The 121,896-nt window shown below is 44.2% G+C and overlaps 2 protein-coding genes and 1 pseudogene across 20 annotated transcripts; all 3 read right to left on the minus strand.

Moving 5' to 3' along the window:
• Positions 1 to 9,680: 9,680 nt before the first annotated feature.
• Positions 9,681 to 11,367, minus strand: LOC100340130 (cofilin-1 pseudogene; annotated as a pseudogene). The gene is made up of 2 exons (XR_016230447.1): positions 11,233 to 11,367; positions 9,681 to 10,670 (listed from the first exon to the last, which is right to left on the minus strand). The product of XR_016230447.1 is annotated as a cofilin-1 pseudogene (transcript).
• LOC100337706 (uridine diphosphate glucose pyrophosphatase NUDT14) lies at positions 10,743 to 17,703 on the minus strand. Its single transcript, XM_008254536.5, is given in 4 exon segments — positions 10,743 to 11,176; positions 11,179 to 11,480; positions 14,485 to 14,671; positions 17,381 to 17,703. Coding segments are annotated over 2 exon segments (690 nt in total). The 5' UTR covers positions 11,435 to 11,480; positions 14,485 to 14,671; positions 17,381 to 17,703.
• A 26,298-nt stretch (positions 17,704 to 44,001) lies between these two features.
• Positions 44,002 to 121,125, minus strand: LOC149128144 (uncharacterized). 18 transcript variants are annotated; one of them, XR_016230452.1, is made up of 6 exons: positions 119,722 to 119,859; positions 119,498 to 119,566; positions 112,519 to 112,626; positions 111,309 to 111,409; positions 96,931 to 96,974; positions 96,204 to 96,399 (listed from the first exon to the last, which is right to left on the minus strand). XR_016230452.1 is itself a non-coding variant. In XM_089327726.1 (4 exons), exons 1-4 carry the CDS (start codon positions 121,108 to 121,110, stop codon positions 44,249 to 44,251), a joined length of 357 nt encoding a protein of 118 aa, XP_089183852.1. In that variant the 5' UTR covers positions 121,111 to 121,125; the 3' UTR covers positions 44,005 to 44,248. The 18 variants fall into 18 exon arrangements, 1 of the variants encoding a protein (XP_089183852.1); XR_016230459.1 differs by lacking the exon at positions 96,931 to 96,974 and adding an exon at positions 119,347 to 119,372; XR_016230460.1 differs by lacking the exons at positions 96,204 to 96,399; positions 96,931 to 96,974; positions 111,309 to 111,409 and adding exons at positions 44,003 to 44,266; positions 119,347 to 119,372.
• Positions 121,126 to 121,896: the final 771 nt, after the last annotated feature.

Here is a 121,896-nt window from a genome sequence, read left to right on the forward strand (position 1 = left end):
TTCAGGAAAATGTTTTAAAGTGGAAGAAAAGATGTAAGATGAGAACTAGATAGGGCAGAAATTGGCCACTCACTCCTCCAGTCCATTTCTTCCTCCTGGGAATAGAGGAAGCCACACACTACAGCTGCCTTGCAGGCGTATCAGGGGCACGGGACTGAATCTGGCCAGCAGAACATGGGTGGAAATAATGCGCATCTCCTCCATGTCTGGTCTGATGTGTCTTAGGCATCTTCCACCGTCTCCTACTAGCTCTCCCTTATCTGTACACTGACGTAAAAACTGCTAGTTGGCAGAGTTACATGACGGAAGGAGATCAAATCCTCAAGTTTCTATTGAAGTGAGAATAACCTAGGAAAACCATGTTTCCAACATCTCACTATGATGTGAGCCACAAATACGAATTTCCTGGAGTGAGCCACTGACATTTGAAGGTTTCTTTCCTAACACAAGACTTATCCTATTCTGATTGATATAGAAGACACACACTTACAGAATTTATTTTAGTTTAACTAAAAATTTTAGACTTTTGGCCGGCGCCATGGCTCACTATGCTAATCCTCCACCTAGCAGCACTGGCACACTGGGTTCTAGTCCCGGTCGGGGCGCCGGATTCTGTCCTGGTTGCCCCTCTTCCAGGCCAGCTCTCTGCTATGGCCCGGGAGTGCAGTGGAGAATGGCCCAAGTGCTTGGGCCCTGCACCCCATGGGAGACCAGGAGAAGCACCTGGCTCCTGCCATCGGATCAGCGCAGTGCGCCGGCTGCAGCGCGCCAGCCGTGGCGGCCATTGGAGGGTGAACCAACGGCAAAAGGAAGACCTTTCTCTCTCTCTCACTGTCCACTCTGCCTGTCAAAAAAAAAAATTTAAACTTTTAAGCAAAAGATCTAGTTTTAGTCTACATCTCCCCAATACCATAAAATTCCTTCTAAAATCATCACAAGGAAAGGATTCTACTTTACAAAGAACTGGCATGCTTTTTCCAAGCAAAAATTGTGCTGCCCATCGTAAAATCCTTTTGTCTTGGATACTGTTGTGGGAAGATCCATAGCTGGAGAGAGGAGCTGAGGCCTGGCACCCCCAGCATGACTGCTGTTGGACAGTTCCCTGTCAATCAGGCAACCACGAGGGATACAGACAGCCCCCAACCTATCTGTGCCGGCCACCGATTGACCTCTGCAAGCCACCCAAGGTTTGACAGCCACCACTGACCCACCATGGGATAGCTTCGGCCATCCCATATGACGGCCTGGCCTGGCTGCATGACAACTTCCTTTTGTGCACTATCCAAACTGCCTTCCCTTTTGCACACTCAAGTCTCCCTATCTATGCAGCCATCTAGGCCCACCTTTCAAGCACCACCAAGCCCCTGAACTTTCTGTGTAGCAGCAACTACAAGTTCCACAACATTGTAAATGTAGAAGCAGCACCAGCCACAAATGTCCAATACGTCTGCAGGATGTGTCCCCTCCCTCCATGGCCTTGAGGTCATTATAATGTCACTATAATAAAATTATCACGGGACCACTCCCACTCCCAACATGCACCTGACACATCACCTAATACTTCTAAAAAAGGGGGGGGGCATGGAATGGGGGGTGCTTGAGACTGCTCTAAACTTCATTCCCTTTGGAATATGCTATTGGGCTCCACTCCAGACATCATTCCCTATGCTTCTGGATGGCATGAAGGAAAGGCCTATTGGTGGCAGAGGCTGAAAAACTGGACGATTTGGTGTCTGAAGCCACAAAGGTTTACTAGAGACTGGGTGATAGATATGAAAACAGGCAAGAAGCAATATGAGATGATGGCAGCTTTGCAAAGCATCTCTGTGAGAGGCCAAAGAGAGGAAAGGAAAAAAAACAGACAAGGGATTCTGTCTGTTTCCATTGTGGGAAACCAGGGTAATCGAAAAGGGAAGTCATCAGAGAAGATGCTTGCCTTTGAAACCCTGCCCCACACGTAAAGGGGACCATGGAGAAAAACCATTGTCCTCAGGCCCCAGGGGGAGTGGGGCCAACCACCACCCAGTGATGGTCTCCAGGGCCACACTCACAGTCCACCTTGCTCCAGCACAACTCAGGAACCGCAGGCAATTGACAGGGTAACTCCCTGGTGCATTTGGAAGCCCAGTTTTCTGCCATTCCCTTCTCCCCTGGATCTAGGTCTCATAATAAGTTGGCCATCTAGGGAGGTTCTGGACAACTCACCAAAAGATATTTCTCTTAACCTCTTGCTTGTTCTTGGGGAGACTTCCAGCGCACCAACTCCTTTCTAATAACCCCAGAAACACCTGCTCCACTATTAGGCTGAGACTTCTGTTCCCAGACTCATGTGCAACTCCTATTGCCACCAGGACTCACAGACTGTGTTCCCCTTCTCAAGCTAAAGGCAGACCCTCAAACATGGACAGATGGAACAACTGTGAAGCGAGCAAAGACAGCGGCTCCAATAAAAAGTCAGCCATGAGGATCCTGCCCATTTTCCCCATCAAAGCATCCGAAGGCAAGAAGAGGCTTAGAGCCTATCATTAAAGGCCTCCTCAGACAAGGAATTCTTAAGGAACGTGTCACCCATTATGAGTGTCAAAAAGGGGCCAGGAAAATGGAGAATGATCCAAGACTTGAGGCTCATTAATGCTCCCAACCTATTTGGACAGGTCACTTGTGGAAGAACTAACAGACCAATCTCTTGAGGAGGATGGAGAGAGGATTTAAAATGTAGATGGTTTGTTAGTCTGTTTCCTTCCTGAGACTCCAATTTTGGGCATTTGACTAGCACTCTTCTTAGCTTCCCAGTAGAATACAGCTGCTGGGTATCCATGAAAAACACAACTGATCTATCAGGAAATATACTTGGAGGTCATTCTTGCCTCTGCCGAACAGAAACTGGCCCCCAGGGAGAACACAAACCATGTAGCAGATTTCTGTTCCTGCAACCTTAATACTGCCCCAACTAACAGATTATGAATCCTGAAGTAAAGGGAAATGGCAAAGCTCCTATAGCAGGCTCTGTACCAGATTCTCAGGAGCAAGCCAGAATGAATAGGGCCCCCTCCTTTGGGAAAGAACACACACTGCCCTTGCCCAGTTAAAGGCTGTCATGACTGGGACACGTGCATCAGGGTTGCTAAGCCCAGTCTTTCAAGATGGGAAGACAATTAGATGTGCAAACGAGTGCCCAAGAAGGCATCTGTCATGCTCTAAAAATGTTTCATTTGGGGGAGGGGAGTCAATCAAACCAGACAGGTACAAAAACCATGTTCACCACTTCTTGGGTAAGGTCAGACAACTCCAGGACTGGTAGAACAAGCTGGAATTTAGGCCTAACATCTTGTGGTGGAAATCCTCCTTGACCCTACAGTTTTCATACACTTGCTGCTTCTATTTGAAGTTTTTAATGCTCTCATCCATTTTGTGTCTAAAAGAAGAGAAGCAATCCAGTTTCAGGGGTCATGAGACAGGGCTTCCAGCCTATCTGTTTGGATGATATGACCAGTCCTGTGGATCATGCGAGAGAATCATTTCCCAGGCCACTATCTGAACACCACAGGACAGATAGCAAAAAAAAAAAAAAAAAAAACCACCCTTAACCAGCCCTATACCCATATGTCAGCCCTGAAGAAAATACAGAAGATGGTGCTTCATCCATGTTACCCATCTAAGATTACAGGTTAACTTCTTTTGAGGGGGGCATGCTGGGGTAACTAGGTAAACACAGCCTATGTGTATTTGTGAGGGGCTGAAGGAAAATGGGAGTTTCTGTGTGATGGAATAGGGAGCAAACCAGCATTTCTATGTTAAAATTTTGCCATGGTTTACTGACCTGGTTGGGTGTGTCCCAGCCCTCTTCCTGGGGGTAGCTCAGAGGCATCTCATCTGCCCTTCACCAAGGGGGCTATTATGAAGTTCCGGGAGGGAGTCCATGCCCAGAAAGCCCTCCACCCAGCACTATTCCAGAAAGGGTGGAGGGGAAGGAGAAAGAGCTCACATTCACATCAATAACAACTCCAGTCTGAATGCAGACTGGGTTCACTTCTTTACTGAGATGCCTGTCTGGTCTGTCAGGTGCACTCTCTTCATTATTTCTCTTCAATAAGTTTTGCTAGCATGTTCACCACAAAAAAAAAGCCTGACCTGCCCTTGGTTGATTTGAAAGATGAGAGACAGAAATTTTCCATTTGCAAGTCCATTCTCCAAATGCCCACAATGGTTGAGGCTGAAGCTACAAGCCAGGAAGGCAATCCAGGCTTCCTGCATGGGTGATAAGAACTCAATTACTTGAGCAATCACTGCTGCCTCCCAGAGTCTGCATTAGCAAGAAGCTGGAACCAGAAGCCAGAGCCAGGATTGAACAGAGACGCTCTGATGGGGCAATGCAGGAACCTTACCCAGTGTCTTCACCACCAAGCCAGATGCCCACCCCGAGCTTTATTTGTAAATGTCAATCAGGAAGATGAAGAGGGAAAGTAAACTAAGGCTTTTTAACACCTCCAAGTCATAGTTCTCATCTCTGTCAGCTGGAGATAGTCAAATACAGAAATCAGTTGTACACATGTGATTAATAAAGAATAGACTTATTGATGGATCTAGAATGACTTCTAGAGTTTATGGTTCTAACAGGCTTTCAAATTGGGCTCCAAAAGTCTTCGAATGTCTCAGGGACTGCCATGGGATTATTGGGTAGCAAGACAAAGATGCCCCACTCCTCCAATGTTAACAGCTCCACACTGATCTGTTCAATGTGTGGGGACTATGCTTCCAAGGTTACTTTTAAGGAGGGTTCTGATGCCAAAAAATGTTTAAACCTCTCGGGAAAGTACAGCAGTCACATAGACTGGGGTTCGAAATCTAGGTCTGCCATTGATAAAACCCAGACAAAATAGGTAATCCCACCTATTTGCACTTTCCTCATCATAAAACGGGAATGATTATAGAAACTAGTCCCCGTACATCAGAGGTCTATAGGAGGCAGGTGTGGTCAAATAAAGTGGTAAGCAAAGTGTCGTAGAATAAACTACCAAATTAGCATAATTTGTTACATAACATCGGCAAATTTGTTATGGTATTGACTCTGGAGAGAGGCAAGGAATATTGATAGGTAAAGAGAGGCCAAGAAAATTCCAGAGATGCAAGCTGCATGTACTCCCTCTTTATGGTAATCTATGGAATTGAACTGTGAGCGACAGAAAGGTTTATGTGCAATGTTGTATCACCTCTGCTCCATCCTCATTTGCACTGGGCTAAGTTGTAGGAGACATAGACCTATAAGTCACTGTGGCTACAGATCTGGCCTCTGAAACCTGTGTTTTATAAATCCTAATCCCTAATGTGTTGGTATTAGGAGTTGGGGCCTTTGAGAGGTGACTAGGTCATCTGGCCAGAGCCTGTGTGAATGGGATAAGTGCCTTAAAAAAAAAAAAAAAAGAAGAAGAAGAAGAAGAGACCTGCGAGAGCTATCTTACCCCTTCTGACACATGAGGATGCAGCAAGAAGCTGCCATCTAGGAGGAATAGGCCCTCTAGAGAAACCCAACCTACCAGCAATGTGAATTTCCCACTATCTAGAACTGTGAGAATTCAATTGTTGTTTATAAATTACCTGGTCTATGGCACTTTATTACAGCATCCCAAAAGGACTGAGATATGGGCGAGTTTCAATAGCAATGCCATTCTGTTCACATGGGCAATATTGACCCAGAACAACCATTTCACAGCAATGGTCACGATGCCTTGTGTTCTTCTGGCAGGGAATCAGGAACAGTGAGGGTAACTCTGGATGTGACAAGTAACAACGGTGTTCTAGGACATCCCTTTGTGCTACCCAGTTTCAGTAGCAAGAACAGGTCTCCAGACAATGGTGATAGCAACAGCCACACATAGCTCCCTTGGGAATATCTGGACCCCCCCCCCCCCAATCCTACCCCAGCTGAGTGATCCAGCTTCAAAGGGATGTTTCAGGGTTCCCACTCTAGGAGAGCCCAAGATAGTAGCAACTACCTTGTGGTTGGATTAAATACGCCCTTGGAGTTCTTGCACAGGAGGAAGAACCCTAGTATGAAACATGTGTGCACAGTAATTAGACAGGGTCTCAGAGGCGTTGGAACTAGATGAAAAGAAATGTGACCTTTTTATATTAAAGATGGTAAAGTATGCTTCAAGTACAAATATAAAGACATCTCCCATTTTATAAAGTTTATGAACGTAATTCTTCATACTAAACAAGGAATAGAATTTACACGAGACAGATTAGGTTGACTTAATATTAATAAAGTACCAGGTGTTACAGTGTATGTTAATATATGTTTATTATATAAATAAGAATAACTGATATTTCTTATCCACAAGAACCCTCTAACCACTGGGAACATTTACCATATACATCACCTGGACAAAATATTCTGCTCAAAGTCTACATGAACTTACGAGCCAAACTTCTGAATGGCACTATTTTGATGGATTTACCAAGTATTATCCTAACAGTAATATGATGCCAACAAGGGGAAGAAAGTGGCACTAAGCATCACATTCTTGCTCTGTAACTGGGTGCTTTGGCAAAACCAAACGTTCCACTTGCTGGTATTCTTACACCACTTTGTATTTCAACCAAAGCAGCTCTGGACAAGGGAGAGGCACAGATGCAAGATGGAGGATTTTAGATCAAGGCGAGACGTTTTCATGCAAGTCAAGTATGCTCATAGCGGACTAGCAGAAGCAGGATGTGCGATACCTTGAATCACACTTCTCGCCCTTTAGGTCAGATCATTTTTTTTTTTTTTTTGACAGGCAGAGTGGACAGTGAGAGAGAGAGACAGAGAGAAAGGTCTTCCTTTTGCCGTTGGTTCACCCTCCAGTGGCCACCACGGCCGGCACGCTGTGGCCGGCGCACCACGCTGATCCGAAGCCAGGAACCAGGTGCCATCCTCCACTGCACTCCCAGGCCACAGCAGAGAGCTGGCCTGGAAGAGGGGCAACCTGGACAGAATCTGGCACCCCGACCGGGACTAGAACCCCGTGTGCCGGTGCCGCAGGCGGAGGATTAGCCTATTGAGCCATGGCACCGGCCAGGTCATATCCTTATAACCTCAAGTCCTGGTGACTGAATGTCCTAAGCTTGTATGAAATACTGCAGATGAAAAGAAGTATTTTATTGAGCTACTGATGTCTGCTTTAATTAGTTTCCATCTATAGATGAATAAAGGCAATTTCTCCCTTCCTCCTCCTAGACAGAGCCACGCTGCCCTTTTCAGAGTTTCCTGGACATGGTGCTGCCCTAGAGACCCCCTCATCCATATTTTGCAGAGGGCAGAGATGGCAATTGCGCTAGAAGAGGGAAGACAAAAGGAATGGTGGTGGGTGGGACAACTGATGAAGGTACTGAGAGATGGTCCCTGAAAATAGATCTGGGTTTGGGGAGGGAGAGGAGAGGCGATGTCAGCATAATTCTGTAGCAGGGTTCCCATACAGTCCTGCAGGGATACCAAGGGCCTCGCTCAGAGGACCCAGCATGGTGCTTCCTGCAGACTTCTAGAGTCTGAGGCTAGCGCTACAGCCCAGAAGCCTCCGCACTGGTCCCCAAGCACAAGCAGATGGCATCAGTGGGGACTCTGGTGTGAAGGACAAGGAACTGCCAGATGTCACAATGAAGTCCTGAGGCCCCAGGATTTCTGGGCCAGATTTTCTTTGTGAACTCAAGTGAAGAACAAGGGAGAATGAGAAATGCTGTCCTTGAATTCCTCAGCCACATGGTGGCTGGACGGCTGAGTCAGCTGTCATTTGGGAAAACTAAAGATGGGATGGCTGTTTGTTCTTCTAAGAGTATGGGACAAATGCAAACTGTTTATGTGTCTATGTACTTTTAAAAGAAAACTTTGCAGAACTTCATTGATTTTTCAAATTACCAATGACTTAAAACAGGCTGGAAGCCCCTGCCTTACAAGATAAATGATAACTAAAAAAAAGCCTCTATTTACTTATTTTCATTTTTATTTGGAAGGCAGAGACAAAGAGATTGAGGAGAGAACCAGCAATGGACAGATGCCCACAAAGCCAGGACTGGACCAGGCCAAAGTCAAGAGCCAGGAGCTCCACCTGGGTTTCCTGTGTGGGTGGCAGCAGTTGATCTGAGCACCAAGGCCGCAACCCAGGAGCCTAAGCTCTGGCTCCCAGGCGTAGCCACACAGCATCAGTGGGCTTCTGGTACAAAGGACCAAAACCCAAAGATACTGCACCGAATTCCTGGGGCCCTTCCTGGTGTTTCTCAGCCAGGCCTCCTCTGTGATGTCAAGTGAGCAATCAGGGAGAACGATGCGTATCAACAGGAAGCTGAGCCAAGACTCGAAGCCAGGTACTCCCATATGGGCTGTAGGGGTCCCAGGTGGCGGTGTAAACACTGTGCTAAACGCCCACACCCAGGAGATGTTTTTAGGTTGGGCTTTTCTGAGAAAAGATTTGTGAGCAAGAGGGTCATAAAGAAAATCCTTTTGAGGAGACAGGACGGGGTTTGGGGGGGGTAAGCAAACAGGAGACGAGGAAGCCAGTCCTACAGAGGAGAGCCTCCGCCTGACCCCACAGGGACCTCTGCAGCCCAAGTTACAGCTCCAGAGTGTGCAAGAGCTCTTGCGCTTGTAGGCACTGATCAGGGGCCTTGGCAGGGCTGTGCAGACTAAACTGCCAGACTCTTCGGAGAACTGATTTTAGGAGACCAGGGCTCAGCTGCCCGAAGAGCTCCAGATGCTATGAATCAGAAGCAGATACACAAGCAAGGCGGGGGAGCCTGTGCACAAAAGTGACAAGGCGAAAGGAAAGGTCCTGGGGCCCCCCGACTCCCGAGAAGAGGTGCCCTTAGAAACACCACCGTAGCTGCAGGGCCAGACCCTTGGCGTCGGAACGCTGAGGAAAGGGGAGCTTCAGCGAAGGGCAGAGCCCAGGAAAGCGGGGCGGCGGGTGTGTTGAGAACTCCAGAACACACGTGTCTGTCAGTCCTGCAGAGCTGCTTCCCAGATGTCAGGAAATCATCTCCTTGTGGGACGTCGGTCATCTCTGTTCTTCAGCTCCATTTGCCCTCCCAAAAGTCCACGACAGCAGGGCTGAGCCAGGCACAGCTGGGAGCAGGGAACTCTGTCCTGGTCTCCCAAGTGGGTGGCAGGAATCCAGCTACCTGAGCTACTGCCACTGCCTCCCAGGATCTGCGTTGGTGGGAAACAGGAGACAGGGGCCAAAGCTGGCAATCAGACTCAGGTCCGATGGGAGACACAGGTATCTTAACGTAAAGCTAAACACTCGCTCCCAGCGGCTGTTTCTCCATTGAAGTCACAGCCTCTCAGCCTTTTGTAGGCTCACCTCTCTCTCTCCCCCTCACAGCCCCTCTTCCAGGTTCTCTCACTTCCTGGGTCAACCCTGTGGTATCTTTTCCTTCTAGAATGTGGAGAAACATACATCTTTTTGTTTCATTCCTAGTCCAGCCCAGCTATGTCCAATGGGTCTCATTTTCATAACTGGGCATAGCCACATAAAGTGTTGTGAACAAAAGCAGTTCTTGCCTGCTTTTTCTGGACCACAGAAACTAGGCAAAGAGAGAAGGCAACCTGAGGTCCCTGTCCCAGGTGGTGGCAAAACTCGGACAAGAACTCAAGTTCTTAACTCTTCCTCCAGTGTTCAATGCCCCCTAACACACTGCCTCATGGGTGTTTTTTTTTTTTTTTTAATCGAAGGTCCCTTACTGGTCCTGCTTCTGTGTACGTGAGTGGTCGAGTCGGGGGAGGGGAGGGTCATCTCCACAACATTCCATTTATACACAGAACTACAGACGAGCACAGACACTACTGTGGTTAGAAGTTGGCAGCATGGGAAGGGAACGGGATAGGCGGGGGTTGGGGTATCATTAAAAAAAATACAGGACTCCCCCCAAACTGGGGTACCTGAGGAGGGGGGAGCTTGGTCTGTTTCAACCCAAGAGGAATCAGAAGATCAAAAGCAGTTTGGGGCGGCCAGAACCGTCAGGGATGGGAGGAGGAGGATCCAGGGGGGGCTGTTTGGCAACTGGGGCGAAGGAATTGCCCTCCCCCTGCTGGGATCCCCCCAGTCCCTCCGGCCTGGCAGGGAGGGGGCAGCCTGCAACCCCCAAGGGCAGGTCTGGGGCTGTCAGATGCGCCGGGCAGGGGGCTGGGGGGCTCACAAGGGCTTGCCCTCCAGGGAGATGCCGGCACTGCCCCCAGCTTCTCCGCCAGAGTGCAGCGGTCCTTGACCTCCTCATAGCAGTTGGCTTGCAATTCATACTTGATTCCTGTCAGCTTCTTCTTGATGGCGTCCTTGGAGCTGGGGTAGATCATTTTGCTCTTGAGGGGCACACACTTGGGGGCTCAGAAGATGAACACCAGGTCCTCCTTCTTGCTCTCCTTGGTCTCGTAGGTGGCGTCGTAGAGGGCGTAGCGGCAGTCCTTGTCGGGCAGCATCTGCACGAAGGTGGCGTAGGGGTCCTCCACGGTCTGGCCCACGTCGCCCACCAGGATCTCCTTACCCTCCTCCAGCACGATGTTCTTCTTGTCCTCGCTCAGGCAGAACAGCACCGCCTTCTTGCGCTTCTTCACCTCCTCGGGCATCGACGACTTGCGCACCTTCATGTCGTTGAACACCTTGATGACGCCGTCAGAGCCAGCCACGCCGGAGGCCATGTTTCTGGAAGCGAGAGGAAGATGGCAAGGGGGCAGAAGGCGGAGGAGACGAGAGCCCCCCCTTTTTTTTTAGCCATCAAGCTTTTATCGGGGCTGGGGGTCTGGGGCAGCGGGCCTCACTGGACACCCAGGTCGGGGCCACATGGCTGAGGAACCAAGAGATGCCAAAGATGACGCCCAGCATCTTGGGGATGTCCGGGTCGTCCACAAAGGCCTGGGCCCCTTCCAGGGGCAGGTGCACCACCTCGTCCGCCAAGCCCCCGCCTGGGCTGCTGTGCTGGGCGTCGGTCACCTCCGCGCAGAACATGGTCTGGCAGGAGCCAGTCAGCCCCACCCCAGACCTGTACGTGGCCACCCGGCGCAGGCTGGAGGGAGCCAGGCGGTAGCCACACTCCTCCCACGCCTCCTTGCAGGCCACCTCCTCCAGCGAGAGCCCCGGCTGGTCCATGAGGCCGGCGCACAGCTCCACCGTCAGCCCTGCCACGCCGGGCAGCGCCGGCTGCAGCTCCCGGGCCCCTCCCGGCCCACAGCCGCCAGCGACCCTGGGGAGTGGCGCTCCGTCTCACCTGCGTACACAGCTGGCCGGAACTGCCTGACCAACACCAGGCTCCTTCGGGAAGAGTTGAGCAGGAGCAGGGTCACGCTGTCGTGGGTCTTCATGAAGTCCCAGGACTTCTGGGTGCCGTTCTGGCGGTAGTGCAGCGTGGGCGGCTGCAGGTAGGGCGACGCGGTGCAGCGGCCCACGGCTGCTCCCTCGATGCGCTCCATGGTTCTTAACTCTTCCTCCAGTGTTCAATGCCTCCTAAAACACTGCCTCATGGGTGTTGAAGCATTTTTATTTCAATGGTAATACATACACAACAGTTTCTTGGAGGAGGCCACTCAAGTTAGTGCCACGTGCCTTCCACAGATACGTGGGTTCTGTCCTGAATCTCAGGGGCTGAGGCATGGAGTATAAAGGGGGCAAAGAGAAATCAGTCCACATTCCAAAGTAGAGTACAGGGGCTGTTCTGAGAGGAACCTACAGGGCTGATGGGGACTGGGCAAGGGGCTAACCCTTGGAAAACCTCATTGCATTAAACAAAATCTCTTTGTTCAGTATTTTCTGACTAACTGCATCAAAAACGCTAACAGCCCAGATCATGACATTGGAAGATGCTCCAGTTCAATGACCCGATTCACTGCCCCCCACCATCAACCAGAAAGGTGGGTATTCTCAGCTCTACTTCCAGAGCAATTAGAGCACCAGAAGTCAAGGTCAGGATCGACCCCAGGGCAGTGAGGAGTCCAGGTCTCCTGCTGCCTCCTTCCCCAGAAGCCACATCCAACACAGTCCTGTACAGGTTACACAGCCCTTTCTCTACACATTTTACTTTATGCAATCGTCACAGCACGCGTAGAAGTGATTGCATCATTTTAAAGAGGGAAGCTGAGGCTTGGGTAGGAACTTGAAGGGTAGGAACTTGCAAAGTGCACCCCACAGGCACGTAATGCAGTCAACACCAACACCCAAATCCTCCGCCTACAAACCCCATGCCCTTCTGTTACCACTCCACCCAGTACCGGCAGTACCACAGGGGCCGGGTTTGTGGGTACACTGGCTTAAAAGAAAACCTGCTGCAGCTGGCACCTCATCAGGTGTTGGTGGGCAGAAGCTAAGTCCTGAATGCCTCCAGTGAGGGGGGTATATCCAGGAGCCCAGGGTAGCTCAGGGACAAAAAGGAAAAATCCTGGCCCCATGGAATTTACATTTTAATGGTATGAGATAGATGTTAAATAATGAAACATAAGAGGGCCAGTGCTGTGGCATAGGAAATTAAGCCACTGCTTGAAGTGCTGGCATCCCATATGGGCACCAGTTCAAGTCCTGGCTACTCCACTTCTGATCCAGCTCCCTACTCATGTGCCTGGGAAAACAGAAGATGGCCCAAGTCTTTGGGCCCCTGAACCCACATGGCAGACCCAGAAGAACTCCCAGCTCTTGGCTTTGGTCTGGCCCAGCTCTAGCTGTTGCAGCCATTTGGAGTTAACCAGCAGATAGAAGGTGTGTCTGTCTGTCTCATTCTCTCCTCTCCCCCTGCCCCAATAATTCTGCCTTTCAAATAAAATAAATAAATCTTTTAAAAAATAAATAATGAAGTATAAAACATGGCAAGTGATGGCGAGTACTACGGAAAATTAGACTAAGAAGGCTCTGGATGCAAGGTCATCGGATAAAGCCATATTAGAGAAGGTCCCAACGATAAGTACAGGAACAACTGTCATGGGTAGCTGGGAAAACACTCTGGACAGAGAAAACCACAAGTACAAAGGCCCCAAGTTTAACACTTGGTGAATCCAAAGGATGGGGAGGAGGCCGGTGTGACTAGGAAAGTTCCACAGCCACACACCTGCCTTAATGGAGCAAAAGCTATCAGACAACAACAAGTACACATCTTTGGAACATGAAGACTGATAGGAGGTAAAATTGAGTCATAAGTCCACCACTACAGGGCTACAGAACTAACGGAAGCTTAGAATCAGAGAGATAGTACTTGACTCCCTATTCCAAGATATTCCACTTATTTGAAAGAGAAACAGACAGGAATCTTCCATCCATGGATTTACTCCCCAAATATTAGCAACAGCAAAGTCTAGGCCAGGTCAAAGCCAGGAGGCAGGAACTCCATCCAGGTCTCCCAAGAGGGTGGCAGGGGCCCAAGTACTTGAGCCATCCCCAGTTGCCTTCCAGCAGTGCACGAATAGGAAGCTGGGTGAGAAGAGTCCCGACTCTAACCCAAGGCCCTCTGATATGGACGTAGAATCAGCACACTCTCCTGGAACTTGGTGGCAAATGGCAGAAGAAGTGGCTTCCCCACTGGGCCTTTCTCATCTCGAGACGCTGAGGTGCCTCCATGGAACCCTGGGACCCACACCCAAAATTGCCAATCATGGATCTAGACAAACCAGAGTCACAGTCCCCCTGGTCAGCTGCTCTGGCCACCGCTTCAGCCTCCAGTCTGCAATTCCCCACCTCCTTGGGCTGACTCTGGGCCTGACCGACCCAGAACTGCCCTTAGCTCTGCCCCGTGTTCAGCCTTGAGTGCTACTTCCACCTGTGGCGTCATTTGTAGGGGCGTCTAAGGAGTTAGAACAAAGAGATTCAGATCATTGCTCAGATTTGCTTTGCAAATTGGACTCTTGAGTCCAAAGTGAGACTGTGGCATTGAAAATGGGATTTATTGCAAGAACACACCTCGACCCCAGAGATGATGACAATGAATCTGCCCAACACTTAAACCCTGACAACCCCAGCCACGTCCTTGACTTCACGACTCATCCCCATATACTTCCTTGTTTAGAATATTCTTCTTTGGGACAAATTTAACTCAAATTTCCAGCAAGCTAAATTCTCTTTCCCTCTGATACTTCCTCACAGTTTCCCAAGCAAAATCACTTGAGCACCCACCTGGATTCCTTCCCATGTATTTCGTATAGCTCTCCTGTGTTTACATTAGGAAAACATGCTGGTGTCTCTCCCTTCCCCCACTGTCTCCAAGCTTCTCTTGGGACTAAGAAATGTGTCTTATTCACATTGGATGCCTCAGCTGCTGCTAACACAAGGCTCTTGGGCCTCGATACTTTTGCTGATTGACGTCATAACTTGGTACTGGCTGGGGTTGTGAGAAACAAGGGCCCTTGTCAATGACACATTTTGAGAAGCTGCTAGCCAGGGCTAAGCCACCATTGCTTACTCGCTTGGCCAACTCAATCACTTGTCAAGAAGCACAATGATGTGTGGGCACGGAGGGTTTCGGATGGACGGCACCAGCACTCACCTTTGGTCCCCATGGCAAACCTTCTGTCCTGGCTTCCTGTTTGTAGCTCCATGCTGGCTCTGTTCTGAGGCAGACACGCTGCTACGGCTCGCACAGCCAGCAATGACACACTCTCCCTCGTGCCTGGCCACAGCCGCTGGCCACTGTCAGCCTCTCAGACGTGACTGACAAGAGTGGAAGGCAAAATCTGTGGGAAAAAAATCCGAAATGAGGTCCCAGCCCTCACTCCCTCATTATGTAAAGATGAGCTCATGTCTTCTGAGTGCCGTGTGGTGAGTCTCACATGATCCAGAGACACAAAGAGCTTTACCAGGAGAGAATCGGTTTTGGTTTTTTGTTTTTTTTTTTTTTTTTCTGACAGACACATGGGCCTGGCTAATGATGACTCTGGCCCGTCAGCACAGAAAGGGAAACTCAGATCCATCTTCCAAGTTCACACTGCACGTCAAGCTACAGAGAAAGGTCCGTTCCTGTCAATAACCACAGCATCACTGCTGCGACTTCCTTTGCAGTGGTTTTATTAAAAAACTAAGTTAGCCCAGATCCATGACCCTAAGCCAAGAACAAAACAACCCCAGTTGTAGAAAATATCAATTCTCTTGGCCGGCGCCGTGGCTCACTAGGCTAATCCTCCACCTTGCGGCGCCAGCACACCGGGTTCTAGTCCCGGTCGGGATGCCGGATTCTGTCCCGGTTGCCCTTCTTCCAAGCCAGCTCTCTGCTGTGGCCCGGGAGTGCAGTGGAGGATGGCCCAAGTGCTTGGGCCCTGCACCCCATGGGAGACCAGGAGAAGCAGCTGGCTCCTGGCTTTGGATCAGCGTGATGCGCCAGCCGCAGTGCGCTGGCCGTGGCGGCCATTGGAGGGTGAACCAACGGCAAAGGAAGACCTTTCTCTCTGTCTCTCTCTCTCACTGTCCACTCTGCCTGTCAAAAAAAAAAAAAAAAAAAAAAAAGAAAATATCAATTCTCACATGTCCCTTAATTTCTGTGGTGTCATTGAAGACTTTTCAGATTTGGGGTCAAGTTACAACTCTACACACACACACACACACACACACACACACACATACTTTTGCGGGTTGCCCGTCTGGTGGGTTTTGGTCCCGACTTTATGGCTAACAGTTCAAACTGCATTGTTCTTGGGTTCATGTGTACACATTAGCAGAATCACATGGGATTTGCCATGTTTATTATCAAACAATTAACTGTTTCTTCTGAAATTCCTCTAGGATTTCCATCTAGCTGATGTGGCTTTTGTGTTTCTCAAAAACTAGCACACGAGAACACGAGAGAAGTGTTTGTATCTTTATGAAATGTGGAACATCCAAGGGTTATTGCCAACAGACACTTGAGACATGACCACAGGAGAAAGACAACTCACGGAACTGTGTGGAAAGACAAATGGCAGTAAACGTGTTTATTTGGAGGCCTATATTTTCCCTTTCTGATTTTTTTTTTTACATTTCACTAATATGAAGTTATTCAACCTGAGTAACATCAGGTCCTGCAAGAATGACCATAAACAAGCCCTTGGTTGAGGAGACACTCCCTATATCGTGAGTTGGAGAACTTTAAGTGAAAGTGGCCCTTTGGATGTCATATTTCAAAACCACCGATGTCCATTGCCCCTAGAAGCAGCACATAGCTGATGTGCCTTCCCTTAGGAAGTACATCCAGTTTGTTACATATAAAACTACGTAGTTGTAGAGGACTGCTCTCAAGGGCAGGAGCTGAATTATTAAATTTCAATTCCTAAACTGGACCAAATTCCATGGGCTTTTGCCTTAATCTTTCCACTTTATGTTAACTAAGTTCTAATTAAGCAGGTTTACTTTAATGAAGTCAGAAAGCAGGCCTTTCCTTCCCTGCCTACACTTTGAGTGTTGCAGAGCACTTTCTTAATTAAGGTGAAGCATTCCCTTTGGCTCTCACAGTCGAAATTTTCCACTTATTCCGCTTAGAATGCCAGTTGGCTCCCACACCCTCCAACCATGTGCTTCCGGCACAGCTGGGCAACTGACGAACTTCTGTGGATTAAAGAAGGTGTCACATCCGTGGGAAACACTTCTAATAATCTGGATTCCTATTCATTCTCACCAGTGAGCAAACTTTTCCAATTAATAGCACACAGGTGAGCAGTGGGGTAGAGAATTGTGAGATGTTAACAGTAAGGTTTCCAGAGAAGTCTCCTCTTCCTCTAAGCCCAGAGCCTGAGTTCAAAAAAGCACACGGGCAGTCTGTAGCCCAAGTTTTCACTCCTATTTTGATATGCAAGGACAACTTAGAAGACAGAGGGGTCCCGGGCTACCTTTATGGCTGTCTAGGATGTCTGAAGGCATGGGATCCTTAGATATGCAAGGCACCAGAACTGGAATCAGAAGACCGGAATCGAGTCCCCGCCCTCCCACTGACCACTATGAGGTCTTGAAAGATCTCTTCACTTCTGAGCCTTGGCTCTCTCACCTGAAAAGGATATGACTCAAACAGTGTTTCTCAAACTATGTGATGAAGGAGCAAAGTAGTCCCCATCCATTTTAGATTGCTCTTTGGTGAAATACAATAAGTCACTAGAAAATGATAATTAGCAGAAACATGATGTCTGGATGTTGTATCAATGTCATATTGCTATAAAACTTGTAAATGCTTACCCTTGCTTTCTGTGTGAACCTAGCCATGAGTAGGATGAACGGGCAACAGCGTATGGACCAGTGGCAGCCCGGGGAGCACACTCTGAGGAGCGCTGGGTTAACAGTATCTGAGGTCCCTCCCACCTCCATAGTCTCCAGTTCTCACAGCACCCCAATGCTGAGCTTGGTGGCAGGATCAAAATTCCGGCCACTATTGCAAAACACCACAGCCTGGGTGACTTGTAAACAACAGAAATGCTTTTTCTTACAGTTCTGGAGGTTGGGGCGGTCAACATCCAGAAGCCACTGGATTCTGACACAGTGGAAGGCGAGAGGAGGCGCTCCCGGGCCTACTTTATAAGGGTGCTGATTGCCTGCACATGAGCTCTGCTCTCATGGCCCAGTCACCCTTCAAATTCCCCCCAACTCTAAATACTGCCACACTTGGGACTTCAGCGTAAGAATGGGAAGAGAAGGAGTTTATACCATGGAGCTGGCAACAAAGGCCCAAATAAGCACCAGAAAAGCTAGTAATACTTTCAATACTTTCATCTCTCTACCTCCCTTCTGTCAACCTCCCAGAACACTGATCTAGAATCCTAACTCCACCTGTTGCTACCAGGAGGCCAAAAGCAAATTACTTAAACTCTCTGCACCTTCGTTTTCTCATTATCTTCAAAGGAGTATTTCTGGTAAATGTTTATTTTGATGTAACTTCAAATTTCAAGAAAAATTGCTTACATAGTGCAAACAAATCCCATTTTCTCTTTTTCCAGATCCTTCCTTTTGAAATATCATCCCCCCTCCCTTTTGCTTTACTATTTCTTTCTCTTTTCTCCCCCTCTGTTCTTTTTCTTTTCTGAGATTCTTGAGAGTAACTTGCATGCACTATGCCCATAAGATTGTTTTGGGCACTAACGGAATCAATGCATGTAAAACTCTCAAAATAGTGCCTGTCACACACAGTAAGCTCTAATAAAATATTAGCTTTCATACTTGATTTTCAAAGCCCTTTCCAAACAGTCAAAAGGGCCTTCAAACTCCAGTCACTTGGGGGCCACCCCACGTGCAATTTCCCACATGCCAGAGGGCCGCCCCATGGCTCCGCCCTGCTCAGAGATTTATGCCACATTCACTTAGTTTCAAATGTGTTGGACTTGACCAACTTAAAAATATTTTCTATGCCATATGGAGCTGGCCTTGAACACTGGTATTGAGTGTCTCTGTTCTAAATTATTAGAAGATATGAAAGAAACTGGTTTTTTTTTTTTTAATTTTCTAGCTGTTCTACTACTGTTAACAAAAATCTTAAATTGATCAGTAGTGATGAGAAGGCCAAACCCTCACTCTGTGTTCTCTGGGGACATGATAGGAATGCTGGTTTCTAGGAAATCCCAACAGGACTCTTAGAACAACCCCCTCCCTCCCCAGGCAGCTCAAATGGCTGCCGTGTCTGGTACCCGCCGTGTCTGGTACCCAACGTGTCTGCGCTTCGATGCAGAAACAAGATGCCGATTTGCATAATACCTCCTCTAAGCCTGGCGTTGCTTTCACTTTAAGCTGAACCAGAACTTTCCTTTGACACATTCACCATGGGTTCCTTGGCTCCCTGATTTCCTGCCTCATCCGGATCCTGCTGTGCTGAATTAAATAAGAGTGGAAAAAACACTGATTCCGCTTCATCTCCGTGGACCCAGATTCAGCTGCAGCAATGGACGCCTCCGTCTGAATCCATGCTGAAATCACCCACGTGAGTCATGGACCAGGCAGAAATGGAAGCAGGGAGGCCTCTGGTTCCAGAAAGGCCTGTTCTTTTCTGTGGCCATGGTCTAGACGGTGGGGGGACTTGCTCAGCTGACCCGCTGCTCTTCCCAAGACCCCAGAACATGGTCTTTCAGCTCCCTTTGCTCCATGTTACCATGTGACCAAAACAAATCCTACCAGTGTTGCAGCAAGGTCTGTGTGCCCTGCCTTTCATGACAGACAGTGCTTGGGGTAGGAAAAGGGGCAAGGTAGATGCTTCTGCCCTCCCACGATGAATTACGTACACACAACCAGAGCTGTTGTAGCCTGGAATCCCTCTCCCCAGGGGAGACTACAAATGTGAGGCTACCCCATACACTGGCGGCCCACACAGAGTGCACTGATCTCCAGAGAAACCTATAATTTATGTTGCAGAGTTGGTATTTGCTTAGCGCATTTTGGCATGGCACATGCATCTCATTCCTTGGGTTCATCTTTCAAGTCCTAAGAGAGCTCAGGCCATGGGTAAGACCACTGTGCACCCTTCAGAGCCATTTCACAATTTTGCTGGGTCAGAGTAGATGTGGAATGTATTTTTCTGTATGATCTTTTTTTTTTTTTTTTTTACAAGCGGGGAAATCAGTCACTCTCCCTGTCAAATCGTTGGGTCCATCCACACTGGCTTGCGGCAGAAGTGCCTCCTCCTTAGCCACAACATGGATATGCATTACTCCTAATAAGAACTCAGCATTTTTCTTGTTGTCGTAGACTCAGACACCTGTGGGGGTAGTGCCCACTCAGGGCATTCCACGAACCATCTGGCCTACACAGTTGTCTGCCAGCACCACCCTCCTCCCAAATAATTCAGAGATTTTTTACAGAGATGAGGAAGCACACTGGTACTCAGCTGGCTCATTTGAAAATCTAAGCTATGGTTCCTTTGAAAGTTTTAACAGGTTACCATTTACATTTAAATTTTTCTTCCAGGTGTTATACTCAAGAGAATGGGAAATATACAATATGCATCCACACAAAAACTCACACATGCTTAATAATTGCAGTATTACTCAGAATAGCCAAAAAATGGAAGCAACCCCAATGTCCTTCCACTGATGAATAGGTAAACAAAATGTGGAAATGCAGTATAACCATACAATGGAATATCATTTGGCCATAAACAGGAATAAAGTGTTGACAATGTGCTACAGTATGGGAGAATCTCAAAAACATTATCCCAAGTGAAGTAGGCCAGCCACAAAAGACCGCATATTGTATGATGCATTTTACATGAAATGTCCAGAACAGGCAAATCCATAGAGATAGAAAGTAGATTCGTGGTTGGCAGAGACTGGGGCGACAGGGCATGGAGAGTGACTGTTACTGAGTGTTGGGTTTCCTCCTGGGGTGCTGAAGATTTTTGCCAGTAGATAGTAGTGATGATTGCCCATGTACACTGAAGTGTTCATGTTTAACAGGTGAAGTTTATGATGTGTGAATGACATTTCAAGTTTTTAAGATTTATCAAATAATAAACTAGAACATGAAACTTCCACAACAATAAAAAACTATAGTGTGAATCAAAGTGGCTCCCAGGGCCACCGCTGGCCCTCAGATTTTACTGTTGACCCAACCAGATCTGCAGTCCCCTCTCAGCCTCAGCCCAGCCATCACAGGCTTTTCCAGATTACGTTGTGTGCCCTGCAGCTCCCAGCCGATGCTCCAACCAGGACTGTCGCCCGTGCTGCCGGGGCTCATCTCCACAGGGCTTTGGCCTGGCCCCACATCTGCAGACAGCTCGGGCCTCGGGCCTCTGGCTTCTCCATTCCCACATTGCTGGTGATTGTTTCTGTCAGAAGTAATCATCTGTCTTTCATTGCAGTGCAGATGATACCCAAATGTTACTCTCGTTCATCTGACTGTCGGGCTAATTGCTCATAAAACATACGGAACCGGTTGTCACAGAACATCAGCTAACTCCGTCCAAATAAAACAGACTCCTGGGCTGGATCCCACCCCTGGGAGCGAGAGGCCTGCTGACATTTATAGGGACAAAGGCTCCCAGACACCTTTCTCAATCTGATGACCATCAGAATCCTTGAGCGGAGGCTGCCCTCCTGAGATACTGGGACTGCTCTCAAAGAACTTTGCTTTCTTGTCACTAGAATGCTCTCTGGTCATTTGGAAGACTGAAAACGCTAGGATGTGACCTTTACATTTCTGCCATGGTCCAACGTTAAGGTGGATGGAGTGCAGTCTCCCCGCCTTTCTTGTAACCACCTGTGCAGAGAATGGCTTACACTGGAGTAGCGCTGGGGCTTTGCAGAGTCTGCTTCCTGCAAGCCCCTACCTCCCCATGATGGTGGCAGAGCAGGTGGGGCTATTTCTAGTTTCCATCTGGGGAGAAGTTCATAGACTTCATGTCACTGGAGTCAGTGCCAGTGGATCACACACCTCCACTTTCTCACCTCTGTCCACAGCACAGAGAGGATATGACGTCAGCGGAGATGCAGGGGCAAATCCTTTGGATCACTTGGTCCACCACTTCTCAGCTCCTCTGCTCATCCTGATCAAGCATTCTGCAGCCAATTTCCCTATCAGTTTTCCTTCTGAAAGTTGGGCTACTTCCCATTCCAAGCCCTCTCTTTTGCATAATCACTTGAGCCAATCAGAGCATACGTTTTTAGAACTGGTTAAGCTTCTCCTAGGTATCAAACATTGTGCTAGCAAGGACTGACAAAATCCCAGAGCTGTCATCCTGAAGATGCTCCTAGCCCCTTTTCACTTCTGACTCTGAGGCACAGGCTCATTGCCTCCTCACATTCTGTAGAAATTTTAGGTCTGTTTCTCACCTTCTTTCTACCACAAGTTCACCTCCCTTTGGTCTATCTTCTCGGGGCTCTTAAAGTCATTGGTCTCTCCAGGTAGACGATGAGCCTTTATCAGTTATAGACATGTAATATACATAAATATCCATAAAAGACATAATATGCAATGAATCCACTGTGGTGAGGGGGGACAGATGTGCAGAACCTCATTCTCTCATTTCACTTGGGCTCAGTGCCATCTCGTACTGCCACAGGAGTTGGAGCTGAGGGGATGCTGCCCATAACTGCCATTCCCAACACAAAATCAACATCCACCTGCAGTATCTCTCCAAAGCCAGTATTTACAATTAAGTTGCAAACATTAAAGAGTGTGTTCTCTTATAACAGTGTAGTCTATGGTCCCGTGAGAAAAATGAGATCTAATAAATGAAAGCTGACTGAGCCCAAGCCATCTTTCCATTCCCAGAGCAGCCTTGATTCTTAGCTTCCCAGTACAGAACTAGGGTCTGTTAAAATATATCTTTCAAGAAGGTAGACTCACCGGGGCAGATGTTTGGCACAGCAGTGAACCTGCTGCTCACGACAGCCACATTCCATGTTGGAGTATCTGGGTTCTAGACTTCCCATGGTCAAAGTCTCCACCTTGAGCCGGAAGAAGAAAACAAACCTGATGAGCAAGTGGCCCAGGCAAACCCATGTCAAGAATCCCTGCCCTACAGGAGTGCACAGCAAAAACAACACAAGGAACCTCTCAACCTTCCAGCCGCCATGACTTCTGAAACAGATACAATGTTCACTGACACATGAATTGTTCTAGAAGCCAACAGGAATATCTATCACAAAATAAAGATCATATCATCACCTTTTTAAGAGAGGTTGACCAACTGAATCAGGGCCACTCCTCACCTCCATTTCCCAGTCTCCTCCAGAGCTCCAGAGCTGCTCAAAGCTCAAGAAAGCAAGTGAAACAGCAAGGAGAGAGAGAAAATAAAGCTTCCAAAGTTTTATCATTTCTGATTGGTGTATTAGTGACATGGGGCTTCTTACAGAACTGGTGCACACTGCAGAAGTCTACTTAAAATTATAATAAAATTTCATAACTGTTATTTATTTAAAAGTTAGAGCTACAGAGAGAGGGGAAAGACAGAAAGAGAGAAAGATCTTCCACTCACTGGTTCACTCTCCCACTGGCCACAACAGCCAGAGCTGGGCCAAGCAGAAGCCAAGAGCCAAGAACTCCATCCTGGTCTCCCATGGGGGTGACAGGGCCCTAATACTTGGACCATCTTCTGCTGCCTTTCCACAGAGTTGGATCAGAAACAGAGCAGCTGGGACTTGAACCAGCACTCTGCTATGAGACGCCAGCCTTGCAAGTGGAGGTTTAACCCACTGCACTACAACACCAGCCCCTGTTTTTATTGTTGTATACATACACACACACACACACACACACACACACATATATATAGTTGTATGTATACATACATATTCTCATGAGATTGTTTCTATCTACAGTATCTATAAGTTATATATATTTTTAAGGATTTATTTATTTGCTTGAAAGGCAAGTTTACAGAGACAGAGAGAAAAGGAGAGACAGAAAGAGAGAGGTCTTCCACGCACTGGTTCCCTCCCCAAGTGGCCAGAACTGGGCTGGTCTGAAGCCAGCAGCCAGGAGCTCCCTCCAAGTCTCCTACGTGGGTGCAGGGACACAAGCACTTGGGCCATCCTCTGCTGCTTTCCCAGGTGCATTAGCAGGGAGTTGGATCAGAAATGGAAGCAGCTGGGACTCAAAGTGGTACCCACATGGGATGCCAGCATCACAAGTGTCAGCTATACCCACTATGTCACACCACCAGCCCCAAGTTATATATGTTATTGTTAGTTTCTTTGTTGCATAGTCCTTGATTAGAAAGGCAACCCCTAATTATAATACTCTCCATCCAATGTTCCTGTTGGGACTTTTTCAGAATGTGTTTTAGAATGGAGTTTTTCAGGAGCTTGGAACTTCTGTTTGGGCTCATTTATATGGTAGACAAGTAACCCCAGAATTTCACTTCCCCAACCAGCAGAGCTGTACTGCATTCACGCTACGTGGACACCTTGGATCTGCGGAGGCTCCACTCCCCCAGCCCTCACATGTGGGTCCAGGCTGATGGAGTAACCTCTATCAGAGGCCTAGCTAGGCATCAGGGCAGGAGGAAAGAGATGTACACAAAACTCATAGAAAGCTCCCTCCCAAGAATGATGCCTGCCACTTTCTCTCACATTTCATTGGCCAAAGCTGGCCATGTGACCATGCCTAATCTCAGAGGCAAGGAGTAGGAGAATCCTAAAAATGAAGAGACAGAATATTTATGACTAACCAAAGAGGCTAGAAAAAACTTCTTTTGGAAAGTAGATCCACCTGTTTTTAAACAAGTTTGATTCTTTTAGTGATACTGATTTACCTATTAGTCAACAACAGGTTTATGTTATGAGACTCGGAATAGATTTTGGTCTATTGATGTAAACCTCAGTTCATCTGAAACATCAACCAAATAACGATTTGTGTGTGCCCCTCACTTTAGGCAAAATGCCATAGAAATTAATAAGACAAAATCCTGCAAGCAGGTCCCAGGTTGAGCAATTTGGTTTTATGCCAGAAGACACAGCTTTCCTCCTGGACAGGGCCCAGGTGTGGAATTGGCTATCGTTCCTTTTTCCATAAGGTCTGAATCTGTCAACCTTCACAGCACGGAGGGTTTATTTGTCACACCTGGCATTCATCTGAGGCTTGCATTAACACTGGTGTTTGCAGGAAACTTCATTTTAGCCCATTCTGATTAGCAGGTGATTTGCGGGTTTCAACTTTATTTTCTTATTATTAATTTTCTTCACAAAGCTTAGAGTTGCTGAATCCAGACTTCAAAGTATGAAATTCCCCCAGCCTGGCAGAGTTAGGTGCATGCGGAAGAAAAAGAGCCAAGGATTCTCAGGAGTTCAAAGGTCAGGTTCAAGGCCTTGGTGCAATGTATGTAGCAAGTATCAGTTCAACAAATGTCCAGCAAGGAGAAAGTGGTTCACAGTCCATTCTGGTAGCCAGGCTTGAAAACAAACTCCTTTAAGCAAAATTACAGAAAGAAGGTCACATGAGCACCTGCTGTTAAATGACACAGAAAGCAAAAAAAGCAGGTCACATTCTAAACATGGATGAACATAGAAACTCCCAACTACTAACCAGACAACTTCACTGGAGCTTCAGGGTCTCTCACGCAGGCGATTGGTTCCTGCTTGTGTCAGGCTCCTTGCAGGAAACAAACGGCCTGCTTGCTGAGAAATTGAAGATTTTGGTGGGAGAATTCAGAGAGGAGTGGGCGGGATTTAAGAGATCCACTGTGGATGTTGGGGAAGCCAAAGACTAGCAAGAGCTGGAGGCCATTCCCACACTAGGCTGGGAGCAGGACTAACACTCTCCGCAGTTCGTGAGAGCAGAAGCCATAGGAGGAGGCAGCCCAACAGCAGCTGTGACCACCGAGGAACATGGCGTCCCTTAGAACAGAGCCAAGGCAGAGGGGATTGGCAGCAAGTGGTCACAGGACTTCCTCCCACCGGCCAAACAGCAAACCAGTGGGCAAGGGGCCATGGGCACGAGTCCATCGAGGCCAGAGCAGAGAAGGGCAGAGAATGTATTTGGCCGGAGTACCACCTCCTCTAATTCAAAGATGCTGTCTGTAACTGTGTGCCAATTATGTCCTCCTTTTTTCTCGTTTTGGCCAGACTAGTTACGCTCTGTTTACTTTTCCTTGAGTACTCTCCCTCCCCAGCTTCAGTTCTCTGTACTTTCATTGTTGACTCCAAAAGAGCTCAATAATAGAAACCCATTTACAAATTAAAATATAAATAAGCAAGTGCTTGGCTTTGTTATTTGGGGATGTTACAAGTTTATTACATGTTTAATCACTCATCACCTACACAGCAAGGAAGGAAAGGATCTTAACAATTTTTATTTTAAAGCAGATTTTAGTTTTTGCAGCAGTTTAGATTTACAGCAAAATTGAGGAGGAGGTATGGAGAACTCCTATATACTCCCTACCCCCACATATGCAGTGCCTCCCCATTATCCAAACCTCCACCATGTGGCACAGGTATTACAGCTGGTGAACCTACATGGAAACACAGGTATCACCCGAAGTCCATGGTTCGCTCTTGGAGTTGAACATTCTATGGGTTGTGACACATGTAAAACGACAGGTCGAGGCCATTGTAGTATCCTACAGCAAGTTCCACTGCCTGAAACTTCAAGTTTCTGTGCTCTGTCCTATCACCCAGATTTTAATTTTTAAACATTGATAAAAATAACTCAGAAACTGCATGCTAAAATTTTAAAAATCTGTTATGTTCCTGGTCCCTAAGCAAAACAAATAGCCATAATAAATCATCAGCTAAAATTATTAAGAAATGGAATTATATCATTAGAAGTATTGCCACAGATGGTATAAATAATCCAACAATTTTCAAAAACTTAAAATATATTTGTAACCAGTACAAGAAACAAGTGCAATTAATGATGTATCAAAACATACTTTATTATTCCAAACATGCACTCCGTGGGAGCCATCTTCCCCAGTTCCTCAGAAGAAACTCGAAGTGGCCTTTTAGCCACTTCAAGTCCCAAAATGCAGGTTCAGCTCATAAACAGAAACTGTCCAGCCCCAGTAAATAGCAACTCGTATCCACACTCACGTGAAAGCAAAATTTTCTTCCCTTCTCCACCTGGAACCCATGTCAATGAGCAGGCACCTGCAGGCGGCCACAGGTGTGCTTGCTATCAACCCACTTCCTGTCTATTTCCTCTCTTTCAGCAGCTGGAGTCCCAGCCCTTGCGGGGCTGCTCTGAGGAATAGGGGAAGGAAAAGAGGACCATGGAGGCCTGGCTTGTGTTACCACCTGTCATTCTCTCATGGATGTGTGTACGGACTCCCTGGACGCTCCTCTGCTGGCTCCAAGGCTGCTCTTCCCCACGGTGCCCCATCTACTGGTCCCCTTGACACAGACCGTGTACTGTGGGAGCCTCCTGATTGCTCCCAGGTCACCCTTCAGGGTAGGAATTTGTCTCAGCCAGCTATTGGCTGTGTAACAAATTACCCTAAGTGTCACAGTTTAAGACAGTTCACATTTATTATCTTGTGTGATCGTGGGTCAGGAATCCAGACCTGGCTGAGTTCTGTCCTCCCTCCACTTCCAGGTATTTCACAAGGCAAGGACCACAGTCATCTTCAAGGTTCCACTGGAAGGAGCAGCTTAGTACTAGTTCCCTCACATGATTGCTATCAGGATTTGATTCCTTGTGGACTGCTGGACACAGGTCCTTAGCTCCTTGCTGGCTTTTGGCTGGAAATCGACCTCAGTTCTTTGCCATCTGGGCCTCTCCCCCACAGCAGCTTGCTTCATCAGAACATGCAAGCTGAGAAGGCAACGGAGAGAGCCCTCAAGATCAAAGTCATACAAAAGGGATAGCCCTTCATTTTGTCATGTGCTGTTCGTTAGATAGAAGCCACTAAGTCCAGTCCATACCCAAGGGAAGGGGATTATACAAGGCCATGAAAACTGGGAGGCGGGGGACCACGGAGGCCCATATCTGAAAGCTGCCTATGGCAGACTTGAACGAGTTTGAGCTCACGGGTCCTACATCTGTCCATGGGAAATCCTCAGGCCCTCCACTATAACACATGCTGGGATGGATGACCACCCCTCCCTGGCTGCAACATGCCTCGTTAGCTTTCCTAGGGGTGAGCCAGGCACCAGTCCTTGACCCCTGACAACTGAAGTCCCCCTCAAGAGAACATACAGCCTTCAAAGTTCCCTCTCCCAAGGCTTGCATCAGATGGCAGCGCCTCCACCCCAATCCCTCTCCTTGTGGGGAGAACAGGTGGGAACACACGGAGAGCAATTCCTTCCCTCCCCAGGAAATCTGGGGATCCGAGCTTCCCTGCCTTCTCTACCTGTGCACTTGCTCGGAGTGTTAGGATGCTCAGGAGGGCCAAAGTTGCTGCGGGGCTCCCAGCAGGGCACTGGCGGGAAGTCCGCCCAGAACAGTGGGTGTCGCTCTCATTTTGCAGTCCCAGGTGAAATGGAGGAAGGAAGAGACCCATTTTAACATCTTCCGGACTTTCAAAATCATCTCCCTTTGATGGCCCAAAGGGCTTCACTAATTGCACACTAGTTGTCATTTTGACCATCCAGTTTTCACTCTCTGGGGGCAAGATGCATAGGCACTTGCTTTCCTAATGCCAGAATCCATTTTTACAGTAATATCAGAGCTGCAAAGTGACCACAAATAATCCATTAAAATACACCAGTATGTCCTTTCTGTCTAAGCCATTCGTGTAGTATCTACGTTTTGTTCTGAGATGAGGGCATCACCTTGTTTTATTTTTCTGACTTCCTCATTAGACAGAATTTACCACAAAATCTCCTTCTAGAAACACAGGGATGGTGTGGAGTAGCATTCACTCTCTGTACAGGGGCTTTTCCTCCAAGCTCCTTTACGGTAGCGCTCATACGACACCCCTCACCTAACAAACCCATCGTGTCTTTATTCCCCGAATACTGCTTCCACTAACTTCAAAAGTCCCATCGTCAGCAAATGCCAGTGTTTCATTTTTAAGTTCTAAGAGCCAGACTCTTATTCCCAGGAGAACGTTATCCTGGTTTAGAAAGTGCCAACAGCTCACTGACCCTGCCCAAGCACTTCAGCATCGGAGAGAGAGGAGAGCATCAAGTCCAGAACTGGGGGTCTGCTCTCAGAGAACTGGATCTAAATACCAAGCTGAAAGGTTCAGACGGAGAGGCCAGGAGACCAACAGGAAGATTCCAGGAGACATCACCCCTGCGGGGTCAGTAAGAGAGAGCGAGCAGCAGAGAGGAGGCTCTTCTCCCGGGATGCACGCCAGAGAAGCTGCTCCAAATGGGGGCACCTGAAACCATGGAGGAGGAGTCACAGAAGTTTGTTCCTCTGACACCACTCTGATGGCCCAGGGACACTTAGCAGCACTTCCTGCAGGACTCAGCAGAACTCGCACCTGCTACCTCTGTAATACTGGTCACAGTGGGCTGAGAGGCCTGTGTTTCAATGTCTACTCAACACGGCAAGGGCCAGCGATACTGTCTTTCCATCTATTTATCTTCCACTTCACGTACACTGAATGTTGCATCGTTGAGTAAACTAGTGAGTAAGTCCATGTAAAATAGGCCGGCGCTGTGGCATAGCAGGTGGGCGCCAGTTTGAGGTCCGGCTGCTCCACTTCTGATCCAGCTCTCTGCTGTGGCCTGGGAGTGAGTGCAGTGGAGGATGGCCTGGGTCTTTGGGCCCCTGCACCCGTGTGGGAGGCCTAGAGGAGGCTCTTGGCTCCTGGCTCCTGGCTCCTGGCTTTGGATCAACACAGCTCTGGCCATTGCGGCCAACTGGAGAGTGAACCAGCAGATGGAGGACCTCTCTCTCTCTCTGCCTCTCCTCTCTCTCTTTTAAAAAAACCACTAAAATACACGTACACATGAAGGCAGAGTGTGGTTCACATAGAAAAGGTCAAAAAGAAAATCGGTGAGAGGAGAGAGCTCTAGTGAGTGCCCGCAGGGAACCAAAGCCCACGAGTGCTTGGTTTCATCTGTCCACAGCTGCCAACTTGGTATCTACTGCTCAGAGCTTTCTGCTCTCATGACCTCAACACAACTTTCTCCCCTGCTCTCAAAATCTACACCTCTGAACATTTATACTGTTTTTTGCATGTCTTCAGTCACCAGTCACCTGGCTTTTTTTTTTTTTTTTTTTGACAGGCAGAGTGGACAGTGAGAGAGACAGAGAGAAAGGTCTTCCTTTCTGTTGGTTCACCCCCACAGTGGCCGCTGCGGCCAGCGCACCGCGCTGAAGCCAGGAGCCAGTTGCTTCTGGTCTCCCATGCGGGTGCAGGGCCCAAGGACTTGGGCCATCCTCCACTGCCTTCCCAGGCCACAGCAGAGAGCTAGACTGGAAGAGGAGCAACCGGGACAGGATCCAGCGTCCCGACCAGAACTAGAACCCCAGGGTGCCGGCACTGCAGGCGGAGGATTAGCCTAGTGAGCCGCAGCGCCGGCCAGTCGCCTGGCGATTAACCTGACCTATTTTCCCCTACTCACCTCACTCCTTTCTCTGACCTCTGCTCAAATCCACTTCCTCTCCCAAAACCTGACCTTTCTTTCACTCCCCCGAGATGTCACATTTAGAACACTGCAATAGACCTCTGTAGCTTTTCCAGCCAGCCCTCCCATCAGTCACCTACAGGTTAAGCATGTGTGGAAAGTCTGTCTTGCATACACTGAGAAAATGCTTCCATAGGACGTAAAGAAAGCAGTTGAATGTTTAGACATCCCATTGGTCATAAGAGTTTGGGAGAGCTGGGAAGAAGAAGGAAGAGGAAAAGTTAGGAGGAGACGGAAAGGAAGAAGAAAAGAAGAAAAAGATAAAGGAGGAGGAAGTGGGGAGCAGCAAGAAAAGGAAAGAGGCAGAAGCGAGTTGCCTCCTTACAACCTTTCTCCCTAGCAACGACTCACAGAGAGCAGCCTCACTGCTCAATCCAGTCCATAGTTCTTCCCGAAAATCCCTGCCATCGTGGCCCCACCCCGGTCCTCACTTGTCCACCGATTCTCAACCGTCCTAGCGGATTCCCTTGCATCCACAGCCCTTCTTTCTTGTTCCCTGGGATTCTCCCCCAGGTGCTTCTCTCAATCCTCCTCAGTCCTTGGTTTCAGCCACCCACGGGGTGAGGTGAATGATTTCAAAGCCATGTCTGCAGGCTAGAACTGTTCTCTGTGATCCACGTGTCCAGTAGCCTTTTGAAACTTTAACTCGGCACACACCACAGCCTCTTAGGACTCAGTACACCTAGGACTCACCGCATCATTTACACTGTCCCCAATTTTGTTCTTGAGTAATTTACAGCTGAGATTGGTACCACCGCCTATTTTACTGCTCAAGTCAGAACAAGTCGTATACACACATACTCCATCAATTCCTGTTTGTGTCGCTGCCTAAATTTCTCGTGAATTCTCCCAGTTATCACCTCCATTCCTCCCCCTGAGCTCCTGCAATACCTCCTACCTAATCTGAATGCACCAACCCTTGGTCCCTCCAATCCAACCTCATTATGTCCATGTTTTACTTAAAGAATGTCACCATCTTCCCACTGCCCGGTGTATAATGTCAAGTTTTTTCTTTCATGCAGTCTAAAAGGACGTCATCATCTGGGTCTTGCCCCTCTGTATCGCTTTAGGCTTTCCACATGCCAAGGGCTGGTTCAGTTAGCCAAATAGACCCTGTTGGTTTTTACTTTTCAGATTCTATTCCTTGCTATGCTTCTGAACCTGAAACAGAGAGATACTGAAGACAGTGTGTTGGATAAATGCTTTAATCCGAAAGGCTTCTTCTATAGCTGCCAGTGATTCTGATTTAAAACTAACAAAAATAAATAAAACTCTAAAATTTATTTTTTGCTTTTGCCTAAGAATATAAAGATGAATGGTGTTTTATAAGTAGGGCTCTGTCATTTCTGCAGCAAGCGACTGTATCTTAATTCTCTCAGTATAATTTAATTTTGCATCTTTTTGTATTAAACTGCATTTATTATACAGATGGCTTTATGGTCCCCTAATGTATGCTTGCTGTTCTCTCTGCAAATTGTATTTTCCGAATGTCTGTTCTTCCTGGAGCTATTTTTCTATTAGAAGCCAGTTATTGTTTTTCCAGGAATGGTAGCATCAAGCTCAATTATTTGTTTGTACTCGAGCAACCCTAGAGATCGGAGTTTATTTGTATTTCTTCAGATCCCTGTTCCATGAAAAGGCAGCATTCTGATGTTGAGCAAACCTCAGGACTTCTGCCTGTGGTCCAAGGAGTGGGTGTGCACACGTTGTTTAAATCAGTAAAAATATGCTTGTGGTGTCTAACGCCAGCCCTGTGGCTACTCAGGATCTGCTAGCTGCCTGCAGAAGCTCATGTCTATTTTGTCATAGGAGCTGTATTGTCTGCTCGAAAGGCCTTCTGATGCATACAGCTGCCAAGACTGAAATTTCTTCTTAGTTTTAGCTTTAATTATATAATTCATTTATCACATGACCAAACAGATCCTGGCCCCTTGACTAAGGGGCTATGCAGCACGCCAGACCCCAGGAATCAGCAGCTGGTTCAGGGCCAGAATCTTGGGGACCCTGCTAGCTTCACAAAGACTAAAGAGTTGTTTCTTTTTCTAATTTTAATTTTATTTATTTGAAAGGCAGAATTACAGAGAAAGAAAGAGAGAAAGAGAGAGAGAGAGCAAGAGCGATCTTCCATCCCCTGGTTCACTCCCCAAATGGCTACAACAGCTAGGGTTGGGCCAGGCTGAAGCCAGGAGCCAGGAGCCTCCTTTCTGTATCCCACAAGGGTGCAAGGGCCCAAGCACTTGGGTGTTCCTCTGCTGCTCTTCCCAGGTGCATTAAGATGGAGCTAGTCTGGCAGTGGTGCTGCCAGGATACAAACCAGCACCAATATGGAATGCCAACATCACAGGGGGCAGCTTCACCTGCTACACTACAATGCCAGCCCTAGGAGTCATTTTAAAGGCAACGTCTGTTACCTGCAGCTCCAGCCTCCAGAGAGCAACCATCAAGAGGACTATGAAGGAACATTTAGAGAAGGGCACCTCCAGGACACTGGTAGCTTTCCACTGTCCTCATCCCCAACCAGGCCACATCGGCTCTCTCTGCCCCTCCCACCCACTTTGATCTTCTGCAGTGCTGATGAAGGTGCTAGGCTGCCTCCAATGCTCTGGCCAAGGGGAGGTCTTGCAGGCCATCTTGGGGGCCATAGTCAAGGAATGGCAGAGAAAGTTGCTGCGATAAGCAACACTCCCGTCTCCCTGTGTCTTTGTTTTTTTTTTCCACTATGTTGCATTTTTTAAAATGTCTATCATCTTCAATTCAATTAGTTTGCTGCACCAAAACACCTAGGCAGGTGAAAAACCACATTTACCCTGAAGTACTGCTGCTACAGACATTCCGAGCCCCATAGCTGTTCCAGGCATTGCTCACTGTTTCAAGACACTGACTCACACTGATTAAAGGAGATTAAGGAGGTCCTAGGGCACCAGTGACTCACGGCGTTTCCAAGGCACCTACAGAGGCAAACTCAGGGGCTGCACCCCTGCAGAGGACCAGGCTACACCACCGACGCTGCCTCTGCCCACCCTAGCTGCCAGCTCTGTGCTCCCCACCTCAGCCAGCGCCTCCCCTTCCTCCCCCTCGGTGGGAGGAGCCCCTGCAGATCTCGATTCCTGGAGGTACCAGTTCCTAACTTGCAGTCTAGGGCAGGGTGCAGCACACCTGTGCCCAACCTCCCTCTGCAGTGGGAAATCAGCTCCATGTGCCATCGGATGTGAGAGAGAGGACCTTCCCCAAGTGAAACTCTCCTAACACAGAGCAAGCAAACCATCACCAATGCCTCCGACCAAGTGCATCCAGAATGAAGCTTCGTCACAATACTTTGAGATGGGCATGCCCAGAACACTTGTGATTTGGTCACACTAATTTCCTTTTAATTGACACCCTGACGAGTTACAAGGTGTAACTGCGGTGTAATCTACTGAATCCAGCACACCACCCGCTGTGAGTCATGGCATTATTTTACGTATCAGTAAAGCAATGTTGCCAAGTAAACTGTGACTTGTTAAAGGCTCATTTTCAAAAGTGTAAAGAACGAAACTCTCATGCAAATTTAAAATAAGCACATGTCAAACATTTCATTCAACTTCTTCATTATGGAGGGAACAAGTCTAATGTTAAAACCAATCCAAAGAGCATTCGAAAAGCTAGGCAGGGGCAATTTAATAGATTGCTGAGTTAGATTAAAACACAACACAGCAAAACACTGCTTAATGGTAGGCAGGATGATAGCCATAATCATTAGGCTTATCCTTTCCATTAGACAGAAATAATTTGCATTTCATTTCTACTGGATATAAATATAAAAACTCTGTCCCTACAGAGTTGTAAAATAGCCAAATAAATGGAAAATCAAACCTAGCACTACAGTGAAAGAACAGCTAATTATCTCTTTTGTCTAATTCCTAGTTTGGAATCTTATTTTTGATAGTCTCAATGCTTTCATATCTCTTAGCTCTCTTTTGGACTTATTTAGAGCAGAGTTTTATCATATATAAGTCTTGTACCTCCATGAAAAGGAATATATTAAATAAACTAAATAATCCTATGTATTCATAGTCCAAGTCAAACTCCTACAATTCATTTTCCAATTCGGAGCCATCAGAGGTTATATGTTTTCATGAATTATCCCCTCCTATCCCCACAAGGGCATTGATGATGCTTTTATTTTGAGCATTCTTCTCTTCCATGACGTTTTCTTCAAAAAGCTGATACTCATTCTGCAATTTTTAAAATTAATTTACATGTTTGAAAAGTAGAGAAAGAGAGAGAGAGAGAGAGAGAGATCTTCTATCCACTAGTTTACTCCCCAAGTGCCTGCAACAGCCAGGAGCTAGCCAGGACTAGGCCAGACCCAAGCCAGGAGTCAGGGACTCCATCCAGGTCTCCCACTCGGGTAGCAGGAACACAAGTACTTGAAACCTCATCTGCTACCTCCCAGGCACATTAGCAGGAAGCTGGGTAGGAAGTTCAAAGCAGCCAGACTGAAACCAGGCGCTCAGATGTGGGATGCTGGCATCCCAAGCTGCAGCTTAACCTCAGCAGATCTAACCTCAGCAGCACCTGCCTTTCCCCTCCCCCAATTTTTGATGCTGGAACATTCATGAATTTTTAGCTGTCAATGGAATATTACAAGGCAAATCCAATACACATATTCCATTCTCAAATGATCTTTATTTCCCCCTAGTGAGCTTATTCTTTAAATGGCTATGCAGTATTCAAATGAGTATGCAGGTGATAACATTACCAGTTATTAATGTGAGATGATGTAGCCTAAAATTGTATCTTAGAACTGATGAAACATAGATATTTCTAGACAGACAGACCTAAACATATGTATATATGCTATGTTTTGGCTTAGCATCATGTGAATGGATTTTTTGTTCCTAGTATGGGTATCAGAATTGAAGCTTGGTTGAAGCACATATTGCTAAATATCCCCCAATAAGACAACATTCCTCCCACTGGATTTTAGCGACAGTGGCTATCTGGCTAAATACACTTTCCCCAACATCCCTTGCCTAAAGGGATAGCCATGTGACTAAATTTTGTCCTAAGGATTCAAGCAGAGTGATAAGTACAACTCCCACATCTCATTTTTCAAAGAAAGCTTTTCCGATCCACTTCTTTTACTGCCCTTCTCTGAGAGCTAGACTAAGGACACACCGCTGGGAAATCAGGGTCACTCATGAGAATAAGGTGGTTTAAAAAAAAAAAAAAAAAAAAAAAAAAAAAAAAAAAACAGAAGGAACCAAGTTATTGGATGACCCCATGAGACAGAGCTTCCCATCTGCCTAGTTGTACATGAAAGAAGTACATTATTTGAGTCACTATACTTTGGGATCTCTTTGTTACAGCACCCAGCCCACACCTTACATTGATATACTAGGTCCTAGAAGTGTGATGTGTTTTCCAGAACACTTTGGGTCACCTTGATTCAGAGAACAGCCTGGGTAATTTTAGCTTGGGACAGACCTGAGGATTTCCAGTGATTGGCAGTTCATAAAACTCCAGAGGCCAAGCCTGCTCAACTTTAAGTCAATTCAACTGAAACCTGAATACTCCTTAGACTCTCCAGCTGTTAATGCTATTTAACATTTTTTAACATTTTGTCCTCAATTTTCCCATATCCAAGGGCACATGACCCATAACAGGAAGCCCAGGAAGGGCTCCTACTCCTGCATCCTACCCTTTGATGAGCAGATCTCACTCTGGAATACTGTCCTCGTCCCCTCACCAGTCACACGCACAGCTTCATCACCATTCATCCATCCTCCCCTGTTCATTTCATCTCAGTGAGTGGGCTTCCGCCTTGCCCGTATTCCCTGAGGCTCAGCTCGGCCATACTGTTAAAAGGAAAGTACACCATGGTTTTAAGAGGAGAAAAAGAGGCTTTAGTGTCTACAAGTCTCAAACCATGCTATAAAACTAGTAGACTTGGTGAGGGAGTAGGTGGTGTGCAAAAGAATACAGAGTCAAAAACAGAATATTGCATTATGGGCTTTTAGAATAATAGAGGTCTAAGTAAAATCAGTGATAAATAACCTTAGGATATTAATTTTGAGAGATTTAACTTAGATTTTTATTTCAAATTATACACTAAAATAAATTTGAGATAGAATTTCAGTTCTAGTATCATAAAAGTATTAGAAGAATGATAATTATTTCAAATAATTTGGTGATATAAAATTGGAAAATTTTGTTTTCCAAAATAAAAAAGCAGCAGAGGATGGTCCATATTCTTGAACACCTGCACCCATGTGGCTCCCAGCTTTGGCTTGGCCCAGCTCTGGCCATTGCAGCCATTTGGGGAGTGACCCAGCATATGGAATCTCTTTCTGTCTGTCTGTCTGTCTCTCTTTCTATCTCTAACTCTGCCCTTCAAATAAATAAGTCTTTTTAAAATGATTGATTTTTTGGTTCACTCCCCGAATGGCCTCAGTGACCAAGACTGGGCCAGGCTGAAGTCAGGAGCCTAGAACTCCATCTGGGTTTCCCACATGGGTGGCAGGGGCCTAAGCACTTGGTCATCTTCTGCTGCCTTCCCAGGTGCATTAGCAGGGAGCTGGATCCGAAACAGAGCAGCCAGGAATTGAACCAGTGCTCATAGAGGATGCCAGCCTTGTGGATGGTGGCTTAACCTACTGCACCACAACGCCTGCTCCTGTATATGCCTTAAGGTAAGTAGAATCATGTTACCCATATTGTTACTTATAATAATAATATACTTCATCATAAACATACATTCATTTGATGATTCTTCCTTCCTTGCTTCCTTCTCTTCCTTTTCTTCTTTTCTCTATTTGTTAAAGATTAATTATTTATTTGAAAGGCAGAGTTATAGAGAGGCAGAGAGATTAGAGGTCTTCCACCCACTGGTTTACTCCCCAGATGGCTGCAATGGCCGGAGTTGTGCTAACCCAAAGCCAGGAGCTAGGAGCTTCTTCCAGGTCTCCCACACAGTTGCAGGGCCCAAGGACTTCTACTGCTTTCCCAGTCCTTAGCAGAGAGCTGGATTGGAAGTAGAGCAGCCGAATCTCGAACCAGCACCCATATGGGATGCCGGCACTGCAGGCAGCGGCTTTACCTGCTAAACCACAGCGCCGGTCCCTTCTCTATTTCTTACATAGTATTCCTTGATATTCACATAAGAAAGTTTGTTTAAACATGGGGCTGGCATTGTAACACGGTGTGTTAAGCCATTGCCTGAGACACTCACTATAGCCATTTGGGGATTGAGGGTGAAAGATATCTGTCTCTCTCTCTCCCACCCAAATAAATGAATACATCTTTTTAAAAAAATACATGCATATAGATGTATACACACACTTGTATGTATGTGTAATTTTTTGTGCCTGTGTGGTCTCTGAGTATATAAATAAACGGACAAGGGTCTAGGAAGACAGACTGCAAAATATTAAACTTCGGGCTGAAGTAACACTCACTGCAGGCCGGCGCCGCGGCTCACTAGGCTAATCCTCCGCTTTGCGGCACTGGCACACTGGGTTCTAGTCCTGGTCGGGGCACCGGATTCTGTCCCGGTTGCTCCTCTTCCAGGCCAGCTCTCTGCTGTGGCCAGGGAGTGCAGTGGAGGATGGCCCAAGTACTTGGGCCCTGCACCCCATGGGAGACCAGGAGAAGCACCTGGCTCCTGCCATCGGATCAGCATGGTGCGCCGGCCGCAGCGGCCATTGGAGGGTGAACCAATGGCAAAAGGAAGACCTTTCTCTCTGTCTCTCTCTCTCACTGTCCACTCTGCCTGTCAAAAAAAAAAAAAAAAAAAAAAAACACACTCACTGGAAGCTACATGCAATGTTAGCTTCCATTCCCCATCCTCCCAGATTCACACAGCATTAATAGATAATAATTTTTGCTCTACTAAACAGACATAGCTGTGCTCAACAACAGGATAACCATTTTTGTGGCCCAGAAATGGAACAGAATTACATAGAGGTGAGAAGGCTCTGCCTTACTGGGCTTCCCAGTTGGGAATGGCAATAGCAGCCAAGAAATCAAGTCAGGCCAAGTAATGGAACCATGGAAAGGAAAAGGAGTTGGGGTCATTGTGAGAACTCACAATTGAGAAAGCCTCCGCTGGTATTGAAAAGAGATCAAAGCACAGCTACAATGGGTGCTTTGAACTCACCCAGCCCCCAACTACCACCCAGGGTGGCAGGAGGAAGCACACACAGTCAGATCAAGACCGGAGCTAAGATGAACCAAGGCTCACAAATAAGACCCATGGGAAAACCTACATCAAAGAGCAACCTGATTTACCAGAAGGGACCCAGTTTGGTCACAAGGAGGCTACCATACCACCCAAAAGGAGATGAGATCCAGGAAACAAATCATACACACACACAGAGACACACACACACCTCCTACTCAAGAAGAGTTTGCACACTCAAATATAGAAAACAACACAGCCCTATATATGACTTGGGAAATGCAATAGTTTCACTGTTAACCATGTGTCCTAGAGAAAATGCTGCACATCTGCACAAGGAGATTTGGACCAATATGTTTACCTACGCAATAACAACAACAAATAATCTGAATGTCCGATAGAGGATGTTTAAACAAAATATGAACTATTCAATTTATCACTACATGTAAGCTTAACTGAATGAGTATTTTTGCATAAAAACAAAGAACTCAAAAGCACAATATTGAATAAAAAGCAAAACAATTTGCAGATAACACATATAGCATATAATCTGTATAAATAAATTATATATATTGTTTGCTGGTTCATTGGCATATAGTTTTTTTTTTAAAAAAAAAAAACAAGGATTCACACCAACTTCATGATAGTAATTGCCTCTAGGTATAGGCATATGGTGTGGTCAAGGGTGAACAAAGAGATTTTAACTTTACAACATTCTTTTTCTTTTATTTTGAAAGTTGGGAGAAAATATGCTATGTGGTCATTCTGAGTAGTGAGCAGTTGGTATATAGGTGCTTGCTATAATATTTTCTATATACTTGAGTTTTTTTTCAAAATGCTTTAGAATATAAGATTAGGTGAAGGCAGGTAAGATTAAAGAGAGAAAGGGAAATTTCAGCTTTGATATTTCTGTAATAGGATGTTGGATAGAATACAACTGCTAGTTTAGAGTCCATCAGATAGGCATTAATTTGAGCACCAACAGATGCTAACTACCTTCCTTTCCCAAGAGAACATTCAATGTTGAAGGGCAAGATTCCTCCTCTACTAAATGGATGACAGGCAGACATGGCCCCACTTCCAACCTGCTCTTCATCTCTACCCAGCAGAAAACCAGAGAAGTGGGACAAGTGGCAGACTGAGGAAGTCCTGTGTCTGACCCCTCCCTTTCCCTTCAGCCTGCATCCCCAGGCGAAATGAAGAGACTCTTTGGAGGACTCCCTGTGAGGAACGGGGGAGCCTGCAGACGGCAGAAACTGCCATCCAGGACAGCTTCAACGCTAAGCAAGCTCGGAACCAGACCAGTCTCAAGCGGGGCAGAGACACATGGCTCTGGTGATTTCTCCTTCCTCTGCTGGACCCAAGTTCTCTGTTGCAGTCTCACCAGCTCTTTCACCTGGGGTTCTTTTTCTCTTATTACTGTTTACAGCTCAAGACCTGTTCCCAGGACCCTTTGCCTGTTCGAAGACAACAGCACAGGCATTGGGAAGTCACGAAGGCTACAGAACCCTGCAAAGTTCAGGCTGGTGTGGTCCCAACCACTCGAAATTCCCTTGTACTTCACCTTCACCTCTTGTGGGTGACAATGGGGTTCACCAAACCTCAATACCCTGTCTCAATCTGCTCTGCAGGGCCCAGTATTCCTCCATGAAGCTTTCTTTCTGGTGAAGTGGTGCTTGTCTGTAAAAGGTTGTGTGACACCTGCAAATCACCAGACTACCTGACAGCCTTCTGAAGCCCCTTTGTTCATAACCCTTCCATTCTTTTTTTTTTTTAATAAATCACAGACCTGCCAGAGAAGTCTGTAGTAGAGAGTTTGCTAGCCACCACTAGCCTCACTCCCCAGTTGTAATGAAATCAAGGCTCGTGTTCATAAGCACAGAAGGCACAAATCAATCATGCTGTGTCTGCTTCAACTTCAAGAAGCTACAGGAGGCTGTAGGTTCTCCATCTCTACGTGACCTGTGCCCATAGGCAGGTGACCCCATATCCTAGGCAGAATCACACATTCCAGAAATCCTTGTAGACAGATTTTTACTTCTTTTTTGAGATACGTTTTATTTATTTGATAGGCAGAGAGAGAGAGAATCTTCTGTCCCACTCCCCAAATAGCCTTGATGGCCAGGCAGAACACAGGAGCCAGGAACCCCACCCAAGGTCTTACAAGCTGGTGACAGGTATCCAAGTACTTAGGCCATCTTCTGTTGCTTTAGCAGGAAGTTGCATTGGAAGTGAACTCAAACTGGTACTCTGATATGGGATGCTGGCATTGCAAGCAACGGCTTACCCACTGTGCAACAACGCTTCCCCAACAGGTAGTTTTCAACTGGGGTGATTTTACACACCAAGTGACAGTTGGCAATGTCTGGAGACATATTTTCTTGTCACAAGGAGGGGAGCATTCTCCTGGCATCTAATGGGTTAAAGCCAGAGCCACTGTAAAATTTCCTATAACTCACAAAACAGGCCTTTGCAAGAAAGGATTACCCAGTCCCAACTGGGGTACCCAGTTCCAAACCAAAGGTTGGACAAAGAGGCATTCAGAGCCCAGGCCCCTAGAACCATCTCAAAAGGGCCTGGATGCAGACTTTGCCAGATTCCGAAACCCATCCATGCAAGGACGGAGCCAGTGCCTTTCGTGTGTTTTGCCAGTCTACACATACTGAATGCATTTCATTTCATCAACAAGCCCTCTTTGTGGGGAGCAACTCGGACTAGACTAAGTTACTGGAATTAAGACTTATTCTATGCATCTGCTCTCCCACAATATGGCGCTGGGAGAGGAGTAAACAGCTTCTACACAGCTGCCTCCAGTTCGACCAATAAACTGCAGGAGCTGCTCCTGATTGGAGGAGAGCAGTGTGCTCGGCGTGTGGGTAGCAGAGTTGGGATTGGTGGAAGAGGACTATAAAGGAGGAGAAAGACAACATGCACCGGGAACATCTAAGGGGAACATCCGGATAACATCTGAGTAGCCCCCGAGAGAGCCGGCCGGCGGTGTGCCGCTCCCCCGCGGAAGTGGGGAAAGTGGCAGGGGGAGCCGTGCTTCCATGGAGGTGGAAGGGATCGGCAGCCAACCCGGGAAGGACCAGCAGCAAACCCGGGAAAGGCCGAGCAGACAAAAGAACAGCACAGGGTCCTGTGTCGTTCCTCCACGAAGAGGGGGAGCGACACTCTTTTCTAGGATTTATCATGATAAGTCACCAGTTTCACTAATTAAAAAATATAACACCAGTGTGCTAATTAGTAAAGCTTAGGTTGCTAAGCTTTAGATAGCACAAAGCATAGAAGAGTGTAGCAAAGAGTTCCATTTAGCTAGACTGTCAGGCCTCTGAGCTGAAGAGTATAAGGTGGGCATGGCAGGCTAGGGCTGGGACAAGAAGACAGGGTGTGCTCCTGGCTCACCTGGTACAAACTCCCCCCTGAGGTGATGAGGATGTAATGAGCGTCACACGCTGAGCACACTCACCCCTCCCTCTGCAGCTCATTCCGATGGCTTTGAAACACTAGCAGAAAGCTGGCTCACTTTGCACACATCATCCTAGCTCGAAGCTGGAAATACCTCATCTTCTGTACAGAGCAGAATGATGTACACCCTAAGTATTTGCATGATGTCCTCTGTTTTATGTAACCAAAGTCACCTGATGGGTTTTGAGGAACTGCACATCTTCTAAATCACTAAAAATTCTAGACATTCTCCTACTGTCATGAACCTAGGTGTCTTAATCTTTATTCCAGATCTTGCCCCCCCCCAGTGATAAGAATTCAAGCAAATGGAATACATACAATGTACACGTGAGAGCAGAATTTATATGAGAGAACGAGAGTGAACACACATACATTCACACACAAGTGTGGGTCAGAGGGTTGCCTATGAGGAGAGAAGAAGAGGAGGGGGAGAGGGAGGAGGAGGCCTGAGAAGGATCCCCAAGCATCATCAAGGATGGAAAAGAAATGAAAGGGTCCCTCCCACGTTATCAGTCTCTTTTATGAGATAGAATGTTCTCCTAATTGAATATACAAACAGGGTGGAGTTTAGCCTGCATAAGGCTCTTTGGGACTTCGATGGCGCCTCCGTGTGGATATTAACTTCCCCGTGGCCATCATGGCATCTCCTCCTTACTGGTCCTGGATGAGACATGGGTGCATCATGGGAAAGTGAGGGGATAAAGATACCATGCATGACTAGCAGAAATTCCAGCAAACCTACACCTGGTCTGCCTGGCTCGTCTCCCCATATTACTACTACAGCAAAAAGGAAGAAATGCTTCAGAGATTTCAAAAACATTGAGCGTTACATAGCCTGAAAAGGAAAAAGACAAAATATACAGCGTTTATGTATTTGAACATGTAGATATTGCATCATAGATGTATAAATATTAAACATATACATGTCAGCTTTTTTCCTAAACTGATAAGAAAAGGGCCAATGCTAGCTATTAAATAAAGTTAATCAACACTGGAAAATCAGCATAAAGCCAGGGAAGTTTAGAAAGGGGGAATTCACATAAATCACCATTTCTAAGCTTTAAAAAGACATATATGAGTACTTGAAAAAGTTTGTGAAAAATGGAATTATAAGATTTTATTATGCTGCAAAAAATTTGAAATTCATTTGGAGTTTTATTATAATACACATTTTTCATGAAGTTTTTGAAGTTCTTGTATGTTCCACATGAAAGTTGAAGAAATCAATTTACATTAGCAGAAAAATATCAAAAATTTCTATATATGAATCATATAAAACTTAGTAGATGAGACTGAAATAATTTGATCATCAATCCAAGCTTCTATTGTTCTAAGAAATGCTATCAGTTATTAATTTTTTAACATTGAAAGGAAAAGTATATTCAAAAGACAGAAAACATACAGATTATAAAAATGTTTTCAAAAATTATCATTCATAAACAATATTAATAGTTTAGAGAGTTACAATCAAAATCATTAAGTGATTTAAAGAGTTGACTAATGGGGAATAAACCAAATGATCAAATATACTTTAAGTGCTTTGTAAATAGCTGAGATTACTCCATTGCTCCATTAATGAAGAAATAAATTCTAGCCACTCAATTATGAGAATCCCAAAGACCAAACAAAAAAATGGAATATAAAAAATGAAGGTTGGGGGCCGGCATTGTGGTGTAATAGATAAAGCCACTGCCCAAATTACCAGCATCTTTTATGTAGGATGTCCCAGTTGCTCCACTTCCAATCCAGTTTCCAGCCAATGGCCTGAGAAAAGCAGTGGAAGATGGCCCGAGTGCTTGGGCTCTTGCCACCCTTGTGAGATCCAAATGAGCTCCTGGCTCCTGGCTTCAGCCTGGCTCAGCCATGGCCATTGTGGCCACTTGAGGAGTGAACCAGCAGGTGGAAGATGTCTCTGTCTCTCTCTGCAAGTCTGACTTTCAAATAAATAAATAAATCCTTTTTTAAAACAATGAAGAATAGTGTTCTCTAGGGAGCATAGAATTTTTTAAATAATATTTATGTGACAAGTAGTGCCTACTCTCTGAACCCTTCACAAATATGGACTTATCTGATCTTTGTAATAACTCCATGATAACAAATACACAAATGAGGGACTAGTGCTGTGGCGCAGTGGATAAAGCTGCCACCTGCAGTGCCAGCATCCCATATGGGTGCCGGTATGAGACCTGGCTGCTCCACTTCCAATCCAACTTTCTGCTGTAGCCTGGGAAAGCAGTAAAAGATGGCCCAAGTCCTTGGGCCCCTAAACCCACATGGGAGACCTGGAAGAAGCTCCTGGCTCCTGGCTTTGGATCAGTGCAGTTCTGACTGTTGTGGCCAGTTGGGGAGTGAACCAGTGTATGGAAGACCTCTCTCTCTCTCTGCTTCTCTTTCTCTCTCTATGTAACTCTGACTTTCAAATAAATAAATAAATCTTAAAAAAAAAACAAATACACAAATGAAAATAATATTTTTTTTTCCTTTTTACAGATGAGAAACCCAAAGTTAAGCAATTTACCTAAGGTCACAGATACAGGCTGTCACAAACCTCCCAGAAGCATTGTAGTATCTGAAGTTTTATATAAAATGCTTAATCAGCAAACTCTGCATAGAGAAAGAACACAATGGGTCTTGCGTCTTGAATCCATTGGCGATGACGTTCTAATGTAAACAGATTACATAGGACAAAAGTGACTTCACTCAGTTTGGCTTTATCTTTTGCATCAAGAATGATCTTCCAACTGAAAAGAATAAACAAACATCATTAGTAGGGAATTGAAGCCCTACATGTAAGGTCATTTTGAAAGAAAGCACCCGGTCATGCTAAATGAATTCAGATCTCTAGACCCAAATTAATTTAGACTAAAATAACATGCCTGTGGGATTAGGATCACTTTGGAGAAATTCTGAAGAGTGAGACATAAACAGCAACACTGAGATGAGGAAGCATCCTGTTTTTTCGAAAACAAAGGAAAAGTGCTTTTGCCTGAATCACTGGCAAGTGTTAGTAAACAGAACAGCCACAGACAGAGTTTACAAGCGTTGCGAAGGACGTAGCAATCACCAGGAGTCAGCATGAGCTTCCCAAGCAAAAGACACCAAATTAACTTCATTTCCTGTCCAAATCAGGGAAATAGGGTAGCAGGGCCTGTGCATCTTATCCACGATTCCTATCTATGTCTCCTAGAAGAGGAAATGGCTCAGGAAAGACGAGCAATGTGATCCACGGTGTGTGACGAGCAAAGGGCAAGGAGACCGCCCCACCTGCCTTCATGATTGGAAAGCCGAAATCTCTAAACTGGGTCAGATGGCTGGAAAAATTCCTCCCACACATGCAGCCTTCCAAAGAGCCAAACTTGACACGGTAGCCAAGGAAGGGAAACGTCAAGGTTGGGTGGGTAAACCGGAGAGAAGATAGTAAATGGTATATTGTCAGCACAAGCAGACTGCAGGCTCCAGGCACACACAGCCCTAGGGGTTGCAGCCCGAGTGGGAAAGTGAGAATCTGCAAAACTAAAACTAGTTAATCAGCTTCAAATAAATGTCGTATGCAAGAGAACTTCAAACAAACAGGATCTGCAAACACGTGCTTCAATCTAAGGAGAGTCTCAAATCTGATTAAGAGGACCAAAATGTCTTTGGCATTAATCAAGGTTACCTGCTGATATAGCTAATGGAAAAATAGAGAGATAATCAAATTAAATTGATCATCATCTGACTGCAGAAATTATGAACAAAAGGATGGCAAGCCACATGGCACTGGGAGGAAACAGCCAAAGATCAAGAATCCGGCTGTGCTTATCCAACACAGTCCAGTGTGGAACGACGCTATCCGTGGCACCGATGACAGTTTTCTGTTACTGTTTTAATAAGTCTCTCTGATGTGTTTATAAACCTTTACATACTTTCATCTTTTCGTTTAACATTATAACAGAAGCATTTTCCCATCTTATTATAAACTACTCATAAACACAACCTTATTGGCATCATGATACTGCTTCATATGCAGACAGCATGATTCACTTAACTATTGCTTTTCCTTAGTTGTTTTTCATTTTTCATGATTATCAATATCCTGCAAAAATTGCAAGACTTCTCCTGTGCTTTATTTTCTCAGGGAAGATTTTGGAAATAAAATTACAGGGCCAATGAGGAGAGACATTTTAAAGCTCTTGCCATGTGCTACTAAATTGCTTTCCTTTGCTCGCTCATCAGTATGATCAGTCTTCAAAATGATTACAACTTTGATAATTTAGAAGGTAAAATTATACCTCATTTTAATTCATAGTTCTTAATGAGGCTGAACATTTTTCCATGTGTTTATTTGCCATTTGATTTTTCCCTTTTGCAAATTGTGTGTTCATGCCTTCTGTCTGGTTAGTTTTAGTGATTTTTCTTATGAATTCGAATGATCTCTATTTGACAAAGTAATGACATATTTTTGTCATACATATTTCCAACCAGTGTTACCACTTTTTCCCCTTAATCGCGTAAGTTGTTTCCTGATGTTTCATATTTCTTCATAATTAAAATATTTTTCTTTTGTTATTTCTTTTATCACTTTTTAATTCAAAAGTCTTCCTAACCTTCAGATTTAAAATAATCTTCTATTTCAGTCTAGGCTTTCATATGGTTTTATTAAATACACAGAAACAATTAACATAGGCTATAATAGTTTGAAATATGATATGAAATGTGGACCTGAACCTTTTTTTCTAATTCCTTGTACTCTAAGTAGGTATGTGAAACTAATGTTTACTGAATAAATCCCCCTCATCTTCCTGATTTATGCATTTTAAAAAATATATTCAATTCTTGGGGCCAGCATTGTGGCGTAACAGGTTAAGCCGCCAGATGTGGCTTCCATCATCCCATATGGGCACCAGTTCAAGTCCTGGCTGCTCCACTTCAGATCCAACTCCCTGCTAATGCACCTGAGAAAACAGCAGATATCCCAGGTCTTTGGGCCCCTGCACTCACACAGGAGACCCAGAAAAAGCTCCTGGCTCCTGGCTTAGGCCTGGCCCAGCCTGAGACAATGAGGTCACACAGGGAGTGAACCAGCAAATGAAAGATCTCCATCTTTTCCTCTCTTTCTTTCTCTGTAACTCTGCCTTTCAAATAAATAAAATCAATCCTTTAGATACACACACACACACACACACACACACAATTTTCAGAACAGAACTTTGGCCTACTAATGAAGACACTCCCATCCCACATCAGAGTGCCTTGGTCTGATATGCAGCTCCAGCTCCTGATTGCTCCTGATTCCAGCTTCCTACCAAGACAGACCCTGGAAGAAAATGCTGATGGCTCAAATAATTAGGTTCCTGCCGCCTACATGGGAGACTTGCGTTGTGTTCCCTGCCCCCAGCTTTGGCCTTGGCACAACCCTAGCTGTTGTGAACATTTAAAAACTAAATCAACAGGTGGATGGGAGCACTTGCTGTCTTGCTCTCTCTGTCCTCCATCCACATAAAAAAAGAATATTTTAAATATATATATTTCCAATTATTTTATACAACAGAATCCATTTGGGGTTATCTGTCATCAACATATCAGTCTAGTTTATATCACTATAATACTATTTTCATTATTAGAGCATTTTAATAAAATATGGATAGAGCTATAAACTGTCCCACCTTAAAAATTTTTGTCTGTTTTCTCCAGTTGATTCCTCTAATTAGCCTTTGAAATAACTTCTTCAGGTTGAGTATAATCCCAGTGGAATTTTAATTATAATCTGCTTTCTAAGAGTCAGCATTGAAACATGCATGTTCCAGGAATGGTATAGAGTGGAAGAACAACCATTAGGTTGCCTTGGCTTTGAGACTTTGCCCAGTGAACACTTTTGGTGTCGATACCCTAAGTGCCTTGGTGTGGGTAAAATGATGTGTGTGGTTTTTTTTTTTTAAGATTTATTTATTTATTTGAAAGTCAGAGTTACACAGAGAGAGGAAAGGCAGAGAGAGTGAGAGTGAGGTCTTCCACCCACTGGTACACTCCCCAGTTGGCAGCAACAGCCGGAGCTGTGCTGATCCAAACCCAGGAGCCAGGAGCCAGGAGCTTCTGGGTCTCCCACAGGGCGCAGGGACCCAAGGACTTGAGCCATCCTCCACTGCTTTCCCAGGCCACAGCAGAGAGCTGGATGGGAAGTGGAGCACCCATATGGGATGCCGGCACTTCAGGCCAGGGTGTTAACCCTCTGCGTCACAGTGCCGCCTCCCCCCCCCCTTTTTTTTTTTTAAAGAAAATGATGTTACAAAGCAGGTCTATAAGTATGTGCTCTTCCAAAAACCAGGTATCACTGAAGTGGGCGTGTGGCCTAGCAGTGATGCTATCACTTGCAATGTCTACTTGAGTGCTAGCTCCACTCCCAATTCTACCTTCTCCCTAATGCAGACTGTGGCAGATAGCAGGCGATGGCTCCAGAAGTCGGGTCACTGCCACTCATGTGAGAGACTGATTTGAGTTCCTGTTTCTGGCTTCAGCCTGACCCAGCCCCAGTTGTTACATTTGGGGAATGATTCAGCAGGTGGGGGAGCGCTATCAAATAAATAAAATTTTATATATGTGTGTGTATATATATATATATATATATGGCTTATTAAAGATAGATACATAGGGCCGGCGCCATGGCACAGCGGGTTAATCCTCCGCCTGCAGCACCGGCATCCCATGTGGGTACCGCTTCTGGTCCCAGCTGCTCCTCTTCTGATCCAGCTCTCTGCTGTGGCCTGGGAAAGCAGTAGAAGATGGCCCAAGTGTTTGGGCCCCTGCACCCACGTGGGAGACCAGGAAGAAGCTCCTGGCTCCTGGCTTCAGATCGGCACAGTTCTGGCCATTGTGGCCATTTGGGGAATGAACTGACAGAGGGAAGACCTTCCTCTCTGTCTCTCTCATTGTTCTGTCTCTCTCTCACTGTCTGTAACTCCACCTCTCAAATAAATAATTTTTTTTAAAAAAGATAGATACATAAACGTTCTAGCTAATAAAAATAATTTGAGTCTTGGGGCCAGTGTTGTGGCACAGCTGGTAAGGCTGCTGCCTGTGATGCCAGCATCCCATGTGGGTATCAGTTCATGTCCTGGCTGTTCCACTTCTGATCAAGCTCCCTTCTAATGCCTGGGAAAAGCAGCGGAAGGTGATCCATGTAGGAGACCTCAATGAAGCTCCTGGCTCCTGGCTTTGGCCAGGCTCAGCCCTAGTTGTTGCAGCTATCTGGGGAGTGAGCCAGAAAATCTTTCTCTCTCTCTCCCTCCTGCCCCCAACACTGTCAAATAAATAAATAAATAAATCTTTATATATATATATAAAGGAGAACTGCAGATGCTGTCTTTTTTAACTGAAAAACTAAAAATCAGAACCTAAGTCAGTGTGGATTCCGCCAACGGTGTGAATCCTCACTGGAGTGATTATAGCTCCTCTGTGTGAATCTCCTAAACAAAGAACCGGAAGTATGCGAGGCGGACTGGAGCTCAGCTCATGATTTATGACCTGTCCCACTGATGAAGGTCCTTGACGTGGTGGCCACGATTATGCTTAACATTTTCAACAATTGGGAGCGGACTACCGCCTGAGAAGCTGATTTTATCTTCAGAAAGCTCTGACCATTAGAAATCCTTACCTAGAATAAAATTATTTTCACCGCAACATCCCAGGTGCGTATTCTAATTCCTCTGCCATCTAATTCATCAGTTGTCACATAATCGCTCCAGGGTGCACATCTTCATTATTCCACTGAATGTCTTATCCACAATGAGGGCTTTTCTTTAAAAAATTTTTTTACTTATTTATTTGAGAGGCAGAGAGAGAGTGAGAGAGTTAAAGAAAGCTCTCATCCTTCCATTCACTTTGGAAATTCCCGCAACAATCAGGGAGCCAAGCCAAAGACAGAAGCCAGAAGAAAGTCAATCCAGGACTCCCAGGTGAGTGGCAGGGAGGCAGCCGCGTGAGCCATCACTGGTGCTGCCCAGAGTCTGCATTAGCAGGAAGCTGGAGTCCAGACTCAGAATACAGGTGCTCTGATATGGGAGGTGAACTTTTTCTTTTTTAAACGATCCATTTATTTAGTTGAAAGGCAGAATGACAGAGGTCTTCCATCCCCTGGTTCATTCTCCCACATGGCTTCAACAGCCAGGGCGGAGCCAGGCCAAAGCCAGGAGTCAAGAATTCCATCCCAGTCTCCCACACAGGTGGCAGGGAGGGGCCCAAGCACCTGGACCACCTTCCACTGTTTTCCCAGGTGCATTCTCCCAAGGAGAAGATGGCATCTCCACTAGCCAGGAAAATACAAACATTTTCCCTTTGTTCTATTTATTCTTTTTATTTATTTATTTATTTATTTTTGACAGGCAGAGTGGACAGTGAGAGAGAGAGAGAGAGACAGAGAGAAAGGTCTTCCTTTGCCGTTGGTTCACCCTCCAATGGCCACCGTGGCCAGCGCGCTGCAGCCGGCACACCTCGCTGATCCGATGGCAGGAGCCAGGTACTTCTCCTGGTTTTCCATGGGGTGCAGGGCCCAAGCACTTGGGGCATCCTCCACTGCACTCCCTGGCCACAGCAGAGAGCTGGCCTGGAAGAGGGGCAACTGGGACAGAATCCGGTGCCCCAACCGGGACTAGAACCCGATGTGCCGGTGCCGCAGGCAGAGGATTAGCCTAGTGAGCTGCGGCGCCGGCCTATTTATCCTTCTTCCTTCAACCACCAGCTGAGCTGTAGCTTAGAAGAGGGAGGCAGAGGAGGTGAACCTGACAAAGACCAGGCCCTCTCACTCACCAATCCATGTACAAGAATGCAAGGAGGAGAGGATGAGCCAAGCAGGCCCCATGCCCACAGCAACCGTGGAACCACAAGTGAGGCTACCCCAGGAGGAGGTGAAAAGAAGACACTTAGACGGAATTGAGGTTGAAGATTTTGATTACAAAAGATGACAAGAAAGTTGCAGAATCTGCCTACAATTTCACTGAATGTTGGAGAAAGGAATTTGGTAGAATGCGGACGAAGTCAATGCTAGCACAAAATAAAGCATTTTCTATTTATACCTCCTGAGGAGTGATTTCTCAATAAACTAGTTGTAAGGCTACACTTTGCTGTTTTTCATTGTTATTTCAAGGTCAACATTGAAAAATATTGGGTAGAATTAATAAGGGCTAGGTCCGAATGGTTGTAAAATATTCATTTTCCTCTCTGCAATCCTCAAAATTAACTTGATTTCTATTGTGCTCTAAGATGCCATTAAACAAGTCCCCAAACACCTACAGTTTCAAAAGGCATCTGCAGCGCTTCTTGAGCCAACTCTGCATTTTTGTTTTGCTGCCAAAAGCACGCCCCATAATGAACATGAAGCAGAGCGGTGCAAACTCTTTCTACCTCAAAGTAACTTGGGTTCTCCTAGTATCAACTGCTCAGTGTCAGAAGTTCTGATTGCTCGACTAATCTAAATATTAAATTGTCCATGCTCTATTAATGCTGACTTTTATATACTATTCTTTTTTTAAAAAAATCTTAGAGGTGAGAGAGGGAGAGAGAGGCAGAGGGAGGGGGAGAGAGAGCAGGGGGAGAGAGAGGGGGAGAGAGAGAGGGGGAGAGGGAGGGTGAGGGAGGGTGAGGGGGAGAGAGGGGGAGAGGCAGAGGGAGGGAGAGGGAGGGGGGAAAGAGAGGGGGGGGGAAAGAGAGGGGGAGAGGCAGAGGGAGGGAGAGGGAGGGGAGAGAGGGGGAGAGAGAGGGGAAGAGGGAGGGGGAGAGGGAGAGAGAGAGATGTCCCATATACTGGTTCACTCCCAAATATCCACAAAGGCTGGGGCTGGACCAGGGCTGAAATTAGGAACTGTCAATCAGGAACTTAATCCAGGTCTCCACATGGGTGACAGGAATCTAAATACCTGAGCCTCACTGCTGTCCCCTGGGAAGCTGGAGTCGGGAACCAGAGGCATGTGCATAACCCGGGTGCTCCAATATGGGATGAGTATGTCTAAAGTAACCGATGTCTTGCCTGCTAGGCCGAAGGCTCAGCCTATGCTCATGCCATCTTATCCAGGCCCCAACTATTTCCTCTGCCTGAAAAGCCTCTGTCCTTCGCTTCTGTGAGAGCTCTCGTCTTCCATCAGGACCACATCAACTTAGAGCCCTGCCCCAGTCTCCCCTGTGCCTAGTTGTGTCCACAGCCTTTTCTCCTACGTCTGGGTTAATGCTGAGACCACTACTGTACAAGGATTCTTCAAAAAGTTCGTGGAAAGTGGAATGAAAAACAAGGGTTTATTTTGGTGTAAAAAAAAAATTTGAAAGCCGTGCACACTAGGGACTCTTCAAAAAGGTCATAGAAATGTGTATTATGAAAAAAAACAGATTTCAACAATTTTTTGCACCAAAGTAAATTTGTCTTTTTTTTTTTTTTGACAGGCAGAGTGGACAGTGAGAAAGAGAGAGAGAGAGAAAGGTCTTCCTTTGCCGTTGGTTTACCCTCCAATGGCCGCCGCGGCCGGCGCACCATGCTGATCTGAAGCAAGGAGCCAGGTGCTTCTCCTGGTCTCCCATGGGGTGCAGGGCCCAAGCACTTGGGCCATCCTCCACTGCACTCCCTGGCCACAGCAGAGAGCTGGCCTGGAAGAGGAGCAACCGGGACAGAATCCGGCACCCCGACCAGGACTAGAACCCGGTGTGCCGGCGCCGCAGGCAGAGGATTAGCTTATTGAGCCGCAGCGCCAGCCCGTAAATTTTTCTTTAATTCCATTTACCCACAAATCCTTTGAAGACCCTAATATCTCTCCCACCCCCACTCTGTTTACACAGTACATTCACAAGGAGAGAGGGTATATTTTATCCCTTCTTTGTAAGACCATTGTCCAGCATGATCAAAGTACATAATTAGTGCTCAGTGAATTTTTCAATAAGTGAATACATATTTCTATATATGATTAAAGGCACAGAAGAAACACAGAAAGGGGAAACAGCTGAGCAAAGCACTTGCACAATGTATGATTTTATGAGTTGCCAGATCTGACCAGCTGTTATCACTTTTTGGTTATAAGGGACAGAAACTCAATTCAGTCTAGCTTAAGTTAAGGAAATAAGCCTAAAAATTATAAGTAAGCCAGCAGTGATAAGAGGGAGGCACTATTGTCTCACATACCCTGGAAGGATGGGAATAAATCTGGCCCAGGGAACAGCAGGGTTCACAGAATCAAAGCAATGCACGCGGCCTCTCTCTCCGTCTCTCTCATCTTGGGCTTCTCTGCTCGCCTTCACTCTCTGCTGTGCAAACAGGTTTTCAGGGCTCATAGTCACCGGCAGATTAGCAAGCTCAGCCTTACAGCTCATAACTCAAAAAAATGAGAATGTTTTCCTGGCTCCCAGGGTGCTATATAAACTCTCAGTTCAACCTGCTTATGCCACATGCCCGTCCCTGGACCAGTCGTTGAAGACAGGAAGTTAAGGCTAATGGTTGGCCCCAGTCCAAAATCAGGAAACTTTAAATTCATTCTTTTCTACTTCCAGGAACCTTTCCACTCTTCTATTGCCTCTCAATAATATTTTGACAAGGTTGTTGAAGAAAATTGTAGGCAAAAATTTTAAAAACATGCAAAACAAATTTCACAAGTCAGAAAACTCATGGTAATACTTGTGATTGTCTAAAAATTGACAAGATTTAGACCTGTAATTCCTCTTAAAGGCAACAGGGCAAACTAGGGATCTTGAAACACAAATGAGATAATATATGTTATCCATGAAATAATTTTTAAAGCTCAGTTCAAATTGTTACACAAATCTGTAAGAAAGAAAGGGAAGCCCACTGAGATCAGGAACAGGACCGGATCGGTAATTGAGGATGGAGACTTCTGAGTCGAGTGGGAATCCAGACGCTTTGGGGGCGCTGAAGAGACAACCCTGGAACAGAGCCGGGAAAAGTCAGGGCTAAGACGACCTTGCCCAAAAGACTGGACCCAGGAAGGGCTACCCCTTCAGGGAAAGGGAGAACAAGGTGGACAACCCTGAGGCACACACGGGGAGGAACACTGCCTGGGACTTGGAAGTGGGAGGAGTTTTTTAAGAAATACACCGAGAATACATGGCTATAGGCCAGCCTTTGTGTATTTTTAGGACCTAGGTCCATACCACTTGCATGATTCTAAAAATCGCAAAAGGAATCTTGCAATTTAGCATGAACAATTCTCTAACACCTAATTAAAAGTGGACTCAGAGTTAAAGCCCATAAGTGTCTGATGGAAGCAGCAAAAATCCTCCCTAGGAGACTGCATGCTCAAACTCAGTGTACAAACTTCCCTGCTGATAGAATTACAACAAACATGAGCTCACAACTTAAAAATCACAAAACAGAAGTGAAAGCGAAATACTGTGTATGAGAAAAAAAAGTAAAATGACAAGATGAGATGTACAAATTCATTAGATAGTGGAATTATGACAAAGAACAGAAAACAAATCGATTTCATATTTTTATTTTTTTTAAAGATTTATTTTATTTATTTGAAAGAAAGAGTTATGGAGAGAGGTAGAGACAGAGAGAGAGGTCTTCCACCCATTGGTTCACTCCCCAGATGGCTGCAATGGTCGATGGCATTCTCCGATCCAAAGCCAGGAGCCAGGAGCTTCTTCCAGTCCTCCCATGTAAGTGCAGGGGCCCAAGGACTTGGGCCATCCTCTACTGCTATCCCAGGCCATAGCAGAGAGCTGGACTGGGAGAGGAGCAGCCAGGACTAGAACTGGCACCCATATGGGATGCCAGTGCTTCAGGCCAGGACTTTAACTCACTGTGCCACAGCGCTGCCCCAATTTCATATTTTTAAAAATCAATGTTTATAATATAATTACAATATTTTAGTCAATTGTCTACTAATTATACTTGTTATGATAATTCAGTTCAAGCCAACAGATTTTAGCCTGGAAGCCTTAAAGCGGGGAATATCGCTTTTTAAATTGCAATTTATATACATATTATTCTAGCAGGATGGTTTTAGTAAGAAAAAGTTTTCAGGGCTGGCGCTGTGGCATAGCGGGTAAAGCCACTGCCTGCAGTGCCAGCATTCCATATGGACATTGGTTCATGTCCTGGCTGCTCCACTTCTGATCCGGCTCCCTACTAATATCCTGGGAAAGGCAGTGGAAAATGGCCCAAGTGTTTGGACCCCTGCCACTCACATAGGAGACACAGATGAAGCTCCTGGCTCCTAGTTCCAGCCTGGCTCAGCACAGGCCATTGAAGCCTTCTGGGACAGAAACCAGCAAGTGGAAGATCTCTCTCTCTCTCTCTCTTCCTCTCTCTTCCTCTCTTTCTGTAACTCTGGCTTTAAAAATAAATAAATCATTTATATAAAAAAAAGTTTTCATTGTTTTCACTGATATAATTTTTTCTGGGTGAATAAGTAGAAAATAAGTTAAAGGAGAAACAGGAAAATATACACCATTTCTAAATATTAAAAAGACTTGTTCACATGTTTTTAACTGAAGATGGTAAGTAGCAAATCATTGTGTTATTTAGATTCCACTGAAAATCTTTAAGCAAAAAACATAATTATTTTCTTTGAAAGGTCAATAATTGCAATACATTATAAATTATGTTAAGATTTTTTAAGTTATGATAAATTGGAGGATGTTAGCGTTAAGAGGCGTTGTATAGGTTTTCTAAATTCTCTGGGATAATGTGAGGAAAAACCCTTGAAGACTATGGCTTTAGGACACAAGCTCCCACCTGTGCAGCAATCAAGGTCCACTTCTTTAAAATTCCAAACCTTTGAGGAGTGACACAGTGGCCTGAGAGCAGTGCCTTCATGTGTCTCATGGTACAAATTACACCATGCACAAACTTGTCTATACCTTGGTCAGAAATACATTGTGGATGTATTAATACATACCCACAAGGCTGGTGACCCTCCTCCCTTCCGAGGTGGCACCAGCTCCCTTCCCTCCAGTGCTGGCTAGACTTAGCAACTTGCTTCCAACACACAGGTTGTGATGGAAGCTACTGCTGGGTTCTTCTGAGACTACCAAAAAAGCATCGATTTGTTCTCTTCCTCTCTCTCCCTCTCTCTAGAAAAGTCAGCCACCATGTCAGGAGGATGCTTCAGCATCTTTATGGAAAAGTCCGTTTGGAAAAGAACCGAAACCTCCTGCCAACCAGGAGCAAGTGACGTCATCTCTGAAGGGCAGCACAGTCAACCCTCCTGCTGACTGTGGCCAACGCTTTGACCACAGCCTCCTGAGAGATCCCAAGCCAGAAACCACCAACTAAACAGGTCCAGCATTCCTGAACTATAGAAAAATTGTGTGACATTACAAATATCTGTTGCAATCAAAGCCACTGAGTTCTGAGAGAATTCACTTTGCATCAATAGACAATTAATGCAGCCACAGGTCAGGTGCTTGGGTGTTCCGGTAACAATCCTTGTGGAAATTTCTAAGTGCCTACTTTCAACTTCACTGCTTATCTCTTCACATACCGGAAGCAGTTCGTGGATTGGCACAGACTCCCACATCATGTCTTAGCAGCACCCCTCACATCTTGTCATTGCCTCAGACACAGTTGCCCTTAGCTTCCAAGATACATCTTCCATTAATACTCTGCAACGAATGAATTGGTTTTTACCTTCTTTCTAAAAAAAACTTCCCACCTTCTTTCTGAACAACTGCCTTTGAGCTGAGCACCAATCCCTGGTCTAGGCCGTTGTGGCCAGGATTAGAGAGTCACATGGCCTAAAAGCATGGCAAACTATGTGGAAAGAGAGTCTTCAAAGGAGAATGGAGCCCAAGGCAGGCATTGAAATTTGATAAATTCCATAACGCATAGGTTTTACATTTTTCACGAAGTCTCCTTATTCAGTCTAACCTGAATCTGAGCAATGATTGCATACCACAAGCCCCCATTCCCTCTGCCCTGTGCTTCTACCAAAAGCCATGCTGCTCTCCATCGGACCAGCCAGTAGGACCAAGCTGTACACTGCCCACTAGTGGTGGCCAGCTCACTTTCCCACCACACCATAAGCTCCCTGAGCTTATTGCTACAACCCCAGGGCCTGCAGAGGAGTTGTTATAGCCTATGCTTGATTGCTTTTAGTACAAATGCACTTAGAAATTACTTCTTCTGTTGAAGAAGAAGAATTTGAGGCAGACATTTAGTCTAGCAGTTAAGATGCCAGTTTAAAAGGCTAATCCCCATAGCACAGCCCCTAGGTTTGATTCTTGGCTCCAGCTACCTGCCAATACAGATCCTTGGAAGGCAGTAGAGATGGTTCAACAACTAATTGGTGCCTTCCACCCACAAGAGACCCTGATTACGTTCCCAGCTGCCAGCTCCTGCCCCAGCCCAATCCTGGCCTTTTGGGGCATTTGGAGAGTGAACCAGTGGATAGGAGCTCCCTCTGACTGTCTCTCAAATAAACAAAAAATATTGTAAAATACAATTCATTTTTAAAGGCAAAATCTGAGAAAATGCTTTTGCCACATGAATGACCATACATTTATGTACACATGCACAAACACTACCCAAACACCAACCTACATCCTTGGCAAGTTCGGATTCTGAAAGCAAAGCATCCTAGCTGGCAGCTACACAGTGTCAACGTTAGAGTCAGCACTTGGAGGGCAGACCTGCCTGCTCAAATAGACTCACGTTACTTAGTAGCTTTGTGATTTCAGGCAAGATAAGTAAACTCTCTGTAAAGGGAGATAGTAGTAATAGAAGCTAGCTCTGAAAATCAATGAGTTAATACATGTGCCTGGAATATAGTGAGTGGTAAATATTGGTCATTACAATGAGTTGGTGGGTCACTTGCATGCAATGTGTGTGTCAATTGCAGAGACCATCATTCCTCCTCCTCTGTATCCCCCTCTTGTGCTAATCTAATAGTCTACTCGTAGAGGGGTCTGTAGGCCATCTGTCTCAGAATCATAAGGGAGCTGGTCAAAAATGCTCATTCTTCTTCTTTCTGTTTATTTATTTATTTGAAAGGCAGAGAGAGGAACAGACACAGAAAGAGAGAACTCCCCAAATCCCCACAACATCCAAGACTGGTCAAGGCCAAAGCCAGGTTTGGGGACCCCCATCTGGGTCCCACATGAGTGTCAGGGACCCATCACCTGTTGTCTCCAAGGGTATGAATTTGCAGGAAAGGGACTCAAACTCAGGCACTCCCCTATGGGACACAGGCATCTCAAGTGGTGTCTTTGCGGCTGCACCAACTGCCCACCATAGCTCCCACCTCTTTTTTTTTTTTTTTTTTTTTTTTTGACAGCAGAGTTACAGACAGTGAGAGAGAGAGAGACATAGAGAAAGGTCTTCATTCCATTGGTTCACCCCCAAAACGGCCACTAAGGCCGGTGCACCGCGCTGATCCGAAGCCAGGAGCCAGGTGCTTCCTCCTGGTCTCCCATGCGGGTGCAGGGCCCAAGCACTTGGGCCATCCTCCACTGCACTCCCGGGCCATAGCAGAGAGCTGGACTGGAAGAGGAGCAACCGGGACTAGAACCCAGCACCCATATGGGATGCCGGCACCGCAGGCAGAGGATTAACCAAGTGAGCCATGGTGCCGGCCCCAGCTCCCACCTCTTAATACTACCTGCTCTGGTTTGGCTGTGTCCCTGAAAAGTTCATGTGTCGAAACCTTCATTTCCAGTGCTTTAGCATTGGGAGGTAGGGCCCAGTGGGAGGGGGTTTCTATCATGAAAGCAGGTTGCTGCAAAAACAGGTTCAGTTTCATCAGCTTTCTCTTGCTGTCGCTTCTGCCTGTGTCCCCGGGCCTTCTGCCTCTCTGCCACATTATGACACAGGCAGCTCCACAGGTGAGAAAAAAATGCAAAGACTGGAACCCCAAGGGAAGTAGGAGGGAGCCACAGCCATTCTCTGCCGATTCCTGCACTTGCCCGAGTCACTAAACAGCAAACAAGCATCGCTAAGCTTGCGTCTCAGCCACCTTTGGTGTTTTAGTACAACACGAAAGCTACAGTTTGCATTGCCCATGATGAGAAATGAAAACATGTAGACGGGCAATTCATGGGTGATTTTGTACTGTAGTCAGGAAAATACAAAAGCTCTGTCAAAATCAAGTGTTGGGGCCCTTCTTGTCTAGTCACGTTGGGTATATACACAGCCACAACTGAAAGACAAAATAGTGGTCACCTATGCCCCCAGGGCAGCTTGCCCTTGTCAGATTTTTGTAGGTCACCACTCTGGCACTCTAGGCTTTGGAAAGTGCTAGCACACTGCTGTGCCACATCTGTTAGAGATTGAATACAAATTGCAGCTGAATTTATATTTCAAGGTAGTGTTTTACAGCTGCACCTCATTTGTTTTGTCTTGTTTAAAACAGCCCTAAATCACATGCCAGCTACTGTGGGCTCCAGATTCAATTAATGAGGGGTGGAAAGCTAAACCAGCAGCTTGGCCCCCGGACACCTGGTCCACATTGTCTCCAGGACCCTGCCCTGGGGCTCTACCATCCCATCCCAGGCTTCAAGGTCAGGGGCCTTTCAGGGTGTGGACCAAGAATGACTTGCTTGGAAATCACCTGGAAAACTAAGGAAAAACACAATTTTCTAGCCCTAGCCCTGGACTCACTAAATCCAAGGATGGATCCAGAAATCCGCATTTCCAGTATATTCTTATGCACATCTTGAAAATCACCATGATCTGCAGCCTGCTCTAACATCAATCATTTCCCCTGAATCCAGGGAGTATTTTCCTCAATCAGAAATCGCAGTCTGCCTTTCCTAATTTTCTCCCAACAAGATTTTTTTTTTATTCAAGGTTGAGTAAACTTTCATCTCCTTAATTGTTTCCACCACTGATTACAGTAAAACTCAGTATCCGGAGGATTTTATGGACTAGCGGAAGTCAGATGTAAAATATCTCAGCACTTTATGAATACGTCCCTTATAAGAGTAGGATTACGTTCCTAATGCGTTGTGAGAGAAAGCCTCTCTCCTCGGGATATAAAAAGCTCCCACAACAGGCTGGATGGGTAAATAAGTGTTACCATGGCATCGTGCTCCTCTGTGGCTTCCCCTCAATACAGATTTGGTGGTAAACACCACTCTTGGCTAAGTCCCTCGTTTGCATGGCTCTTGGTGGTCTCTCAAAGGTGCACACGTGGAGCATTCTTGGAGTATGTTTAATGTATTGCAGTTGATCCTGAATCTAGGAAGAGAGGCTACACCCCTCCCTACCAGTCCATCATCTGCCCATCACAGACCCCAGGTAGACAGGCCTGGAAGGAATGAGCAGACTGCCCTGTTATCTCGCCACATATACCATAAACCTGCTGAGACTCTGCTCAAAAGGCCATGGGCTCCCCCATACCCCACAGCTGGTCCCTGTGGTTTTGAGGCGTACTAATTCTGTGTCATAGCTCCATCTTTCCTGCTGTCCATTGTTTCCTTCTTCTTCTTAACTTAAACACCTCTTTTTTGTTTATCTCCTGCCTCTCTGCTCAGAATCTCTCCCAAGAACCTACAGCTGACCTTCTTGGCTCATGGGTATCTAACAACGTGCTTTTTGCCTCCATATCATTGCTGAGAATTAATCTGCTTAAACAATTCTACTGCTCAAAAGACCTATCTGATCTTGAAATGTTAATCACTTTTTTCTTTTGTATTGCTGCCTACTGGTCACCTTTTATGTCATGTTGATAAATGAGTGGAAGTGGAATTAATATAGAGGTTGGCCGTTCTGTGATCTGATACACTGTGTGACCTACTCATGTCTCGCACAACATCCAACCCCAGCAGAAAACCGAGGCTCCTTCAGTGTTTCCACTCAGGAGATACTTGAGAAAGCCGTTTTTCAAATGCACCTACTTCTTTTTTTAAAAAAACTTTTATTTAATAAATATAAATTTTGAAAGTACAACTTTTGGATTATAGCAGTTTTCCCCCATAACCACCCTCCCACCTGCAAACCATCCCATCTCCTACTCCCTCTCCCATCCCATTCTCCATTAAGTTTCATTTTAAATTATCTTTATATACATAAGATCAACTTAGTATATACTAAGTAAAGATTTCAACAGTTTGCATCCACATAGACACACAAAGTATAAAGCACTGTTTGAAGACTAGTTTTACTGTTAATTTTCAAAGTACAACACGTTAAGGACAAAGATCCTACATGGGGCATGAGTGCATAGTGACTCCTGTTGTTGATTTAACAATTGACACTCTTATTTATGACATCAGTAATCACCCAAGGCTCTCTTCATGAGCTGCCAAGGCTATGGAAGCCTCTTGAGTTCACAAATGCTCACCTTAGTTAGACAAGTCCATAATCAAAGTGGAAGTTCTCGCCTCCATTCAGAGAAAGGCACCTCCTTCTTTGATGGCTCCTTCTTTCCACCAGGATCTCACTCGCAGAGATCTTTCATTTAAGTAGTTTTTTGCCACAGTATCTTGGCTTTCCATGCCTGAGAAACTCTCATGGGCTTTTTAGCCAGATCCAAATGCCTTAAGGGCTGATTCTGAGGCTAGAGTGCTGTTTAAGGCATTTGCCATTCTATGAATCTGCTGTGTATCCTGCTTCCCATGTTGGGCTGTTCTCTCCTTTTTAATTCTATCAATTATTATTAGCAGACACTGGTCTTATTTATGAAATGCACCTAACTTTCAAGAGAGCAGGCAAGTTGGGACTGGCGCTGTGGCATAGTGGGTAAAGCTGCCGCCTGTGGTGCAGGCATCCCATATGGGTGCCAGTTCGAGTCCTGGCTATTCCACTTCCCATCCAGCTCTCTGCTTGGCCTGGGAAAGCAGTAGAAGATGGCTGCAAGCCCTTGGGCTCCTGCACCCACAAGGGAGACCCAGAAGAAGGTCCTGGCTCCTGGCTTCAGATCAGCGCAGCTCCAGCTGTTGCAGCCAATTGGGAAGCGAACCATCGAATTGAAGACCTCTCTCTCTGCCTTTCCTCTCTCTGTGTAACTCTGACTTTCAAATAAATAAATAAATCTTAAAAAAAAAGAGCAGGCAAATGTTCTGTGTTAGTTGGTTCTTACTGGGCTGTGGCTCAAGTTGGCTTAACGCAGCCCATGTTTTCACTTGTTGTTCTTGTATACTTTTTTTTTAAATATATTTTATTTATTTGAGAGGCATGAAGAGTGGAGAGAGAAGAGTGGAGAGAAAAACAGAGAGACAGAGAGAGAAAGAGAGATAACTCTCATCTACTGGTTTACTTGCCAAATTCCACAATGGCTAAGGCTGTTCCAGGATAGACCAAAATCAGGAGCTAGAAATTCAGTCCTGTCTATGGCCTTACCATCCTGAATGCACCCAATGTTATCAAGCTAAGCAAGTGGTGCCTGCTTGGTACCTGGATGGGAGAAACTCAGTTTAGTTCTCCCATGTGGGTAGCAAGGACTCAACTACATAAGCCATCACGGCTATCTATCTCCCAGGGACTTCACTGGTAGGAAGTGGAACCGGGACTCAAATCCAGGCACTCTTAAATGGGATGCAAGCATCCCAAATGGTGTCTTAACCACTAGGTCAAATGCCCACCCAGGCTGGCATGATTATTAATAGTACTCCCAAAGTATGTAATTCAGTCACTGGACTGTGACCTTACTCACGACCCTCAAGCTTTATATAGAAAAAGAACACTACTTTTGCTTGTCTTTTCCCCACTTCCTTCTCATCCAATCCTATGTCCTCAAACTATCCCATTGAAATAACAGTAGCACCAAATAATTGTCACCTGCAAACTAGCCCTAGACCTGGCCTCTTACCCCTCAAAGCTGGGATACAGTACAAGTGGAACAATCTGACTTACCAGTGAAAGATGATGATGGTGACTCAAATCAGAGGCACAATCTTACAGATACTTCATATCCGTTCTCTCCGTTACTACATAACAATCCATTAAAATGTATTTATGAGACCAGCTCACTAATGACAGCCTACCTAATTACTGTCATTCATTAATTCTTAACTGTTTACTGAACACTTACTACGTGCCAGACACTGTTCCAGCTGCTTCTTTGGGCCACCACTTGTGACACTCGCATCCCGTATAGGAGTGCCTGGGATAGAGTCCTGCCTCTACCTCTTCCTCTGACCTAGCTTCCTCCTAATGTGTCTGGAAGGAACAATAGCTCAAGTACTGAGTCCCTGCCTCTCACATGGGAGACCCAGATCAAGTTCATGGCTCCTGGCTTCAGCTTGGCCTAGCCCTGGCTATTAGAGGTGTTTGGGGAGTGAACCAGTGAATGGCAGTGTGTGTGTATGTGTGTTTCTCTCTGTCACTCAGCTTTTCAAATCAACTAAAATGACAAGGAAAATGGTAACCCTCCTGAAGAAAATGAAAAAAGAGAAAAGAAAATGAGAGAAAAGTAGAGTGTATTGTGCAGAGTACAGCTCAATTTCAGTACAGGAACACAGATGCTGAGAAAGATAGAAGTGTTTCTTGCTTATTTCTTCTCAAAGACAAGCTGTGCAAGGCTGCAAGGTGGCTCCACCTACAAAGGATTCCAAGAACCAACCCTCCTTCCACCTCCCTGTCCACTCCCTAGGGCGGGGCCTTCATCTGCCTGGTGGGAGCCACCCACCAGCACAGTGCCCACCTTCCAGCCCGTGGAAATGAAAAGGAGAAAGTACTCTGCAAGAGCTCTCCGTTAGGAGCTGGCCCACAAGGATGAGTTTCCACTCCTCTCCCTGTCCACTGGCCAAACAGCCACAGGGCCCCCTGGGAAATGTGGTATCTATTTGAGCAGCCTGGTGCCTGGCTAAAAATTGAAGTGTTCCACACGTTGTCATCTTTGCCACAATTGTCCTGTTGTACCCTGGGCAAGAGAGACGAAGGCTTTCTGTGATGGGGGTTTTGTTAGATAGACAAGTCCAGGAAGACCTCTGGAGAAGTCAGCTGCACTGAGATCTGAAAGCCAGGAGGAAGGCAGCCATGGAACAGATGCAGGAGTCAAAGGCCCTGAGTTAGATGACAAAGGACCAGTGCACGTTTGAAAATGTTTCAATTCATGTCGAGTTTTTCATTGCTATAATATATCATTATTTAAAACAAAACTCGCTTAAAAGAGCACAACTTGGGATATGTTCAGGTTTATATATATATATATATTTTTTTTAAACTGGTAAGATTTCCAATCCTTTTATATAAAATACATGAATGCATTTGATAATCTGATATGTAGCCACAGTGAAGAATTTATATATGACTAATGGAAATAAGTACTGCAAACACAATATACCCATTTGTTTTTCTCACCATCTTCTTTGCACTCTTTGTGATCTTTCTCTAAGCTAAGGTACTGGGAAGCTCCACGGAAGAGTGAAGAGATTACAGAATGGGAAAATGTTGTTCTTAAATAATGTGAGAGGAACCTCTAGGTTTTGGACTCGCCCATTAGTTAGACTGTAAACAAAGCAAGCAATGATTTGACATTGATCATGAGGGGAGAAAATGCTTGCTGGGAAGGCATCTTGTTCTGGCCCCATTTTGGGTACTTTGGGTTTAATCACTTCAGGTTGAATTAACCTTGTATAACCTTGTATGAAACACCACCTGATGCCCACGCACAGGTCCGGCTGCCCATTGTTCATGCTCAGGCACATGGCACATGCATCTGTAGACTTTGGGTAAGGAGGAGCAGTGCACAGGCTGATGTCATCTACAACGAGGGAGGGACATTTCCCTTAACAGCCCTGCCAGTCCTCTACCTACACGAGGGCCTGGGATCCAAGCTATTCTGTTGTGCTCTCTCAGAGAGCTGTCAGTTGCCTCTGAGTGCAGGAGTACCCGTTAACTAAAACCCAGACCCAGCTCCCGGCTGGTTGCAGGGGATGGGTACAGCACAGCAATAAGTCCCAGACGCTGGGGACAGTAACGATCACACACACTCTGTCCCGGGTGCTTTATGCACTTGGTAAACGCTGGGCTTGTGAAGACTTGACCTTCCTTCTCCTTTACTGAAATTTTACCTCTACCGTTTCTGATGCCTAAATGAGCATTCTGGATAGTAAAGCTGCAGTGGCCCTCGGTCATGGGCCTGGGAGTCTGTGAGCGCCCAGGTGAGGCCTTTTATCAATTATTTTCTTGGCTGAGAAACATACCTCACGGCAGATCCCACCCCTTGGTCCAACCAAAACTCTACTGGGCACACTCCCACCATGGTTTCTCAGAGAAAACCTCTTAAGTGTGTGTGTGTGAGAGAGAGAGAGAGCGAGAGAGCGAGAGCGCCTAGCATGAGTAGACGTTGTCAGCCCTCACGCCAATCTAAAGATCTTTCTCAGAAGCCTCCGAGCTGCTTAACCATCTCTGACATATTCTTAGCTATGAGCTCAGCCCCTGGATTTTCCTGAAATGTGTAGCTCACGCCGCCCTAATCTTTCAACTCCTTCATCTATAAAAGCTGAGAAACAAAACAGATGGAGGGGTAGGATGCAGACTGAAACCTGGTGTTTGGAAGATTTGAACTCGCCAACTAGGAGACGCAACCCACCAGGCCCGGCTCAAAGGCATGGATCCAACCGCCTGGGGTAGCTCTCCGTCTCTGTGTGCTGCCGTTTTTGCTAACTGGACAATATTTTGGAAAATATCTGAATTGCATTTTAACGTCAATGCCTCCCCGTTTGGAAAATGAGGACATTGGGGCCCAGGAGGGAGTCAGGGACTTGCCCCAGGTCACAAAGTCAGCAAAAGGCCAAACAGTAACTGAAACCGGGAACCCAGCGCCCTTTCCACTCCACCGCAGCCTTGTTTGTTGGAAATCGTATATTCCTGCTTCAGAGGCAATCTTAGGTCTGCAGAGCCGCAGCAGAAGGTTTTGGCACAGCGAAGCAGTGTGGTAATCATCCATCCTCTAACACTTCCCCGGTCCTAGAAGCCTTATAAGGAATTTGAATCTCTATCAGAGTTCCCAATTAGCTTTGACAAACCTGATGGGTTGCCAACCAGTATACTCCATCACACCCACTGATTCCAACGGGCAGATCACTCTATTAAACATAAACGTCGCGACTTCCTATCGCCACTAGAACTGGCCATCTGTTCACACTTAATTATCATCCCCTCCAAACATATTTATTTGACAACCTTAAAGAAAAACTCCACTTGGGGAGAGGGCTGAGGATTTAAAGACTTAGCCACTCTGCTTAAGAGCTGTCAATTAAATTTAAAATGATCTCAAGCCTGGTTCAAAGTCCTACTGGAAATAGAAACACACGCTTTTCAAAAGGGTCCAAAAACACATTCTTGCATTTATTTTCTTAAAAGAAAATTTTAAGAACAAATCATGATTTAAACACACACACACACACACACAGTAAAATGGGCTCCCTTTCTTTTTTATACCTTTTTTTCCCTTTCTTACTTCCTATCTTTCTAAAATATACATTTTCCTGTAAGAAAAAAAAAAACAGGAGAGAAAAGCACTCAGATACCAGATGTATCTTATCAATAACTGGTGTGATGTGTGAGCCAGGAAGCCAGTGGCTGTGTGAAGCTCACATCACCACCCCTGTGCACTTTTTAGAGCTTGTCTCTGGGTTCTGCTTGCAGACCCAAGTCCTTATTCTTGGGTCATCCCCAGAAACATCTCATTTGCATGTGGTCATGCAAAGTTGCTTTTGGATGTTTTAAATAACCTGGATCTCAATAGCTTTGAACGCTGCACAAGGGACTTTGGCTTTGTTTGCAAAAATACCTGATTTATAATACAAAGTTAAACAGACAATAACCTGAAGAAATTTACGATAGAAAGGAATTCCCAGGGTCAGAATTTGGTGCAACAGTTAGGATGCACCTAACAGAGTCCCTGGGTTCTTGTCTCTGCTCTGCTTCTGATTCCAGCTTCCTGCTAATGTGCAGTCTGGAAGTCAGCAGGTGATAGTACATGTAATTGGGTCCCAGATCAAATTCCGGGCTCCCATCATCAGCCGGGCTCAGGGCTGGCTCTTGTGGGCATTTGAGGAGTGAACCAACAGAAAATTCTCTCTGCCCATCTACCCCCTTTCAAATAAAATACATAAATAATTTTTAAACGAATTTCATGGTTCAAAACCAGAAGCCACAACATTCAGAGAGTCAACATATTTTTGATTCATTATAAGCCACCCCACAAGGCAGAATATCCCTATCAGAAATGTTCTTCTATTCGGGGAGGTATTTTTGGGAATGAAGAAAAATTGAGTGTGTGTTTTTTTCACTTTTGTCGCCTTTGTAGAGTGGAACGCAATTCTGGTATCTTGGCCTCTCTGGCAGAAAAGCAGGCAATTTAGAAGCTGTGCAGGGACCAACAATTGTATAGGAATGACGTGCAAACAGCCCCTGTTCACTTATTTAGGAAATGAACATTACTGCTTACTATGTACCAATGCCTACGCTGCTCCTGGGTATGCCATAAGCATGATAGGCAAGTTTACTGTTTCCAGGATCCTACAATCTACACAGAGAGATCAAAAACACCACTTAAATTATGATAAAAATAGAAGAAAAGTGATCTATCTTAGAAGTCTGGCTTTTTTAAAACAAATTCTCAAAAAATGGTGAATATACAGTTTCCTTGTTTTTAATGCTGACCTATGAAAAACAAAGGAATTAACATCTACAGTAGAACCCTTTATCCAAGGTTTTGCTTTCTGTGGTTTCCATTACCCACAGTCAACTATGGACCCAAAATATTAAATGGTGAAAATTCCAGAAATAACTAATTCATATGTTTTAAACTGCGTGCCATTCTGAAACAGCATGATGAAATCTCACCCATTCCACTCCGTGCCCCCGGGTGTGAACCATTCCTTAGTCCAGCATATTCGCACTGCCTATGCACCTGCCCCTTGGTCACCTAGTAGTGCTCTTGGTTATCAGGTTGACCACTGCAATATCACAGTGCTTGTGTTCAAGCAACCTTATTTTACTCAATAATGGCCTCAATGCACAAGAATAATGATGCTGGCGATTCAAATGGGCCAAAGAGAAGTGCCTCCTTTAAATAACAAGGTGTAAGTCCAATAAGAAATTTTGAAAGAGAGAGAGGAACTGGTGCAGTAGCGTAACGGGTAAAGCCACCATTTGCAATGCCAGCATCCCAGAAGGGTACCAGTTCAAGTCCCAGCTGCTCCACTTCTGATTCAGCTTCCTGACACTGGCCTGGGAAAAGCAATGGAGGTGGCTCAACTGCTTGGGCCCCTGCCACCTATGTGGGAGACATGGAAGAAACTCCTGGCTCCTGGCTCCTGGTCCAGACCCAGCAGTTGCAGCAATCCGGGGGGTGAACCAGTGGATGGAAGATCTCTCTGTCACTCCCTATCTCTCTGAATTTCAAATAAATAAATTTTATTTGAGATTGTATTGATATAAACTTTATCAATGTATGTATGTACAGGAAAAACACAGCCTAGGGTTCAGTACTATCCACAGTTCAGGCATGCACTGGGGGTGGTAGAATGTATCCCCCACAGACAAGGAAGGACTACTGTATTTCACTGCTACTGCACAGCCAGGGCTTTACATGTCCTTTTCATTGGATTTTTACAAAGGTCTCTGCAAGAAGACACCAAGGACACAATCCCATCTACATCCACCTGACTCAAAAATCCAGGCATTGCTTCCCATACCTTCTCTCCCTCAACTGAGTCTTTCTTATCAACCCAGCTAAAAAGGTCTTGCTCCACACTTCTCTTCCAATACTGTAGAATATATTCAAATTAAGCTAGCTAAGTTTTCAATTTCTGATTAAAGTAATTATCTGAAAGTCCAAAAGCTTGTTTTCCACCTCCAGAGTAAATGGCCTCCCCCACCTCCTGTAGCAACACAATCTGATGAGTGATAATTCCACAATTGGGGCCGGCACTGTGGCGCAGTGGGTAAAGCTGTCACCTGCAGTGCTGGCATCCCATATGGGTGGTGGTTCAACTCCTGGCTGCTCCACTTATGGTCCAGCTTCTGCTATGGCCTGGGAAAGCAGTAGAAAATGGCCCAAGTCCTTGGGCCCCTGCATCCATGTGGGAGACCCAGATGAAGCTCCTGGTTCCTGGCTTCAGATCTGTGCAGCTCCAGCCATTGTGGCCAATTGGGGAGTGCACCAGCAGATGGAAGACCTCTCTCTCTCTCTCTCTCTCACTCTTACTCTCTCTCTGCCTCTCCTTCTCTATGTAACTCTTTCAAATAAGTGAATAAATCTTTAAAAAAGTAAAAAATAATTCCACAAGCATACTGACAGTCAGTAAGCTTCTGCTTGCTCAGCAAGATTGCATTGTCAGATCAAGTTTCTGTGCTAATCTGGAATTGATGTCTTCTAAGAAAAAAGTCCAGAATTGGGAAGCTGAATAGTTTATATATTTCAACATTGTCCCTCTCCCTCTCCCTCTCCCTCTCCCTCTCTGATCATAAATTAAGGAACAAACAACAAAAAGGCTTAGTTTCCTAAAGTATATTACAATGCCATTGCTCAGGTCTTTATTCTAAATAACAATAAAGGAGAATGGATCATCCTGTTTGTATCCTACTTGATATGTACATAAAAATTTTATATTATATTTCATAAGAAGTTAATTCCTTATTAATATTTGACAGAATTAGCTAAGAACTTCAGCCAATCAGCAACTCATATTCACCTATAGAATCATTTGAAAATATTTTAGTTTTTAAAAAATTACACATTTTTGTTTCCACCATACAGCGTCGAAAGCCAGAGCATTCCTTCCACTGAATAAACTAAAACTTCTCAAAAGCAAAACTAAAATAACAACAAGACTGAAAACATAGAACCTAAATTCAAAATTCCTCAACAAAACATTAGCACATTAATCCAACAATACACTAACAGACGGTAAATACATCATGATCAGCTAGGATTTATTTTCAAAAGATAAGTTGGTTTAGCACTTAAAAATCAATCAAAGGATCAGATCTTTGGCCTGGTGCTTAGTACTGCCTAATAAATCAGAATACCTAGGTTCAAGTCCCAACCCTAGCTCCCAGTTCCACCTTCCTGCTGTAGACCCTGAGAGGCATGAGGTGATAGCTCAAATAGTTGAGTCCCTGTTGCCCATGTGGGAAACTGAAACTGAGGTCCCAGCTCCCAGCTTCAGCCTGGCCCAGCCCCAGCCATGGTGGGCTCTCGGGGGAATGAACTATGGACTAGGAGCTCTTTGTCTCTCAATTTAAAAGCAATCAAACATCATTTACTATATTAATAAAGGGAAAAATGATCCTATGATCATTTCAAAAATAGGGAAAAGGCGTTTGATGAAATTCAACACCCATTCATAATGTTTTAAAATACTCTCAGCTTGTCAAAAATATGAGGTAATTTTCCTACAGTGGTCATCTATTCAAAATCTGCAGCTAACATCACAATTAACAGTGAAAGATTCCATTGTCATCACCCTGCAATTATTAATAAGGAAAGAGTGGCCACCTTCACTGCTTCTCTTTAATATTATATTGAAGACAGAAACCATTGTAATAATGAGAAAAGGCATATAGGGAGAAAAAAGAAAAAAACAAATTGGAAAGAAGTAAAATTATATCTGTAGATAGCAGGATTATTTATGTAGAAAATCCAAGAAGCCATAAAATACAGAACAAATAAATTTAGCAAGATTATATGTATTATATATATATGTGTGTGTAATGTTTTTAAGCCATTATATTCCAAAATGTCAACTGCAACAATTGAAAACTAGAATAAAATACGAGTATTTACCAGACTAAAGAAAACCTAAGTAAATGGGAAGGCATACCATATTAATAGATTAAAAGACTCAGTGTGTTAGTGTTCTCCTGAGAAACAGAACCGATAGGCTAAATATGATTACAGAGGCTGGGAAATCCTATGGTCTGCTGTCTGAGATCTGGAGAACCAGGCAAGCTACTGATATAATTCATCTGAGCCTGAAGGCATGAGAACAGGTTGGGAGGAAGGTGGTGTTGCTGTGTATGTCCCAGAGTCCAAGGTCGAAGCTAGGGGCTCCAATATCCAAGATCAGAAGAAGGTGGACATCCTAGCTCTGGAACATAGTCCCTCATTTTGTTCTATTTGCTCCCCCAATGGATTGGATCATGCCTGTCCAAGCTAGAGAGGGAGGATCTTTTTTCACTAAGTCTATAATTCAAATGCTAATCTCTTCCAGAAACACACCTTCATAGACACACCCAGAAATAATGCTTTACCAGATATCTGGGCTTTCCATAACCCAGTCAAGTTGACACACAAAATGAACTATCACACTGAGTTTCATTAAGATGATAATTTTCCCCCAAATTAATCTGCAGTTTCAATGCAATAACAGTCAAAACTGAAGAACATTTTTTTGAAGAAGTTGACAGGCTGATTCTAAAGTGTGTATGGAAGTATAACAGATCAAAGAAAGTTTTTATAAGAACAATTTAACAAATTAACCTTACCTGGTTTCTAAAATTTTCTGTAAAACCTCAGAATCAAAACAGTATAACAGTGATGAAAATATAGACAAAATATATGTGAGAGGAAAATAGAACACAGAAACAAGCCTACACACATATGGTCAACAATTTTTTTAAAAAAAGGAACCAATGAAATTCAATGGGGAGGGGCCAGCACTGTGGCATGGAGGGTGAAGCCACTGCCTGCAGTGCTGGCATCCCATATGGGCACCAGTTCAAGTCCCAGATGCTCTGCTTCCAATCCAGCTCTCTGCTATGGCCTGGGAAAGCAGTAGAAGATGACTCAAGTTCTTGGGCCCCTGTACACTCATGGGAGACCTGGAAGAAGCTCCTGGCTCTGGGATTCAGATAGGCCAATTGGGTAGTGAACCAGATGATGGAAGACCTCTCTTTCTCTTTCTCTTGCTCTCCTTCTCTCACTGTGTAACTCTGACTTTCAAATAAAATAAATAAATCTTAAAAAAAGAAAAAAGAAATTCAGTGGGGAAAGGAAAGTCTTTTCAACAAATGATGTTGGAAACATTGTTTAGGGAAAAAAAAAAAACAGCTGACACAGATCCTTACCTCACACCATACCAAAAAAATTAACTCAAAATGACTATAGACCTAAATTTGAAACATGAAACTCTAAACTTTTCTACAAGAAGCATAGAAGAACTATGGCATTGGGAAAAACAAACAGTTCTTGGACAGAACAAAAAAGCATGAGCCATAAAGGAAAAAAAAATATGATAAATTCATCTTCAACAAAATCTAAGTGTTTCCTCTTTGGGAGACAGCGCTAAGAAAGTAAAATAGCAAGCAAAGGCCTGGAGAAAAGATTTGCTAAGTATCAGAAAACTACTTACATACACAATATATTTTTTTAAAAAGATCAGTTAATAGGTTGAAGACAATCCAATTTTAAAAATAATAAACACTTTATCTAAAAGGACCTACAACTGTTCCACAGCATATGAGGAGATGCTCAAATCATTAATAATCAGGGAAGTGCAAGTTAAAAATATAACGAGATATCACTGTTCACTCATTAGAATGGCTAACACATATATTTTAAACTGACAATACCAAATGTTGGAGAGGATTACTAGTATATGTACACAAATATTCATAGCAAATTTATTTGTAATAGCCAAACACTGAAAACAGTTCAAATGCCCATCAACAGATAAATGGGTAAACAACTTGTGATAAGAACCTGCATTGTGGTGCAACATGTTAAGCTACTGATTATGACACAGGCATCTCATATCAACATGCTGATTCCAGTTCTGGCTGCTCTGCTTCCAATCCAGCTCCCTGTTAGTGCACTGGGAAAAGGAACAGAAGATGGCACAAGTGCTTGGGCCCCTGCCACCCACATGGGAAACCAAGATGGAGCTCCTGGATCCTACCTTTGGCCTGGCCCAGCCCTGGCTGTTGCAGCCATTTGTAGAGTGATCCTGCATACAGAAGATCTCTCTTTCTCTCTCTCCCTCTCCCCCCACCCCACCTCTCTCCCTCTCCACGGCACTTTGCCTTTTAAATAAATAAATAATCTTCATGAAAAAAATTGTGATATATTTATATAACACAAAACTACTCAGCAATAAAAGGGAACAAATTATTGATACGTTGAAATTGAGATTTCAGAAGAATCTCAAAAGATCAATATACTGAATGAAAGGCACTAGGGAGTACATACTATATGATTTTATTTATATTAAATTCTAAAAACTGTAAACTACCCTGTAGTGACACAAAGCACAGGCCAGTAGTTGCCTACACATCTTGACAGAAGGTAGAAAAGATATACAAAGGAGCTTGAGAAAAGCTTAGGGAGAGAGAAATAATGGTTAATTTGATTATGATGATGGTTTCATGGGTATAAACATTTATCAAAATGATAAAGTTGGGGAGTTTAAATGTGTGCTTCAATATGAAACAGTTCATTGTATTTCAAGTATACCTCAATAATTAAGATAAATTAATATACTCTGTCTAATTATCCCAACTCGAAGTCAGTATAGTAGATTGGCTGTTTTTACTCCATATTTAGACATGTCTCACATAATTCATTCTCCTGGGCCAACTTCCCAGGTTTAATCACATTAGAATGTAGATTAATAAGATGTTTTAAAATGTAGAAAGAATAGAAGCATTAGTTAATACACAGAAACCATATGTGATGGTTAGTAACAAGGATCTCAGAGTTAGACATACCCAAGTTTGAATCTCAGTTCTCATTTTCAAAATGACCTTGCATGAAACTAAATTTACTCACTAGTAAAATGGAGATTATAATTCTATTCATCCTATAAATTTAGATATTTAATCAGCATGCATATACAGCACAGGGGCCCAGATGGATAGCTAATGAATTAAAACACTGCCCAAGCACTCAAATGGTAGCCTCAAATTTCTAAAGCTTTAAAAGTATTAATAAAATTACCCAGGGGAACTATAGAGCATTTGAAGGGCATTCTAGGAGCCAATCATTGGTCATATCCTCTTCAAATTTACATTGATTGTTGAGCATATTTCCACGTTTTAGTACAGTAAAACATAGCCAAATTTTCTCTGTTCCTGCCCATATCCTTTTCTTATTTTGTAATCATTTTAAAAACCTTTTATGGGTTGTTAGATCTAAAACACCAGGCATAGAGCTTCATCCAAGAAATCTATTGACTATTTCTGTTTATAAACAATTTAGACTTGTATAAACCTTGCCCTTCACTACATTGGTGATCTGTTCCAATTTGGGACTACCTCTATCTGATACACAGTTGGAATTTAATAAATGTTAATAACTTTATTTCTCTATTTAGGTTGATCCACATAGCTAAAGTGCACATAGAAATTACATGAGATTATTAGGTTCAAAAATAAATTCCATGAGGCTCACGGGGACAGCAGTGAAATACGAGTGTAGCAGATGCATCCTTTTAACACTATGGCTGCTTCTGATCCTCAGTTGCTAGCAGCACTCTGTTCTTATCATGCCGCAGCAGAGTTGATGTTCACTTCATTGACTATAAAGAGACAGGGACCTAAGTAAATGGGTCCCTGTCACTGTGCTAGAAGCTTCTTGTATCATTTCTACACATCTTTGTAATAAAGCAACTGTCTCTTTAAAAAAAATGATTTATTTATTTATTTGAAAGGTAGTTACAGAGAGAGAGAGACAGAGAGAGTGATCTTCAGTCAGCTGGTTCATTCCCCAAGTGGCTGCAATGGTCAAGGCTAGGTGGATCTGAAGCTAGGAGCTCCTCCAGGTCTCCCACCTGGGTGCAGGGGCACAAGGACTTGGGCCATCTTCCACTGCTTTCCCAGGCGCATTAACAGGGAGCTGGATGGGAAGTAGAAACTATATGGGATGCTGCCACTGCAGGCCGCAGTTTAACCTGCGACAATGCAGCACCTGCCCCAGCAACTATGTCTTATCCATGAGATAGTTGAGGCCTGACTTGCTTTACATTGTACAAATAGTGTGAAATAACTTATACAGGATACACAACCTATATTCTCTATGTTATACCAGATCACTTTTCAACATCCGGGTTCAATCTTATAATCTGCTTTCCAAATGGAGACACATCTATGCATTAAGGTGATGGAAGGGCTTTTAATAATTATTTCAGATCAATAGTGAAAACTAGGATCCTGCTGCAAACCATGGTGAGTAGCCAGGCTAGTCTTAGCCACCAACTGTTCAGCAATGTCAAAGCAAGGAGGTGAGGATAAGGTTTCTCACATGCTGCATGGCGGCCACATAGAGTCTCTACAAAGGAAGACACAACCTTGACCTGGAGGAACACATTTCCGAACAGGATCAAGTTCCTCACTACTCACAATATGACCTGCAGACCAGCAGCAGCACCAGGGAGCTTGCTAAAAATGCAAAACCTTGAACCTACCACAAGCCCACTGAATGAGAGTCTGCATTTTAACAGGATACTCTGCTGATTCACGCAAATCCAAGGATATTTCAAAGTTCATGGGACATGAAATTTAAAGACACATTTATTTCAGTGGAAACATTTTGAAATCCTGCAATATTTTCGTAAGGCACACTTGCCACAAATTTTGTGAAGACCCACATATTAAAGTTTGGGAAGCACTGATCTACGGGTCTACAAACTTGCTTACCATCAGAGTAACTTGGGTAGCTTTGACAAAACCAGATTCCAAAGGCCAATTGTCCAGAGATCCTGACTCCGCAGACTTTGGGTCAACCCAGAAATCTACAGTTTCAGTAGCTCTCCATGAAATCCTTGGAAACAGCCAGGTTTGAGGCCCCCTTATTAGAGTGCCCACTGTGTAGTGCACCCAAGTTTTCCTCAGAAATCATACAGAGGGTTGAGTTGGAGGCAGCTTGAAGTACTCTGAGATTCACTATGTCGACATATTTTATCAAGAAATGTATCCATTTCCACCCACAAAAATCTTCTGGGAGCTAGATTCCATAATAGGAAAACATTAGCTGAGGAATTTTCAGTGAAATGAAGCAAAGCTTAATTTTTCCAAAGTAGGCCTTTCAGTTCCTGGAACAAACCCACTTAGCCCTAAATGCACCCAAACACAGACACAAACAGAAAGAGACCAAGAGGAGAACTCAGTGCTGTTCCCCAGCGTCTTTACAACCTAGTGACCTTGAGGCCTCGGTCTCTGTGAGTTCACTGTCCTCCCAACCTCATCTCCAGCTCAGAGAGCTGAAGGGCAGTCTACGTCCATGTCATAGCTCAGGGTACTCCACATGGCAGAAGCTAAAGCCTAAAAATAATGAACATCTTGCTGTGTTGTATCCACTCTCCCACCTACATCTTATTTTTTACATCAATGCATTATTAAGAGACTAATGAATCAAATAAGGCAAATTCAGGCATTGGGTTTCAATGATGAGAATGACACTAAAATTCCAGATCTGTGGTGAACAAGATATAGCATTAAATTCATGAATAGTGGAGTTGAGAATCAGGACAAAAAGTCAAGATCATAAACCCGGAAGTTCACATTCAAACTCTGAAATAGGAAATGTCTATAAAAGTAAAACAAGACAGAAAGCAAGAAGGAAGTGCTGATGACTTGATGTGTCCCCCAAAGTTCATGTATTGGAAACTTAATCCCCAGTGTAACAGTGATGGGAGGTGGAGCCTAATAAGAGATGATTGGGTCATGGATTAATGTCATTATCACAGGTGTGGGTTTGTAATAAAAGTATGCTAGGTCTTTCATTCTCTCCCACTCTCTCCCTTCCACCTTCACTTCCCACTATGGAGTAATGTAGCAAGAAGGTCCTTGCCAGGAGTGGGCCCCTTAACCCTAGATTTCCTAACCTCCAGAACTGTAGAAAACAACTCTAAGGCCGGCACCATGGCTCACTAGGCTAATTCTCCGCCTGCGGCACCGGCACCCCGGGTTCTAGTCCCGGTCGGGGCACCAGATTCTGTCCCGGTTGCTCCTCTTCCAGCCCAGCTCTCTGCTGTGGCCTTGGAGTACAGTGGAGGATGGCCCAAGTGCTTGGGCCCTGCACCCCATGGGAGACCAGGATAAGTACCTGGCTCCTGGCTTCGGATCAGTGTGGTGTGCCAGCTGTAGCTGCCATTTGGAGGGTGAACCAACGGAAAAAGGAAGACCTTTCTCTCTGTCTCTCTCTCACTGTCTGTAACTCTACCTGTCAAATAAAAAAAAAAAAAGAAATATAACATTACCAGGAAAGTTCTCTCATGACAATGCCTAGTCAATCCCTTCTCCCACTCTTCATCCTAAGAGGCAAGTGCTATTCTGACTTTTTCACCATAGATTAATTTTTCCTGTTCTAGATCTCCATATAAATGGAATTACACAGTATATACTCTTCCAGGGATTTTGAGAATCATCCATGTGGTTGCATAGAGTTCATTCTTTTTTGAGCTGAGATACATTCTATTTTTTTTAAATATAACAATTTGCTTTTCCATTCTCCTAATGATGGTCTCTAGGCTAGGGCTATCATGAATAAAACGTCTATGAAAATGCATATACAATTTTTGTGAATATATATTTTGATTTCTCTTGGATAAATACCCAGAACAGGGATTGCTATGTGTTAAGGTGGGCATATGCTTAGTTTTATAAGAAACTTTCAAACTTGTCTCCAGAATGATTGTACTATTTATGCTTCCACCAACGATGTATGAGATTTCCAACTTCTGTGTTGTTGTTGAAATAAATTTTAGCCTTTATCTTTCTTTTTTAATGCCTTCCTTCTATTTACTTTGGTCTGCCTTATTCAAAATTCTTTTTAGGCCTCTGGGTTTTTGTACAGTCATCTCTCGATATCTACTGAGGATTGGTTCCAGGACCCCTGTGGATACAGATATCAAAAGCCATGGATACTCAAGTCCCTTACAGAAAATGGCACAGTTTTTGTGTATATTCTATTCACCTCCTCCTTTATAGTTTAAATCATCTGTAGGAGCCAGCATTGTGACACAGCAGGTTAAGCCGCCACTTGGGATGGAGGCATCCCATATCAGAATGCCAGTTCAAGTCCCACCAGCTCCACTTCCAATTCAGCTCCTTGCTACTGTGCCTGAGAAAGTAGCAGATGATAACTCAAGTACTTGGGTCCCTGCCACCCACTTGGGAGACCCAGACTGAGGCCATAGCTCCAGGCTTCAGCCTGGCTCAGCCCTGGCTGTTGTGGACATTTGGAGAGTGAACCAATGGCTGGAAGATCTCTCTATATTTATCTCTATCACTCATTCTCTGCATCTCTATCATTTGAATAATTTTTTAAAAATATAAATCATCTCTACATTACTTATAATACCTACTACAATGTAAATACAATGCAAATAGTTGTTAGATTATATTATATAAGAAATAATGGCAGGAGATCCAAGATGGCTGAATAGGGTCTAGCCACACTAACTTAAGCTACTCTGGCTTATGAAAAGAACAAAGAAAGGACTATGTTCCCAGGGGTCTGACAGAAGGAAATTTTTGGCAGAGAAGTGAGAAAAAAAAATAAGAAAGACTCCATGGGACAAGAGGAGAGAAGACAGTGACAGAGCTGCAGCCAACCACGTGGCACAGCCAGCTGCCTGCTGTGAGCTGCCATCTTAGCACCTTAAGGTAAGAAGACACTGCCACCTGCCACTCACAGTTTTAGCTGAGAGGGAATTCCACAGTCACCCTCTGAGTTTCACTTCAGCCTGGAGAGCTGACGAGTCTGAGCAACTGCTGGGCTTGGAGCAAGGAAGCTGCGTTACTTTACTTTTCTTCCCACCCTGCTCCCCACCCCAGCAGAAAAACACCATACTCGGCAGCAAAAAGCTGCACAGTGCACCTCTGTTCTGCTCCTACCAGCATCGTCATCAGAGTCAGGGCAACTTCCGGGGCAAAGGATGAATCCCCTGCCTCTTGCAACTGTGAGAGTTTTGTGGCATTAGCCCCAGAGCTATGCTTAAGCCAGAGGATTCACTTAAGTTTCTGGGGGCTAATACCAGAAGCAGCCCATAAGAAAATCAGCTCCCCCTCCCCCGGGAGATCTGAGTAATGACCCCACAGTACTCTGATGGTACCAGGACTGTAACAAATCTTTCTAAATTTCTTGGTGCCACTGGAATCTACCCAGTAGACTTAGGAAGAACCTACCTACATTCTACCTCTCTGGACTCATACTACCCACAGTAAAATCTGTATTTCTTGTAGCTACCCTGAAGGACTGGAACAGGGTTCACTTCATATCCTATAGTCCTAGGACTAGGGATGTGATATTATCAGCCACAGTACCAGTTGGACTCTCCTACCAGGACCTGAGGAAGGAGGCATCTGTATCACATAGTCCTAGAGCCACAACAAATGGTACCACAAGCCCTAGCATCACTCAGGCTTGCCAGTAGGACAAGGGGGTGGACACCCATTCTCCCTCAGCACCAATAATAAGGCCCTGGCTACCACATTCACCAGGAAAACTGAACTCTCTATGGGTCAAATATATACATCCAAGGATACCCTTACTCATCTCAAAGCCACACTTCTATCACTGCTGACATTGATTAAGACAAAAGATCACTCAGAGACTACACTCTCAGGCTCACCTAGAATCAAAGTGAAACAACAAGCCAGGTGATACCCTGCATTCCAGCTAAACCATAAACGCTTTTCCAACAAAACTTACTCCATAAAGAAGAAGGGATAAGTACAGCAGATGGGAATGCATCAACCTGGGGACATAGGAGCCAGAGAGAAGCAAGGTAGCATGATGCCTCCAAAAGAACACAATAATCCTCCAGAATTAGATCCTGAACTGAAGGACACTTATGAAATGACAGATATAGAATTCAAAATAATGACTGTAAGGAAACTCAATGAGATGGAGGAGAATACAGATAGATGAATTAAAGAAATGAAATCAATGAGTGACATGAATGAACATATTTCTAGGGAGAAAGAATTCATTACAGAGAACCAAATAGAAGTTTTGGAGATGAATCTTCAATCAGGGAAATAAAAATACAATGGAGACTTTAACAGCAAAGTAGACCAAGCAGAAGAAAGAATTTCCAATCTGGAGGACAAGAATTTTCAAATAACCCAATTAACAAATACAAAGAGAAAAGAAAACAATTAAGAAAGTCTATATGAAATATGGAATACCAATAAATGATAAAATATTCATACGCTGTGGCTCAATAGGCTAATCCTCCACCTGCATGCTGGCACCCCAGGTTCTAGTCCCGGTCAGGGTGCCAGATTCTGTCCCGGTTGCTCCTCTTCCAGTCCAGCTCTCTGCTGTGGCCCAGGAGTGCAGTGGAGGATGGCCCAAGCCCTTGGGCCCTGCACCTGCATGGAAGACCAGGAAGAAGCACCTGGCTCCTGGCTTCAGATCGGCGTAGCTCTAGCCGTTGCAGCCATTTGGGGGGTGAACCAACGGAAGGAAGACCTTTCTCTCTGTCTCTCTCTCTCACTGTCTAACCATATCTGTCAAATAAATAAAATAAAATAAAAAAAGAAAGAAAAAGGTCTTATCCAAGCCATATTGTCATCAAACTGTCAAAACTTAAACACAACAAAAGAATCCTAAAGACACTAAGAGAAAATCATCAAGTTACATACAAAGGAAAACCAATTAGATTAACATCAAACTTCTCAGTGGAAACACGACAGGCCAGAAGAGAGTGGGATGATATATTCAAGATCTTAAAAGAAAATCCCAACCTAGTGTACTATGTCCAGAAAAGCTACCCTTTAAAAGTGAAGGAGAAATGAAGTATTTTCCAGATAAGCAAAAACTGAGAATTCACCACCAGACTTGCCTTAGAAGAAATTATGAAGGGTGTCCTGCATTAGAAATAACCATGAAACGCATGTCACCAGCAAATTCATTGACAGAGCAAGTAGAATCATTATCCAAAATCAAATGGCAGGTCTTAGTTCTTCTGTATCAATACTAACCTTGAATGTAAATTGATTAAATTCACCAACCAAAAGATTTAGTTTGGCTGAATGGATTAAAAATCCACAGCCCCACTATATGTTGCCTACAAGAAACTCATTTCATAGCAAAATACACAAAGACTGAAGCTGAAGGGTTGGAAAAAGATATACCAGGCAAATGGAAACCAAAACAAGGAGTTGTAGCTATCCTGATACCAGACAAAACAGGCATTAAATCAAAAACTGTAAAAAGAAATAAAGGAGGACATTATATTTTGATAAAAGTTCCAATTCAGCAGGAAGACATAGTCATAAATATATATGCACCCAATACAAAACCACCCAAATATACGTTAGACTTAAAAGGAGAGATAGATTCCAATACAATAATTGTTGGTGACATCAACATGTCACTCTCATCAATGGCCAGATAACCCAGACAAAAAAATCAATAAAGCTACATAGGAGTTGAAACATACTATCGAGCAAATGGACCTAACAGACATTTCATCCAACAACTACAGAATATACATTCTCATCAGCACGTGGAACAGTTTCTAGGATAGACCACATATGAAGTCACAAATCAAGTGTCAATAAATTTTAAAAGATGGAAATCATACCATGTATCTTCTCAGATCATGAAGGAATAAAACTAGAAATCAACAACAAGGAGACCAATAGAACACCATAAATATTTGGAAATTAAACAACATGCTACTGAATGATGAATGGGTCATTGAAGAAATTAAAAAGACAATCAAAAAATTTCTTGACATAAATGAAGATAAAAACACAACATACCAAAATCTGTGGGATAGAGCAAAAGCAGTATCAAGAGGAAAGTTTAGGGGCTGGCGCTGTGGCATAGCTGGTAAAGCCGCCACCTGCAGTGCCAGCATCCCATGTGGGCGCTGGTTCTAGTCCCGGCTGCTCTACTTCCAATCCAGCTCTCTGCTGTGGCCTGGGAAAGCAGTGGAAGACGGCCCAAGTCCTTGGGCCCCTGCACCCACATGGGAGACCTGGAAGAACCTCCTGGCTCCTGGCTTCGGATGGGCGCAGTTCCAGCCGTTGCGGCCAATTGGGGAGTGAACCATCGGATGGAAGACCTCTCTCTGCCTCTCCTTCTCGCTCTGTGTAACTCTGACTTTCAAGTAAAATAAATAAATCTTAAAAAAAAAAGAAAAAAAAAAAAAAAGAGGGGCCGGCGCCACGGCTCACTTGGCTAATCCTCCACCTGCGGCACCGGCACACTGGGTTCTAGTCCCGGTCAGGGCGCCAGATTCTGTCCCGGTTGCCCCTCTTCCAGGCCAGCTCTCTGCTGTGGCCAGGGAGTGCAGTGGAGGATGGCCCAAGTGCTTGGGCCCTGCACCCGCATGGGAGACCAGGAGAAGCACCTGGCTCCTGCCATCGGATCAGCATGATGCGCCAGCCGCAGCGTGCTGGTCGCGGCGGCCATTGGAGGGTGAACCAACGGCAAAGGAAGACCTTTCTCTCTGTCTCTCTCTCTCTCTCACTGTCCACTCTGCCTGTCAAAAAAAAAAAAAAAAAAGAGGAAAGTTTAGGAGCAGGCACTGTAGCTCAGCATATTAAAGCCTCGGCCTGCAGTGCTGGCATCCTTTATGGGTGCCAGTTCCAGTCTGACTGCTCAACTTCTGATCCAGCTTCCTGTTAATGTGCCTGGGAAAGCAGCAGCGGATAGCCCAGGTGTTAGGGCCCCAGCACCCACGTGGGAGATCCAGATGAAGATCCTGGCTCCTGGTTTTGGCCTGGCCCAGCCCTGGCCATTGCAGCCATTTGAGGAGTGAACCAGCAGATGGAAGATTCTCATTCTCTCACTCTCTCTCTGCAACCCTTTCAAATAAATACATAATTTCTTTTTTAAAAAGAGGGAAATTGATAGCATTAAGTGCTTAATTTTAAAAAAGAGAAATCTCTCAAAGATTTAATAATGAATCTTGAAGACTTAGAAAAACAAGAACAACACAAACCCAAAATCAGCAGGAGGCAAGAAATGCTAAGGATCACCACAGATATAAATGAAATTAAAACTAAAAATGTAATACCAAAGGTCAACAAAACAATAGTTGGTTTTTGAGAAGATATACAAAATACATAAACCACTAGCCAGATTAACAAAGAAAAAATTCAAATAAATAAAATTAGAGATGAAAAGGAAACATTACAACTGACACCACTAAAATAAAAAGGATCATAAAAAACTAGTATGAAGAAGTATATGCTAATAAACTGGAAAACCTTGAAGAAATGGAAAAATTCATATAACCTACCAAGATTAAATCAAGAAGATATAGACAGTTTAAACAGACCCATAGCAAATAATGCATTTGAAGCAGTAATCAAAAATCTTCCATCAAAGAAAAGTCCGAGACCTGAAGACTTTACTACTGAATTTACTACAAAACATTCAAAGAGGAAGTAACCCCAATACCCTTCAGACTATTCCAAAATATTGAACTGGATGGAACTCTGCCAATCTCTTTTTATGAGGTCAGCATTTTTTGATACCAAAACCAAAAAAAAAAAAGACACAACACGAAAATAAAACTACAGACCTATATCCTTGATGAATATAGATGCAAAGATTCTCAACAAAATACTAGAAAATCGAATCCAAAACCACATCAAAAAGATCATATATCACGATTAAGTGGGGTTTATCCCAGAAATGCAAAGGTGGTTCAACATTCACAAATCAATAAACGTCATAAATCACATCAATAGGATGAAGAACAAAAACCATATGGTTATCTCAACAGATGCAGAGAAAGCATTTGATAAGATTCAACACCCCTTCATGACAAAAACCCTCCACAAATTAGGTATAGAAGGAACATTCCTCAAAATTATGCAGGCTATATATCACAAGCCAACAGCCAATATCATACTGAATGGGAAAAAGCTGAAAGCATTTCCCTCAGATCTGGAACAAGAAAAGGATATCCACTTTTGTCGTTCTTATTCAATATAGTACAGAAAGATTTATTGAGAGCAATTGCAGAGGAGGACAAAATAAAGGGCATCAAAATTGGAAAAGAGGAAGTCTAATTATCCATGTTTGCAGATAACATGAGGTTATACATGGAAAAACCTAAACACTCCACCAAAAAACTTCTAGAATTGATAAACCAATTAAGTAAAGTTGCAGGTTACAAAATAAACATACAAAAAAGGTAGCTTTTTGTACACTAATGATGAACTCACAGAAAAAAAATTCCCATTCATAATAGCCACACACAAAATAATCAAATATTTAGGAATAAATTTAACCAAAGAAGTGAAATATCGCTACAATGAAAATTATCAAACATTGATGAAAGAAATAATTAAGGACACATAAAGAAATGAAGATATTCCTTGTTCATGGAACAGAAGAATCAATATCATTAAAATATCTATAATACCTAAAGAAATCTACAGATTCAATGCAATCCCTATCAAAATACCAATGACATTCCTTTTAGAATGAGAAAAAGCCACCTGAAAACTCATATGGAATCACAAAAGACCCAGAATATCCAGATATTGTGAACGAGAAAAATCAAGCTGGAGGCACCATAATACCTGACTTCAAAGAATATTGCAAAGTTATAGTAATTAAAATAGCACGGTACTGGCAGAAAAACCAATACATAGTTCAGTGGAAGAGAATACAGAGCCCAGAAATTAATCCACATGCATAGAGCCAACGGATTTTTTACAAAAGTGCTCAGACCATACAGTAGAATGAGGATAGCTTCTTCAACAAATGGAGCTGGTGAAACTGAAGCATACATGTAGAAGAATGAAATTAGATTCCTACTTCTCACCATATACAAAAATCAGCTCAAGATGGATCAAAGATTTAAATGTAAGATCTGAGACTATGAAATTTCTGGAAGAAAATATAGAGGAAACACTCCAAGATATCAGTGTAGGGGATGACTTCTTGGATAAGACCCCCAAAACACAGGCAACAAAAGCAAAACTAAATAAATGGGACCATGTCAAACTCAGAAGCTTTTATACAACAAAGGAAATAATCAATAGAGTGAAGAGACATCCAACAGAATAGGAAGAAATGTTTGCAGAGCACCTAACAAAGGATTAATATATCAACAACTTAAAATCAAATATATCAACAACCTAAAAATCTCAACAACAACAATAAAAAAACAACCAATCCAGTTGAGAAATAGGCAAAGGACCTCAATAGTTCTCAAAGAAACACAAATGGCCAACAAATATATGGAAAAATGCTCAACATCACTTAGCCATCATGGAAATGCAAATCAAAACCACAATGAGATATCACTTCACCCCTGTCAGAATGGCTAAAATCCAAAACACAGAGAATAACAAATGCTGGTGAGGGTGTGGACAAAGGGGAACACTTATACATTGTGAGAGGGATGTAAATTAGTTCTGCCACTGTGAAAAACAGCATGGAGATTTCTTTAAAAACTAGAAATAGACTTGCCATAGGATCCAGCAAGCCCACTACTGGGTATGTACCCAAAAGTCATGAACACAATGTATTGGCGGCACCACCACATTCATGGCATAGCTGTTCACAATAGCCAAAATTTGGAATCAACCAAGGTGTCCATCATCAGATGAATATGTAAGGAAAATGTTATATATATACATATATATAAATATATGCTTACACACAATGGAATATTACCATTATAAAGAAAGAATGGAAGTCTATCATTTGCAGCAAAATAGATGTAACTGAAAGAAAAGGTGTTGACTGAAATAAACTAGACCCAGAAAGATAAACACTGCATGTTCTCCCATATATATGAGTTAAAATTCAAAAGAAAAAGAAGAAAAAATAAAGAAGTACCTGTATATCAATATTGCTGCAAATATAGTTTTTTGTTTGTTTGTTTGTTTGTTTGGACAGGCAGAGTGGACAGTGAGAGAGAGAGACAGAAAGGTCTTCCTTTTGCCGTTGGTTCACCCTCCAATGGCCGCCGCAGCTGGCATGCTGCGGCCGGCGCACCACGCTGATCCGATGGCAGGAGCCAGGTACTTCTCCTGGTCTCCCATGGGGTGCAGGGCCCAAGCACTTGGGCCATCCTCCACTGCACTCCCGGGCCACAGCAGAGAGCTGGCCTGGAAGAGGGGCAACCGTGACAGAATCTGGTGCCCCGACCGGGACTAGAACCCGGTGTGGCAGCGCCGCAAAGCAGAGGATTAGCCTAGTGAGTCACGGCGCCGGCTGCAAATATAGTTTTGTAAAACTTTGTTTTATACTTTTGTGAAACCAATGGTTAAGACTGTTATACTACTATAGCTTTAAATTATCTGTGATCACTTTAAAATTTACTGCATTTGGGTGAAATGATCATTTTTCCATTAAGTTATTGATTATAACCATTGTCTACATTCCCACTAAACTAGGGTCTTTTTGCTTTACTTGTTTTTTTTTTTTTTTTAAATGATGACAGAATTTATTTCCAACAAACCTACAATACAAAAATTGTTAAGGAAAGTTACTTAGTTTGAAAAGAATTTCTTAAAATAATAGTTTATAATATGACTAAAATGTATGACAACATTATGAGTAAAGTATACATAAAAGCAAGTATGAGACAATATTTATGATTCTAAGCATAGAAGAATATTTATTGTTCACAGGAAAAATAAAGATAACATATTAGAGGATTATACTAGACAGTAAAGTAAAACATACAACAATAAGAGAATAAGAGATTGGGAAGAAATATACTCTCACGATATACACTTCAGTAGCATATTATTTGAAAGTACAGTGAGATAATCTGTAAATACACTATAGTACTTAGAGCAATCACTTAAAATGGCAAAGACTATTTTAGTTTAATACATTGTGAGCGCTATAAAATTCACAAAACTGAAGTTGAGCAAAATGATCCTGAGGAATAAACTGGTGAATACTAAGTACCAGTAAACACAAAACATAAGAATAAATAATTTAAAAGTAAACTAAATGAATGCCATTTGAAAGCTAGGTAGTTCTAGTTGTAAAGAAAAATAAGTTTCGGGCCGGCGCCGCGGCTCACTAGGCTAATCCTCCGCCTAGCGGCGCCGGCACACCGGGTTCTAGTCCCGGTCGGGGCGCCGGATTCTGTCCCGGTTGCCCCTCTTCCAAGCCAGCCCTCTGCTGTGGCCCGGGAGTGCAGTGGAGGATGGCCCAGGTGCTTGGGCCCTGTACCCCATGGGAGACCAGGAAAAAGCACCTGGCTCCTGGCTCCTGCCATCGGATCAGCGCGCTGCGCCGGCCGCGGCGGCCATTGGAGGGTGAACCAACGGCAAAGGAAGACCTTTCTCTCTGTCTCTCTCTCTCACTGTCCACTCTGCCTGTCAAAAAAAAAAAAAAAAAAAAAAAAAAAAAAAAAAAAAAGAAAAATAAGTTTCAATTTATGCTGCATATATGAACCAATTGTATCATATAAAGAAAACTAGTATGAAACCAAATGTTTAGAAAAAGATTTAACTGCAAACATCAATACCTAGATTGGATTTTTTTAAATTTTATTTAATGAACATAAATTTCTAAAGTACAGCTTATGGATTACCATGGCTTCCCCCCCATAACTTCCCTCCCACCCGCAACCCTCCCCTTTCCCGCTCCCTCTCCCCTTCCATTCACATCAAGATTCATTTTCAATTCTCTTTATATACAGAAGATCAGTTTAGCATACATTAAGTAAAGGTTTCAACAGTTTGGACCCCCATAGAAACACAAAGTGAAAAATACTGTTTCAGTACTAGTTATAGCATTAAATCACAATGTACAGCACATTGAGGACAGAGATCCTGCATGAGGAATAAGTGCACAGTGACTCCTGTTGTTGACTTAACAAATTGACACGCTTGTTTATGGTATCAGTAATCACCCGAGGCTCTTGTCATGAGTTGCCAAGGCTATGGAAGCCTTTTGAGTTCACTGACTCTGATCATATTTAGACAAGGTTGTAGTCAGAGTGGAAGTTCTCTCCTCCCTTCAGAGAAAGGTACCTCCTTCTTTGATGACCTGTTCTTTCCACTGGGATCTCACTCGCAGAGATCTTTCATTATGGTGTTGTGTTTTTTTGTTTGTTTGTTTGTTTGTGTTTTTGCCAGAGTGTCTTGGCTTTCCATGCCTGAAATACTCACATGGGCTTTTCAGCCGGATCCGCATGCCTTAAGGGCTGATTCTGAGGCCAGAGTGCTGTTTAGGACATCTGCCATTCTATGAATCTGCTGTGTATCTTGCTTCCCATGTTGGATCGTTCTCTCCCTTTTTTATTCTATCAGTTTTACAGACACTAGTCTTATTTATGTGATCCCTTTGGCTCTTAGTCCTATCATTATGATCAATTGTGAACAGAAATTGATCACTTGGACTAGTGAGATGGCATTGGTACATGCCACCTTGATGGGATTGAATTGGAATCCCCTGGTATGTTTCTAACTCTACCATTTGGGGCAAGTCAGCTTGAGCATGTCCCAAATTGCACATCTCTTTCCCTCTCTTATTCCCACTCTTATATTTAACAGTGATCACTTTTCAGTTAAGTTTCGACACTTAAGAATAACTGTGTATTGATTACAGTATTCAACCAAAAGTATTAAGTAGAACAAACAAAAAAAAATACTAAGAGGGATAACGTATTAAGTTGTTCATTTTCATCAACAGTCAGGGCAAGGGCTGATCAAGTCACTGTTTCTCATAGTGTTCATTTCACTTTAACAGGTTTCCTTTTTGGTGCTCGGTTAGTTGTCACTGATCAGGGAGAACATATAATATTTGTCCCTTTGGGACTGGCTTATTTCACTCAGCATAATGTTTTCCAAATTCCTAACAGGGATCACTTTTCAGTTAAAATTTAAACACCTAAGAATAATTGTGTGTTATGTAAATTTAAAATGTTATCTCAAAAACTAAAAAAAAGGGGGAGGAGGAACGAGGGTGAGAGGAAGAAATGGAATATCATTGTTTTCTTAGGATTGTATCTGCAAACCACATTGAGTCTGTTAAAAGCTAATAAAAAATTAAAATTATCACCCCTCTGTCCAGAAAAAAAAAAAGAGAGAAAAAGAAATTTACCAACGGTCACAAAGCAACTAAGACAAGTCAGATTTACTGTTTGTTTTGTTGCTTATAAAAAGATTTATTTATTATTTTCATCTACTCAAAGGGCAGGGAGAGAGCTTCCAACTGCTGGTTGAAATGCCTATAATAGCTAGGACAGGGCCAGGCCAAGACCAGGATCTACAGCCTCCATCTGGGTCTCTCACATGTGTGGCAGGGGCCCCAGAGCTTGAACCATCATTTGCTGCCTCCTAGGCACATTGGCAGGAGGTTGGATTGGAAATGGAGTGGCTGGGACTCTGGTCAGTGGTCAGATGTGGGATGTGGGCATTCCAAGTGGCAGCTTAGCCTGCCGCACCACAACACCTGCGCCTTATTTTATTTAACAGCTGTTTATTGCAATACATATATGCACAGGAAAGTATATGATTCATAAGGGTGCAACTTTATGAGGTTATCTTAAATTACATATATATATATATATATATACACACACACACACATACATAAAATGTATTTGAAGGGCAGAGTTACGGAGAAGCAGAGGCAGAGAGAGAGAGAGATCTTTCATCTGCTGGTTCACTCCCCATATGGCTGCAATGGCCTCTTCTGGGTCTCCCACGCAGGTACAGGGGCCCAAGGACTTGGGCCAACTTCTACTGCTTTCCCAGGCCATCACAGAGAGCTGGATCGGAAGTGGAGCAGCAGGGACTCAAACTGGTGGCTATAAGGGATGCTAGCACTGCAGGTGGAGGCTTTACCTACTATGCCACAGCACCAACCCCCTATGAGATTTTCATAAACTGGAGAAATCCATGCAATCAGTATTCACATTAACAGAGAAAATATTTCCAGAACCTGAAAAGACTACTTGGCCTACTTCCTATCTCTACTCTTACACAAAGGGCAACCATTATCCTGACTTATAACACCACAGATCAGTTTCAAATAGTTGTAAAGATTATGAATGACAGTACTTCAAAAAGCTTCTCATGGAGGGTGGGCATTGTGGCTCATCTGGTTAAGCTGCCACTGGGCTTGCAGCTCCCACATTCCATGCCTGTGCGTTGGCCCACATCGTGGCTGCTCTGCTGTTGATCCATCTTCCTGCTACTTAGTGCATCTTGGAGGGCAGCAGATGATAGCTCCGGTGCACAGGCCACTGCCACCCTTGTGGGAGACCTGGATGGAGTTCCTGGCTCCTGACTTTGTCCTGACTCATCCCTGGATGTTGTAGGCATTTGAGGAGTGAATTTGCAGATGCCTTTCAAATAAATAAAAATAAATAAACCTTTAAGTTAAAGTTCATGGAAAATGAAATTGAGGGGCCAGCACTGTGGCACAGTAGGCTCAGCTTCAGCTTGTGGCGTCTGCATCCCATATGGGTGCCAGTTCAAGTCCCAGCTGCTCCACTTCCGATCAAGCTTCTGCTGTGGCCTGGGAAAGCAGTAGAAGATGGCCCAAGTCCTTGGGCCCCTGTACCTACGTGGGAGACCCAGAAGAGGCTCCTGACTCCTGGCTCCTGGCTCCTGGCTCCTGGCTTTGGATAGGACCAGCTCTGGCCATTGTGGCCATTTGGGGAGTGAACCAACCAATGGAAGATTTTTCTTCCTATTTCTCTGCCTCTGCTTCTCTGTAACTCTGCCTTTCAAATAAATAAATAATGTTTTTTAAAAAAAGATTATGGGCCAGCGCCACGGCTCACTTGGCTAATCCTCCACCTGCAGCACCAGCACACTGGGTTCTAGTCCCGGTTGGGGTGCTGGATTCTGTCCCAGTTGCCCCTCTTCCAGGCCAGCTCTCTGCTGTGGCCAGGGAGTGCAGTGGAGGATGGCCCGAGTGCTTGGGCCCTGCACCCCATGGGAGACCAGGAAAAGCACCTGGCTCCTGCCTTCAGATCAGCGTGGTGCGCTGGCCGCAGCGCACCGGCCGCGGCGGCCATTGGAGGGTGAAACAACCAGCAAAGAAAGCCCTTTCTCTCTGTCTCTCTCTCTCTCACTGTCCACTCTGCCTGTAAAAAAAAAAAAAAAAAAAGAAAAAAAAAGATTATGTATGCTTCAGTACTGGAATATGTTGAATATAATTTTGTAGCAAGGCCATGAATTTTGACTGAGCACCTTGCTGGGTTCCAACAGACAAAACCAATAGATGGTTTCATCAGAGCAACTAAGCTTTGGCTGGTTGCAGAAGGCTTTGTAGACAGTTAACTGGCGAGGCTGTAAACAATTGACTAGTTAAGCTGCAACCAGTTAACTGGTTGAGTGACTAAGCTGTAGCCAATGACATTCTTTTTGACGCCTCACTTCCATTTTCCTGTAAATGCTGTCTGATCACATTGTTGGTTGGAGTTCTCAGAACCTGCCCTGGCTTTGGAAGCTGCCCAATTTGCAAATTATTTTTGGCTTGTTTGCTTTGCTTTGCTTTGCTCCAATAAACTCTATTAAATGCAGTTAGTCTAGGTGATACAGGCAGGGAAGTAGATAGGAAAGAGGACCTGAGGTTACCAACTGCTTTTTGCAGCCTTGCCTGTGCTAAAGCCCTGCCTTCACTGTCCAATCCCCCCCCGCCCCCAACACACACACACAGTAGAAAACCGCAGCTTCCAACCAGCACCAGCCAAAAAAACCAAGATGGCTGCCAAGCTGCATCCCCACAGTGACATTTAGATTATTATAAGACCAATATAATAAAACCACATTACTGACACACTTACTCTCATCATGCACCTGATGCCGTGACACTTCCAAAATTTCCAAAAAAGGAAAATGGTTGGCTCCCAGGCCAGATCCCAAACCCCACCCCAGACACAACCCTGTAGGCCTCCACATCATGCAAAGGGGTAGACCCGAACCCTGTTGAGTGCAGCTTCCTCTTGAGCAAGGCCACAAGCCTTCCTGCGTGTGCTTTCACTTTGTACGTGATGACCTTCACCTATGTTTCATCCTTCAATCCCTTTCTTGTATTGGAGTCAAGAACACAGACTCAGCCGCTCTACAACATAAGGAATTTTCCTTCTAACAGTTCTGATATAGTTGGCAGGATCCAAAGCAGAACTCCAGCAACTCCAGGGAGCATCAAGCAACCAGGACTGGGTACTGCCGCGTACACTGTGCTCACTGTGCTCTTGCTGTATCTGGGGATCACAGGAAAGCTCTTGCCCAGATTTGTGTTTTGAAGCTATCTGAGTCTGAGCAAATTTCTGACCCACACTGAGACTGGAAGTTGTAACAGAAAAAAGACTGGATCTTATAAGGGAGTTTTGGTGTCCGACTGCCTCGGACAGAAACTGAACTGGTTTCAGTATGTAGGGAAGATTGCTGGAAGACAGAAATCACAGATGCTTCTGGATTCCAGGAGCCTGCTACCCCACCTTCTGAAACTCCATCCAGGGTTAATTTATGCTACGCGAGAGCACATAACCCTGGGACAGAATTCTGAGCCAGTCTGTGCTATGAGAAGGCTTTGAGCTTTCGGGGGTTGTGGTGGTTGCCTGGATTAGAAAATAACGGTACTGGATTCAGAGTCTGGAATACATATATTTCAAACTAGCAGAGCATCTTTATGCAGTATAAGAGAACTAGGTATATCTGAGCCTGTTAGTAGACACAGAAAAGTTGTACCATAAGGAAACATGTTTCTAAAGATTTTTAGCTTGGGGAGCCCAAGTTGGAGATATAGCAACTGTATGATCGGAGTCACGCTGGGCAAAATAGTTAAAAAGGAGAGAGAATACACACCAGAGATAGAGCCATGGGAAATTCACACAGGGAAACCCAGCAGTCCAACAGAGACTGGGCAGGTCCACACTGAAGGAGCAAATAAGAAAGGGAAGTGGCAGAGGTATGGTGGAGGCGCAGAAGAGACGTGGAACAGGGAGGCTGGCCCCAGCCCCCAGCAAACCAGATTAGATTGGAAATCACAAGTCCATAGAGCTGCAGATAGCAGGAGGGGGAGCTTGGCAAACTGCGTTTGAAGTTCCACTCAGAAAGAAAGAGAAGGTGTAGGGGAACAAACGGAGAGGTTGGGTACTCCCCTGCCCATCTAAAGCAATCATGTACAACAAAAACAAAGCCAGAGGCATCACATACCAGATTTCAATACATACTACAAAGCAGTTATAATCAAAACATCCTGGTACTGGCACAAAAACAGATAGACCAATGGAACAGAATAGAAAAGCCAGAAATCAATCCAAGCATCTACAACCAACTTATATTCGACCAAGGAGCCAAAACCAATCCTTGGAACAAGGACAGTCTCTTCAAGATATGGTGCTCGTAAAACTGGATTTCTATACACAGAAGTATGAAGCAGGACCCATACCTACACCTTACACAAAAATCCATTCAAAATGGATTAAAAATCTAAATCTATGATCTGATACCATCAAATTATTAGAGAACATTGGGGAAACCCTGCAAGACCTTGGCACAGGCAACAAGTTCCTGGAAAAGACCCCAGAGGCACAGGCAATCAATGCCAAAATTAACAAATGGGATTACATCAAGTTGAGAAGCTTCTGTACTGCAAAAGAAACAGTCAGGAAAGTGAACAGGAAACCAACAGATTGAGAGGGGTTATTTGCAAACCATGCAACTGATAAAGGATTAATAACCAAAATATGTAAAGAGATTAAGAAACTCTACAGTAACAAAACAAATAACCCAGTTAAGGAATGGGCCAAAGACTTAAACAGAAATTTTTCAAAAGAGGAAATCCAAATGGCCAACAGACATATGAAAATGCTCAAGATCACTAGCCATCAGAGAAATGGAAATCAAAACTACAATGATGTTTCACCTCACCCCAGTTAGAATGGCTTTCATACAGAAATCAACAAGCAACAAATGCTGGCAAGGATGTGGGGGAAAAGGTACCCAAATCCACTGTTGATGGGAATGTAAACTAGTAAAACTATTATGGAAATCATTTTGGAGATACCTCAGAAATCTGAATATAGACCTACCATTCAAGGCAGCCATCCCACTCCTGGGAATTTACCCAAAGGAAGTGAAATTAGCAAATAAATGAGTTATCTGCACCCCTGTGTTTATTACAGCTCAATTCTTAATAGCAAAGACATGGAATCAACCTAAATTCCTGTCAAGTGAAGACTGGATAAAGAAATTATGGGATTTGTACTCTATGGAATACCAGACAGCAGTAAAAAAAAAAAGAAAAGAAATCCAGTCATTTGCAACAAAATGGATGAATCTGGAAAACATCATACTTAGTGAAATAAGACAGTCCCAAAGGGATAAATACCATATGTTCTCCCTGATCTGTGATAATTAACAGAGCACCTAAAAGGCAATCAGTAGAAGTGAAATTGACACCATGAGAAGCAATGACTTGAACAGCCCTTGTCTTGGCTGATGAGGAACTTTTTAATTTTTTTTCTTCTTAGTACCATTGGTTGAACTCTTTACTTAACATAGAATTAATCATATATGTATAAAGTCAATGAAAATAGATCCCAGTAAAAAAATAAGACTGAAAATAAGAGAGGGAGGAACTGTATAGTTCTGCATACATTCCCACAGACTTACTTCTAAGGGTAAAGCTAAAAATTTGCCATGGGACTCTAAATACCATTAAGTTGGGTGGTAATAATGCCATCTTAAGTGTTAAAGTGATCATATTAAGTGTTTAATTGGTCATATACATAGGATTAAGTGTTAAAGGGTTCATATAAATAAGATCAAGTGTCTAGTAATAACAATAGATAGAAATAAAAAGGAGAGAATGTTCAAACATGGGAAGCAGTCCACACAGCAGCCTCATAGAATGACAAAGGCTCTAAACAGCATTCTGACCTCAGAATCAGCCCTTAAGACATTCTGGTGGGCTGAAAACCCCATGAGAGCATTTCAGGCATGGAAAGCAAAAACACTGAGTGGAACTAAAATGTTCTAATGAAGGATCTCTATGAATGAGACCCCAGGGGAAAGAAGGAGCCATCAAAGAAGGATGTACTTTTCTCTGAAGGGAGAACTTCCACTTTGCTAATGGCTTTGTCTAAATACGGACAGAGACTTCCATAGCTTTTGCAGCTCATATCAAAAGCATCGGGTGATCACTGACAACATAAATAAGAGTGTTAATTGTTTAATTAACAACAGGAGTCATGGTGCACTTACTCCCCATGTAGGACCTCTGTCCTTAACGAGTTTTATTATGAGATTTAACTATAAAACTTGTTCTCAAACAGTTCTTTATATTTTGTGTGGGAGAGTGGGTACAAATTGTTGAAATCTTTTTTTATTTTTTTGTCAGGCAGAGTGGACAGTGAGAGAGAGAGACAGAGAGAAAGGTCTTCCTTTTCCATTGGTTCACCCCCTAATGGCTGCTGCGGCCAGTGCACCACGCTGATCCGAAGCCAGGAGCCAGGTGCTTCCTCCTGGTCTCCCGTGCAGGTGCAGGGCACAAGGACTTGGGCCATCCTCCACTGCACTCCCGGGCCACAGCAGAGAGCTGGACTGGAAGAGGGACAACTGGGACAGAATACGGTGCCCCAACTGGGACTAGAACCCGGTGTGCCAGCGCCGCAGGTGGAGGATTAGCCTATTGAGCCGCAGTGCCGGCCAATTGTTGAAATCTTTACTTGGTATAGAGTTCGTCTTCTGTATATAAAGTTTATTAAAAATAAATCTTAATGAAGAATGAGATGGGAGAAGGAGGAGGAGGTACAATGGGAGTGGGGTTCAGAGGGTGGGTATTGGGGGAAGAATCACTATATTCCTGAAACTGTACTTATGAAATTTGTACTCATTAAATAAAAGCTTTCTTAAATATTTTAAAATGGTGCTCATATACAAAATACTAATACAAAACTGTTAAAAATTGATTGTTTTATGAGTTTTCATGAGAAATTAAGGTTACTAAGAATTAAAATGGGGGTCTGTGCTGTGGCATAGTGGGTAAAGCTGCTGTCTACAGTGCTAGTAACCCATATGGACACCAGTTTAAGTCCTGGCTGCTACACTTCTGGTCCAGCTCTCTGCTATGGCCTAGGAAAGCAGTAGAAGATGGCCCAAGTCCTTGAGACCCTGTACCCACATGGGAGACCTGGAAGAAGCTCCTGGCTCCTGACTTCAGATCGGCACAGCTCCAGCCATTGTGGCCATCTGGTGAGTGAACCAGCAGATGGAAGACCTCTCTCTCTCTCTCTCTCTCTCTCTCTTTGTCTGTAACTCTGCATTTCAAATAAGTAAATTAATCTTTTTTAAAAAGGAATTAAAATTTTCTAATACATGGTCATTAAAACTAGAAATGACAACTCCTTAAGCAAGGAAATTAAGATTGTTCTTGGTAGGTGAGACTATGGGCTACAAAAGTTCAGTTTTTTCAGGGAAAAAGAGTAAATTTTTTGTTGTAAAAGTACAATGACTGACTGTCCAAAAATAAGAAAAGGGAAAATGTAGGACAAATAACTGAATGGACACGAAAGCTGTGGAAGGCTTATGGAAGATGAATCTTACAAAAGGAATTTTGTATGTGATTAAGCCCGCTAAAATTAGAAGGGAATTATAAGCTTTTCCAAGAATTGAGTATTAATGTCAAAAGTATAAGTATGCAACCAGAATTTCATTCCTTATGTTGAAACAACAAGATTTTCTTTGAGAAATGATGTGTTTTAAATAGGAAATAGAGCTTTATTAGGTCATTTGGCTTCCTTAGGAAAACTTCTCCACTGAAGAGCCCAGATTTTTTTCTGATTATATGGCTTTCTATATTTGCCTTTGAGGTCTCTGATTGTCATTTTGCTTAGATGAATGACAATTTTGCATTGGCATTTGATTTTTTAAAAAATATTTATTTATTTGAAAGAAAGAATTAGAGAGAGGGAGGGAGAGATGGAAAGAGGTCTTCCATCTGCTGGTTCACTCCCCAGATGGCCACAATGGCCGGGGCTGAGCCAGGCAGAAGCCAGGAGCCGGGATCTTCTTCAGAGTTTCCCACATGAGTGCAGGGGCCCAAGGACTTAGGCCATCTTCCACTAGTTTCTCAGGCACATTAACAAGGAGCTGGATCAGAAATGGAGCATATGGGACTCGAATCAGCACCCATTTGGGATGCTAGTGCTGTAGGCAGCAGCTTAACCTACCAGGCCACAATGCTAGCCCCTTGATCTGTTTTGATCAAGAGTTTTGAACCTTGATATTTTTGACATATTTCCCAAAATCTAATTCCAAGGTAATACTTTTTCTTTTCTTTTCTTTTTATTTTTTTGACAGGCAGAGTGGACAGTGAGAGAGAGAGAGACAGAGAGAAAGGTCTTCCTTTTGCTGTTGGTTCACCCTCCAATGGCCGCCACGGCCGGCGCGCTGCAGCCGGCGCACCGCGCTGATCCGATGGCAGGAGCCAGGTACTTATCCTGGTCTCCCATGGGGTGCAGGGCCCAAGCACTTGGGCCATCCTCCACTGTACTCCCGGGCCACAGCCGAGAGCTGGACTGGAAGAGGAGCAACCGGGACTAGAACCCGGTGTGCTGGCGCCGCAAGGCAGAGCATTAGCCTAGTGAGCCGCGGCGCCAGCCCCCAAGGTAATACTTTTACCTTCAAATTAACTTTGGGGTGTTCCAGAAGGGACCCTGGAGCATCTGAAAAGGAGAGATTGAATTACTTAAGCCTATTTGATATATTAGATTGAATGGAAAGCATTGTCAAATAAGTGTGGCTGAATCTTTGAGTTGTATGTGTGTGAATGTGTTATTAGTATATGCTTCAAAATTACATTAACAAATGCTGCCTGGTGTTTCTATCAGTTGCTGAGTTTTTTTTTTTTTAACTTTTATTTAATGAATATAGATTTTCAAAGTACAGTGTATGGACTACATTGGCATCCCCCTGCCCCCCATGACTTCCCTCCCACCCGCAACCCTCCCCTTTCCCGCTCTCTCTCCCCTTCCATTCACATCAAGATTCATTTTCAATTCTCTATATATACAGAAGATCAGTTTAGTATACATTAAGTAAAGATTTCAACAGTTTGCACCCCCATAGAAACACAAAGCGAAATATACTGTTTGAGTACTCGTTATAGCATTAAGCCTCAATGTACAGCACATTAAGGACAGAGATCCTACATGAGGAGTAAGTGCACAGTGACTCCTGTTGTTGACTTTACAAATTGACACTCCTGTTTATGACATCAGTAATCTCCCTATGCTCCAGTCATGAGTTTCCTAGGCTATGGAAGCCTTTTGAGTTCTCCGACTCTTATCTTGTTTAGACTAGGTCATAGTCAAAGTGGAGGTTCTCTCCTCCCTTCAGAGAAAGGTACCTCCTTCTTTGAAGACCTGTTCTTTCCACTGGGGTCTCACTCACAGAGATCTTTCATTTAGGTCTGTTTTTTTTTTTTTTTTCAGAGTGTCTTGGCTTTCCATGCCTGAAATACTCTCATGGGCTTTTCAGCCAGATCCGAATGCCTTTAGGGCTGATTCTGAGGCCAGAGTGCTGTTTAGGACATCCACCATTCTATGAGTCTGCTGAGTATCTCGCTTCCCATGTTGGACACTCTCCCCTTTATTTATTCTATCGGTTAGTATTAGCAGGTACTAGACTTGTTTATGTGATCCCTTTGACTCTTAGTCCTTTCATTATGATCAATTGTGAACTGAAATTGATCACTGGGACTAGTGAGATGGCTTTGGTACATGCCACCTTGATGGGATTGAATTGGAGTCCCCTGGTATGTTTCTAACTCTACCATTTGGGGCAAGTCAGCTTGAGCATGTCCCAAATTGTACATCTCTTCTATCTCTTATTCCCACTCTTATGTTTAACAGGGATCACATTTCAGTTAAATTTCAACACTTAAGAATAACTGTGTATTAGTTACAGAATTAAACCAGTCATATTAAGTAGAACAGACAAAAAAAAAAATACTAAGAGGGATAATGTATTAAGTTGTTCATTAACAGTCAGGGCTATGCTGATCAAGTCACCGTTTCTCATAGTGTCCATTTCACTTCAACAGATGTCCTTTTTGGGAGACAGGAGTTTTTAAGCTCCAACTATGAATTCACAATCAACTACTTCTCCTTTCTGTCGATTTTTATGTCATATATTTTTGAAGCTTCAGAATGTGTTTTACAACTTCTTGTTTTCCAAAATGAATATACTCGAGCATTCTTGTCTAAATGTCTAACCTGAATTTTATAAGCCTTTACACCTATATAATTTCCTACCCTAAAGAGGAACAAGTTAAATAGCAGCATGAGAGGGGCTGGTGCTGTGGCGCAGCGGGTTAGAGCCCTGGCCTGCAATGCCGGCATCCCATATGGGCGCTGGTTCTAGTCCCAGCTGCTCCTCTTCTGATCCAGCTCTCTGCTATGGTCTGGGAAAGCAGTAGAAGATGGCCCAAGTCCTTGGGCCCCTGCACCCACGTGGAAGACCAGGAGGAAGCTCCCAGCTCCTGGCTTCGGATCGGCACAGCTCCAGCCATTGCAGCCATCTGGGGAGTGAACCAGCGGATGGAAGACCTCTCTCTCTCTCTGTCTCTACCTTTCTCTGTAACTCTTTCAAATAAATAAAATAAATATTTTTTAAAAAATTTAAAAATAGCATCATGAGAAAACAACTAGACATATCCAGAATAAAGGACATTCTACATAACTGGCCTGTTATCTTCAAAATGCTAATGTCATAAAAAGAGAGACATTCCGACTGCTGTACCTTACAAGACATAAAAGATCCATCAACTAAATGCAGTGCTTTTGTTAAACAGGTAATCACTTTTGCATACTCAACCAGGATTTGAAAGCCATAGAGAAGTAAATGTTCCATTTTGAATATGAGACAGTTCAGTGTTAGAGAAGGAAAGGAAGCTGGTTATGTAGTCCTGAGCGTCCAAAGAGGAAAAGGCTCTTGGAAGGCGCAGGGATCAAGCTGATCCCAAAAAGAACCTTCTGCAATCTCCCTGGCAGAACCTTCAGGCCAGATCTACAGATCAGGGTGCACCGGAACTCCGTGTGATGATGCCAGAAGTAAAGCAAAAGAATTCTCACTGCGACCATTCATGTCCTAACTCTTGCTTCTCTGGCAGCCACCAACCATCAAGGAAAGAAACTGTTCCCATACACCACTCCTAGCTTGGTTTGGGGCCTGTATGCCGTGCTGTGCTGCCCAATTGCTGGGAAGATTGCCAGGTGCCAGCTCTGTTCACAGTGCTCTCCAGGAATTGATTCAATGACCCATCAAGCAAGATAAAGATCTTGTCCCTCACTTGGACTTAGTACCACTCTGAAGTTGTGCTAAGAGTGTTGCATGGGGTGGCGAGCCCTTATTAGATAGAAACAAGGCTGAGCTCTCCCTCTGCCGTGTCCTCCTTGATATATTACTTCCACATCTGTGAATTCCAAGGATACTTCCTCTACCTTCCCTGTAAGCTACTCTCCAGCTCCGAGTTACAGCTTCCTGGAGAACCCAGCCCGTAGCCAGGTTACACAGCCAATTACCTTCAGAGAGCTCACAATGTTTTCAGCAGTATTTCTATAGAAACCAAATGTATTTGAATTATGCAGAAGGGGAAATTAAGGCACAAAATATCTGTGACTCGCTTGAGATTATCTAAAGTGCCAATATTGTATGAGGCAGTGGGCCAAGGCGTGCTTAAGACCAACTAAATGTACTGCCAAGTTTTCCTCTATGTATAAAATTTATTTTTGCTACAACATAGTAAAACATACCATTCCAGCAATGTGTGCCAGATGGCATGTTAAGATTCGTGGGTTTGTGGGGTCGGATAAGCACAGGGAATTGCAGATTTAGAACAAGTGTTAGGAAGCAGAGTACTCAAAGAAGGATAGTATGTTTACTGGAAACATAATCTACTCTCCTCCTGAGCGTGTAGGAGAATGTGGTCAGAGCGAATCTGCTGAAACAGCAACATCGTGCCAAAGGCTGACAGTGACAACTCCAATACCCAGAGAGTTTGAGGGGTGCTGCAGACCCAGCTTTACAGTGGGAGAATGGACACTGAGGCTACTGCTGTCCAGCTTGTTTGGAGGCTTGCTATCGACATTTCTAGTATTCAAAAATTTGCATTGAATACAAAAAATTGGAAAGACCCAGAGCTGAGCATTAGAAATGGGGAAACCCGGGCCCCTGTTAATCCTACCTGCTCCTAAGTTTATTAAAATAGAGCATAGATGTAACCTTAATATCCTAAACTGAGACGCTTACACTATTTTATAATAAAATTGAACATATTAGCATTCGTTTTGCATTAGAGATAGACGTTACTAAAACATAATGGAGAAGGGAATGCATGCTTAAGAACGTAAGGGCAAGGGCATGTAGAACGTTGGTTAAGTTGCTACCTGGGTCACCCACACACTGTATCAGAGCACCTGGTTCCAATCCCTGCCATACTCTGCCTCCAATCCAGCTTCCCACGAATGCATACCTGGGGAGGAAGCAGACGATGGCTCGGATATACGGGTCCTCGTTCCCCACACAGGAGACCCCAGATTGAGCTTACGGTTTTGGTCTGGCCCTACCATGGCTGTCGCAGGCATTTAGGGATTGAACCAAGTTTGGGGAGTGACACAATGGATATAGATCTTTCTCTGTCTCTCCACCTTTCAAATATAATGGAAGAAACGACTTAAAAAAAAAAAAGAGTATTTAGTTAAGCATGTTGATATCCTTGTATCCACTCAGCGTAAACACATAGTGCCACAGAGTGAATACAAACAGGACGCTTGCTTTTGACAAGATCTACACTGCCTTTTTAGTATTTTTCCTCCTTGAGTTGGTGGCATTTTCTCTGCCAAGCTCAGTCCCCCAGGAGAGCCTATCAGCTCAGCAGCACAAAGCTTCCCTTGTGCCCCTGAAAGTGAAGGATCCGTGGGCCCCGCGGAGCCAGAGGAAAAAGGTTTCAGGTTCATTCGCGCTTGGGGAGGGGGTGGGGCTGTTTTCAAATAGTCTACAGCTGGGGTTCCAGAGTCAAGTACCAACTGCCGTATCGCATAACCCCTGGGCAAATCGGCAACAGTTTACACACACGAGGCAGAAAGTCCACTCTCCAGCACCAAGGGCAGCTGCAGTAAAGATCCCGGATTCCGCACATAAGCGCACAACCCTGTATGTCCTGTAAGCTCGTGAAAAGTCACAAAATTCACTTACAAGTCTTGCTTTTAAAACAAAAGGAACTATTTTAATCAAGAAGCCAAAAGGAGGATTTTAATCCTCCGGGACTTCTTATCAGCAGCACCTCCTGTTTTTCCTTCTCCCAACAGGCTCGTAATTTTCATTAATGTGGCTGGCAGCTCTGACTTCGCCTGGAAGGGAATATAACCCAGAGCAGCCAACAAGAACATGAAATTCTCTGGTTTTTGTCACTCAGTATTAGAATCAGAGCTTTTTCTAAATTTAGGATTGTGAATGATGTTCAACTGTGACCCAATTGCAAAGCTTCATCACGTTTGTCTCGGGGTGCAATCACCCACACATCGGATCGTAAAGGTCAACGGTGTTAACATTTCAGGGCCTCTTCTATGTTTAACACAGAAGAAAATGACACTGAAAAGCAGGCTTTATGAGCAGGACCGAGTGCAGATGTGTTCACGTGGACGTTTTTAGCTTCCTTTTCTAATGCTCCCAGTATAGTTTATAGATTCATCGCATATGCATATGTCAACTTGTGGCTCTAAAGGATTAATTTCACTTTATCCAATATGTTGCTAAACCTCCTGGGGAATTCGTGGTTTAGTGCAATGGGCTGACATGGCACTAATTTAATTCAGATTCCATGTTTCATACTGTCACAATTTTTAACTATTGCAGCATCATTTGTGGGAATTCAGACCTGGAGTTTCTCTGCCTTGCATTCAGAATTCTTTCTAATCTGATCATGTCCCTCACTACCTAAAAAACCTCTTTGAGGCTTAGGAGACGTTTGACCAGGGCGTTAAGATGTCTGTGTCTCACAGAGTATGTGGGTTCTGCACCCGGTTCCGGTTCCTGATTCCAGCTTTCTTCTAATGCGCACCCTGGAGGCAGCACTGGTATCTCAGGTAACTGAGTTCCTGGCTCCCTGCTCCCAGCTTCAGCTTAGTTACTGTGGCTCAGCCCAGGCAGGCCATTGCGGACATTTACAGAATGAACAGTGAATGGGAGCTCTCTCTATCTGTTGCTCTCTCCCTCTCTGTCTCAAAAATTTTGAATAAGAAAAAATTCCTTCGGTAAGCACTCTTTGCCTATAAGATAAAATAGAAAAAAACATGACTGGACCAGCATTGTGGTGTAGCAGGTTAAGCTGCCGCCTACAGCACCCACCACATTCCATATGGGAGCTGGTTCGAGTCTCGGGTGCCCCACTTCCAAGCCAGCTCCCTTGCTAATGCACTTGGACCCCTGTACCCATGTGGGAGACTTGAATGAAGCTTCTGGTTCCTGGCTTCAACCAGGCCCAGCCCTCACCATTGTAGACATTTGGGGAGTGAACCAGCAGATGGAGGCTTTCTCTCTCTCTCTCTCTCTGTGTATGTGTGTGTGTGTGTGTGAGAGAGAGAGAGTGAGTGAGTGAGTGTATCCTTCCTTCTCTCTAACTCTGGCTTAGAGACACATGATGTTACTTGAATGAATGAATTCGGTCTGCAGCCTTAGCTCAGTCACAGGCTGCAAAGTTGGATGAGTTTCTGAGCAGTAGACCCACAGTAACTAAGCTGGCAACAGTCCCGTAAGAACCAAAATTGCCAGCATATTAATTTTCACTGAAGCACAGCCGCTAGACAAGTCCTAATCCTCATTTTGGCCTGAGCTGCATATTCCTCCCCCAGAAGCAGAGTTACACGAGTAGCCATTTTATAACAAGATTCTTCACGGCCATGGAGTTGATTCTAGGAGAGTTCGTTGTTTGGCCCTTTGGGGCTTTAAGCAGGTGATGGTTCTGGCCGGGATGACAGGGCCCATCTGCCTCACTGCCGGTATGTGCTACAGATACCGGGAGCTCAGCAACACCTCTTCATCGGGCGTCTACAATCCAGGCAGACAGCCCTTTGTTCCTGAGGGCACAAAACAGTGCATCAGGGTCCCGTGTTCTGCACAGAACTCACGACAGATCCCTGAGATTGCATCTCCCTGCAAATGCCGTGAGCGCCTAAATTCTCACCGAAGGACCCCACTAATTCTTGTTTTGCCCTCTCACCGACTGAACACATCCTGGCCGGACCCTTTCCAAAGACAACTTCGTTTCCCTGTTGTCCCCTTGAGCCTGGCCCCAGACCTTCCTCAGCACTGCTCACACACCTGTCGATTCTCTGGTCACACCCAACTCATCACCTTTCTCCTTTCATGCAAGATCAGTAAGACCATAGGCTGAAAGCCTCCGAAGCTGGCTTTGGCTGCTTCTGCAGAGAATGGATCTACTGGGAGTGGGTAGGGTAGCTTACAGCATCAAAGGCAAAACAGAAAAACCCAGTTTCAGAGAGGATAAGAACCAGGGCAGAGCGGAGGACCCAGTGTGAATGGCTGAGAGACTCTTAGAAAGACACCATGAGATAAGTCTGGTCTTACATTTTCTATCCTGCTCAAGATTCAAATTCCCAAATCCCACACTTCGGCTTACGCAAGACAGGGCACCTTTTGTAGCAGGCTTCCTCCAAGACAGTGCATAATGAGAGGGGGATCATTTCTCAAAAGAAAATCAAGGGGCTGGCGCTGTGGCATAGTGGGCTACGCCTCTGCCTGAGGCACCAGCATCCCATATGGGCACGGGTTCTAGTCCTGGCTGCCCCTCTTCCAATCCAGCTCTCTGCTGTGGCCTGGGAAAGCAGTAGAGGATGGCCCAAGTCCTTGGGCCCCTGCACCCTGTGGGAGACCCAGAAGAAGCTCCTGACTTCTGGCTTCGGATCAGCTCAGCTCCAGCCATTGCAGCCATCTGGGGTATGAACTAGTGATGGAATACCTCTCTCTCTCTCTCTCTCTCTCCCTCTCTCCCTCTCTCCCTGCCTCTCTCTGTAACTCTACATCTCAAATAAATAAAATCTTAAAAAAAAGAAAGAAAAGAAGAATCAAGGACCTGTAACTAAATATCACAATGAAAGATGTGGGGAGGAAAATCCATAAACTGAGGAGCCCAACTCTGAAGCCGGACATAAAGACACAAATGGCAAAAACACTGAAGCATACAAGTAATTTGAAGGTGACTCAAGAGCATGGGTAATTTGAAGGTCAAAAGAGGAAGTGTCTAGGAAAGTGGCACACTATACAGAGAGGAGAAGGGAGAATGAGAAGAGGGTAAAGAATAAAAATCCTAGTCTGTTAAGTGCTTTCTGGAACTCTTACACACTAGCAAGAAAAATATATGAATGCGTGACGCATAAGCACTTTATAATAAAACTTTGAAGATGGAATGAATTTAAAGGCGTCCTATACAAATTCAAAGAATTAATATTCGCAGCTGTGTTTAAGGTCCCAGCTGTGCCAAAGGGCTTCAAAAGACAAAATCTGGCCTGCGCTAAATCTCTAGCCACAAGTTCCCCATTCTTCAACAATACAACCCCTTTTTTCTTTCTTCAAACACTAGCTCACTCCTACCTCAAAGCCTTTGCACATCTAGTTCCATTACTGACCCCAAGTTCTTTAACTCTCCTACCATGAAAATTGACAAGATGGGGCCAACACTGTGGCGCAGCGGGTTAATGCCCTGGTCTCAAGCACCGGCATCCCACATGGGCACTGGTTCTGGTCCTGGCTGCTCTTCTTCTGATCCAGCTCTCTGCTGTGGCCTGGGAAAGCAGCCCTTGGGCCCCTGCACCCATGTGGGAGACCTGAAAGAAACTCATGGCTCCTGGCTTCGGATCAGCACAGCTCTGTCCGTTGTGGCCATCTGGGGAGTGAACCAGCAGGTAGAAGACCTCTCTGTCTCTACCTCTCTCTGTAACTCTGTCTTTCAAATAAATAAAATAATAAATCTTTAAAAAAAAAAAAGAAAATTGACAAAAGGCCAATGTGCAAACAACAAGGTTTTCAGTGGGCTCAATTCTTGACAACAAAGAAGACAGCATGGCAGGAAGAGCTTCTGCCAAGCGTGTGGTGGGAGCTGACCAGGCATTTTTATTGGGTTGGGGTTGCATGGCAATTCCACTTGGCACATGGCACTTCAGTCTGCACCTGACCTGGAGTTCTGCCTCATCCCTCCCAGCACACAACATCTCAGTTTTCACTCTGCCTGCTGTTTGTGCAGACACGCGTTATTTGGAGCCTGACATTGTGTGGGTCTCTTGCCTACAGGCCCACATTGGGCTACTCTGGGATGTGTGCAGGCAGTAGGGGGCCCTTGCTCCTGATTGGTTTGAAACTGGAGGCAGATACACACCATGTGTGGGGAGGGGCTTGATTTATCCTCTCTCAGTTCCTACATATTCTTTCCGCTAAAGTCTTCTTCTCCTCAGGGATTAATCCAGGCTCTTCAGAGAAACAGAACCAATAAGAAATAAGTGAATATGTGCATATCTATACATATATGTTATATAAAGAGAATAGTATATGAATACATTGTATATTTTCACATATGTTATATATGTTAAGAAAGAGAGATTTATGTTAAGTAATTTGGCTCACAAGATTAATGAGGCTGCCAAGTTTATAAGGCAGGCTGGCAGGCTGGAGACTACAGCAAGAGTTGACATTGCAATTCTGAATCCAAAGGCTGAGAACTCATGAAAATGTCTATGGTGCAGTCTTGAAGAGAATCTGCATTCCTTCCCCTTTGGGGGTTGGGAAAAAGATCTCAGTCTTTGTTCTTAAGGCTTTCATTTGATTAGATGAAGTCTACCCATATTGTAGAGGGTAATCTGCCTCTCTCAAAAACTACTGATTTAGGGGCAGGTATTGTGGCACAGGGAGTTAAACTGCTCCTTGGGATGCCCACATCCCATATTGAAGCGCTTGGTTCAAGTCCTGGATACTCCACACTTCTGATCCAGCTCCCTACTAACACACCTGGGAAATAGCAGATCATGGCCCAAATACTTTGGTTCCTGCCACCCATGGGGGAGACCCAGATGAAGTTCCTGGCTCCTGGCTTTGGCTTGGCCCAGCCCTGGCTGCTGTGGCCATTTGGGGAGTAAACTAGCAGATAAAAGATTTCACGCTCTCTCTGTCTCTCCCTCTTTCTCTGTCACTCTGCCTTTCGAATAAATAAATAAGTCTTTTAAAAAAAAAAAAAAAGACTAATGATCTAAATGTTAATAACATTAGTGGGGGAGGGGATTCATGGCAACATCTAGACTGTTACTTGACCATGACCAAACAACTGGGTGCCACAGCTCAACTCTTCTCCTTCTCTACCTACTATACCTCCAGCGGACTTGATGAACACCACCTTTCACTTCTCAGCTTAAACCTCTGTCTCCCAAGGCAGACTTTTAGTCACATACTCCTAGAGTGTCTTGACGTGTCCTTCTTAGCACCTATCACAGCCAGTGATTCACAGACATGTGTGTGAGCACAAAACTGTTTCACTGCCATCTCTCTTCCCTACTGAATACATAAGCACCATCAAGTTAGACGGTTTTCTTTATCACTCTATACCTAACACCAAGCACAGTGCATATACATCGTAGGCACTCAATATATTTTTATCAAACAAATTAATGAATGACCTTTTTTTTGAAACTCACATTTACACAGAAAGAGGGAGAGAGGGAGAGAGAAGAGAGAGAGAAAGAGATCTTCCATCAGCTGGTTCACTCCCCAAATGACTGCAACAGCTAGGGCTGAGCCAGGCCAAAGCTAGGAGCCAGGAACTTCTTCCAGGTCCCCGACATGGGTGGCAAGGGCCCAAACACTCGGACCATCTTCCACTGCTTTCCCCAGGCCATTAACAGGGAACTAGATTGGAAGCAGAGCAGCCAGAACTTGAACCAGTGCCCTTATGGGATGCCAGCATTGCAGGTGGTGGCTTAACCCACTATGCCATAGCTCCAGCCCCCATGAATGAATTTTTTAATTGTATTGAGGTTTGCAGTTATATCCCATTTATAGATTATCAAAGATTAAAGCAGCCACAGACATCAGAAGAAGCCTGCACTGGCTCTCTACTTTTATCCCATTCCCCACAAGGAACATCATACACGTGTTTTTCTAAAAGTTTCATGCAAAGTGCCAAATGGGCTGCACTTCTCCTAACAACTTAGTATTTCTAGTTTTCTCTTTCCTTTTCTTTCTAACCCCAAAGATAGTAAAGTCAAGAAAGGCCATTTGGGGTCAGCTGGCAGAGATTCTGTGACAGATTGAAGCTCTCAAGAAAAATCTTCAAATATGCAGAATGCTATTAACTGCAGGAATTGTCTCAATACATAGAGTTTTTCATGGATAATGGATTTGTTAAGCATGCTTGGAGTATTTTCCATCTTAATAGCTATGAATAATTGCAGCATTCATAAAGTACTATACATTAGCAGACTAAAAAGATACAACTACAGTCAAATTAACTCATTTGCCCTTTTCATATTTCTGATCATTAATAATTTGTTCCCTACAGAAAACACTATATTTCTTTTTCTTGTGATGATTTCGTTTTATGAGGCAGAAGAGAGCATAAAAAAAGAAGTCAACAAGCAAATATGGACATATCAGATAGTTAGAAGAATCCCTTTTGGTATCTTCCACATATTCCCCTAACACATCCTTGACTTTTCCAAGACAAGTTTCTACAGTCTCTCATTTTCTTCTGCTTGTTTTTTGCCCAACTTGCCCTCTCTGGTTTTATATAAGATCATAGGAAGGCAAGATTAGGCTACACAATATCTTCCTTGTTCCATATTTGAAAGAGCACACTTGAAGATGTTTTTTGGAGACTGCCTTCATTGCTTGTATGTTTTCATTGGAAAACAAACACCAGACACAGATGAGGCAATGAACAAAGTGCATGTACCAATCTGCATGGCGGAGTAGTTTTTCAACATGCAATGCCAAGGAAAGAAAAGGCTATCTTTGTCCTTCCAATCTGACTGGGGATGGAGAGTGAGGAGGACAACCCCAAGGATCACACAGGGATTAATACAAATCCAAGGCAATAGATGGTGTTTTGTCGTACGTAAGTCGATTTGTAAACACAAGAAAGTCTAGGTCAGTAGAATTGGACAAGACAACATCTCAAGAGGCTCAGGGGAGAAGGACCAATCAAGTCTTAGGAAACCTTTGGGAAAGTTGGAAGTGCAGAGCTAGGAGGAGGGAAGGAGAGCTTCGAAGTATGAGATCTGGAATAAGGCCAATGGCATCACGGATGCACTGTGTACCTGGCTACAGAGGAAAAATAAGTTTCTAGGAAGGTCAAAGGGGTAAGTATAAAAAATTCAGCTGTGGAAGGTTTAGATTGTCAAGTATGTAAATGAGTTCTAGTGAGAAAGAGTCCATCAGTCCTGGGAGCCACAGAAATACTCAGAGAAGTTAACAGTGGGATCAACAAAAGATTGTTGGGGCCAGCGCTGTGGCACAGCAGGTTAACGCCCTGGCCTGCAGTGCTGCATCCCATATGAGTGCTGATTCTAATCCGACTGCTCCACTTCTGATCCAGCTTTCTGCTGTGGCCTGGGAAAGCAGTAGAAGATGGCCCAAGTCCTTGGGCCCCTGCACCCACGTGCGAGACCCGGAAGAAGCTCCTGGCTCCTGGCTCCTGGCTTCAGATTGGTGCAGCTCCTCTCCTCTCTCTGTGTAACTCTGACTTTCAAATAAATAAATCTAAAAAAAAAAAAGATTGTTGACTCTGTCCCTTATTATTTTTGACTCAGTAAAGGAAAATGTAGAAGTAGCCTCTGACTTAGGATCACAGTGTATCACTAAAAACACAACACATACACACACACACACACACACACAAATGTATGAGTTTACGGGCATCTGTGGAATACAGACTGCAACCCAAGGAAGTGGTATGTGATTTAGAAAAAAAAATATTTACCAGTAAATTATTTGTGTTCATTTTCAAGGGCAATTACATATTTTATGCATGCTTTCAAGGGATTCAGATTATCCTCATTTGATACATGAGGGTGATGAACTGTATCTAAAGATTTACCCAAGTGACTATTAAACTCAAGAATGTCAAGTGAACATCATCTTGGGAAGGTTACCCGGCATGGGATTGAACCCTGTGCTTCAAGAGGTTTTAGGACAATAAACCATGATGGCCTAATGCAAACCAGAAATTCACAAGCGCAGGTGCCTGTAGTTGACACACACTGCCCAGCTGGAAGGCTAGCATGGAGAAGAGTGTCAGTTGGAAAAGCCTCAGTTCTGAACAGTGCAACAAAGAGGAGGGACAGTAAATGACACGGTAAAGACATTTAGGGAATTAGGCAGCGTGAGTGAAAACCATTAGTGTTTAAGTTCCCCTCACTGATTTGTGAAATCAGAGATCTTTCATTAAAGTTCAGATGAGAAAGATGAGTAATAAGCAAGCCTAGCTAAAGCAAAAATCTGAACTTAGTTTTCTAGAGCTCACTCCTAGAAAGCTTAAAATATCCAAAAGGACACACTTTTTTTTTTTTTTTTGGTAGAATCATCAGCCTAGAAAGACTGCTTTCTTCATAAGAGAAAAATCAGATTTTACCCCCTCTAAAGATAGTAGATACCATTTCAATCTGTTGGTAAGAAATATGGTTTAGGTGTTTTGAGTGTGTCTCCATGCAGCACAAATGCACATTTACCTATGATGGCTAACACCAAATACTCAGTACGTGGGGAGCACATGCGTTTATCTATTTTCTAATCCTCCCAGTTATCTGATGAGAGTGTGCTATTGTGATCTCCATTTTACCAAATGGGGCACTGAAGCAACTTTGTCAAAGGTAACCATTCAGCAGGGTAGGACTGAGGTTGGGCCCAGTCTACTTCTGTACCTAAACACTGCGTTAGAAAGATCACTCAGGGGCTGGCGCCATGGCTCACTTGGTTAATCTTCCGCCTGCGGTGCCAGTATCCCATACGGGCACCGGGTTCTAGTCCCAGTTGCTCCTCTTCCAGTCCAGCTCTCTGCTGTGGCCTGGGAGGGCAGTGGAGGATGGCCCAAGTGCTTGGGCACCTGCACCTGCATGGGAGATCAGGAAGAAGCACTTGGCTCCTGGCTTCGGATGGGCTTAGCTCCATCCGTAGTGGCCATTTGGGGGGTGAACCAGCGGAGGGAAGACCTTTCTCTCTGTCTCTCCCTCTCACTGTCTAACTGTATCTGTCAAAGAAAAATCACTCAGAGTGTTTCACAACACCTTCGATGTCATGCTAATAAAATTATTATTCACTAAATTCAGGAGCAGAAATGACCAACACAAATTGCAAGTAGACTTGAAATAAATGGAAAGTGTCAAGAAGATTCAGTACAGCCAATTACTAGATCATTCTTCTCCTGAATGAGACAACTGCTTACATATCCCAAAGTTTATTTTGAAGTTATCTGATGATGCTTTAGGGTTGGCCTCTTACAGATAACAAGGAAATGAGAGCACATCTTGGTCACAGAAGGGAAGGACTTACATTCCCCCTAATCCCAAACCCCTTAACGTCCTTTGGTTCAATCAAATGGTCTCTAACAGATGGTGAACCCAATAGCCATTCCTTTTTAATGACCAACTGGCTTGCCATTGTTAAAAGCTGAGAAGAAAAACTAGACATTTATTAGTTAGGATCCTTTCACTCCTGCACCAATTACTTGACTAAACTCTAGATTTTAACTGCACTGTAGTACATTCCTTCTGATAGTATGTTCCTACACTCAGACTACATCTTCAGTATCAGCTCATAAACAGGTTACTCCTTTTTTTCTGAACTGTGAAATTATTTTCCCAAAAACACAGTTCTGGTGTGAAATTAGCTGTGTTTACTAACTTCTCCCCTGCTTTTCGAAATGAGTTTCTATATCAGCGCAAAGCAAACTCGATGAGGAAGAAATCAGTCACAACAGGGAGGAGTCACGTAACTGAACGTACCAGTCAGCACTTCAGAACTGGCATGGACAGGCTCTCTGGCCAAACGAAAGACATCTCCTCCACCTCCAACAAAAAGTCCATCCCATCAGAGAAAATCAGCCCTAGAACGGGAAAACATTGTTCTATAGGAAAGCAATTCTTATTCTTCTCCATGTGAGGAAAGAAGCCCATTCCTATGCTTGGGACCCATCTGCACAAGCAGATGAGCACAAAGCACATCAGTGTACCCGTCATTTTAGACTCACAGAACCGCACACGTCACCGTGAGTGGCTCGGCTTCTCACTGCCCAACAGGGTCCGACTGATCTTGGGCCAGAGAATGAACATGGATGTAAATCTAGATAGTCCCATAAATCAGAAGTAGAACTGCATTATCTCCCTGAAACCAGAACTTGTGCTTCTTCTCCAACACTCTGTGATGACCTCAGAACAGAACTGCACTCACACTTACTTTCCCCCTCTGTAAGGGAACTTTCTGAAAGTAGCATCCACCGTGCTTGAAGCAAATCTAATATATAAAATCAGCTCATTCACGTTAGGAATGATAACTCGCAGGACCAGATAAGAAATATCTTTAACTTACATTTATAAAATTCTACATTGGTTATAACACAAGTTTGCCTGATCTGACAATACGTCCCCTTTTACCCTTAGATAATTTGAAATTCCAAAACATAACGCAAACTGTGTTTAACATATGGCTATCTCAAAAGGAAATTCCAGAAATGAGCAGTTACTCGAAACTAGAGTGGGCAGCATTGCAAGCTGAGGCCTCAGTGGTCCAGAGTATCCGGGCTGGAGCTGCAGTTTCAACATTTCCCAGAAACACAGCATTTGTTGATCCTGTGAAAGGACAGAGGTTAACCCCAATTCTCTTGCAAAACAAGAACTCCAGAAGGACCACCTGTCACCAGCCCTGGCAGCAGCAGGACGATTTGTCATGTACAGAGGCTCTGGAAGCGGAAGCAAGTTCATGTAACAGGAAAATAAAATCGCAAACCTACTGCACAGGTGGGTATCAGGGGTCACATTTACACTTAACCTGTGTGATAAAGAAACAGCAGCTGTGAAATTAACAGAAAAAAAAGATCCTGAATTCTTGAAACCTTGGGACTTGCAGTAGAAACAAATATAAAACAGCCAGAAGACAAATGTCCACAAGCAATAGTGCAGGAAAGCCATGCAAGAGGCACACTAAAGTTGAACTCACAGGGAGAAGCACAAAATTCTGGCCATCATTTGCAGTGAGGGAAAACCACCAGACATGACCCACAGCATCAGCTAGAATCTGGAGCTGGATAATAGAAGACAGAGTGCTCTGAAAGAGACAAACATTAGCAGCATTAGAATAATTATAAAATGCAATAAAATCAGAAGCCAACAGCCCATGCATTTGGAAATATACAAACATACCTCTAAAATCATTCTTAGTCCATGAAGAAATCAGAATGGTGATGTTTAATACTTGAAGTTGAATAACAATTGAAACAGGACATAAAATGTATGGAAAGCTTAAATAGTCTCCAAGAGGAAATGTGTGTACCTTTAAATGCATATATTAGGAAAGAAAAAAAAAGTAAGTAGCCCACAATTCAAGAAGTGAGGACAGCAGAGTATGCCTAAAGGAAATACTGAACACAATAGAAGAGCAAATGAAGAAACTAGAACTAATGAGTAGAGAACAAAGCGCATAGAAGAAACACAAAGTTCTGGATGACTGTTAAAGGGGGAAAAGAAATCCATAAACACCATTAGGAATAAACACTGATGAACTGTAGATAGAATTTTTGAAAAACAGATGAGAGGGCCAGGCATTTGACCTAGCAGTTAAGATGCCTCCTGAGACACTTTCATCCCATATCCTAATGCCCAGGTTCAAGTCCTGGCTCTGCTCCTTTTCCCAGCTTCCCGCTAATGCACACCCTGGGAGGCATTAGGTGACGGCTGAAGTACCTGGGTCCCTGCCACCCATGTAGGAGACTTGGACTGAGTTCTTGCTTCCTGGCTTCAGCCTGGCCCAGCCCCAACGGCTGTAGCATTTGGGGATGAACTAGCAGATGGGAGATCTTTGTCTCTCTGTATATCTCTCTCTCTGTCTGTCTCTATGCCTTTCAAAGTAAATAATAAATAAATTTTAAATATATGAGGATATTATGTAAATTGTTACACCAATAAAGAGAAAGATGAAAATTCTGGAAATATAAAAATTTACAGCACTGAGTAAAAAAAAAAGTAGAAAACCAGAATAACCCTGTATGAAGCTTAAAAATGGTCAATAATTAAGAATCTGTTTACAAAAAATGTCTTAAAGCAACGTTTATCAAGCCTCTAAATAGTAGATATTTTGTATTCTATATAAATAGTTCAGAGTTTAGAAAAAGAATGACACATTCATTACTTATTTTATGAGGATGGAATGACTAACACCAAACTAGATAAGCACTGTATGGAGGGAAAAAAATCACTAACATCACTAATTACATATATATAAAAATCCTAAACAAAATGCTAGAAAATTGAATTCAATGGTGCTTGCATCAATGTGTTTAAATTAGAACCAAGTAGTGTTTATCCCAGATATGCGAGGATGACTCAATTATTGGTAATCTATTCATGTAACTTATTGATGTTTATAAGTTAAAGAAGAAAAAACACAAAATCATCTCTATACATACTTTAAAAATACATCCAATAAGCCTTGGCATGGACTCAGGATTAAAAGAAAAACATTGGGGGCCGGTGCTGTGGCATAGCAGGCAAAGCCTGCAGTGCCAGCAACACATATGGGCACCAATATGAGTCCCAGCTGCTCCACTTCCAACCCAGCTCTCTGCTATGGCCTGGGAAAGCAGTAGAAGATGGCCCAGGTCCTTGGGCCCCTGTACCCACTTGGAAGACCAGGAAGAAGTTCCTGGCTCCTGGCTATGGGTTGGCCAGCTCTGGCCATTTTGGCCAACTGGGGAGTGAACCAACGAAGGAAGATCTCTCTGCCTCTGCTTTTCTCTCTGTGTAACTCTACCTTTCAAATAAATAAATAAATAAATAAATCTTTTAAAAAAGAAAAAGAAAAACATGCTATTAGCAAACTAGTAATGGAAATAAATAGTCTAATAAATGGTTGTAGCAAATATTATACTTAATAGTGAATCAATTTATTTAAGGTTGAAACAAATGTCTGTTTTTACCCTTTGTGTTCATAATATTGGAAGTTCTAGCCAGTGCAGTAAGATATGATAAATAGGAAATTAAGGATTAAAAAGAAATAAAATTATTATTTGTTAATAATACACAGAAAAGCCAAGAAAATACACAAATAATTAGAGCTTAAGTTAAGCAAACTTACATTAAAAATATAATAAAACATAAAAATCAGTAATAATCTTTCTTATAAGGAAAAACCAAGGCAAAAATTTTAATTTTAAAAATTCATTAACAGGCCGGCGCAGTGGCTCACTATGCTAATCCTCTGCCTGCAGTGCTGGCACCTTGGGTTCTTGTCCCGGTTGGGGCGCCGGATTCTGTCCCGGTTGCCCCTCTTCCAGTCCAGCTCTCTGCTGTGGCCCGGGAGTGCAGTGGAGGATGGCCCAAGTGCTTGGGCCCTGAACCCGCATGGGAGGCCAGGAGACGCACCTGGCTCCTGGCTTCATATCAGCACGGTGCGCCAGCCATGGCGGCCATTTGGGGGGTGAACCAATGGAAAAGGAAGACCTTTCTCTCTGTCACTCTCACTAGCTCTGCCTGTCAAAAAATAAAAATAAAAAAAATTTTAAAAATTTTTAAAAATTCATTGACAAAAACAAAAAGCCATTGTTACAGGGAATACGTCTAACAGAAGATGTTCAAAAATTAAGAAATCTTAATGTACTGAATGATTTTTTTATTTTAAAGATTTATTTTTATTTATCTGAAAGGCAGAGTTAGAGAAAGAGGGAGAGACAAAGAGATCTTCCACCCACTGGTTCATGCCCCAAATGACTGCAACAGCTGGGGCTGGGCCAGGCCAAAGCCAGGAGCCAGGAGCTTCATCCAGATTTCCCACAGGGATGCAGGGGCCCAAGCCCTTAGGCCATCTTACACTGCTTTTCCCAGGCCAGCAGGGAGCTGGATTGGAATTGGAACAGCCGGGACAGGAACTGGTGCCCATATGGGATGCTGGCACCACATGCGATGGCTTTACCTGCTGTGCCACAATGCCTGCCCCTTGAATGATGTTTTTTAAAAACTAAATAAATGGATAATGATGATGGAAAAATGATTCAATGTTAAGATATAGTTTCTTCTGATAGAAACCTATAAATTGTAATGTAATTCCCATCAAATTGTCATAGGGTGCTTTTCAGAAGTTTGCAAGTTAATACATGGAGAAAAGTGTCAAAAAAATCACAACCATTTGAAGAGTAAGATATGCAGGACTTAAATACAGTTAGGTTTTAAAATATGGTTTTAAAATATTACTTTTAAAATATGATTTGTCCAAAGAGAGATCAAATAAACCAATTTGAGAAATTCAGGGGGAAAGAAATCACAAAGGGGCAAGCATTTTGTGTAGCAGTTAAGCCGTCAGTTGGGATGCCCACATCCTGTGTCAGAGTGCTTGTCTTTGAGTCCCGGCTCTGCTTCCAATTCCAGCTACCTGCTGATGCCACCCTGGAAGGCAGCAGTTAATGACTCAAGCATTTGAGTCCCTGATGCCCACTTGGGAGACCTGACTTGAGTTCCTGGCTCCTGGGTCCAGCTTTGACCTGGCCCAGCTCCAGCTGTTATAGGCATTTGTGGGGTGAACCAGCAGATGGAGGATCTCTCTTCCCCCCAACTCCCATGTGTGTGCATGGTGGGGGGGGGTGTCCCTCTGTCTCTGTAACTCTCCCTTCTGAATAAATAAATCTTTGAGAAAGGCCTTGTTTGAATAGCAAAAAAATTAGAAGTTCAAAGTTTTTCACTGAGGAAATGGATAATTACATGTAATAGGACACTAGATTGTAATTGAAGTTAATATATTACTTGTTAACACAATGTTTTATGTAACATGGCTAAATCTCAAAATTGATGTTGCATGAAAAGCAATCACAAAAAGATTTAGAATTATTCCATTTCTGTAAATGCATTAAACTCAAAAAGCAAAACAATACAAAGTAGTCCTCTCCAACCCATGGGGGCTACACTCCCAGACCCCAAAGGGCTACTTGAAACTTCAATGGTATTAAACACTATTTGTACTATGTTTTCTCCTATACTGTTATACATATAATAAACTTCCACCTTTTCATTTAAAGGAAGCACTCTACAGCTTCTCGTTGGAATATCCAAGTTGCTAGCATCAGCACTCTTGCATTTTAGGGCCATTATTAAGTAAAGTAAAGGTTATTCAAAGACAAGTCCTTATTGTACTGGCAGTCAAGGTGATAACCAAGAAGGCCACTAAACGACCCACAGCAGGTTAAAAGCACACAATGTGAACACACTGAATGAAGGAATGAGTCACACCTCAGGTGGGCTTGCACAGGAGGGTGTGAGACTGTACCCTGCTACTCAAAATGGCTTATGATTTAAAACTTGGGAATTGACTTCTAGAATTTTCCATGCAATATTTTTTGTCTGTGGTAAACCACAGGTAGCTGGAAGCACAGAAGGTGAAATCATGGATAAGAGGAGACTACTGCATTGTTTAGGAATACATACACATTCAGTAGACAGACACAGAGATGGGAAAGATATGCACGATTTCAGGATAGTGGTTAGCTATGAAAGAAAGGAAAAACAGAGGGTAAGGTACAACCAAATGTATTGTTAAGATTTTACTTCTAAAAAATGCAAAAGAAAAGTAAGGCAAATGTTACTAATTTTAAAGTCTAGTGATCGGTACAGGGCACCTTTTAATTATTCTCAGAATTTTTCAATTTCATCATTTTTAAAAATAAATAAATCACTATACATCCATGAACTCATTTTAATGGCACCTCTCAAATAAGATTTGATGGTGTTAATTTGATAAACAAGAAGACAGGTTGGCTCCTCAAGCATAAGTTCATTACCAACTGTTGCAAAAACAACAGGGGTAGAGCTGGGATTCCAGCTGAAATCACCTGAATTAATATGCTCCTCCCAAAAGTCCTTGCCTTGCAAAATGGTTATGCATAAAATTCTGTGACGAGCAAATCCATTATTACCCTGAACACTTATCTTGATTTGCCTTGATGTGACAGCCAATCGGCTTTCCAGGACGACATCGATCTGTTTCAGAACTCCAGCCTACCTGTGTCCATGAAGGCTGATGCTGCTCAGCTGACAACAGCACGTCGGTAATGACGTCACCGTCTGGTTCCAACTGGCATTTCCACTGCAGAGTCTGAGACCCTGAGCAAATGGGGCTCCAAAAGCACCCTGTCCCCCGGCCAATACCCTCCCAAAGTCGGAGGCTCACCGAGAGAAGAAAGCCACCAACAAATCGCTATCTGTATGGCCTTTAGCCATCTTGAGATTGTTGAGGGAAATCTGTGACTTGGCAGCCATACTGAGTTACAAGCTCAGTTTTAAAATATACACTACAACAGTTAAGCAGCTGTTATTTCTCCTGCCTTTGCCAACTGATTATGTATAGCAAGTTTTGTCATTTTTCCATTATTCACAACTCTTGAGTTATCAGTCTTCTGAACAAACGATAACATGCTTTATTGGAAGACACACTGCTTGAAGATGGAGTTGGAAAATAAGTTATTTAGGGCAACTGAGAAGGGGTTTTGGGCAGCAGATGGTTTTAATTAAAAGAGGGATATCAAATCTGCTTCTACTTACAGAGGCGAGACACCTCCCAGGGTCTGAGATTAAAACCCTTGTTAGCCTTTTCCACCAAAACCCTACCTGGGTCTTCAAAAGTTTTCTGCTTTGCTGTTAAATGCCAGGGCCTCTTTGGTATAGGCACCTAATCATGGAAAACTATGGGAAAAAGGCTACTGCCAGTAACTCTTCCAGAGAAAGGAAAGAGGGTGAGCGGTGGGAAGGAAGGAGAAATTCTCTTCGGTTTCTTTCCGATTTGCTTGCTATGGTTTTGCAAAGTCGTTAGTATCTAGAAGTACCTTAGCATTAAAGACACACACAGCTCCCACGGTTCATTTTGCTTTCCCAGCAATAGCTATCCTCTAACAGAAAGCACAGTTCTCCATTTCCAGTCCATCTACTAGGAGTCAATGCATTAAGCAAGACCCTCTCAATGTTCCAGAAGTGTGTGTAGAACCCTATGGCACTGCTATATTAATATGCCCTAATATAAATATTCTGGACCTCTCATTGTTGTCCGAGACCGTCGACTGCACCTATTATGCAGTCCACGTGCATGCCTGACAGGTGTTCCACTCCCCCACCAAGTCCTGCAGTCTTCCTAGGTTCCCATACAATAACACTTGAAAAACATACTTCAACCCGATTTTGAAGTGACCATGGTACTGCTACTCGAAACTGTGTTTGACCCACACCTATAGTGAGAGTAAAAGGTTCCTTTTAAATTCGAATTTGTATACACATGGGCCTGCCCCTTAGAAAAAATCCAGCCACAGTCTATGATCCCAGAGATAGAGAAATGAGCTCCAAAAGACACATTCAAGTTTAAAAATAACCCTAACACCCTAACGCCTCATTTTTTTTTTTTTTTTGGACAGGCAGAGTGGACAGTGAGAGAGAGAGGGACAGAGAGAAAGGTCTTCCTTTTCCATTGGTTCACCCCACAGTGGCCGCTGCGGCCGGCACACTGCGCTGATCCGAAGTCAGGAGTCAGGTACTTCTCCTGGTCTCCCATGGGGTGCAGGGCCCAAGTACTTGGGCCATCCTCCACTGCATTCCCTGGCCACAGCAGAGAGCTGGCCTGGAAGAGGAGCAGCCGGGACAGAATCCGGCGCCCCGACCGGGACTAGAACCCGGTGTGCCGGTGCCGCAAGGCAGAGGATTAGCCTAGTGAGCCGCGGCGCCAGCCCACGCCTCATTTTTAAAGCTAGCCACCGAGGTGATTACATGATATTGTAGTAGCAAAACTGGCTTAATTGCTTACCTTCCCATTTCTAATCCCCTCTAGCTCTGTGAGGTAGAAAAATTTCATGAATCCTATTTTCTAAAACGGGTTTCCAGAAGCGCCCGGCATCATTCCTTAGATTTTAAAAAAAATGGGAACAATTGTTGCACAGCTCCAACTCAGAACTGACCTGACACGGAAGAGCAGCATTAACCTCCCGGGAAGAGTCTAAGGAGCAACGCTCTGTCACCATGGGAACCTGCAGGGCAGAAGAAACAGCCTCAGCTTTTCACTTGCTCAGTAATGACCACGCCACCCAATACACGGCAGGTGCTCAATACCTGAGTGTGGGTTAGACAAACGTCACACTGTGAACCCTTTACCAATGGGGGTAGACTGCCCTCTGAGACTCACCCATTAATTCATTACTTCAACACCCACTAAGCAAAAGCATGGGCACTGGGCGTGGCTAGGACCTGGATGTTGCCTCCAAAACTCGTGCTGAGGGAATGGGTACTTAACCTAGCGATTGAGAGACCTGGGTCCCGCCTCAGAGCACCTGGATTTGATTCCCAGCTGCAGCTCCCGACTCCAGCTTCCTGCTAATGCAGACCTCAAAGGCGGCAGTGATGGTTCAGGTAATTGGGTCCCTACCACCACACGGGAAATTTCAGCTCTGTTCTTGACTCCTGGCTTCACCCTTAGCCCAGCCCCAGCTGTTGCAGGCATCCAGGGAGTAAACCAGCAGATCTCTCTCTCTCTTTCTCTTGCTCTCTCTCTCACACACACACACACACACACACACAGAGAGAGAGAGAGAGAGAGAGAGAGAGAGAGAGAGAGAGAGAGAGAGTGCTTGGTTGCCTAAGGATTGAAAAGCAGTGCTTAGGAGAGCAAGCCAAGAACATGGCCAAGCAGCTCTTTGCTGTGGACATCAGTAGTGATAGAAGAGCTCATTAAGACAATGGGAGAAAGCCACCCAAAAGCATTTCAGAGTCTCTAGGAAAGCAGAAAATTTGGGGGACAGACCCAGGGCACCCTACACATGTTTGCTGTCCAAGCCCATCTCAGGACTCTGCCCACCCCCCTTTCCCCAGCCCCACCCCCCAGCACAGCCCTCCTCAGCCACCCTAGTGGCAACTCAAGTGGGTCCAGGTGCAGCTTGACTGGCCACTGCAGAAGGCACATGTGGTAGCCCTTGATGGTGTCCATGTGGTGCTAATTCTGCAGATGCGCAGAGCAAGAGCTGTGGGGCCATGGCTTCCTCCAGCCAGATTTCAAAGAATGCTGCAAACAGCCTCAGCCTCAAGCAGAGACTTGTCGCAGGCAGGGCCACTGCAAAGAGTCCCTGTTGGAGCACTGCCAAGCAGGAGGGTGTGGGTAATGCCACAGAGAGACCCCACTAAGGAATGCCCAGCGGAGGCATGGGAGTGAGGCCTGGAACTGCAGGGCCCCCAGAATGCACACCAGCCTCGGGGAGCTACAGCCATGAGACTGCTGCACGTAAGAGCTGCTGGGTGGACTTAGCCCAACATGGGGCTGGGGCTTCCTGAGACCTTGGGGCCCCAACTCCCATTCCACTGTGCCCGGGATTCAGGACACGGATTAAAAAGGAGATTATTCTGGAGATTTAAAACTTACTGCTGTCTCTTTGAGTTTGGACTCATTTGGGACCCATTTCCCCCTCCCTTCTTTCTTGTGCCTCCACTTTGGAATGGCGATGCCTACCCTGAGTCTCTCCCACCCCTGTATTTGGAAGGAGCCAACTTGTTTAGATCTCACAGGCTCACAGCTAGAGAGCATCGGCCTGGGAGTGAATCACACCTGGAGTCAGTCACACCCACGTCTGAGTCAGAGGAGAAGCCTGAGCCGCAGACTTCGGAGTTGATGCTGGGGCTCTGGGGGTGCAATGGATGTATTTTGCCTGTGAGAAGGATGTGAGTTTTGAGGAGCCAAGGGCTGAACGATTCGGTTAAAATCTGATTGGTATTCTAACAGTAGTAAGAGGTGGGACCTCAGAGCGGTGAGTAGGTCATGCAGGCGCCCTTCTCCTGAAAGGACTCGGGCTATTGTCACAGAACTGGGTCCATCACAGAAGGGGGCGTCCGGCCCCCTTCTCTCTCACAGTGCACCCTCTCACCATGTGAGAGCTTCCGCCATGTTATGGTGCAGCAAGGAGGCCCCCAGCAGGTGCAGCCCCTCCATCTGGGTCTGGGACTTCACAGCTCCCCAACTCTGTGCCAAACTTCTGTTTGCAGTTTCTCCAGTCTGCAATATTCTGTTATAACAGCAGAAAGCGAACCAAGACAGGATGTAGCAGTAACTACAACCACCTCACCCTCAGGGAGCTTGCATTTTGGTGGAGGGAATATAGCAATTAATTAAATAAGTGAAATGCACAATGTGTTAGACGTTAGTAAGTGCTGTGGGGAACAGAGATAAGTAGTTGGTGGAATGAGTTACTCCAATTAGGCAGGCAAGGACTCACTGTGAAAGTATGAAGAGGATGTCAGGCAGAGACAACAAATGCCAGGTCCCTTGGGAAGGGCACAGGGCCCGAAGGGGCAGAGCAGACTGAAGGGAGGGGAC

This window comes from Oryctolagus cuniculus, chromosome 2 (assembly GCF_051225735.1).
Source record: "Oryctolagus cuniculus isolate XC-2025 breed Fujian yellow rabbit chromosome 2, ASM5122573v1, whole genome shotgun sequence".
In the NCBI taxonomy this organism is placed as follows: domain Eukaryota; kingdom Metazoa; phylum Chordata; class Mammalia; order Lagomorpha; family Leporidae; genus Oryctolagus; species Oryctolagus cuniculus.

Bases quoted from the DNA above. Each gene is read 5' to 3' on its own strand.
- LOC149128144 (XM_089327726.1), bottom strand. From the start codon at position 121,110: ATGCTCTCTAGCTGTGAGCCTGTGAGATCTAAACAAGTTGGCTCCTTC. The intron at 119,567-120,948 runs GTAAGTTTTAAA...TCTGCCCTGCAG, and splicing joins CCAAACTCAAAGAGACAGCA to GTTCCCATGGTGACAGAGCG. The intron at 112,627-119,497 runs GTCAGTTCTGAG...TGTCTCTTTCAG, and splicing joins ATGCTGCTCTTCCGTGTCAG to AGCACTCTGTCTTCTATTAT.